Genomic DNA, 142,985 nt, shown 5'->3' with positions numbered 1-142,985 from the left:
ATTTTTCTTTGCTCTTTTCTATATATTTTTTATATTCATAAACAATCTTTTACAGATATTTATAATAGTTATTATATTTCAAACATATTTTCTGCAATATATATGCAAAAGATGTCAATTTAAGATAAAATCATATTTTACCTACCCATTTCATAATTATTATTTTTACATTTTTAATAAATTTTAATTGTAGTAAATACGTATAACATAAGTCACTCCTGGGTGGCTCAGTTGGTTAAGCATTCAACTCTTAATTTTGGCTCAGGTCATGATCTTAGGGTTGTGAGATCTAGCCCCACATTGGGCTCTGCACTGGCCATGGAGCCTGCTTGTGATTCTCTCTCTCCTTCTGCCCCTCACTCTGCACCACTGCTCTCTCTCCCTCTCAAAAAAAAAAAAAAAAAAAAAAATATATATATATATATATATATATATGTGTGTGTGTATGTGTGTGTACACATATATAATTAAAAAAATTACCATTTTGATCATTTTTAAGTGTACTATTCTGTAGTGTTAAGCATGTTCACACTGTTGTGCAATCAAACTCCAGAATTTTTCATTTTGCAAAACTGAAACTCTATACTCATAAAATAACTAACAATCTCCCCTGTCCTCCAGCCACTGGCTAACGTAATTCTACTCTTTGTCACTATCAATGTGACTATTCTAAAGGTCTCATACAAGTGGATCATACACTCTTTGTCTTGTGACTGGCTTATTTCACTTATAATAATGTCCTAAAGATACATCCATGTTGTAGCATATGTCAGAATTTCCCTCCTTTTGAAGGCTCAATAATCTCTTATATGTATATACCACTCATTTAAGCTTTCCCAGACCGAGTTCTAGCATGGGGAAGATCCTCCACACAACACCAAGCAATTCTAGGCCCCCACCAGGGTGTCAAAAAAATCCATTCAATTCTGACACTACATTCCAAATAATAACGTCAGCTTCCACAGAGTAAGTGTTCAGTCCTACAAGACTACAAGACTACAAGACTACTACAAGCCCCGCCCCCATTTCTGAAGCCAGGTGCAAGCCCCAGGCTGTTACCCTGGCTTCTGACTCATACAGCCTCCTCTTTAGGGTCCTTTAATTTGCTAGGGTGGCCCACAAAAGGCAGGGAAACACATGTAACAGCTTAAGGATCAAGTCAACAGCCAGATGGGAAAGATGCAGAGTGAAGTATGGAGAAAGGACAAGGCACAGCCACGCTCTGTGAGCACAGCACTCTGCTTACATTTCCACAGGTTCACCAACCTGGAAGAGCCAAGATCTTAGTCTTAGGGTTTTTACGGAGGCTTCATTCATAGTCAGGATTGACTAAGTCATGGCCATTGCGTGACTTAACCTCCAGCCCTTCTCCCTTCCAGAACCAAAAGTTCCAACCCCTTAATCACAAACTGGTCCTTAGGGGAACCAGCCCTTGCTCCTGGGTGGAGTCCTAATGTCACCTTTATTAACATAACAAAAGATACCTTTGTTGCCCTTATCACAGGAAATTCCAAGGATTAGAAAGAGCTGTGAGGCAGGAACCTCAAATGAAGACCAAATGCAAATGAGGACTGGGTTTTGGGCCTCTGGGTGACCAGATACATGTATTTCTTATAAATTACAATATTGCAACCACATCATGTTTATCCATTCATCCATTGATTACCACTTAGTTTGCTTCCACCTTTTGCCCATTACAAATAATGCTGCTGTGAACACAGGTATACAAATAGATCTTTGAGACCCTGTTTTTAATTCTTTTGGATATATATACCCAGCATGGATTTGATGACTCATATGGTAAATCTATTACTAATTTTTCAAAGAATCACCGTACTGTTTTTTATAACACCTGCACCATTTTACCTTCCTACCAGCAGTGCTCAGGGGTTACATTTCTTCCAACATTTACAATTTCCTATGAGTTACTTTGTTGTTCTTCTGTTTTGTTTTTTTGATGACAGCCATCCTAATAAATACCATCATAAAGGTAGCATAAATAGATTAAGACAAAATATCAGTATTTTCATGTAAATATTAAAACATTATTATCAAAAATGTCAATGTTTAAATGACTTACTTAATACGGTATGTATTTAAGTTCATGTTTTTCCAAATTATGAAGGTATACATTTTTTGTAACTCATGTTCTAAATATTGATTTTTTGTTTTATTTAAATTAACTTAGTTAACATATAAGATATTATTTATTTCAGGGGTAGAATTTAGTGATTCATCATTTGCATGTAACACACAGTGCTCATTACATCAAGTGCACTCCTTAATGCTCATCACTCAATTACCCCATCCCCACTGTATATATGTGAGAAAGAGGTGGGGCTGGGTTGGGAAAGATAGAAAGATGGGCTCCATGATCAAGCTCACAGAAATACCCAAAAATGTGGAGATATAAGGAAACAAGAGATAAGGGAACTCTTCAGACCACCCACCCCAGGTGTCCAAGGAGTAAGTCTTATGATCATCTACTGTGGTCAACAGAAAATAACCAGACCCTGAAAAAGAAGTAAAGATGTTTTATCAGTAGTCTTTAATCAATGGTGCTGCCAGCAGAGAAGCCAAAATGATTTAAGTTCCCTGGTTAACTTTCTATAAAAGACCAACCCTAAAAGCTCTCAGCAGTGACACTGTTGGGACCCTCTGTATCCTTGCTTAATAAAAGGTTGATTTACTCACTCTCCATTGTCCACAAGATTCATTCTTCAACTCTGAGACAAGAAACCTGCTTTCCCCCTTCATTTACACCACATCTTCTTTATTCATTGATCCATTGATGGACATCTAGGCTCTTTCCATATTTTGGCTATTGTGTACATTGCTGCTACAAACACTGGGGTGCAGATGCCCCTTTGAATCACTATTTTTTTTTTTTTTAAGATTTATTTATTTTTGAGAGAGCGAGGGAGAGAAGCTGGGGGAGAGGCAGAGGGAGAGGGAGCAGCAGGTTCCGCGCTGAGCAGGAAGCCCCATGCAGGGCTGGATCCCAGGACCTCAGCATTGCGACCTGAGCCGAAGGCGGCTGCTTAACTGACTGAGCCACCCAGGCGCCCCCTCAAATTGCTATCCTTCATCCATTTTTAATTCATTTTTTGTATGGTATATGAAAGTGGTCCAGTTTCATTCTTCTGCATGTGGCTGTCCCGTTTTCTCAACACCGTTGTTGAAGAGACTTTTTCCATTGGATATTCTTTCCTGCTTTGTCGAAGATTAGTTGCCCACAGAGTTGAGGGTCCATTTCTGGGTTCTCTATTCTGTCCTACTGATCTATGTCTCTGTTTTTGTGCCATAACCATGCTGTCTTGATGATTTGTAATACAACTTGAAGTCAAACTGGGATGCCTCCAGATTTGGCTTTCTTTTTCAATACTATCTTGGCTATTTGGGATTTTTTCTGGTTCCATACAAATTTTAGAATATTTATTAATTCCCTTTCGAGTGGAAATTTGATGCACTAATGCTAACAATTCATTTACTGGAAATAACACATGTGCAACCCTCATTTAGGGATGGTATTGTGGAGGGATGTGCAGGTTTAAAAAGCCATAAATATGTAGCCCTTTATGTGGGTCACAGGGAGAGATATTAAAAAGGTGGTTCTACTTCTGAGTTTCCTGGCAAAATAGCTGCCCCTGAGACCTTCAGGCCATCACATTGTCATCTCTCAGTATTACTTCTCTAAGTTTTTCTCTCGGTATTACTTCTCTAAGTTTTTCTAATGTTGTAGGTTTGTCCTCCTATCAACCATTTTACTGTTATTGGTGAACAGAGGTTCTACCTGTAATATGGAATTATCACATCAATAACTTAAGGGAAGGCAGAGGAAGTTTGACCTCTTATTTTCTTTAGGTAAATATGTCAATAATTTATTGACATTCAACTTCTTCTGATTATTTAACAACTATTTCGTTCCCCTCTAACTTCATTATTCAGTAACTAAATGGACATCTATTTCTTTTTTAAATAAATTATTCTATCCATCCATGTTTGTTCCTGTAGTTCCTTTTGAGTATTTCATCTCTTTGTATATGTCCACAGGCACAACCTCCTCAGCTCAGCTCTCACTAGATCTCACTTCAATCTCTGCAAAATCTTTCCTGAAAGTGACAAGGTAAGAGACAAAACCCATTTGCAATCTGTTTAGGGGTCCATCCAATCAAAGCAGAGCATGCATTCCAAATTTGGTTGTCCTCCAACCTCCTTAAAGTCCTGATACACTCTCCACCAGTTCCATTCCTTTTGTTCTGTCTCCTTTAACTTATTTAATATTTGATCTTAGCTTGGCCTTTAATTTAAAAAGATGGTTGTTACTTGGCCTATGCCCATGTGTATGACAGCAAAACATCTCATTTCTTCCCCTTTCTTTCACAATTTTAGGCTACAGGATGGAGTAAACATAGTTCTAAAAAAAAACGCTAAGGTTCTGGGTCTTCTATGAGAAAGAGGAATACCCTAAAGTTCCAGGTGCTTCTTGTAGCCCATGTAACCGACCACTAGGTCTCCACAAAAATCTGTGCACTCTCCCTTCCTTGAAATTTGATTGTACATAATTGCATATGGCTAGACAGTTCGAACCAGTTTTCCTTGCCAGTAGGTATTGCCCTGTGGCTATTCTCAGCATAGAAAGTAAGCAGAAATTATGAATCCCGTATGTAAGAGAGGAATTTAAGAACCAAACTGCCTCCCCAGGTTTTTTTTACCCCTCTGCAGGCTTGATGCTTAAGACAATACTGTCTTCGGGGATGGCACTCAGATGAAAGTAAGCTTGGTACATAAAACCCACATGGAACAGTGCCACATAGCACTAAATACACTCAGGTTTGATTTTTGTAAGAATTTTTTTTTTTTTTTTGTATTTGATCCATTGTTTTGGGGCTTACTTTTAGTAGCAGGTTAGTCTAATGTCAAGGCCACTATGCCTCTGCCCAGACCCACAGGAGAGTCAGGGCTGCAAATTCATTCCTCCAAATCTCACTGGACCACTTTCCCCAGATCTCACCTACAATCCCAGCAAGTACTTTGTCTTTCCTTACTGTCTAAGGCCATTCACTGAGTACCTCCACTGGCAGAGGACAGTTGGGCTAACTCCTTTTTACCTGGAACTTATTAAATGGGAAATAAGTGGAAGAGAGCAATTACTCAGGCAGATTCTACCATCCCTCATCCTCAGACCCCCATCAGCTCTGTAGGCAACGAGTCGCCTGCTCTATCTCCTTTCATAGATCTAATTGAAATGCATGGTTTGTCTACCCCTCTGATATAAATGTTGGGTATTCATCCTTTCTGATGAAGGCATAATACTCCATTGTATATATGGACCCTATCTTCTTTATCCATTCATCCACTGAAGGGCAAATCAGGATGAAGAGTGCATTTGGCCTCTGGCCTCCCACAAATTTCATCTCCCAAAGGGAATTCTGCCCTAGAGCAAACCAGTATGGGGTTTTTACTGTAACCTGTACTTCATGTCCCCATAGACACCAGAGTTGAGCCCTGAGGATGAACTAGTTACTATTTCCTCAAACCATGAAGAAACATCAAATGTCCAACAGACTGAGGGCTAAAGATAGGGCCTGGACTAGGCAGAATCATTTTCTCTGGCCATGATCCCTTTCTATGATCTTCCACCTCGTAAATTTCTAAACATGTTGAGATCTTCTTTTCTCTGCCATTACCTTCTACAAAAATACCTCAGCAGGGTAAGGGGTCTGTATAGAGATGAACCCATCTGCCCCACACTAGGGCCCTGGTAGGGATAGAGACTACATTACAGAAAGAGCTGTCCAATAGAAAGCCAATATAAGCCACATGTAATTTTAAATTTTCTAGTATCTAAAAAGCAAAATGAAACTGGTGAAGTTAATATGTATTTTTTAATCCAGAATATGCAAAATATTATCATTGCAATCTACAACAGAAAAGCTAAAAGGTATTTTACATTGTTTTTTAAAATTAAATCTTCAAAGTCAGGTGTATATTTTATACGTAAAGCACACTTCGATTCAGACTAGTCACATCTGAAGTACTCAATAGCCACTGGTAGCTCTTGGCTACCATACTGGACAGCAGCTCTAGTCGACTCCTTGATATTTGTTTCCACACTCACATCCACCTCCTAATTTCTTCTAGAGCTGGCTCAAAAGCATACACCACCTCTAGCAAAGTCATAGCAGCTCACCCACAAGCTGTTCACATTTGAGCATAAAGATAGGCCGTGAAGCCCGAAAAACTCGTTCTCTTCCTAAAACCACTTTATATTTTCTTGGTACGTTTCCCTCCCATTCTGGGAGAAAAATCTGTATTGGATTGATCATTTTCTTCTCTCCTTTATCTACTTCAGTGAATTTGGGAGATTTGTTTTAAATTTCAATTACTACCCTTAAATTTTTAAATCCATGAAGGTTGCAGTGAAAACGGAAGTTAAGATTTCTTTCTTTGAATTTAAATCCACCAAAGTTAACTTGTATAATGCTTTTTAGCACTCTATCCTATATATACTTACACAGAAATACAGTAATTTGTTTATTTATTGCATTTTATAAAACCTGAGAACAATGTTACAACGCAGGTCAATTTTTTTCATAAATGGAGATAGAAATAAAACTTAAACAATGTATTAGCAAAACCAAATTCAGTATTGAATATGAAGAACAGTGATTTATTCCAGGGCTTGGTGTTACACTTAAAAATGGAAACAAATCAATGTATTCCAGTTATAGAATAAAAATGACAGAGGATTATCTCAATAATTATATATGCTATCTGCTAAAATTCAATTTTCCATTCAGTACCAAAAAGTATAGCAAATTAATAGAAAAGAATTTGCTGAATTTGCTCCCATGAATCAGCAACAACAACAAAAACTCTGTCAAATATCATGCTTAATGCTAACATGTTAAAAGCGACCCCCCAACCTATCCCAAGATCTGTAATTAATTAGGGATGTTCACTATCACCTCTGGGTATATTTTGGCTCTAAGCAAATGTCTGAAGGGAAGATGTAAGAATATGAGAAAATGGAAGTTCAGAAAGGAGAGACTGAGGTACAGATGAATCTCAGAATGAAGGATCCTGCTCAGATGTGGAGGCAGACAAAGGAACGTTCAAGGGCTTGGCCGACGCAGGGTCATTGGGACTACACAGTTGCAAGGATTAAAATATGGAGAAAGGGTGGTAGGAAAGTAATATTTAGAGAAGGTATAGATGGGAAAGCCATGGTTCGTGACATTATAAAAGGAGACAGTGCCAGCCTCATAGTCTAAGAAAACCCCAACACGGCGAGGGGGCACCATCATGGAGAGGAGCAGGGAAGTGGAAGACTCCTCATAGGCTCTATATTCATGTTTATGATGCAGCCCGATCACCCAGTAGCCACTCTGAGGTTGGTATCTGGAGTAAACATTCTGGTTGTTCGTAAACTGGTTGAAACATGTAGAGTCAACTGAACTACAGCATACCCCTAGGATCCAGTCAGTCTTCTTGGTCACATCTACCTCCCAGTAATGTTTCCCAGAGGAGAAGTGCTGAGAGCCCAGGATACCACAGTCATAATGCTCTTCCAGGTAAGACCCAGCCAGCTTGGCACCCACAAATCTCACCTGTCTTCGGTTTTTAGACATGACAAGATTTAAGTTAGCTGTGTGTGGATTCAGAGTCACGTCCACTGTGGGAAAAGGTACAAAATCAGCAGATGACGATGGGTACAAGGGACTTAAGACACTGAGAAGAGAAAACACAGAAGTGGAGGAATTGGAACTATGTGGGGCGATGGAGAGATGGTATTAACACCTTGTAACAGAGTGTGTGGTATGTCCAGGGGGGAGCATATGAGGAAGGATAAGGACATGTCAGCTCAAAGATGCCATGGTTGCTACTTACCCCAATAGCTCTGGACATCCGTCAGTTCTGTAATGATAAATAGAGTCAATTACATTGTACAGAATGGACACAGGTCAGGTCTGCTTGGTTGAGGGGTGAGGTAGGGAGTTCTATAAGGATGCGAGCTGGCCCTCTTGCTTCCCCCTTAAGTATGAACTGCATCGTCTTCAGCACTGAATGTCCTTCTCTCCCTGTCCTCTCTCTGCACCACTACTCCCAAACACCAACTCTATACTCTATTCTATTTATTGCTTATGTTACAATAATTCCACCTCCAAAAAGCTGTCCCCTGAATCTCCTCACCTCTGAACACCCGCAGCATCCTTTTCAGATCTGGAACTCGAAACATACTCTTCAGCTTAGTAGGGAGAGCTTCTGGCTTCTTTAAGGTCCAAAACTCACTTCTAGAGAGAAGAAACCTTATGAATGTCCTACACTACTTGTGTTGGGTTTCTCCAATATCCATCCCCTCATCGACCAAGCCCCTGGAAGAACTTCAGCATTCTTTCTTGAAGAAAATTAGCATCCTTCTTCAAAGAGCTCTGGCACTGGGACCAGAAGACCTAGACTAGAAAATAGCTTCTCACCATCTGAAAACTTTGATCAGATCTAATCCTGCAAAGGATTGTTTTGTTTTTGTAAAATACCATTTCCCCTTCTCTCTCTCTACATCCTAAGATTATATAAAATTAAACAATTGCTGGGAAATCTTTTGCTAACTCTAAGAAAGATACTGAATACTTACAGTCAGTGCCATCTTAAGGGTCTAGTGTAAGGGGCTGGAGATATGTGTGTTGACAGGGAGAACACCAGGAACCTGCTTGGTGGGGCTCTGAGAGTACTGAGTAAAGGGCTTCCTTCTGAACAGTGAGGTTAGGCCTTAAGATCTGTCAGAGGCCTAGGGACAAAGGCCTCCAAAACAGTGTTTGAGGAGGCAGTCTCTGGGAATATCATGCCAGTTGGAGAAAGGAGACATCTTCACCTCCAAACCATGAGTGAACACTTCAGAAGTGACAACAGGCTCCATATTTCATGTGTCTGTGAGAAGCTTAAAGGTGCCAGGTGTGTGGGGAACCTCAGAGGTCACCTTGATGGATGAGAATCTAGAGTATGGGACAGAGAAGAGAAAATGTTTTGTTCCAGGGCCAAAACCAATCTTCTCAAGACCTCATGTCTATGTTTTTACAGGAACTGAGAAAAATGGGATGTCTGAGGAAAAACAAGTAGCAAGGCAGGACTCTTCTAAAGCCAAGAGAGAAAGGGTAATTGAAAGCAAATCGCCGAGGTGCTGATTCTTGGACCTTGGAAAGACAGATGGGAAAGTTCCCCAATAAAATACTAAAAGCTCCTAAAAAGAGGGCTGGAAACAGGTAGTTTTGTAGCAAAGGGTAGCATCATGGGCTACCACAGGAGTTAGTGATGCTGCAAATTTTATTTTTAAGAACACTACTGTCCCCAATTTGTGACCATCCCCCCCAAATTACCCCAAATTCTCTTACCATAGAAACTAGGTAATTCCCTTTATTTCAGGGAACCCAAAAATTCTCAAGATAAGCAACTCATGACATCACAGCCCTAAACCTTCCCTGCCTTGTGATTTTTCTCCTTTTCTTTTCCACTGACCATAAGATAACTCTATGGGTATAGGAATCTTTTGTCAACCCAAGGGAACCACCCTGTATTCACTCCTAAACATACCTTTTCATGACATCACTCACATCCTAGGAAGGAAAGAGAAATGTTAAGTCAGGGAGTAATAGGTTCATCCATGTTCCTTATCCCAATCCCACCACCCCATGGTATGATGGCAATAAAGACGGACCCAAAATGGAGGCCACAAAGTAGAATACAAACTCAGAGTAGACTGTCCCTGAGACCCCATGTAGAGATGTTGGGAGATGACTGAACTCATTCATTAGTACCTTTATTTTGATGATAGAGTGTGTATATGTGCATCATCTATTAGCACTAGAGAATCCCACATTATTAAGTCATAATTTCTGTCTTTGAGATGCTGCCATTCTCAAAGATGAGATGTTGCTGAGGATTCAAGAGCCTTAAAAGTGGTTATTTCTCAAACTTCACCTCTTCTCACCGTTTATGCTACCCTTGCTGACTTCATCCAGTTTTCTTGATTTCAACACACCCATGTTCATGATTCCCAAACCTGTCCTTCTGCTCAGATCTCTCTCACATATGCTAGCAAATGAGCCACAGGCATCACAAAATCAAGATATTTAAAAAACAACACAACACAAAACAAAACAAAAAACACTTACTTTTCCTGCAACTGTGAGATCTCTTTCCTTTAATCTCCCTCAGTGCTGCCACCATCCATTTAGTGACTAAATTCAGACAAAGCATGAGCCTAAAAACTACCTTCTATTCACCCTGATGTCCCATCTCAAACAAAGCCAGTCCCCATCTTCTAGCCACCTGCGCTTCACTGTCATTACTGCCACAGCCAGCCTCCCTGGAGCAAAACTACCTCATGGCCTCCCCCTTGACTTCTGATCTACATACCACACCGAATGAAGAAAAGGCTTGATCTACGCAACACAGGAATAACTATAGGAATAACTATTTTCTCTGCGTTAGGGCTATTTTCAGTGGCATTTGACAGAAACACAGGTCAAACGGCTTGAATACAGAAAGAAACAAAGGGAGAAGATGTGTCAATTTATACTGAATATCCCGGATGCATCAGCCTTCAGGCATGGTTGTACAGAGGAACTCAAATGGCCAAATCTGGGGCCACTCCTTGGCTCCTTCTCTTGCATTAACTTTATTCTCAAGGGTCACACCGAAACTTGAGAGCTGCAGACTTCCATCGGTTATCAAATCTTAATGAGCAACAAAGTCACACAGATATGGAGAAGAGGAGGAAGATGGTGTGCTGGATGAGCTCTAGAAAACCTGAGTGTGAAACAGCCCTCAAGTTAAAAGACCCATTGGGCAGTCATATGAAGAGGTGTGAGGGTCTCGACAGGGACCTGGGTGAAATCATACAAACTGATGATCTCTGTACTTATGGAGCAAGTTTTTACAGCTTGAAAAATCTGTGGAGGGGCTAGAATGGGGGAGGGAGAAGCGTTAGGGTAACCTAATACCCAAAAGGGCAAGAGGAATAATAAAGATTGGAAACCAGAAGCAACGCGTTAGAAAAGCCCCAATAGGTAGAGTGTAGCTTCTGCATGACCCCAACGCCAAGGCTCAAAAATAAGTCAAGAAGTGATTGTTCTACCAACAAAGGGAGAGCAAGAGGAAAGCAAGAAAGTAAGGAACAGCCTGAAGTTTCCAGCATGTTACAAAGTACATCCTGTCTCCATCATCAGTCACCCCATTCACTCTACGTAGAAAGCACCTGCAAAGATTTCAACTTCTGTTCAAGCTCCTGCATCAAATCTGTCCAAGTTTGACACCTTGCACCCTCCTAGCACACACATGTGCACACATGTGTACACACACACCCCAGAGCCCAGCCTTTTTTGTGCCTTAAAAAGACCTGTTTATACTTCTATTACAACACGTTAAATGTTTCCGCCCAAGAGGAGAGAGTGAAAGCAAAGAAGGAATGATGATGACATACAGAATCTCTAAGTACTTGAGCCTGATGTGTGATGGTCTGTGACTAAGCTGGGGTAAATGTACCTGACAAATCCCAACACAGCCTCAGAGACAACAGGTACCACGTGGCCAGTGAATCCCAACAGCGGGAGAGAGGATTATGTACCTACCCCACAGGGACATCTGACAATATCTGGAAGATTCTGGGTTGTCACAGCTAAGGGGAGATGCTACTGACATCCATCCAGTACGTGGAGGCCAGGGAGGCTTGCCAAACATCCTATAAGGTACCAAACATCCTACAAGGTACCAAACATCCTACAAGGTACCAAACATCCTACAAGGTACCTCATGGCAACAAATTTCCAGCTCAAAGTATCAGTAGTGTTGAGATTCAGAAATGTTGCTCTAGAACATCAGTGGGTATAACAGATCTCCATGGTAACAAATAAACTTTGGGACTACACATTGTATTTAATAAATAAAAATGAGACAGTCCCCAAGCATTTGTACTTGGGGACAAGTACAAATCATCCTATGTTTTACCCATGACTCCATACTGTTTAATAGGCAAGGAGCACACCAGGGCCAAATAAATCTTTTTCTTGCCCCTACCAGGTCACGAATGCTGGTCTCCCTTTGCCATGACTCTCAGCCTGCGGGGGCTCCTCATGAGCCTTACCTGCAGCAGCTCCACTGCTGACCCCTGACACCGAAGCTCCAGATCCGAGATGAGCTCCCTCAGTGACTGGCTCTGCCGGACCAGTTCATTCTCAGCCTCTTCTAAAATACTCAGCCCTTTCCTCTCTTCTTCCTCCAGCTTTTTCAACTGTCGCTGCTCCTCTTTGTCCAGGATGCTTCTCAACTTATTAAACTCTGTCTGGATCCGGTGTCTCTCAGGTTCCATTTGATTCTTTGGGAACATGCAAGAGAAAAAGCCTGCTCATCTGCTGAGCTAGGGTCTCTGCTCTCGAACTGGGCTGGGGGTGGGCAGGGGTGGAGGGTCAGGCTCAGCCCCGCTCTCCTGGCCAGGTCTCACGGGGAAAGGAGGAGCAGAGACGGGAAGGAAGTCCCTCAGAAGCTGTTCTTTCCTTCTACTCTCTCTTCAGCTCTTCCCAAACCATGAGCCCCAGGCTACCTTACCTAGGACTCTAAGACATAGACTGTGGCTCCTGGGGAAGGTCTCGATTTAAAGCTGCCTCCCCAGCCTCCTGGGCCTCTGCATCCATCTCCCCTTCCAATTTTGAGTACTCATGTGGGAATGATAAGCTGGTGTGTGACCTGTCTTTCCAGGAGCTTCCAGAACTTCCAACTGTAGAACAAAGTCTGGAGTCAGGAATTGCCGGCTGCCAATGGCCACAGTTCCCCTCCTATGTAAGTATCTTTAAAAATCTGAATTCCTTTTTGATATGTTCATTCTCTAATTCCCCCTTCTCTATCCTTATGCTATGAATAACACCCTGTTGGGAAGGGCTGCAGTGAAGGATTATGCAAAGAGCACCTCTGCCAGCCAAATTAGGAAGAGATAGGACCCAGACTCCCATGCCCTGCCCCAATTCTTCTCCCAGGACACCTTCAGACCTTCAGGAAGAATCCTTCTTACCTTCCAGGATGTCCTCTTCCTTATGATAACCGCGGCCAGTCTCTCAGCTTCCTGCTGCTCTAGCCTCAGCTTCCTCAGAGACTCCTGGAACTTCTCCTTAAAGAAACATCAGGGCAAGCAGGGTCAAGCACTACCTCATCTCTGCGCTCAGAATGTAGTGAATGGGGGGAGAGTATGCTGACCTCGGAAGCCTGTCCTGCTGGACCAAGAAATAAGAAGGCCTAAGGCTCTCTTATGCACAGGGGGTGTGCATAAAAAGCCAATGGATGCAGGTCGATTCTCTTTTCTCCCAGGGAACCTGTCCATGCAGGACTTTCCGCTTACCACCACCATATCCCCCACACTTAACCACCGAGCCCCCTAGTTACCCTCCCTAGCAACCTGTACTCATGCGGAGCAGGTCTTGAGCAGCAAGGAAGAGATAAAGTCTCTACTCTTGGGCAGGAGGGCATTTTCTAGGTTCATCCTCTAGGCAAATGGGAAAACCAAAGAAATGAGATTACAGCATGGAGAAAAGTTACACTCTCCTGCCAAGGGCCCTGCTCCTCCTTGCCTTCCCTCTGGAATCCTACCTGGACCTCGTGGACAACCTCCTCCATAAGCACCGTGTGGTGACCGCGGTGCTCCTGAGACCGCTCACAAAGCCAGCAAATGAGCTTTCCATCCTCCTTACAGAACAGCTGGAGTTTCTCTCCATGGTGCACACAGAGAATCCCCTCCAGCTGCATCCCGGGGCCCAACACCACCTCTCTGAGCCTGTCCGCTATGTTGGCCAGGTGCCGATTTGGCCGTAGGTCCCCAGGCTGGTAGCTGGTCTGGCACACAGGACAATTGCTTTCCCCATCTTGGCCCATCACCGATTCTGTGCTATTCCCCATGATGCAAGCCTGGCAAAAGCTGTGGCCACAGTCTATGCTCAGGGGTTCTGTCAGGAGCTCCAGGCAGATGGGGCAGGTTACTTCATCTCGTATGTCCACCAGGAGCGCTGAGGTCATTGTAGCTTCTCTCCTGGCTCCTGCCTGCCCAGCCAGAATTTCTAGGGTGTTTCTTGCTTACAGAATCCTGGGTAGGTGAGGGGGGGAAAAAAAAAGGGTTCAGGGTAAGAAACGATTGTCAATAAAAGGTTGCTGAGTATCCTGGACAAACAGGCCAGATACCTGGGGTCACAAGGGCTTCTTATTCAAGCTTCAAACATGTTATTCATCCCCAGCTCATATTAGACATCAATTTGTACCCTCATCAGAACAAGGGTTGATTTTCCTTCACTCTTGGTGGATGGAGGGACCAAGTGAAGCCCGTGAGAGAAGTGGCCTTGAGTGAGCCATCATCTGTTTGATCTTTTCTCATACAACCTTGGTGTTAAAAGCACTGAAACAGTTTGGTGATCATGGACATTGTTGCTATGACCATTGGGGTACATACTGCCCTTCTTTTCACTACGGTTTTTCACTTACTTGTGGAGCATAAGGAATAACATGGAGGATATTAGGAGAAGGAAAGGAAAAGTGAATTCAGGGAAGTCGGACGGGGAGACGAACCATGGAGACTGTGGACTCTGAGAAACAAACTGAGGGTTTTGGAGGGGAGGGAAGTGGGGGTTGGGTGAGCCTGGTGGTGGGTATTAAGGAGGGCACGTACTGCATGGAGCACTGGGTGTGGTGCATAAACAATGAATCTTGGAACACTGAAAAAATAAAATTCAATTAAAAAAAATTTTTTTTAAAAATGGCACCAAAACACAGTGCTGCCTCCAGATATTTATACTTGTTGTTACTTCCTCAAGTAAGACCCTTCACCCGAATCTCCTCCTGACTCAGTAACTTCATTCCACATCTCCTTACCCACACCCTTATTGGCAGAGATGGCTCTGTGTAGCCTAACTAAAGCTTGGCCACACACACAGTCACTCTTCCATATGCTTGATTTTTCTTTTTATCACTACCTAATGTATATCTTTGTTGCTTGAATCCTCCCACTAGAATATAAACTCTAGGAATCAGAGACTGTTCCATTTTTGTTCAGTACTGTATCCTCAGAAATAGCAGTATCTACACACAAGTCCTCAACTTCTTTTTAAATTTTAATTCCAGCAGAGTTAACATATGGTATTACATTAGTTTCAAGTGTGTTAAGGTCCTCAACTTTTGAGGAATGACCATCTAGAACCTTCTTTGTCATGAGCTTTCCCGTGAGAATCCTTTTACTGTGAAGACACTTGCAGCTTCTCAGAGTTCTGCTCCTCACGGGGCCCTCTCATCCATCATGGTCACCTCCCCAGACACACTGAAAAAACAATGACCATAATAACCCTGAGGTAATCTTTGATACCTAGTTGTGATTTAAAACTCCCATTTCCCTGTTTTCCTTATCCCTCACAGAAAAACTCCAAATAAATAAGAGTATTTGTGGCTCTCTAAAAAAACAATAGATATGAATGACATTATAAAATCAAACATCTTGTAAGTCCCAGAGTTAGCAGAACCTAACATGTCCAGTCCTAGCTCAAGGCCCCGTCCTCAACCTCAGAACTTTGACCAGACATTCGGTGGTAACAGTAGTAAAAGTCAAACACAAACCCAGGGCTTTAGGAATGTGGAATGAGAAAGGTTCTGTTTGATGAAATTTCAACACGGCCCGTCATACACTTTGACAGGGACCTGTGTGCTGGGGGAAAAGGGGAGAAGGGAAAGGTGTGGCGGTGAAGGCCACAGGCATTCTAGTGTAGGACCCCAGGAAGATGTGTGCTTGTGGGAAAAGACTAGAGAATCAAGCATGGTTCTGTGGCTCCCCACCATTATCTGTGGTGTGGGGAGATAATGATGTATGAAGGTATTTGTTTTAAGAACAGTAATGGGGGACGCCTGGGTGGCTCAGTTGGTTAAGCAGCTGCCTTCAGCTCAGGTCATGATCCCAGCGTCCTGGGATCAAGTCCCACATCGGGCTCCTTGCTCGGCAGGGAGCCAGCTTCTTTCTCTGCCTCTGCCTGCCATTCTGTCTGCCTGTGCTCACTCTCTCTCCCTTTCTGACAAATAAATAAATAAAATTTAAACAACAACAACAACAACAACAACAAAAGAACAGTAACAGGAAGGTGGAAAATCATCATCAGTACCATTTTCTGATCACTTAAGTGCTAGGCAATAGATGAACTGTAAAAAAAGATATTGCAAAAAAAGCAAATCCCACAATAATTCTATAAGGGAAGTTTAATAATACCTATTTTATGAAGGTGAAAAATGAACTTTTCTTTTTTAAAAAATTTTGTTTATTTATTTGACAGAGAGAGATCACAAGTAGGCAGAGCAGCAGGCAAAGGGAGGCGAAGCAGTTTCCCCGCAGAGAGCCTGATGCGGGGGATTAATCCCAGGACCCTGAAATCATGACCTGAGCCAAAGGCAGAGGCTTAACCCACTCAGCCATCCAGGCGCCCTCCCAAAATGAATTTAAGAAGGTATTTAACTGCCCAAAGTCTCAGAGTAAGTAAGTGACAAAGTAAAGATTACAATCCAGTTTTATTCACCTCCTAGTCTCAGGTTATTTACCAGGGACCCATCTGGTTCTTAAAGGGAATGTTTTCTTCACACTACCCACACCACCTGCAAGGGTGCTCAGGTCGTGATGTCGCTGTGCTGATTCATATGATAGCTCTGTTCTTCTTAGCACTGAAAAGCACCCTACAGTTCTTCCTAAGATATCTGTAGGCTCCCTCCACAGTCCCGCTCTGCTTCCTTCCTGGCAGCACATCGTACAGACCTAAACTGCTTTCTTTTCCCTGGCAGTGTAGGGCAGAAAAGGCACTGGTGCTAGAGCAATGTAGACCCAGGTCTAAATCCTAAATATACTGATCTAGTTTTAGAACACTGGAATGATTCCCCATCTGAGATGCGGCTCCGTCTTTTGTGCATTGCTGAGATCAATTCCTCCCTTAGGAGTATAGTTGTGATAATTATCTAAGCCAATGCAGAGAGTAGTCTCAATAAAGATTAATTATGGTTACCCTTACGCTGGAGCTGCTCTCTGATCCTGCAGTGCTCTTGCCTGTCACCAGGAGGAAAAGGGCCTCTTCGTATTTTTAGCGGGGAAAAAGCAAAATGTGGTGGAGAGATAGCTCTTCATAAATATCTGTTATAAGAATTTATGAATTACTTTCTTACCCCTTTTCATTTCTCCTTACTTCTTTTGGAACTAGGAGAAAAATCCAATATTAAAATTCATAACAAGATTTAACGAGATGGCACTTAAGGACAATGTGAAAGAGCTTGACCTCAGTTGGTTGTCTCCATGTGCCTGAGGAAAGGATCAGTTAAGAAGTGTGGAGATTCCTTAAGGAATTAAAAATAGGGCTACCTTATGACCCTGCAAGTACACTGCTGGGTATTTACCCCAAACATACTGATGTAGTGAAAAGGGCCATCTGTACCCCAATGTCCAAAGCAGCAATGGCCACGATCACCAAACTGTGCAAAGAGCCAAGATGCTCTTCAACAGACGAATGGATAAAGAAGATATGGTCCATATACGCAATGGAATAGTATTCTTCCATCAGAAGGGATGAATACCCAGCTTTTTTATCAACATGGACATGGACGGGATTAGAAGAGATTATGCTGAGTGATGAAACAAGTCAAGCAGAGAGAGTCAGTTATCATGTGGTCACTTACTTGTGGAGCACAAGGAATAACATGGAGGACACTGGGTGAAGGAGAGGGGAAGTGAGTTGGGGGAAATCGGAGGGGGAGACAAACCATGAGAGACTGCGGACTCTGAGAAACAGACTGAGGGTTTTGGAGGGAAGGGAGATGGGGGTTAGGTGAGCCTGGTGGTGGGTATTAAGGAGGGCACGTATTGCATGGAGCACTGGGGTGGGGTGCATAAACAATGAATCTTGGAAGACTGAAAAAATAAAATTAAAAAAAAAAAAAAAAGCTAGAAGCTTCTCTAACTATACAACTTGAGATCCTAGAACTTACTCTAACTTTACTGTTTGTGCTGAATTTAGATGCCCTCATTGAAAAACACTATTTTATTCTCATTATTAGACATTTTCAGTTATGCAATTGTATTACCATTGTCTTAAATCAAAATGAGAATTTTTTAAAGACATTTTTTCTTATGTATGTATCTATGTATGTATAGAGTGAGTGAGTATGTGTTTCTGCATTTAATCACTTTCCTTGGAAGCCATTTGCTCTGCTCACCTAGCTGGACTCTTCTCGGGGACATTAAAGAAGAGCCAACTCACAAATGCACCACCTCACTGAAGGCACACTAGCCCTGGGGTTGTGTCCTTCATGTACAGGACAGGACACAGGGCATTTCTGCCTCATAGATGCAATGCAATAACAGCCCCAAACTGGAAATAATCCATAAAACCATTAACTGGTAAATGAAAAGACTGTGGTATATTCCATACAATGGTATATTACCAAACAATAAAATGGAACTGATACTTACACAAGATAAATCTCAAAAGCATGATACAAAAGGAAAGAGGCTGAATATCAAAAGTTATTGTATGGTTCCATTTATATGAAATCCTAGAAAAAATAAAACTCTGCTATTTGAAAACAGACTAGTGGATGCCAAAGCCCAGGGTTGTGAGAAGTGGATTAACTGCATCAGGACACAAGGAACTTTTGGGGGTGATGGAAATGACCTTTATAAATGGTTGTGTTGGCAGCTGCACAACTATATACGAAACAAAACTCACAGAACTGTGTGCTTTAAAGTTGATTTTTTAAAAAAGATTTTGTTTGTTTATTTGACAGAGAGAGATCACAAATAGGTAGAGAGGCAGGCAGAAAGAGAGAGAAGGAAGCAGGCTCCCTACTAAGCAGACAGCTCCACCTCGGAACTCGATCCCAGGACCCTGAGATCATGACCTGAGCGGAAGGCAGAGGCTTAACTCACTGAACCACCCAGGCGCCCTAAAATTGACTTTATAGATGTAAATTATAGCTCATTAGAGCTTATTACTACAAAAACAGAACAAAGAAACACATTGAGAAAACTTAAAGGCTTGGCTTTCTGATCTTCTCAGCATAAATTAGAACTGAGCTGTCTAATATTGTAGCCACCTGAAATGTGGCAAAAAAAAAAAAAAAGATGTTTTAAGTATAAAATACACACCAGATTTCAAAAGATTTTGTTAGAAAAATAATCTAAAACATATCACTAACACCTTTTATATTAATAACACATCCTAATATTTTATATTATTGATGCACTGAGTTAAGTAAAATATATTCAAATCAATTTCACCTGTTTCTTCTTTCTAATGAGGAAAACTTAAAATGATAAATGTGGTCCCGTTATATTTCTGTATTTCTTTTCCATCTAACGCAGTACTATAGATATTCAGGACAGAGAAAGATTTTTGCTGAAAGAGTTCATGTGTCTTGTCAGAGGGTATAAAGTTGAGGCTGCAGAAAGGAAGAAATTGTAGAGGGACGCATACAGCTAGCATGTCTAGTAGCTGTTGCACACTACCCAAGACACCAGACCGCAGCCCAAAGGAGCCAAGGTGGGTCAATTCAGTCTCCCAGGAAAGCCTGTCTCAAGAGCAGGGTGATCAGAGATGACAACCTGGCTGTGGGAGGAGAGCAGATCCCAGAGGCTGAAATGCCAGAGCCCTGTGGATCAAATCTGCAAATGAAAGAGCCCAAATTCATGTCCTGGTGAACTATTAAATCAGAAGCAGATGCCTGAAAAAGAATGTCTGGTGGTCTGCTGACTATCAGCATTGGCATCCCTGGAGCTCTTTATGCAGAATCTTAGCCTCATCCTGGACAATTCAGTTTCTGCAAGTCAATAAAAATCTCTAGGTGACATCTATGCATAGCAAGGTTTCAGAAGCCCGGTCTTACGTAAAGGCATGTCCTTCCCAGGCAGATGCAATCTGGGGGCAAAACAGCTAGAAGGAGGGGGTGGGGTGGGGAGGAAAAAGGATAAGCTCCTAGTTAGATCAGAAGCATCCACTCCAACAGAAGCTTACAATTCAATATCAAATGGCTTCAGAATAAAAGTCAGTGACAGGGCAAGAAATACTACAAGCTAGCCCAGTATGGGGCCTCAGAATGAGTTAGAACTAAGATGGGCAGTCTACCCACCAGCTGGGAGCTCTACTGAAAATGTGGTAAAAAACCTAAACAGGTAGAAGCTGCATTTACAAGAGAGTTTAGTTTCTTGTAACAGTATTTTTTTTAACCTTTGTGAAGGGTTATAGCCTATTTTAACCTATTATCTGGAATGGTTATCTAACAGGTGACACTTCATAAATATTGGAACTGGAACAAAATCAGTCCCAAATTCTTTTCAAAATTTATTTCAAAAGAGTATCTCTATCCCATCCATTTCAGAAACGTACAATTAAATAACTTTGCAAATTCTTAAAATACTGTTCTGCACAAGTTTTCTTTTCCCTGAATTTTAGACAGTCCACTGAGTATTTTTTTTAAATAGCTAATTCACAAAATTCTTATTTTTCCGCCTGCATTTGTGATATTCCACTTGCAATTCCAAATTTTTAAAACTCTTATTATACTTTCATTTGTTTAGATGTTGGTTATACTCTTCTTTACCATAGTGCATTTTAACACATTTTATTCCCCGCTCTATTTTTGCAAAAAAAAAAAAAAAAATTTTGGCAATTTTTTAAAAGCTCAGCATTGATTTTTTCAAGAATAAAGACTTAATTTACACTTTGTCAGGCAGTCGCCCATGTTAAACCTCTCCCTCACTTAATTTTCACCAAAACTCTAGGGTATAAATATTACTGGGTCCATTTTACAGATGGAAGAAAAAACTGAAGCTCCAAGAGATTAGTGTCAGAAGGATGAAAAGGAAATAAAAATAAAATGATCTATATCATCAGCTCGGAAAGCGAAGGGACCGCATCTTTTACTGCTCTCTCACCTCTGCCAGGAGCGACAGTTAGTGGCCCGTCCCAGAAGGGCGGGCGTCTCCCTGTGACCGGCATACCGACAGAATGAGAAGCCCTAGAGGATCCAGATGAGAGCAGCCCCAGGTGGTCAAGACTCCCAGTAGTTTTGAGTAGACTGTGAGGACCTGGGGCGCGTGGGCCTGCTCCTTTCCCTGAAACGCAGGGCTGGAGGACCCGGCCTTGGAACAGACCCTCAGGTCCGGCGAGGGCGGAAGCCTCACCCTCTTGCTCCCCGGGGAGAGGTCAGGGCCTCCCGGGTGGAGGATAAGCGGTGTCACTTCCTGGGGCAGAGAGGCAGAAATGGGGGAGGGGATGCTGACCTCGGAATCCACGCCAGTCCTATGGTTTGCACGCATTCCCGAACTCAAAAAACTTTCAGGACTGCCTCCCCTACCTCCGGACTGCCTCCTCTACCTCCTGCGGTCCCTTGTCACGACCCTTTGCACAGACCACGCCCGGGTCCCGAGCCAGGAGGAGCCCGGCCTGAGGAGCTCCCAAGCAAAAGTGAGTCAACTCAAAACCGCAGAGGTCTCCCTCACTCCTGTCCACCCGCGAACCCCGCAACCCAGCCTGCAGGGCGGGTCGAACTCCCAGAACCTGCGCGGACAGCGGTGGCCGGCCAGAGAACAGAGTGGCTCACTAACCTGGGCTCTGGGGCCTGGATCGGAGCCGAGGACACACCGCGGCGGCCTCCTCCACCCCAGCGGAGAGACTCCGGGCCCAGAGGCGGGGCGAGGGAGGGCGAGGGCTGCTGATAGGGCCCGCCAGTCCAGCGCCGCACGGGTCCGACACTCCAGGGGTGTGGTCCCGCGGGCCCCACCTGCCGGCGGGGGCGCTGTTCCGCCTACCTGTGCGCCAAACGTCCTGGGGCCCGGGAGAACACCTGAGCGCCGCAGACGGCGCTTGCAAGTGGTCATCCCTTGGGTTTTCCGATTTCGTGTCGGTGTTCAGGAACACTGAAAATACGCCTGATTAAAATGTCCGAATAAAGAATATCCAAACTTAAACGAGTAGGTAAAGATAACCGTTTCGCATCATAATGGTATGTTTTGCAAAAACATCGTTAACTTTAAAAATTATGCCAAGATTTTAACCTATATGACCTATGAACCCTATGAGAGACCGTATATATGGGTTTTTACGTCCTTGTGAATACATGCAAAGCTTATGAAGCCTGAGAGCTGAACTATAATGTTTCAACGGCACAGCGACTTTTGAGAAGAAAAGGAAGGGCAAGCTTTTGACCCAAGGGAACCTAGGAAATGTACCTGACCTAGTCTGGGAAAGTGGGTTGGGGGAGGAGGGCCTGCAGAGAGGCTGACTGGGGGCGGGGGATGTCAGGATAAAAGTCAGGACAGAAGAGTTGGGCAACATGAATTTTTTCACTTAGCATACTATTTTTACAGTTCATTGTTGTTGCATGTGTGTGAGTACTTTATTCCTTTGATGGCTGAATAACATTCCATGGTATGAATTTTCCACATTTTCTTTACCATTTCGTCAGGTTTTAGGTATTTTGGATTGTTTCTGCTTTTTGATTTTTATGAATAATGTGACTATGAATTTTCTTTTACAAGTTTGTTTTTTGTTTTGTTTTGTTTTTAACGTAGGCTTTTTGTTTTTCTTGGGCATATATCTGAGAATAGAATTGCCAGATTATGTATTTACTCTTGAGAATCTTCCAGACTGTTTTCCACAGTGACTGCACCATTTTACATTCTCACCAGCAGTGTAAAGGGTTCTAATGTCTCCACATCCTTGCCAGTATTTGCTATTATGACTTTTATAGTCATCTTGGTAGGTGTGAAGTGGTATCTCATTGATATTTTAATTTGCATTTCCCAAAGGACTAATGGTGTTAAGCATCTTTTCATATACTTTACTGCTATTTGCATATCTTCTTTGGAGAAATGTCTATTTAGCCCCCCCCCCTTTTTTAAACAGGTTATTTGTCATTTTATTATTAAGTAAGAATTTACATATTCAAGATAAAAGTCCTTTGTGAATTCTGATTTCTAAATATTTTCTCCCATGCTGGGGGGTTGTCTCTTCATTTTTTTGACTGGATCCTTTAGAAGAACAAATTTTGAATTTTTCTGAAAGTCATTTTTTGTCACTTAGACTTTTGTTGTCGTATCTTTGAAGGCTTTACATAATCCAAGGTTATCAAGATTTACTCTTATACATTTTTTAAGAAGTTTTATGATTTAGCTCTTATACTTAGGTTTATGATCTAATTTGAGTTCATTTTTATTGTGTGAAATAGAAGTCCAATTTTATTCTTTTGCATATGGATATCCAGTTGTCCCAGGACCATATTCTTGCCCCACTAGGTGATCTTAACATCACTGACAAGCCACTAAAGAGTTTTATTCAGGTGTGTGTGTGTGTGTGTGTGTGTGTGTGTGTGTTGTGAGATGGTAGGAAGCAGGTGAGGAATGACATGTTCTGAATTTGTAAATGACACATAAAAGATCACCTGGCAGCAGTGAGCAGGGTACAGAGGTCTGCAAGTAACAAAATGCCTTGATCCAGGGAGAGTGAATGTCTAGCTATTGCTTTAGTACAGAGGAAAGCATGCTTAACTAGATGCTCTTGAGTTCAGATAAAAGAGAGTGGATCTATGAAATAATTTGTTTTCTATCCATACAAATTGGTGATAATGTGTACATGAGGATTAAGGATATATAACTCTAGATATACATCCAGATTTCTTACTTTCACATCTTAAGAGATGAAGAATACAAGTAAGAAGATATATGAAGTGATATTCAAATGAGTACACCGAAGGCACCTCCTTCCAGGGAAAACACCTTGGAGAAACAGAGCAAAGGGCCAAAGAGAAAGCTCAGGGGAACCCCAATATTTTTTTTTTTTTTTTTTTTTTTTATTTTACCAGTTTATTCTGGAATAGCAGAGGAATTGCAGTTTGGGGACCAGCAAACTATATCAAAACAGGCAAGTCTGCAGAACAGAGGAGAAGGGCTTACTTTTACAAGGTGAAGGGAGGAACCTGGGAGGGACTTTTCTGCTGAGTTCACCTTGTCTACGTTGTTGCTGGGCAAGGAGGAATTCTTCTTTTTTCCTGTTGGGGTATGGAAATAAGTAAGCTTCTTTCTGTTGACGAAAGCTAGGTCTGCTTCTTACCATCAGAGCTAGTGTGTGAGAGCTCTCCCTTCAGGGCTTTCTGACTCCATTTTAAATGAGGTTTCCTTTATTTTCACAGTCAGACTGGGTTGTGGATTCACAGATGTTCATTTTTATAATGCTTTATAATTTACATATATCACATAGTTTCTTTGGTGTTTAACACAATGAAATCACAAAACTGTATGTAATTAACATTTTAAGAGTGATTGAATGGTGCCAAAATGGGGATACCAACTCCTTCCATAAATCTGGCTGTGACTGTGAAGCAGGGAAATAGGGTAGTGGCTAGAGTAGCATGTGAGGTAAAGGGAAGGTTTTGGGGTTTGGTTTTATTTAATATGGGAATGGCTACAGCTTTCTTTATGTGAATGCAGTGGTCCCATAAAAGAATGGGAAGATGCAGGAGAAGAAGAGAAAGGATGGTCCTTGAGTCAGAGAGGGCATGGGATGCAGAGCACAGGTGGAGGTAGCCTTTTGAGAGGAAAAAGAAAACACCTTGAAGCATGAAGAAAGATGGAGAAGATCAAGAATATCGGTGCTGGGACGCCTGGGTGGCTCAGTCGGTTAAGCAGCTGCCTTCGGCTCAGGTCATGATCCCAGCGTTCTGGGATTGAGCCCCACATCGGGCTCCCTGCTCAGCAGGGATCCCGCTTCTCCCTCTACCCCTGCCCGCCGTTCTGTCTGCCTGTGCTCGCTCTCTTCCCTCTCTCTGATAAATAAAATCTTTAAAAAAAAAAAAAAAAAAGAATATCGGTGCTAAAGCAAGTAGGATTAGAAATTTGGTAGTGTTTCCCATTTGATGGAAGCTTCTATTTTCTTTACTTTTTTTTTTTAAGATTTTACTTATTTGACTGAGAGAGAGAGCACAAGCAGGGGGAGCAGCAGGCAGAGGCAGAAGGAGAAGCAGGCTCCCCGCCAAGCAAGGAGCCCAACATGGGGCTGAATCCCAGGACACTGGGATCATAATCCCAGGCAAAGGCAGATGCTTAACCAGCTGAGCCACCCGGGCGCCCATCTATTTTCTCTTCTTGTCTCTTCTTGTCTTCTATTTTTTGTAATGTCTTGGGCCTTGTCAACTGTAAAAGTGAGAGTTAGGGACAGAAGGGCAGCAACCCTGTCCTATACCCTCGTTTGAGAATGTCATCTGTTCTGCCTCCTCCTAATGCTAGCCTTGGCCCTGAAGGTTGAAGGGGAGCATTTTGAGAGGCTGCTGGGCTCTTCTCAACCAGTGTCCTAGGACTGCTGCACTGTAGCTAACCTGCTTCAGGGCCGGCAAGCAACCCGTCCCTGCAGGAGGAGAGACTCTGCAAGCACTGGTTCAACTGTTCTGGCCTCACCAGCTCTAAGGGAAGGCCTGATCCTTCACTTCATGTTGAAATGACGCCCTAGAGCCCAGAAACCTGGCTCTAGGTTTCTGGCTCAGAAACACGTCCAGCTTTTGTGAAGCAGGGTTTTTTCCACCCTTTCCCCAATGGTGTAGTGGATACAGGTCTCTATGTGACATTAGTCAAGTCTGATCTTGCTGAGTCTGTTTCCTCACTTGTCAGATGGGGTTATCGCGTCTCACAGGGAGGTTGTAGAATACCAAGTGCCACAGAGATAGGGAACAGAGGCCGACCCTTAGCTCTGCTTCTCATGATTGCCTCCTTTCCGGCTGTTGCGCTTTCAGAAGGAGAGGAAGAGGTGGGTGGCTGTTGAGCAGGACTGCTGCATGCCAGCCAGTGACAGTGTTGTAGTACTTGTGCATCAGTCAAGTTCTGCTGCCTCTGCTTTCTCTTACCTCCCATGATAAAGGACCTCTTCGCTGGGACGGCTTCCTGGTTTTATTGAAAGTTACGTCTGATTCTGTTTGCTTTGCTGCTTGTGGGTAAATTAGTTTTATCAACTTCCCTAAAGGGGAGGAAAGAGAAGATGAGACAGCAGCATCTCACATGTTGTTTTCCCCCAGGTTTCTGTCCTCTGCTCTTGCAGCTGTTTCTTTGGGGAAATCTCAACCACTTCAAGTATTTTAAGTTATTTACATTTTGACGACCTGTCAAATCCTTATCTTCATCTAGACTTCTCTCCCATGCTGCAGACACACTTGCATCCAGCCGCATCCTAGCCATCTTTTCCCTGTGTCACAAACAGTGCACTATGTCCAAAACTTGAGCTTGGCACCTCCCTTTGCACAGCCCTTCTGCCAGAAGCTCTTTCCCCCCTCTTGCTCCTTTACCCCCCACACCCCAGAGCTCTTCTGTTAGCAGAGTCTGTTAATTCAGCCCACTAAATATCTTCTACGTGTACTCACTTCCCACCATCCTGTTATCTGTCTTCATCATCTCCCTCATGACTTCTTTTTTTTTTTTTTTTTTTTTTTAAATTTTTTATTTTTTATAAACATATATTTTTTATATACATATATTTTTATCCCCAGGTCTGTGAATCACCGGGTTTACACACTTCACAGCACTCACCAAATCACATACCCTCCCCAATGTCCATAATCCCACCCCCTTCTCCCCAACCCCTTCCCCCCGGCAACCCTCAGTTTGTTTTGTGAGATTAAGAGTCACTTATGGTTTGTCTCCCTCCCAATCCCATCTTGTTTCATTTATTCTTCTACCCACTTAAGCCTCCATGTTGCATCACCACTTCCTCATATCAGGGAGATCATATGATAGTTGTCTTTCTCTGCTTGACTTATTTCGCTAAGCATGATACGCTCTAGTTCCATCCACGTTGTTGCAAATGGCAAGATTTCATTTCTTTTGATGGCTGCATAGTATTCCATTGTGTATATATACCATATCTTCTTGATCCATTCATCTGTTGATGGACATCTAGGTTCTTTCCATAGTTTGGCTATTGTGGACATTGCTGCTATAAACATTCGGGTGCATGTGTCCCTTTGGATCACTACATTTGTATCTTTAGGGTAAATACCCAATAGTGCAATTGCTGGGTCATAGGGCAGTTCTATTTTCAACATTTTGAGGAACCTCCATGCTGTTTTCCAGAGTGGCTGCACCAGCTTGCATTCCCACCAACAGTGTAGGAGGGTTAGGGGAACCCCAATATTAAAGAAGGTCTGGGGTGTGTGTTTGGTGCAGAGCAAAATAGGTAAAGGGAATTAACACACTTCCAGATACAAAATAAATGTCACAGAATGAAAAAGTACAGCATAAAGAATAGTCAATAATATATAATAACATCCCTATGGTGGCAGGTGATGACTATACCTATTGTAGTGAACACTGAGTAATCAGTACAATTGTCGTACTATGTTGTATGTCTCAAACTCATCCGACATTGTATGTCAACAACTGTACTTCAATAACAATTTTTTTTAAGGAGAAGTCTGAGATCTATATCTGGAAAAGATACAAAGGAAAGATGGTATCTAGCATAGGGATTAGCTCGAAACTCTTTTTATCAAAATCTTTTTTTTTTTTTTTTTTTTTTTTAAGATTTTAGTTATGTGTTTGAAGGAGAGATGGAGAGAGAGCACAAGTAAGCAGAGTGGCAGGCAGAGGGAGAGGCAGACTCCCCACTGAGATCATGACCTGAGCCCAAGGCAGCCGCTTAACCGATTGAGCCACCCGGAAGCCCCATCATCAAAATCTTTTTTCCACATGAGGATAAATAAATCAGAGCGGATACCTGATTCCATTCGATACAATTTACATTTCTCTTCTGACTTGTATTTCTCTCAAGGGACTAGCTACCCCAAAATTCCACGTCAAATGCCACACTGCTTTGCTCTTTTTAAAAATATTTTTTTATCTTTCAAATCAGTTTGAGTTCTCTTAACAAGTTTTCCTTGAACTCTCTTGTTTCCCCACAGTGTTGAAATCTACTTCATGCAAGCCCAGTCCACCCAACCCTCACCCTTCACAGGCCTTTAACAATTCAGTTTTTTCCCCTGAAAATTCAGCTTATCACAGAAAAGATAGTGAAAGATGGAAATATGCTTTAGAAAGAAACCCTAAGAAACTCAACTTACATTAGTTTGCCTAAAATTAACTGGCATGTCAGGTACTAAATAGGTCTTGTCCTGTAATGTGTCTGCTAGTTTACTTTCCATTCAATAAATACCTTCTATGGGTTGTTTTTCTTTTGTTTTGTCCATGTTTGTGTTTTTTAGATTTTTTTTTTTAATTTGAGAGAGAGAATAAACAAGGGTAAGGGAAGAGGGAAAAGCAGACTCGCCACTGATCAGGGAGCTGGAGGCTAGGGTTCAATCCCAGGACCCTGGGCTCATGATCTGAGCCAAAGGTAGACGCTTAACTGACTGAACCACCCAGGGGTCCCTATGGGGATTGATTTTATTATCCTATAAGCAATGGAAAGTGTATCTCCTTGTATTTTGGGTAGATCTTTAAGGTGTCCGGTGAAGGTGGCACTAGGAGGAAAGAAAGAAACTGGGCTTACCTCCTGGAGAAGGAAGAGGAAGAGAAATGTGGGCTGTGGGCCTCTCAGTCTCTCTCATCTGATGGCCCCATCCCTTTATTCAGGGCTTCAGGGCTGCCTCTCCTCTTCCATTTAGCTTTCTGTATCAGGGTCTGCTGGACAATGGCCTTTCAACAGCTACTTTGGGCCCAAGATCAGCTTTTCTGTGCTCTCTCCCCAAGCTCAGGTCACAAATAAAACTTGCAAAATCCCCTACACTTCTCCACTCAACACCAGCCCACATCTGAAGTCTTCCAGGGGAGGTGAAACTCTCTGGAGGGAGGATGAAGGACACCTGGTTTCATTCACCTATACCTGCATATGCAGATTGGGACAGAGAGCAAGGACAGCTTCTGGGGGTAGGGGAGGGATAAAAGAGGAAAAAATGGGATAGGATTGAAGGAGCCCGAAAGCCTCCTATAGGGAGGCTTTCAAAGTATGTCCAGTTATTTTCAGTGTGGGGTTTTGTCAGGAATGCTGCAACATCTATGGTAAATTTGAAAGAGGAAGAGATGCCTGCCTCACTGTGACAGGATCTTGAAGAACAGCAAATACAAAGGACTTGGGTATTATCAGAGGTTAGGAGGTGGTGATACTGAGGTCTTGGCCTCAGGGATGTTTATTTTTCCTCCATGTTTATTTTTCCTCCAAAACAAAGAAAAAATACCCACATCCCACATGTTCAAAATAATTAACTAGGACAGTCGAATTGAAACCTAACAGCATGGTTAATAGACAGTTAAGTATTGAATAATTTTGTTTTTAAAGCTTACCCCTCCCCTATATTATAGGCAATATTGTTTTTAAGAATAAAATATTTTGTAAGCACCTAAGAGGTCCACGTCTAACATTGTGCATTTAAGGCTGAAGGGAGCCTTGGCGAACTCGACTGCTTTGTGGAAAACAGATGATGTCTATCTTGTCCAAAAGGGACATGGAATGTTGGAGTGATGCCCCAGGAATCAAGACAGTGACCCTCTGCCTCAGAGAAGACCAGCCCTTCCCCAGCCTCCACATCTCCAGAGGCTGGAGCAGACAACGATGAGTTCTCCTGTACTGACCTGTCACACCTCCTTCTTCAGGAAACTCACCACCACTCACTGGTTTGAGACCATTAGGAACAATGTCACTATGCATTTTATCCCTGTTATGTCACATGCAAGAAGCTCATGGTTCAAAGTCATTGCACAGACTCTCATGCCATAAAACCCTGGATATCCCTAGTTTTAATTCCATATTCCACACCTCTCCAACTTTTGAAATTCTGCACTGGACAATCTGAGACTTATAGTCATCTATTTGTAAAACTCCCTGTATTTTCAACTTCTTGGAATATTATCTTTACATTCTTGGTCTTGCTTCTGGCTCTTTGTCTCTCTCTTTATATATATAACTCTCTTATCATGATTTTTAATATTTCTAGTCACAGAGGATCCTTGCTTATATCGACCTTCATTCTGTTCACTATCTTTCCTAAAATAAGCTTGTCTTCCATCCTTTCTCAGTCCTTCTTTCCCATGGTCATGCCGCATACCTATTGTCACGTAATTACAAAACCTCTATATGACCTCGATTTCAATTATTTCACTCTCTGTCTCTAGGTGCCATCACCATAATTTTCTTTAATCCCACTTTAATGAAACTGGCTCCTGCCTCTGTCTACAGTACTCTCTCCCTGTCTACAGTACTCTCTCCATGTCTGTACTACTCTTTCATATTCCCAGTTTAAATTCCACTATTATAATCACTCTTTGACATGTTCAAAGACTTTGCCATTCTCCATCGTCTTTGTGGCTTCTTAACAAAATACGAGTCCTATTTTTACTTGACTCTTTGCTGCTTCTCTCTCCAGTTATCTGACACACATGCACCCCTCACACATGCACCCCTTCACGTGAGTTTTTAACGTCACATAATTTTTTCTCTCCCCCTCATCCTCCTAGGTTCTCATCTCCTTTCTCATTAAAGGATTTAAAACAGAGATAAAATGGGCAACATTTACACAATTATAAATAAACACATGTCAAAGATTTACTTAATTCATTAATTAAGGAAGGAGCCAGCAAGATACTAAAATCAGTTCAAATAAGACACGACTTGTGGAATGAGAATGGAAGCATTCTACATCCTACATAACTTACTCTCTACATTAATAAAAACTTACTATTCCAACATGATTTTGCTATTTTAGGAGGCTCTTGTCCAGGAAGGTAAAATTTTCAAATAAGTTTATTATTCAACCTAGAAATACAATTATATGTGATCAAATTTAATAGACAGCATTTACTCCTCAAGACTTTTCAAGCCTTCTTACCTTAAAATTCTTCTTACCTTACTGTTTCCATCCGTCTTAAACTGTTATCCTCACCCAGTCTTAATTAAGCCCCTGAACTGCAAGACCTATTTTGAATAGAAGTCTAAATTTTCATAAATATCTCAACTTTACCACTCTCCCTTTGAAGACGCTGGTTCCTTTCTTATATTAAGACTAAACTTTGCCTTGTTTTATCAGCAGATTATTTATGGGTTACTCTGAAGAAGCCAGCAGTTGACAAGAAATTTGTATTCTCAGCAGACAAAATTAATTTCATTTGCCATGAACAGAAATCATTTGCAATGCCAGACAGAAAACATTTGCTTTGTTAACATTTTCTATAATTTGCAGGGTTTCAAAATAGCCTAGACCCCAGTCAAAGATAATCACAGTAATATACCCTTATAGAACCAGATAATTCCCAGAGTATGTTAGACAACATCCAAAATTCCATTCCAAGAGCACCAATAGTCTTTTTCTCCCATTTCCAAATCTTTGCCAATGTTTCTTGACAATTCTTGTGAGGTTTTTTTCTAGGACCCAGCTTCAGCACCCAGTAGTTTTCAGCCAGGATGGCCAGCTGGAGAAAGGGTAGAGTGTTCTAGGTTGGAAGATGATCCAATCATGACATACAGTAATATAGGCTTGGCTTTTTCCTTGGCTGACTCTTACTTCTCCCGGATTCTGAGGATGCAGCCAGCCTCTCTGGATGCTGGGGGCATAGTTGGTGCTCAAGGGTATTGTCAGAAGGTCCAGGATGGTGATACAGGTTGTCTCTTTCCTTGTTCTTCATTAGCAACTGTTTCCTAATTCAGATTGGTGAGATTCTGTTTCTGTCAAGGCCTTTAAGGCTCTCAATTTTTTCAAGGTTATTCAGACTGAGGGGTGAAGGACCAAAAAAGAAAAAAAAAAAAAAGAGAGAGAATGCATTACCAAAAGTCACTAAAACAGTTACGAAGACTTTGCTAAAATGGAACAGATACCCTAGGGTTGTTTAATTCAAGTCATAATTGATATGAACAAAAATATGTGAATAAGGCTTTTTAAAAAAGCCTTCTTAGTAATAAAAGTGATGTACTTTATTAGAATTTTAAATGTGCATAATCTATCATCCAACTGTTCCACTTTGAGGTATTAAACCTATAGAAATACAGTTCTCCCAGAGGTGCACACAAATACACCTGAAAGGAGGTGTATTTCCAGCTATTTTATAATAGTGACACCTATTTAAATAAAGATTTACTTGGTTATTTTAGAGAAAGAGGGACACGAGCAGAAGGAGAGGGAGACAAAATCTTAAGCAGACTCCCAGGTGAGTGCAGAGTCTGACACAGAACCCTGAGACCATGACCTGAGCCAAAATCAAGAGTGGGAGGCTTAACTGACTGAGGCTCCAGGCTCCCTAATAGTGACAAACTTGATAGTAACAAAATGTCCATTTAAAAACCATTTATTTTGTTATGTCAGGCTAATCTCCTTAATAATCAAAACAACTCTGAAGTGGGTGTTACTACATTTTAAGAGAAGTTTAAAGAAGTTTAAAGAGGTTCAATATATTGCCTAGTGACGAATGGCTGGTATGTATTGAATATGGTGAATTTCTCTAAGTCAAATCTGTGTGGTTTTAAAGTCTTTGTGGAACTTAAAGAATGTACCACTCCTAGTAAGCACCGGAGCCCAGAATTCAGACTCCATTTAAGTGTCTCAATTACTGTAGTATTATAAAAATTTTGCCATAATTACCAATGTTGTGTATATATTGTTTTGCACCTGTGAAGATATGTCTAAAAGACAATTTCCTGTGTGGTTGCTCGATCGAAGGATAAATGCATGAGAATTTTGTTAAGATATTTCCAAATTCCACAAAAATTTGTCATATTTTATATTCATGAGCAATGAATGAGAGAGCTTGTTTTCTTAAATCTTTGCCAACACAGTGTTAATCCTTTTAATATATGCCAATCTGACAGGTGAGAAATTGTATTTTGGTGTAGCCTTAACATTTTCCTTTGATAATAGTTTAGCATATTCCAATTGACTTTGTCTTCTTTCATTAGATTGTTGATCTTTTTTCCCCTACATTTTATGGACTCTATATATCTTAGGAAAAATTAACCATTCATCTGTAATATAATTTGAAAATATTTCTTCCCAGTTTGATATTGACTTTTGGTTTTGCTTATGGTATTTTATTTTGGGAATTTTGGGGGGGAAAAGCTTTTGTTTTGGTTGTTTTGCCATAAAAAAGGGGAAGTATTTATAATTGGAAGATCATAGGAATATCTCTGTGGAAGAAACATATAAACAGAAAACTGAATGAAAGGAGGGATTGAGTCATGTAAAGATCAAGGAAGAGGGTGTTTTAGGCGTCAGACTGACAGGTAACCGGACCTGAGAAGGAGATGAACTTGGTGTGTCTGCAAAACAGCAATAATGTCTATGTCTTTTGTAGTAGGTATACTTAAAACAGTGTCTACAACAATTTCTAAATATGGTTAATTTTTATATTTAAAAATTATATTTGGTTGAATTCCCTCATTATAAATATTAGATTATTTCTTTTTTAAATCTTGTTTTCTCTTTCCTATTCCTCTATGTAGAGATAAAACTCATGTATGATTCTGCTTGGGTCCCTGGACTAATTTTTTAAAAAATTCAATTAATTAACATATATTGTATTATTAGTTACAGAATTAGAGGTCAGTGATACATTAGTCGCATATAACATCCAGTTCTCATTACACCACATGCCCTCGTTAATGCCTATCACCCAGTTACCTCATTCTTCACCCACTTCCCTCCAGCAACCCTCAGTTTGTTTCCTATGATTAAGAGTTTTTATGGTTTTTCTCAGGACCACTTATTATTAATTATGAGGTAATTAGCTATTAATTGAGTTGGATGAGCTATTACTTAAAACAACAATACAAATAAAGCTATATTTGCAAAGCATTTATTATATACCAAGCACTGTATGTATATAGTATATGATGTATGTTTTTCTAGATTATATGCATTATATAGATAATAGGAATACATATAATACATATTCTTATACATATTCAGGAGAAGATACAAGTGGTTGCTGAGAAAAGTCTTATTTGGATGGTAGATTCAGGTAAGTTATCACATTTCCCCTAATCAGTTTTTCTTAAGACAGTGGGTTATCAAAAGGTATTTGAATAACAGGTAGAAGAAAGTGGCGTGGATATTACTGTAGATTTCTAAAAAAGAAATCGAAGGTGGGTTTGAGTAGAGCGTATATTTAAATAAATTGGGACATAGATGATATTAGCTCTGCAATATCTGGGAGATGTAGAGATAAGGATAGGGTGACTATAGGAACAACCGATAGATACAGAAAGGATTAGGTTGAGGTCAATTTTGAGAACATTTATTTAGATTCCTGGGAAAGATGGGAAAATATCTGTTTAGCCCCTTCCCAAATCTGGTTGGTCCTCACTCCATAAATAATGGGATCGAGCATAGGTGGGATGACCACATAGAGGTTGGCCAGGAGGATGTGTACATAGTGTGGGATGCATCTCCCACCAAACCTGTAGGCAAAGACAGAGAAGAGGGCAGGGATGCAGAAGAGCAGGATGACACAGACATGAGAGCCACAAGTGCTCAGGGCCTTGGACCAGGCATTGCGAGAAGGGAGGCGGAAGACGGCTCGGAGGATATGAATGTAGGAAACAGTGATAAGAATGATGTCCAGGCCTGTGGAAAGTAGAGCAGCTGCCAACCCATACCAGACATTGATGGAGATATCGGAACAGGACAGACGGGCGATGCCCATGTGCTCGCCCAAGTGTGTGCAATGACGTTGATCCGGCAGTAGTACAGGCGCTTGAGAAGAAAGATGGACAGAAATATAATGATGAAGCCGCGGGTCAGGGTGGCAGCCACAATCTTCCCAATGACCAAGCTCGTGAGGACTGTGGTGTATCTCAGCGGGAAGCAGATGGCCACAAATCGGTCGAAGGCCATGGCCAGCAGGACAGCAGAGTCAGCCACAAAGAGAAAGTGGATGAAGAACATCTGGGTGAGACAGCCATCGAAGGAAATGTGGCTATAACCTAGCCAGAAGTTGGCCAGTGCTTTGGGCATTGTGGAAGTGGAGAGCAAGATATCAGCACTGGCCAGCATGGCCAAGAATACGTACATGGGCTCATGCAGACCTGGCTGGGAGAGGATGACACAAATTAAAATGCCGTTGCCTGCCAGGGCAACTTCATAGATGGTGCAGAAGGGGATGGAGAGCCAGATGTGCAGGTGCTCCAGCCCAGGGATGCCAGTGAGGAGGCAGCCTGCCACGCGAGTGTCAGAGTCATTCCCGGCAGCTCTGTTGCTGGCAGATGAAAGGGCCATGATTTTCTTCTCCTATACCAAAGGGGAAACATGTGGCTTCAGACTTCATACACACCAGCAGAATGCATGGAGAGGCTTGCAAACAGCCACAAGGTCTGCACACATTTAGAGGTCCTACAACCACTCTGGGCTCTGCGAAGGCGTATTCTCTCTAGACAATGGCCCACAGGCTCTCTGCACAAAGGGCACGGCTATAGACCCTGCCCACAGAAAGGTCTGTGTTCTTATTCCAAGGCTTTCAGTATCATTCTAGGACTTTCACAGGGCTCAAAAACATTGCCAGACCCAGTACAGTGCCACAGGTTCTGAAAAGAACAGGAACAGCTAGAACACCAAAAACAATCTCGGTAATCGCTATAGGTATGTGAACTGTAATGAGCTCTGCGAAAGTCCCAGGCTCTGTACAGAAGGGCTACAGCCCCACACCAAGGAGCAATTGTCTCTGCTTGGTAGACCATGTGGGAGAATGGGATTGGGGGCAGTGGGCACTGAAGACACTGCATCTCTTTTCCCCCCATCACAGATGCTCTGACAAGTATGGAGGCAGTGAAGTCTGCTGTGGCATTTAGAAAGAGCACTGGACATTATGTGGGGAAAAAAAAGAAAAGACCTGGATCTGCAGGTCCCATAATTACTTTCATGTGTGTGTGTTCTTAAACTATTTTTAAAACTAGCTGTGTAAACACACACGTACACATAGTCCTGTGCATGTGCCTATGGATATATGTACATATGTGTGTAAGTATGTATGCATCTCTGAAAGAATAATTTCCCCATCTATTCTCTGAATCCTCTTTTTTTCCTACCTCCTCTGGGACTTTGTTCCATCAATTATTTCTCTCTTCTATATCTTCAATTTCTCCTAATTTTTCTTGGATCGTCTTTCTTAGATATTTTGCATTTATAAATATTCATGTCTTTAGAACCTTGAAAACAAATGAAAAAAACAACAACAGCTCTCATATAAACATCTTACTCAGGGAGCCTGGGTGGCTCAGTGGGTTAAGCCTCTGCCTTCAGCTCAGGTCATGATCTCAGAGTCCTGGGATCGAGTCCCACATCAGGCTCTCTGCTCGGCAGAGGCTCTCTGCCTGCCTCTCTGCCTACTTGTGATCTCTCTCTGACAAATAAATAAATAAAATCTTTTAAAAAATATCTTATTCTACTACCTGTTCCACTACTTACTATCTTTCTTCTTTCCTTCAAAGTCAGTCCTTCCATATACACCTCTTTAGGTTTTGATTTCTTTATCTTCCACTGGTTCTTCTCTTGTCTCCTGGCCTTGCTTTCCAGTCCTCATCAAGGCTTAGGCTGTCCCAGCAGGACTGTGGGTATTTCCTCTGGGCTGTCTGCAACCTCTCCTTACTCGCCCACTTGCCCTGACTGATCTGGCCCACAGCCTGGGCTTCATTCAGTGTACTTGTGCTAATACCTCCCAAATCTGTATTTGTCATCTACCTGGTTTACCAGGCTTCAGATCCACTTACTTGAACAACTGCCCCCACTCCCACCACCTAGTCTGCACTTCTTCCAGGCTCTACAACAGCCTCCATATGTAAATTATGTTTCCTAAAGATAATTTTGAGCACAGTACTGACTTGATTACAAATCATAATCTCTCTCTGCCTGAAAGATTCACCCAAATATGTTTCCTGCTTCTCCTGCTGAAACTGGATCAGATACTTGTCTCTGAACCTGTTCTTCTTTCTCTGTAGTCTTTCATATATTCTGCTTCTTCTACCTCCGTCCTCACTTTTATTTACCCAGTTTATATTTCTCATTCAGGAAGACTTTCCTCATCCCCTGAGGGGGGGCTGTGCCCCCCCTCAAGGCATCTGCATTCCCTTGCAAGCACCTATCTCCCTCTAGAACTTACCACACTGAAATCTTTTCAGCCCCAATATATTGCAAGCTCCTTAAGGGTCAGGGCTGCTGTCCTATTCACCGGTGTCTCAGACAGAGTTGACATGTGGTGAGCATTAAGAAAGATGAGAGAATAGGTAAGGCTCCACTCACACGGCCACATAAGTTCACACTGTTAGGGGCACACACTCATGTCATAAAAACCATGAGTTTGCACAGACCCTCTGTTCTCACACTCTCTTCTAGTCTACAGCCCATGCCAATTGTTGCCTCTGTTCTCCCTCCAACATCACTCACCATGTGCTCCCACGGACTCCATGCACTCCACTATGAGCTCCCACTTTCCTGGGTCCCATTTGTCTGAGTCAGCATTCTTCTCTGACTTCAGTTCTCCTTCTCCATAATCAGCCTCCAAGGCAGCCTTAGTTTACAGCAGCTCCCTATTGCTAATCCATGGGGCTGTGTTTTCAGTCCAGTTGAGGCAGCCTTGATGTTGCTGCACCCCCAAACTAGGGAGTATCCCTAGGAGCTCCACTCACAATTTTCTCTCTGGAAGCCCCTGTTTTCAGATCTCCCACGCCTTCTATGCCCAATTCTCTTGCCCTCTAGTTCTTGCTTTTCTCAGCTTTGGGGAAATTACCAGAAAAAGTGTTCCTTCTATTTCCAATTCCCACCTGTTTTTGAGTCCTTTACCTGACTGTTCCATCCAGGAACTTTATCATTTATAAATGCCCCCCCCATTGCAGTAAAATAACATTTTCCCCATTTTTTCTCAATGTCAGAGGATCGTGCTTGTGTGCCATTTATGATTCTACTATCTTTCTTACAAGCCAAGAATCAACTGCTGATCAATCCTCACCTGTATTAAAGAGACCCTTTATAAAAAGTGACCCTTCAAACGGCTCTTCCCCCCTGCAGAACAAAATTCCCTCAGGTGACCTAGTCCACTCTTCCCCTTCATCGTTCACATCTCCTTGAATGTTGCTAAGAGCTGTCTACTTATCTTGTATCCATTACCCATTCATTCCCCCATATTAATAACCTCCTCTCCAACTTGAAAATATATGACCCAGACTTACTTCCCTGAGGCCACCTTCTCAGAGTCACAGTTTTTCGATTCAATGTTTCTTACACAGCTCAGCCTTCCTTAATATATAGAATTGAATCTAAGGCCTTGCTTCATATGGTCTTTGTTTCTTCTTTTCCTTTGGGGATATGGATTCTCCTCCCTTTGTATGTCCTTTCCCTGCTTAGTTTCAAATCCCTCCCCTGACACTTGGGCCAATATACTTCTGTTCAACACAGGATCTAAGGCAGACAAGGAGATGCTCTGGCATAGAGCCAGAGAAAAGAAATCAGTTGATAGAGACTCTGAGAACCAAAGGAGTGTGATGCAGTGATGGTCAGCACCAACTCAGAGGCTCTTACTTGGTGTGAGAGTTTCCATTGAACTTGTTTTTGCATCTCCTTCCCAATACTAGCTCTTTTCCATGCCTTCAATCCCACTCTCTCTCCTCTCTTTCTCTCATCCTTTTGTCCTTCCTAGAGCATTTTCCTCTTGGGCTTCTTTCATTCACCATCTGTCTAGTGTCTGTCTTCAAACCTCTGCACCTTTCTTACCTTAATGTTCTCTCTTCATCCCTTCATTGCTAAAATCTGTTGTATTCAAACGTCGTCCTGAAGGAAAGGATATGTAGGGACTATTGTTCCTATCTTGCTCATTTAAAAACTGGAAAAGTCAAGAGGGAACTCTTCTTTAGTAAATATTTAAGGTCTACGGGTAAGGGAAACATGTCCTCTTACAGTGAGCAGCTACGAATAATTAAGACAGTGGGTGTAAAGACCTATGGGAATCCAGAGGCTAGAAGTATAATTCTGCTTGGTAAAGTTAGGGTGGCTTCAGGGAGTGTCCAGTTGCATTTGGGACTGAAAGTATGTGGTGTGCACAGATTTGTGTGTGCATGTGTGTTTATGATTTTATTGTGACAAGTGAGACAATGAATGTGAAAGAACTTTGTAAGTTTCTTGATTTAAGTGCCTATTCTTGCATTAGCATTACACTTTCTTGATCACTGTTTCATTATAAGTTTTAACTCAGGAATTATGAGTCCTCCTATTTCACACTGCTTTTTTTTCAGAATTGATTTGACTATTCTGGATCCCTGAGACTCCATATGGATTTTAGAAACAATTTGTTAATTTCTATGAAGAAGTCAGCTGTGATTCTGATAGAGATTGATTTGAATCTGCAGATCAATTTAGGAAGTATTGCCATCTTCACAATGTTGAGTTTTCCAACCCATGAACATGTGATATTTTCCCCCATTCATTATGCAGAGCACGTCTCTTTTAATTTTTCAACAATATTTTCTATTTTTCAGAGTATACAATTTATACATCTTAAATTTATTTTTTTTTTAAGATTTTATTTTTTTGACAGAGATCACAAGTAGGCAAAGAGGCAGGCAGAGAAGGGTGGGGGAGCAGGCTCCTCACTGAGCAGAAAGCCCGATGCAGGGCTCAATCCCAGGACCCTGGGATCATGACCCCAGCCAAAGGCAGAGGCTTTAACCCACTGAGCCACCCAGGCACCCCTTAAATTTATTCTTAAATATTTTATTCTTTGTGATGTTCTTATGAATTGAATCATTTTACTAATTTGTTACAAGATTGTTCATTACAAATGAAAAGAAATATAAGCAATTTTTGTATATTGACCCTAAATATTGTGTAATTAACTATACATGCTGAACTCATGTATAGTTCTAATAGTTTCTTATTTTTATTTTTAGTGGATTCCTTGGGATTTTTTATATAAAGATCATGTCAACTATAAATTGAGATAGTTTAACTTATTCTCTTCCAATCTAGATGCCTTTTATTCCTTATTCTTACCAATTTCCTTGGCTAGAACCTCCAGTACACTGTTGAATAAAAGTGACAAGAGCAGACATCCTATCTTCTTGATCTTAGGGAGAAATCATCCAGTCATTCACCATCAAGTACGATGTTAGCTGTGAACTTCACACAGATGCAACTTATTGAGTTGAGGGAACTTCTATCCTAGTTTGTTGAGTGACATCTGCATTTCTAAAGAAGAGGTTTTGTCAGATATAGAATTCTTAATTGAGATTTTTTTTTCTTTCAGTCCTTTGAATGTTACTACATTGCTTTGTCACCTCCATGATTTCTGATGACTTATCAGCTGTCAGTTCTATTAACAAGTCCTTGTACATAATGAGTTGCTTCCCTCCATGTTTTTTTTTTTTTTAAGATTTTATTTATTTATTTGATAGAGAGAGATCACAAGTAGACAGAGAGGTAGGCAGAGAGAGAGAGAGAGGGAAGCAGTCTCCCTGCTGAGCAGAGAGCCCGATGAGGGACTTGATCCCAGGACCCTGAGATCATGACCTGAGCTGAAGGTAGTGGCTTAGCCCACTGAGCCACCCAGGTGAACCTTCCCTCCATGTTTTCAATACTCTGTCTTTGGCTTTCAGCAATTTCATTATGAACTATCCCATTGTGGATTTCTTTGTATTTGTCCTACCAAAAAATAATTGAGCTTCTTGAATGCATAGATTCATTTAAAAATTACATTTAGGAAGCTTATTGCTATTTTTCTTTATTATCACCATCACTGTTTATTTATTTATTTACCTATGAGAGAGAGAGAGCACAAGCAGGAGGGAGGAACAGAGGGAGAGGGAGAAACTGATTCCCCACCAAGTGGGACTCAATCCCAGGACCTGAGATCATGACCTAAGCCAAGGGCAGACATTTAGCCAACTGAGCCAGGCAGACACTCCATTATTTCTTTAACTATTCTTTCTGCACTGTTCTCTCTTTCCTTTCTTTCTCAGACTCACATTATGTATCATATGTTGGTACATTTGGTAGTGTCTCATGTCTCTTAGGTTCTATTCATTTTTTATTACTTTTTAAAATTTTAGTCCCTCAGATTATTTGACCTCAATTGACCTGTCTTTTCATTTGGTGAGTCTTTATTTTGCTAGTTCAAATCTGCCTTTGAGCCCCTTTCAGTTTGCTTATTACAATTTTCAACTCCAGTATTTATATTTGTTTTCTTTTTCTTTTCTTTTTTATAATTCTAATCTTATAGACATGGTTGGTTTTAGCCCTTTGAACACATTTAAAATAGATGATATCAAGTCTTTGTATAATAATTCAAACATCTGGGCTTTTCAAGAACAGTTTTTATTGATTATTCTTTTTCTAGTCTGTGAACTATATGAAACATGCAAAGACATTGGGCAGTGGTTAAACTGTGGTAACTCTGGAAATTGGATTTTCCCTTATTCCTAGGGTATGCTTGTGTTGCTAATTGTTCTAGCTGCTATTTCTTTAATCACTTTCTTGAACTAATTCTCTAAAGTTTATATTCTTTGTCTCATGTGATTACTGAAGTCTCTACTCAGTTATCCTAGAGGTCAGCTAATGATTAAACAGAGACTTTTGTAAATACCAAGAACAATAAACCACCCAGTCTTTACTGAGGGGCTTTGTGTGCATTTTAGAGCACATAGTCACTACTCAGCCATGCAGTTTACAACCCTGCCTTAGCCTTCATTTCCAGCTTTTGCAGAGCCTGAGGTTAGCAAGAGGTGAAAACTTAGAGCATTCTTAGGTCTTTCCTGAGCATGGTCACTGCCCTCACATATCTCTGAGCTTCTTGATTTACAAGGATATGTCAGTCTTTTCCAAAGCTTCTACAGATGTCTCATTTCTACAGCTTTAACATTTCAGTTCTTTTGGTTAATTTACTGTCTACTGTAATGGTCTATGTTGCCTCAAGCAGCAACAAAACTAAAACACTTGCCAGCTTTGTTTTCAATAAATGTCTCTTTCTTTGAGAAACCTTTTAATACTGGACAAACTTTGTTCAGCTGTGTAAGTCAGGTCTTCCAAGGAACTACCAGACAAGTCAGATAATGAAAATTCTTTGGGAATGAGGATTGGAATGAGCCCAGTTTCCATTTTGCTTCCTCCAGTGGCTGCCAAACTTCTCTGGGAATGTAAGCTTTTATTTTTAAGGCTCTACATATCTGGAAAGAGGAGAATAATTTTCAAACAACTTAAAACTCCACAAAGCTCTTTGTTCTTTACTCTGTTGAGCCATTTTTCTTGAATAAATGCTCTGCAAGTGGCTTCAAGAATTTGATTAACTCCCAGAATTATGAATAAGTTGATCCTAATTATTTATCTAATTTTTTTCATAACTTTTACAGAGGGCAAACTATTGCAGGTCTTTACTCATCCATTTTTCCATGTCATCTCCTTAATTTGGTTGTCTTAATATTAAAATGAGATTGAAATTTCAGGACATATTGATAAGCCCTGGTCATAGGTCTTAACAGATTTTCTCATTATTAAAATAATGGTAAATGGTGTTCAAATAGCACTAACCCAGTATTCAGCTCTCTGTTTTAAGGTGGGATTCTTCAATTCTCCATGAACATCTAAGCCCCAAGCAGGTGTTCTTTCAGTGACGAAGAAAAGATAAAATAAAAACAGAAACAAATAGAAGCAAATAACAATCAAATAAACAGATGTAGTCTTAAATTTATGACAACTGGATAAGAACTTATTTCTTATTAGAACTCAAAAAGTACAAATAATAAAATTAATGCTTAACCAACTGATTATACCTACATAGAAAATGTCTGTATAGACAGATATAAAATAAGTAAAATGATAAGTATCAGCCTGCAAGCAGTTTTTTAGTAATAGGAAAATAACTATGAGGCAATCCTATAAATAAATAAGAAAAAAGGACAAAAATTGCAATAGAAAATGGGTCAAATAAAATAAGTAGGCAAAGAAAAGACAAAGACAACTGTATGTTTAATATATGTATTTGAGAATATATTTGCCCTGAATTCTGTCAGTTGGCTTTTTAAACTTCCATTTAACATTCCTTCTTTTTGTTTCTTTTTAAAGATTTTATTTATTTATTGGACAGACAGAGATCACAAGTAGGCAGAGAGGCAGGCAGAGAGAGATGAGGAAGCAGGCTCCCTGCTGAGCAGAGAGCCGGATGGATGTGGGGCTCAATCCCAGGACCCTGATATCATGACCTGAGTCGAAGGCAGAGGCTTTAACTCACTGAGCCGCCCAGGTGCCCCAACATTCCTTCTTTTTGAAAAAATTTGGAACACTATAACTACATCTGAATGTAATTTAACTTTCTTCAGTTGGATGTATTCTTAAAGATCTATCAGGAAAGAGTAAGTCAGAAATCATGATTTCCTTCTTTTTTTTTTCCCCAAAAAAGTTCAAAGCGAAGGTTTTTTAATCTGTTTTTTTAAATTTTTATTTTTATTTTTTTACATTTCTTTTCATTGTTCCAGAGTTCATCGTTTATGCACCACACCCAGTGCTCCATGCAGTACGTGCCCTCCATAGTCCACAGTCTCTCATGGTTTGTCTCCTCCTCCAATTTCCCCCAAATCCCTTCTCCTCTCCATCCCCCCATGTCCTCTATGTTATTTCGTATGCTCCACAAATAAGCAAAATCATAGGATAATTGACTCTCTCTGCTTGACTTATTTCACTCGCATTCTTCCAGTATGACTAATATGTTGATGTGATAGCCATTGATGGTGGTGTCTTTGGTGACTCCTTGACTCTAACTTGTGACCCCTAGATTGTAGGATATAGAGGTTTATTCTGCAGCCTTCTGTTTCTCTGCCAACTAACAGTCATATGATTTTATATGTACACTGTATGAGAGCCCTCTTTCCTCTAGAGTCAAACACTATTTAGTCAATAATATTTGTTATTGAGTACTTACTGGTGATAACCAACAGATAAAGTCATTGCTCTCATGGAAATTATATTCCAGTGGAAACATGTAGATAATAATAAGTGAATAAATAAGTGAATCCATAATTATGGCAGGTTGAGATAAGAGAAATGAAGAAAAATAAAGTAAGGTAGGATCAATCAGGAGTGATGTCATATCAGATACTTGGATTAGACGATGAAAGCAAACATTCAGAGTTTTGGTTAAAGCTAATCCCTAGAAGAGGTATAATTAAGAGCAAGAACCTAGAGACATGAGCTTAATTGGTGTGTCTGAAGAATAGGTAGTGGTATATTATAACTGGAGGATTGGTGGGGATAAGTGATTGGTTGGGGAAGAGGCCGCATCATTCAGGGGCTTCAGTAAGTCATGCAATACAGATTTTATATTTTATTCTTAGTGAGCTAGAAAAACACAGCAAGGGTCTTTAAAAACTATTTAAATTTTGACATAATTATAAATTCATAGACGTTCACAAAGAAGCATACTAGGAAATCTCATGCAACTTTATTCCAGCCTCTCAATGTTGATGTCTTAAGTATCTATCACAAAATATCAAACCCAAGAAATTGACAAGGACCCATAGAGCTCATTCCAATTCCACCATTTATACATGCACTCATTTGTGTCTGTATGTATATTTCTATGCAATTTTATTACATGTATTGCCTTGCTAAACTACCAACAAAATCATGATATTCAAATGGAACATTGCCACAGGATTCCCACATTTTACTTCTGTATAGCCATGACTATCCCTTCCCTCTTTCTAACCCTTGACAGCCACTATTCTAGTCTCTATATCTATCATTATATTTTACCAATGCTTCATGAATGGAATTATGCAGTATGCACTCTTTTGAGAATGGCTTTTCACTCTGCACGGTTTCTTTGCGGTTCATGCAAGTTGTTGAGTGTGCCAACAGTTCGTTACTGTTTATTGCTAGGTAGTATTTCATGATACTACAGTTTGTATAACCATTCATTTTTGAAGGATATTTGTGTAGTTTTCAGTTTGAGACTACTATGAATAAAGCTTTATGAACATCCAACTATAAGTTCATGCACGAAAACAAAATCTCTGTTTCTCTGAGATAAATGCCCAAAATCTACTGCAAAATGTGCAATAGCTGGGTTTTATGGAAAGTCTATTTTTAGTTTTGAAAAGAACTGTTAAATGATTTTCCATAGTGGTTGTCAAAAAGATTTTGAAGTGAGAAACTACATGTTATGGCTTACATGTTTAGAAATATTATTGGCTTTTCTATGGTAAGTAAACTGAAGATAGACCATGTAAGAAGCTATTTTGATTTTCCAGATGAGAAATTATAGCCACATAGACTAGGGATGGAGAATTAGAGGTTTTGAAAATAAATTTTGAATACACTTTGATAGTAGAGCTAATAGGATTTAATGATGATCACACAAGTGATATAAGAGAAAGAATCAAGAATGATTCAAAGGTTATTGGTCTCAGCAACTGGAATGATGGAGTTGCTATTTACAGTGATAAAGATGGCTTAAGGAGGAGGAAGAGTCTGATTTTGGACATGTTTTGCTTGAAATGCCTATACAGCATTAGGTAGATGTGCTGAGAAAGCAGTTGAATCTAGGAATCTGGAATATAAATTTAGGAGTCATGAGTGAATAAATGGTGCTTAAAATACACATACACACACACACACACACACACACACACTTTGTGGAGTAAAACTAGAGCAAGGAGAGCTGAAGAAGGAGCACTGGAGTAATAAAAGATTCAGAAAAAGGAAAGACAGAGGACATAGGGAGAAAAAAAGAATCAGCTAATGAGGTAGAAGAAGGGACAGGAGAAAATATAAAAATCAAGATATGAAAGAAAAAATTGGAGTATGTGGAAGTGTTCATAGTTTTCAAATGCTGCTTATGTGTTGAGTAGATAGACAGCTGAGAATTACTCATAAAACTGGACGTTATAGAGGTCCCTGGGTACCAGAGAGAGGGCAGTTTTAGTGGGTGGTAGAGACTGGAGAGTGTTCATGAAGGAGTGGGAGGAAAGAAATGGAAACTATAACGAGGGGAGCATTTTTTCTGTCTTAGGACTATGTAAGAGAAGAGAAATGCTTGTGATTCTTTAAAAAAACATTATCTTGTATCCCTTTACTGTAATAAGCTCCTATATTAGCAGTTTCTGGTACAGAAAACTTACAAAGACTGTACAGAGATTTCCTATAATTAATAATAAGATATCACTAATATCTTATCTAGAATGGTACATTTTATAACCAATATACCAATATTGACACATTATTATTAATGAAGGTAAAGTGATATCAACAAAGGTTCATTTCAGATATAATTTATATCAGAAAGACTTACTTCTGTTTACAGTATATTTGCAGTAGAAATACCAGTATATAACTAAGATTATTTGTACAGAAAAAATGATGATATAATTATAGGTCATACATACATAAATGTATATTCTTTTTTTAAATTTTATTTTATGTCTCTTCAGTGTTCCAAAACTCATTGTTTATACACCACACTCAGTGCTCCATGCAATATGTGCCCTCCCTAATACCACTACCAGGTTCACCCAATATATTCTCTCTTATATACAAGAATCAATTATAATAGTTAAACATCTTTTGAACATTTACTGTATGTTTTGTAGGTTCAGGAAACAACCTTGTTAGAAAGAGCTATAACTCAACACTACTTCTTTTGATATAGCATCCTAGAATGGTATATATCTGTTTCATTTTCAACAAATCATTTTATAATTACATTTATTTGTTCTAAAGAATCTATCTTGATGTCTTTATAAAGAGGACAGCTGATAGTAAAGATAGTTTCATTTCTGTGAGTCATTGTTCCTTAGGGTTTTGTTTACTTGGTTTTATGATGTATTTATTCTATATTCTCAAATTGTCTATGTTAAGAACTGTGAGGAGTCTGAAATTTTCCTCTCCTTGCAACCTAATCAAGTTATCTTGCCACAGTTTCATGGTGGCTGGTAGAAGACACAAATTCTTCTGTCAGAGACAAAGGACAATCTAGTACAAGCAGCCATAACAGTTTTCTCTAGTTTTAACTGATGTACTTTTTCTGTCCCAGAGTCCTATCCTGGAAATTTCATTATATTTAGTTTCATATCTCCTTAGGCTCTTCTTAGATGGAACAGTTTAATTTTAGAATATTTCAGTGTGTTACTATTTTACTTTGATTTTTTTTGAAATGGAGTTTTTGTGTATACTATGTGTTTTTATTTTGGAATGTTTGACTTACTTTTTTATATTGTTGAAATGGATGGTGTTAGTGTTACCCTGTGCTCAGTTTGATTTTTTCCTCTGGAATTTTCACTTTCACCTGCTGAGATGAAGGAAAGTCAATTTCATGTAAGTTGCTCAAAGATAAGCAAGAACTCAGGGGCACAGCAGAGTCAAAATACGTTTTTAGGGGTTATTTTACCCATTTAAAACAATTTTTAAAAAGATTTTATTTATTTTATTTGACAGATAGTACAAGTAGGCAGAGCAGCAGGCAGAGTTGGAAGGAGAAGCAGACTCCCCTGCTGAGCAGGAAGACCAATGCAGGGCTCCATCCCAGGACACTGGGACCATGACCAGAGCCAAAGGCAGCCGCTTAACCGACTGAGTCACCCAGGCGCCCCTATTTTACCCATTTTTATGCACCACAGTTGATATACCAAGCTGGCCAGCATACAACTTTTAATACTCTGGCCTGTTTTCCCTTGAGATATTCAAAAATAATTTTAAAACTTGATACTTTTATCTGATTTGTAAAATGGAAACCTTAGTACCACAAAATTATGATGTATCTTCAGCTCCTTCCTTAGTAAGCAGATCTGTTACACTGCCAAGACAATTCAAGTGTGAAATGTCCCTGTAAGACACTAAGACCTGTGGTAGGTTGTTGTTTTTTGTTTTGTTTTGTTTTGTTTTTGGCAATACATTAACAGAATCAATAAAATGAAAATAAGAGAAGTGAGAGAATAAGTGGTTTCAAGAATAGCTTCAAAGTTTCTGCCATAAGCATCTGGTTGTTAATGATAATCACGAGCAGTAGGTTAAACATTCGATAATATGCAAAGACCTAAAGGAATTTTTAGGTGAAAGATTAACTCATCTTGCTCAGGAGTCTAGAGTTTCTTCAAAGTACCTCAAAGCAGTTACAAGGAGAGACCTGAAAGCCCCATTTGGTGAAACCAGTGATACTCGTATCTGTCCTACAACCATATCTGGAACTCGCCCACATCCCTAATCAATTGATTGTTTTTCTCCAAACACAAAAACATCTGGGATCTGAGTTTAAAGGGTTATTATCACACCATTCTTCAGAGTCAGAACCTGGAGCCTAGCTAATTCAAATTGGTTTTTTCTTTCAAAAAAATTATTTCTTGAATTTTCTGTAAATGACTACTTTGTGCAGGCTGAAGTATTCCAGCACTTCCTGGTTCCTCCTCTCTGTCCCAAATGCTGAATCATACTATGTTTCTAGACCAGGAAAACATTAATGCAAACATTTATATACTAATATTAATAGTATTGACTGGTGACTAGACTCCCTGGAGTCCCTCTAGAATTTAGACACCTCACTTCTCAGTCTTCCCATCCCCTGAGAAAAGCAGTGAGAAATAAAAGGTTATGCTGTCCAGGTGTGTCTGTCTTTCTTGGCTGGAATTAAATTTCTTTGTTCCTATGCTTCACTTCTTGTCTGGGTACCTTTCTCTTTATATGTTCTCCCCACCTGTGTTGTGTTACCTCCTGTATCTCTCTGTTCTTATCTTGGAATTATCCTCTTCGAGTCCTTTATTGGTTTCCTAACATCAGAATAAGGTGCCTGTGAGTATAATCTGAGCATGGTAATGTTGGTAGTTGTTTTGGGGAGGCAGACTGGAGAAGATCCTGGGAAAAATCCAGGGAAAGATTATAATAGCTAAAATAATGAATGACCCCTCAAAGATATGCATATCCTAACTCCTGGAACCTGCACATAAGTTATTTATATGTCAAAATATATTTATGACTGCTAATCACTTGACTATAAAATACTACATTGGGTTATCTGGGTGAGTCTGATATAATTGCAGTAGTCTTTAAAAGCAGAAGAGGCAGATAGAAAAGTTCAGAGTCAGAGAGAGATATGTGATTGTAGAGGTTAGAATAAGGAGACTTAAGAAAGACTCAACCCCCTTTTATTGTCTTTGAGGATGGAGGATGAGACAATAAGCCAAGAAAATGTGTGTGTGGTGTATGTGTTTATGTGTATTCAAGCTATATATTCAATATTTTCTGGCCCAAACAGGACACAATGAAAAAATAAGTAAAGAATGACAAGCTTGAAATATCAGTCTTACTCCTGAGATTGAACAGTTATTCTATGTGAAATCGTGCCTTCTTTTATTCTAGAAGAGATCCATGAGGACAGAAAATTTGTCCTCAAGAGGAGTTCCCAATCATTAACAGAGGATGCTCATATATCTATAAAAGAGAATCCAAGAGAACAGGCATGAAAATAATGTAAAAATGCAGTCACCTGGTAGTTTGGTAAAATTATTAAAGTGGTTTTACAAGCAAGGGAATGGACTGCTTGGTTCAGAAGGTGTGCTGGAGACATCAGTGTTGGTAAGGATCAAGAGCAATGAATAGAATTTACACATGTTGAAAGAAAACAAGATTACACTGATGGAAAAGGCATCAATCTAAGCAATGAGTTGTAGGAATGAGGAGAAATCTATGGAGGTCTACATAGACATCCATTATGGGGGAAATGTGAGACACATTCACATAGGTAGAACTAAAATATATAAGAAAACTACTGACTTGCCAAGCAGAAGATAAAATATATTCTGTAGGCATAATGGGGGCAATGACAAGCTTTTATTTTTTAAAAAAAATATTTTAAAGATTTTATTTATTTATTTGTCAGAGAGAGAGAGAGAGAGAGAGAGAGAGAGAGAGAGAGGAGTGCACACGCGTGTGTGAGCAAGTGAGCACCAGCAGGGGGGGCTGCAGGCATAGGGAGAAGCAGGGTCCTTGCCCAGCAAGGAGGCCCAGGTGCGACTCAATCCCAGACCTGGGACCATGACCCGAGCAAAAGGCAGATGCTTAACTGACTAAACCATCCAGGCATCCCAATGATAAGCTTATTTTTTTTTTTTAAGATTTTATTTATTTATTTGAAACAGAGAGAGAGAGATCACAAGTAGGCAGAGAGGCAGGCAGAGAGAGGGAGAAGCAGACTTTCCAATGAACAGAGAGCCCGATGTGGGCCTTGATCCCAGGACCCTGAGATCATGACCTGAGCCAAAGGCAGAGGCTTAACCCACTGAGCCACCCAGGCACCCCCAATGACAAGCTTTTAAGCAAGTTTGTGAATGTTCTAATAATTTCATATTTTTAAGAGAGCAATCTGGCAGCATGAAATAAAGAAAAAAACTCCCAAGATATTGGAAGAACTGGGATTCTTATTGTATGGCTCCAGTTAATGACTAATGACTTGAAAAGGTAAGGAAATAGAAAAACACAGTAGGCAGATCAGACAGGCTTTCAAAGAGGATCAGAAGAGCTGGCAGATGAGATATAGGGACTAAAGGAGGAGGAGCCTCTGTCAACGCTCTGAACACCATGCTCCAGTGGTGGGAGAAAGATGTGATGACAAAGTGAGGGTAGCTCGTCAGGAAACTGGCCGGTGGAAGAAATAATAGGTTTTGGAGAATTGTCGATGAGTTGACAGAAGAAGAATATTTAGAAGGAGATTTTCTTCCAGATATTAAAGAAGTGGAACAAATAGGCAATAGTAGATTGGCTTGCCAGAGTTCTAATGATTTATTGGCAATGAAGAATGCAGATTTACTAATTCGCATCTGGTCCCTTTTATTTCTTCGAATGGATACCTCAGTGAAGATATTATTGAGACTCGTGCCTGGTAGGATATTCGGTACTTCCATCTTTGGGAAATTCAGACTGAATTACTTGGTGAGGACAAGATAATCTTGGAACTTCAGCTGACAACACTGGCCCATTAATAATCCCAGGTCATAGATCTGGTGGGACATGGTCCCAGTATAGTAACAATACTGTGTTATTGTAATGTCTATAGACAGGGAATTATTGGTTTAAATAATGTCTCTTGGCAGCCTGTGGTAAGTGCTATAAAAATTGTGACAAAAGGTAGGTTGTGTTTGCCACAGTGTTTGTCATGCAAAGAGAATGAAGGGATCTTAGCTCTGGAAAAGTCTTACAGGGAATTCATGGCCAATCAGTTCCAGAAATAAAATACAATATATTTTTTTTAAAGATTTTATTTATTAATTTGACAGAGAGAAATTACAAGTAGATGGAGAGGCAGACAGAGAGAGAGAGATAGGGAAGCAGGCTCCCCACTGAGCAGAGAGCCCAACGCAGGACTCGATCCCAGGACCCTGAGATCATGACCTGAGCTGAAGGCAGCAGCTTAACCCACTGAGCCACCCAGGCGCCCCTAAAATACAATATTTTTGTCCTCAAGGAATTACAATTACCATGATGGCTACACTGAATTTAACAAGTTTCAGTCCAGGCTCCTTCGTGCTCATGGGGATCCCAGGGCTGGAGCCATTCCACATCTGGATTGGGATTCCTTTCTTCGTTATCTATCTGGTGGCCCTTGCAGGCAACGGTATCCTTCTTTACCTCATCACGATGGACCACAGCCTCCATGAGCCCATGTTCTTCTTTCTCTCCATGTTGGCTTCTGCAGACCTCATATTATGTACCACTTCTGTGCCCAAAACCCTCGGCATATTCTGGTTGAAAGCTCAGAAAATTACTTTTCCTGGCTGCCTTACCCAAATGTTCTTTCTTCACTTCAGTTTTTTTCTGGACTCAGCCATTTTGTTGGGTATGGCATTTGATCGTTACATGGCCATTTGTTCTCCTTTGAGATACACAAGTGTTTTGACACCTAGGACAATTGTCAAAATCATGGTGGGCATTGTTGTTCGGAGCTTCAGTGTCGTTCTGCCTGTTGTTTTCCTGGTGAAGCGTTTGCCCTTCTGCAAGTCATGTATCATCCCTCACACATACTGTGAACATATAGGGGTGGCCCGGCTGGCCTGTGCTGACATCTCCATCAACATTTGGTATGGTTTTGCTGTGCCTGTAATGACTGTTATCTCAGACCTGATCCTCATTGTTATTTCCTACTCTCTCATCCTTCATGCTGTTTTCCACCTTCCATCCAGAGATGCCCGAGAGAAAGCCCTCAGCACCTGTGGTTCCCATGTCAGTGTCATTCTCATATTCTACACACCAGCCATATTCTCTGCCCTCACTCATCGCTTCGGTCACAATATCTCTCTCACCTTTCATATCATGTTTGCCAACCTCTATGTGGCCATCCCTCCTGCACTCAATCCCATCATTTATGGTGTAAAAACCAAGCAGATCAGGGACAAGGTCACTTTTCTTTTCTTTTCTAAAGGGATGCAGTGACCCTTGGCTGAGAATATGGAAAGAAAAATTGTGGGAAATTAAGTAATCATATTGTTTAATAGCATTTGTTATGTAAATCAGTGGCAGGAAGTCCTCCAATAATGGACTCAATTCCTATGAACCTCAAGACTATAATTCTGTTGGAGAAAATCAATGGTAGGATTACAGGAAGAGAGGTAAGAATTTTTCCAATCCCTAAAAAATGACAGACATCAGAGGGAAGAATCTTAATTTTCTACAATCAAAAACTTAAATGCAAAAATATTTACTCTTCCTTTGGTCTTTTTATCCTGTTTCAATGTCCTCCTTAAATAAATTTTAAAAAGAAAGAAAAGAAAAAATAGTACTTTATTCATAGGCTTGTTTAGCACCCATTAAACTCACAAAATGAATAACCATCTTCATGCTGAAAATTTCACATCTAAAGCTCTACTCCCAATTCTTTCTCTGTCCCACATAGCCAGCTCTGTATTTGGCAATGCCTCCTGGTTATCCCACTGAAACTCCACAATTGACATAAACTAAAATTCATTTATTCAATTACGTCCTCTGAATGTCCTTTAAACTCATCCATGTGCCATATTAAAATATGATCACCTCTCTCTGTCTCTTTCTGTGTCCTTGGTCTGTTCAGCAGCCTCATTTGGAATTTTCTCACTCCAAGTTTTTCTCTCTTGCATCATTTTTTTTTTTCTTACTCAGAAACCAGGGTGGTCTTACTACATCCCAATTAATGAGGTCAATCCTTTACTTAAAAATCCTTCAAGTTACCCATTTTGCTTGGAAGAAAACTCAAGTGCCCCAACATATCTTCAATGCCTTTTACAGCGTGGTTGGTGCTAACCAGTTGTTGCTTGGTGTCCACTGACCCACCTCTCACCCTTGCTCTCACTTTGGCTCACATGCCCTTTATGCTACAATCACCTTGTATGTCTTATGCTTTTTCAAACTACATTCCCTTTCCTTCTGGACTTTCACACATGCCATTTCCTCTGGAATTTGAAGCTTAGCTTGCACTTGGGTAGGAAAAGGAGTGAAAGGAAATATTTTTTCAATCCCCTTTTATTGTTCTAGTTCACACCCACCAGGATTAATGTAATTAAAAAAAAAAAAAAACAAGGGGGAAATAATAAGTGTTGGTGGAGATATAAAGATATTGAACCCTGATGCTTTGCTGATAGGACTGTAAAATGTTGCAGCCTCTGTAGAATACAGATTGGCAGTTCCTCAAAAGGTTAACTATAGCAGCATTGTCAAATGACCCAGTCCTCCTCCTAGGTATATACCAAAAAGAACTGAAAACATGTTTGCACCGAAACTTGTAAATAAATGTTATAATGGCATTATTTATAATAAACCTCAATTAGAAACCACTCATATCAAATGCATATCAACTGATAAATGGATAAAACAAACATGTTCAATCTAAACAATGGAATCTTTTTCAGCAAGAAGGTATGAAGTTCTCATACATAATATCACATGGATGAAGCTTGAAAACACTATGCTAAGTCAAAGAAGCCAAACACAGAAGGCTGATATATCATAGGATTCCATTTATGTCAAAAGTCCAGAATAGTCAAATCCATAGACAGAAAGTCAATTAGTAGTGGCTAGACAACTGGGGAAAGGGAAGTTACAAGTGACTGCTTGGGGAGGATGTGGTTTCCATGTGGGATAATGAAAATGTTCTGGAATTAGATAATGGGGGTGATTGTACAACATTGTAAATATACTAAAAGCTATTGACTTGACCACTGTAAAATGGTTAATTAAGATGGTGAATTTTTATGTTATGTGAATCCTACCTTAATTAAAAAATTAAATAGTATGTTTGGTATCATATAAATAATATATGTTGAGCGTAAAGCTAATGAGTCTGTATGATTTCAAAGTATTTGCTCCTACTCATTAACTGTCCTAGCTCCCACAAAGGCAGGATTTCTCCAGCACAGAGACCTCACTCTTTTGAATCTCTTCTGAACTAAACCAAAGCTGCAATTTTCAAGTTCATTCTAAGCCCAGTGTATCAGGCCTAAGAAGGACTGCAATTAGTGGGGTGCCGAATGAAGAAAGACTCTTCACACCAAAAGCCAAGTATTAAATTTTCAGGAATTTTGCAAGAAGTTCAACATCATATCAGCAACTTGAAATCAGTTATCGTGGGAGTATCTACACCTCAGGAATCAGCAAATGTACAAACCAAACCCCCAAAAGACAGTTGCTGAGCATTCAGTAGCATATCACTGACTACAGTCCCGTTGAGACTTAGCTCAGAGGCCTGAATGTGGCTGGGCCATGACTTCAGTCTTTTAGGACTGCATTTGAACTTCACCCATGGTTGGGCTTTTGTCTTCTGAACTCTGATGTTTATGCCCATTTGGCCATTTTTTTTGGCCCAAGACCCGTCATCTTCCTAAGCTTGGTAGTATTGTTGAGAGGGTGGTTAGCACATTATTTTATTGTGATTGAGATAGGCTCTTTTAGGTACTTGGATTTATGCGGCAATAAGCAAGAAAGTGGGAAGGAGAGACCAGGATAGGCACAGGGACGGCAGCCATCTGAGACTTACAGGGTTGAGTGTTATGGAAGTAGAAGACCATTTATATTGGAATGTTGTGTTAAGCATGTGTGGCCTTGTAAATACTCATGTCATCAGTTTTGTCCTAAATGCACACACAAACTGTTCTAGATCAGGAATAGATTATCACTATTCCCTTAAAAAGCTAGTGAAAACCGTGTGGTTGCCCATACTTGATTCTTACCTCTAGGCCTGTACAATCGAGGCGAGGTCAAAACCAAACACTGAAGATAAATGTATTTTCTCTGCTTGTAGAAGCCAGAGAGACTATTTTTGCTCCATCTGACTCCCACTTCTTTCGGGGAAAGTTTCTTTGGAGTCTGATAAGAAATAAATCTCTCCAGGGAAAAGATGAGACACTTGTCTTCAGCTCTAAACCCAGCCATGTGTTTGTCCTGGAATTAGGTAAATCTGGAGATTTCTCGCTATCCTTAGTTATTTCACTATTATTGTAAATTAACTTCCCAAGGCTTGCTCTTAGTCCAGGATGCCAAGATTTTGGTAAAAGTTATTCAGAAAACCCAACTTAGGGAAAACACAAATATATTTTCTGTATACCCTAAACATGCCAGGAGTCAGAGTACACAGCTGAAAAGAAAGTTCTATGGTTATGGAGCAACGTAGAATTTCCTTGAAAATTCCTGTAGGTGCTTGTGAAGGAAGTGCAGACCCAGCCCACACTGCCTAGAACAAGGGCCGTGCAGACTGAGCACCCAGAAGTGTGCCTGATCATCCCACATTGCAAGAGGGCTGGGCACGCCTGATAAGAAAAAGCTGTGACAGGACACCTCCCTGGGGCTGGATTAATCTTGATGGAAAAGAAAGGAAAAGATAAGACTGTGCTGTAGACAAAGGACAGGTTTTTGCTTTGTTTTCTGGCTATAAGGAGTGTGAAAGCTCATGCTGGGGAAGATAATAACCTTAATTACAGTGACACATTTGTGTAGCATTTTATAATTTCTTAAGTGCTCTTGCACCCAACTTCTCTTTGGATCCTCGTACCACAAGCCTGTGAAATAGATGTTAAGGAGTCTGAAAAGAGGGTTGCTCAAGCACAGATTAGGAGGGTAGCACAGGACACATAGCATCCAAGCAGTTTGTGTTTGCAAATATCTAATGGTCTTTTTTTTTCTCCCAAATTATATACTTACAGCAGTAAATCTCATTTCATTTGTGCAGATCAGGCTATCTACTATCATCAAATATTACCATTTGTGTTACAAGATTGTGAAGGTGGTATTCTGTAAATAAAGGTAGAAGGGAGAACCTCCACATTTCCCTTATTTATATACAATTTTGGGGTGAACTCTAATTTGTATTCAATATAGCTGTTGGGGAGGACACATAGATATCTAAAAGTCTGAATAGTAGATGGAGACGTGTTCTATAAATCTTATTTTTGTTTGGTAGAAATGGAAATGTCTTATTAAATACCGAAGAACCCTGTAGACATTTAAAATAGTAGCTTTATGCCTAGGGGTTTTCAAGAACATATTTACCTTTGAAATAAGGGACACAAACAATTTGGGTCATCTCTAGCGAATAAAAAAACACTAATTTCCTAACAAGTAGAGTCTATCCAAAATGACAACTTATCTGTCCTTTTTTTAAATAGGACTCTTCCTACTTACCTCTAAAAAAACACAAGAGTCATTTATCCTTGGCTACATTTCCTTTTCAAAGAAAACACAAGGGCCACTAGGTCACAAATCTGTTTGATCTTTACCCCATAGATAACTGGGTTCAACATGAGGGGAACAAGAACATAGAGATTGGCTAACAGAATGTGGACTTGCTTGGGGATTTTTTGGCTGAAGCACTGAGCAATGACAGTGAAAATCCCTGGAAGATAGAACATGAGGATGATACAGACATGCGAACCCCATGTGCTGAGGGCTTTCCTTCATGTATCATGGAATGGCAGCCAGAGGACTGCCTGGTGAATGAGCCCATAGGCGATGTCTATTGTCACCACATCTAGCATAACACTGAGTGATGGTACAGAGATTCCATACCAAATGTTGATGGTATATCAGCACAAGCCAGGTTTGCCAGCCCCATGTGTTCACAGAATGTATGGGCAATGATGTTTGTCTGGCAAAAGGGCAGATGGTTCACTAGAAAGATAATGGGAAAACAGTTGCAAAATTCCTGAGTACTACAACACCCCCTATCTTGCCAATGACACCATGGCAAAGAATGGGGGTATATCTCAATGGGTAACAGATGGCCACATTAACGATCATAAGCCATGGCCAAGAGAATGCCTAACTCCCCTATGAAGGCATAAAGCATAAAGAAGAGCTGGGTTATACAACCCATGAAAAGAGATGTCCACGTCATCAAACCAGAAGATGCTCATCCACATACTGTGGATGTGGATAACATTAGATCCCAAAAAACCAACAGGGAGAAGAAGAGACAAAGTTTGAGAGCTAGCCTGTCACAAACAACTAGCAAGATCAAAGGGCTCAGACATCTGCTATGTAAAATCTCAGGAAGTTCCCTTCTACTCAGAAGTGGTAAGAATGGACCTAAAGGTTTGTAATATTTTATAGTGAGGAGAAAGATTCCAAACATTCAAAGCAAGATCAAAGAATTTCAGGGGTGCTGGGTGGTTCAATCAGTTAAGAGTCTGCCGTTGGCTCCGGTCATAATCCCAGGGTCCTGGGGTCCAGACCCACATCTGGCTCTTTGCAGAACAAGGAGCCTGTTTCTCCCTCTTCCTCTGCCCCTTCCCCTACTCGTGCTCCCTCTCTCACTTACTGTCTCTCAGATAGATAAAATCTTAAAAAAAAAAAAAAAAAAAAGGATTATACAAAGATGGTCCTGAGGAAAATCCCGAAGCTGGTACTGTTTTCTCACAGAATGGTCATAATTTTAAAATGATAGTCATACAAAATTTTAAAACCTGTAATAATAAATTGTATTCTCTGACTAAATACTTTAAGATGGGGAAGAAAGTTATAAATTTTTGTAAAGTATATAAAAACCAAAAAACTTTGTAAAAATTTTATTTATTTAAATATTTTATTTATTTATTTGACGTACCGAGATCACAAGTAGGCAGAGAGGCAGGCAGAGAGAGAGGAAGGGAAGCAGGCTTCCTGCTGAGCAGGGAGCCCAATGCAGGACTCGATCCCAGGACCCTGGGATCATGACCTCAGCCGAAGGCAGAGGCTTTAACCCACCTAGCCACCCAGGTGCCCCAAAACATTTTTTTAAAATTGTTAAACAAGAATCCTGTTATCTGGTACATATATTTACCTAATCAACTATTGATCTTTTTATCAACTAAACACCTATTAATCACCTACAGTGAATATAGAAATACCAACATGAAAAGGATTTCAAGACCTATAAAATAGAAATCCCACATATCAAGGTCTAAGTTAGAGAACCGTCGAGCCAATATGGTATTTTCTGTTTAATTACTTATTATCCACTGATGATAGATACCTTTGTTTTGAAGTTTTGATAGTGAAAGATTTTAGTAAATTATGGACAGCCATCATCAGAGGTAGGGATAGTGCTACTTGAGATTGGGTGGAGGTGGTTATAGCACTCCTCACTCAGGATGAGACTCTGTATGAAATTTACCTAGATTATTCAAAAACAATGTTTCTCTGTATCAGAGTTTTCTTTATTTATACATCCCAGCTTCATTACTTTTTTCCACTAACTTCTTTACTTTAAAGAAGCATAATCAGAAATAAGTAACTTGAGGAAGTTGAAAATGTAAATCATAGATATAATTGGATTCTGCTACCAATCACTTATTGAAATTCCTTTAAAAATGAATTTCATAATTTCTTTCTTTGTTGGTTTTTTAATTCTTTCAAGTTTTATCTTATGTGTGTGCAAGCAATGAATAAAATTAGTAAACAATAAAATTCTATCCTTTGGGAAACATAATACTGTTGACTTTTCTCAAATCTTACCTCAGACAATTTTGTGAAACCCTCTACCTTGTGTTAAATGAGTTTCATCACTGAAAAGGTAACATATAATGACTACTATTCTCTTGAAAGAAAATAAAAATAAAATTTCCAACCCTGCCATCATTGAAGATTTCATTATTATTTTGAGACAGGGAAGGGGTAGGGGCAGAGGCAGAGGGAGAAGGAGAATCTCAAGCACACTCTATGCCCAGTGTCTGTTGTTCTTTAACCTTTTCTCAACCCGGAGACTCCTAGTATGTTACTTTGTTGCTCAAGATCTTTTCTGGTCCCTAGGCTGTGATACCCTTGGGTTTCCTGTGACTCTCATTCTGTATTGAAATTTCATTTTATAAGCCTGTTGACCTTAGCAAGTTATGTCCTCTAGTGGAATACTGATATTTATTTCTGAATATCCAGGGTCTAGCATAAAGTCTAGTTTCTGGGCCTGACATATTATTCTTATCTTAATAAATGTTTGTTGTGTGAAAAAAGTGATCTTGAAATCCTTTGACAAATATCATGCCTGCTGCTACTGTATTTCACATGTGCGGGTGTCTCTGTTGAGATTAGTTTCAAAGGGGGTGATTTAAGTAGAATTATAGTGGATTATCTTTAAGTGGCCCAACTGGCTAAGAACTGCAGTTACCCTACCCTACCCTTCAGTTCCTTATCCATATGTAGGACTACATAGGATAATCTGTGTTCCTTTTCCTATCAGCTCTCTACACTGTGTAACAAGTTACCTCCAGAGTTAACTTAACAGTAAACATTGATTATCAGAGTCTCTGAGTGTCAAGACTTCAGGACTGGCCTACATAGAAGGTTCTGCTTTGGGTCTCTTACTGGTTGTAGTCCACAAGTTATTGGGGTTGCAGACATCTGAAACCTTGGGTGGAGCTGGAGGAGCTAGTTCCAAGATGATCACTATAGGTAGTGCTATTCATTATCAAAGAGGTTTCAGTTCCTGCCCACACAGGCTGTTTGAGTTTCCTCGTGGCATCAAGGCTGGCTTTGCCCAGAGTGGGCGATTCAGGAGAGACAGCAAAGAGGAATCCTCAATCAGGAAGCATGCATCCAACTATATGCTGTTTTTTTAGAGATGAATCACTGAGCCCAACCCAGACTCAGTTGGAGGGGAATTACACACTATCCCCTGAAGATAGGAGTATCATAAAACTTGTGAACATATTTTGAAACCACAATACTTGTTTATATTTTTAATCACCAGAATTCTTTATCTTTGTGATGTTTCCTCATCTCACTTGAGGGCCCCTATATTCACCTGGCTATCCGTGTTAAAATGCCCTAGGCTCTGCATACAAATCAAAATCTGCACCATTGATGCTACTCAGGATAGCAACTATTTCCCAAAACATAGTACATGAATAAATGAAACATTTCTATAAAACAAGGCAGACACTTCCTCAAAGACAAAAGTAAATCAAGAGCAGCAATTAGATGCCACAGTTCTTTATTTTCCTCCCTACTAATCATGCTTGTCACAGGACATACATTTTCCAGAAAAAGGAAATTGGATGGGGTAGAAATGTTACAATAAAAAAAGAGGTTTGGGGTGCCAAGTCAGTTGAGGGTCTAGCTCTTGATTTCGGCTCAGGTCATGATCTCAGGGTCCTGGGATCAAGCCTTGCATCAGGGTCCGGGCTCGGTGGGAAATATGCTTGAGAATTCTCTCCCTCTCCCTTTGCTCCTCCCCTGCTCATGCTTTCTCTCTTTTGATCCCTCTTAAATAAATACATAGATCTTTTTTAAAAAGAAAGGTTTTCATGGAATGTACACTTCTGTAAAAATATTCTGCTTTAATCTGAGTTTGTGATATCACTATAAACTAATAAATTGTTCCTTAAGATTCAGCAATGAGAACTATTTCTTTTCTTTTCTATATTATGCTGTAACTTCAGGAAGACAATGACCATAAACAATGTGTGAAGAGGTGGGTAATTAGATTTGTAAACATACAGGTATACATTTCAGACTTTTTCCAAATACAACGTAAAATTATTTTCTGATTGGTATTATACTAGTAATCTTATAAAATGCTATATAATAAATATCATACAAATAGATGCTAATAATATTGATTTTTCTACTGGTAATTGAGAACACAATTCTGAATGCCTACTTTGTGAGCAACTATAGAAATCTAATGCCTAACATTAGGAATAAGGTCCTTGGGGCACCTGGGTGGCTCATGGGTTAAGTTGCTGCCTTTGGCTCAGGTCATGATCTCGGGGTTCTGGGATCGAGCTCCACATTGATCTCTCTGCTCAGTGGGGAGCCTGCTTCTCTCTCTCTCTGCCTGCCTTTCTGCCTACCTGTGATCTTTCTCTGTCAAATAAATAAATAAATAAATAATCTTAAAAAAAAAAAAAAAGAAAGAAGGTCCTTGTCATTGAGAAACTTGCCTTCTTAAAGCAGAAACAGAGAGCTAGACAGATAATTGCAATACAATGTGATTAAGGCTAAGGCAGGGGTAAACTCAAGGAAGAATAAGGGGTCACTTTCCAAATAAGTGATGCTAGGTTTTAAGCTGAGTCAGATAGAAAAGGATAGGAAAGATATTCTAGAAAGAGGGACTGCAATATGCCTAAGGATGATGCTTGGAAGATTATAATGTGTGTTTGGAACTCCAAACAGATTAGTCTGGAATTTAGGGTGTTTGGAGGAAAATAGGCATGAGGTGACCCTGCAGAGGAAGTCAAGGGCTTGAAATTGCTCGATATTGTATGTGTATATTTATTTATACAAAAGGCTTTTTCAGGGGCGCCTAGACGGTTCAGTGGGTTAAGCCTCTGCCTTCGGCTCAGGTCATGATCTCAGGGTCCTGGGATCAAGCCCCCGCATCAGGCTCTCTGCTCAGCAGGGAGCCTGCTTCCTCCTCTCTCTCTGTCTGCCTCTCTGCCTACTTGTGATCTCTCTCTCTGTCAAATAAATTAATGAAATCTTTTTTAAAAAAGGCTTTATAAACTCTGCAGAAATGATGATCCAATCTTTATTTTAGGAAGATGAGTATGGCTTGGTGGGAAAGAACTGAGATCTTCAGATCAATGAGGGTCCAATAGCAGAAATAACAAGGGACTGAAGTGTTGTGACAAAAAAGGAATGTGTTCTAAACATATCTTAAAGTCTGTGTTGCTGGGGCTGGCAGGCATGTGTGTAAGGAGATTTACATGACGGTTCAAGTATTTGATCAATAGGACTGATTCACGATAGCAAAGGCATTCACTTTTAGACTTGAATCAGAAGAAGATGTACTCTCTTTCATAGGTCTATTTGCGTTTTCATGCTAAAATCACTATTACATAAAGTTATACAAATGATTGAATATTTATGACATAAATGCAGTTACATACAAAGACATGCAATTCCTCTCTCTCTCTCTCTCTCTCTCTCACACACACACACACACACACACACATTTCTCTGCTGATGGCTTCAGCAGTGGTGGAGAGGGCATCTGCCATTTCGTAAGCCCCAGGGGACTCTGCCTGCCCAGGATACTGCCTGTTCTAGAAGACAAGAGTCCTCAGGGACTCAGTCTACCTCAGCCTTGGGACCTCAGAGCCTCAGGAGCTAGACCCCTGGGAAGTGTTTCCTGTGCAGGCCACAGCCACTGATTGGGTTTGTGGCTATGGTCTCTGAGGGGCCCACATGTTTTGAGTGTCCTGTCTGAAGCCCAGGAAGAGAAATAAGAGGACAGGTTGCTTGACGGTGCCATTTTTGTGTATCTTTGGTCCTCACCAAGGACCTAGGTTTGGTGAGTGTTGGGGAATCCAAAGGAAGAGCTCAGGATCCTGGGGTACCTAACAGAAGGACATACAGAGGACCCAGAAGGATAGCAAGGAGATGCTAAGAAAAGACAGGGGTGGGCTCAATCCAGTTTTTCTTTACGAAAGAGGGTCTGCAGGCCTGGGGGTCAGATTTTAAACAGTCTCAGGGGTTGGTAGGAGGAGGGACAAATGGGGAAAATGAAAAGAAATAACATTACTGGAACTTCTCTTCAGGACACGACTCAGCAGTCTGAGAGTTTGGATCTGGAAGAGCAGACCCAAACTCTGTTTTCGTGTGATTTGAAATTTCCCGTTACCGTGTGGGTTTTTGGCATCCGTGTGTATTTACAAGGGTTTGTAATAATAATGACATCACATAACAGTCAGCATCTATTGAGAGCTTAACCCTGAGCAGAGGACTTTCCTTATGTAATGCCCACAAAAATTCTACGAGGAAAGGCATTTTGGACAGATCACATAGCTTGTTTGGTATAATGAAAAAACAGGCACTGATCGAATGCAAATCTGAATCTCGACTCTAAAGTGCAGATTCTTAAGAAGTAGCAATAATGTGACTTTGTGTACACTTTGCCTAAGATTTCCCTGTGTGTGGGTGTGTGTGTGTGTTATTTCACTCACTCATTAATTACTTTAGCCACTTATTAATTAAGCTGTACTTTAAGGGAATGTAGAGTAAATAGAAGGGGAAATAGAGGTGGCGTAGGGGGAGATGTGACAGAAGAAGGACTAAGGTCTCATATCCCACAGGAACTTAGGTGCAATGATTTAAACATTATTTTTCTATTCAACAATCCTTAAGTGTTTATAGAAATTAAACTAGGATAAAACAGGAAACTCTGACTATGAAAATTTCTTTATACTCAAGACAGGTGAAAGATAGGCAAACATAGACAATAAATTATATGTGTTTCCATAGGACACAAGTACACTGTTCTGTGGGTGTGACTAAGAGAACCCAGTCTCGGAATTAAGAAAAAGTTTTTTGGAAGAATTTTCACCTCAACAGAGACAAAGGGGGTGGGCAAAAGTAAACAGCCTTATTTCTCTGGGTAAAACCTCTTGAGCAATGTTAATACAGATGTTTTAAAAGCCATGGGGCGCCTGGGTGGCTCAGTGGGTTAAAACCTCTGCCTTCGGCTCCGGTCGTGATCCCAGGGTCCTGGGATCGAGCCCCACATCATGCTCTCTGCTCAGCCGGGACCCTGCTTCCTCCTCTATCTCTCTGCCTGCCTCTCTGCCTACTTGTGGTCTCTCAAATAAATGGATAGGATCTTTAAAAAAAAAAAAAAAAGTTTTAAAAGCCATGATCTTTTTATGTTAAGTAGAAATGCCTTTAGCCCTTTTCTGGTTTAGCATATTATTGGCTCCCAGTTTGCATGGGTTTATTTTCCTTTGTTTAACAGAGTAACAGAGACCTCATGATTTTAAATGTATTTTAGAGAAAAGGTGTATATTCTTGTCTGGACTCAGCAACAACATTCAGTTCCAGATATAGTCACAGAGCACTTTTTCACTGCCACTGTTGGGCAGCTATTGAAAGCATTACTGAAACAACAACAGCAGCAAGAACAAAAGCAGGAAAAACAAAACTGACACTCTCTTTGCCTCTGTAAAGCCTGCGGTCTAGCCGAGAAAATAAGCAGTAAATGGGGGTGGCAAGTATGGTGAATTTCAGAAAAGAGGAAATACGATTGGGAAATGGAATTTTCTAACATAGATCAGGAAACCTGTTTGAGGGGAGGTGATATTTCAATTGAATGAAAGGGGGCTTTGTTGAGTCCTGATGGATAAGTGGAACCTAGCACGGCTTGGAGACAGGAAGAGGGACAGGGATGCTTGTTCTAAAGTCAAGGAGAAAATAGGTGTAGGGTCTCAGAGTCAGGAGACCTTCACACTAGGGAGTGTGAGCTAGCTTACCTGTATTTAGAATGGCACACATGATCTGTTTAGACTTTTATTTATCTGCAATGGCCATTGTTCAGAGAAGTACAGCATCAAGGTGTGGCCACTGACGGCCTCTTGTACCTCTTTGAATACCTTACAGTGTGATAGTTCACCTGTAAGGAGTCGCGGTGGTCTCATTTCTCTTCATCACATGGCTTTCCAGTATCTCTGACCTCATTTCTGTTCATCTGCGGAGAAGAAGAGTGAGTCTCAGCAGATGTTTCAGTCAAAACTTGAGGAAATAACTAAAGATTATAGTTGGAACCCTGGAAATAAAGTGGTAGAGGAATTTACTATATGTCTTCTATGGAAATTATGTTTAACATACAGATTTTTAGAAAAAGCAGGACTTGGTTTTCTGGCAAACATTCCTGGAATGTAACAAGAAGACTGAAGAGGTAACAAGACCAGATTGTGGACACTTTGTTAGCTATGTTGAAGATTTTAAATTTTTATTCCAAAAGGATTAGATCAGTGTAATCAATTGCACATGGGGATTTAAAGAGAGAAAAGTATAAATGCAACTCAGGTTTTTGTTTTGGCTTATTTTGTGGATGATATTCCACTGGGAAATAGTCTGTGAAATACTAGACAAAAGAGGGAACATTGGGTTTCTGAATAAATATGATGGGTCTTAATTTTAATTTTTGAAAATTAAACTTGAGTGCTGTGAGATATCCATAAAAGGATATCCAGAATGGAGTTGACTGTATGTGTCTTGTGACATATAATAACTATAAATGATGTTGCTGGACTGTAACATTTTCCAATTGTACCTCACTTTCTTAGTTTCTTTCTTTCTCTGCATGTGGTTAGACTGTTTTTCTCTATACTCAGGTCTATGTAGAAAATAGTTACTTTGACCCAGAGAACACTCAGTCATTACATGGAAATAAAATAGTATGCAAGTTGAAGATTCCAGAGTGATGAGTACCAGGAGTGTCATGTCTGGGGAGCCTGCCTGCCTGCCTTTCCCTCTTTCTCTCTTTTTTCCTTCCTTCCTCCCTCCCCCCTTACCTCCCTCCCTCCCTCCGTCTCTCTCTCTCTCTTTTTCTTTTTTCTTTCTCTCTCTCTCTCTTTCTTTCTATCCTCTTTTTAAATGGGAGATCACTTTTCAAGACATGAATATTGCCCTTACTAGTACTGGGAGGTTTTTCTTGGCAATTTATTCAGGTTCATTACAGAAAAAAATATATTTTTCAGATACAGAAGCTATTCTTCAGACCACACTGGCCATGTACAACCTGAGTAGCTACCACACAGAAGACTTCACCCTTTTGGGCATCCCTGGCCTTGAGCAGTACCATGCCTGGATCAGCATCCCCTTCTCTTTTATCTATCTCGTGGCCATTGTGGGCAACAGTATCCTTCTCTACCTCATTTCTGTGGAGCGGAGTCTTCATGCACCCATGTTCTTTTTCCTTTCCATGCTGGCTATGACAGATGTAATATTGTCTACCACATGTGTCCCCAAAACTCTTACCATCTTCTGGTTTGGTCCCCAGAAAATAAGTTTTCCTGGTTGCCTCACCCAATTATTCTTTCTGCACTGCAGCTTTGTCTTGGACTCAGCTATACTCCTGGCCATGGCATTTGATCGCTACGTGGCCATCTGCTCCCCTCTGAGATACAACACTGTTCTGACCCCCAAGACCATCATCAAGATTGCAGTGGGCATCTCTTTTCGAAGTTTCAGCATTATCTTGCCAGTTGTATTCCTACTCATACGCCTGCCTTTCTGCAGGACACACATCATCCCACACACATACTGTGAGCACATAGGTGTTGCCCGGCTCGCCTGTGCGGACATCTCCATCAACATCTGGTATGGCTTTTGTGTTCCCATCATGACGGTCATCTCAGATGTGGTTCTCATTGCTGTCTCCTACACCCTCATCCTCTGTGCGGTCTTCCGTCTTCCCTCCCGGGATGCCCGCCAGAAGGCCCTTGGCACCTGTGGTTCCCATGTCTGTGTCATCCTCATGTTTTATACACCTGCCTTTTTCTCCATCCTTGCCCATCGCTTTGGACACAATGTCTCCCGCACCTTCCACATCATGTTTGCCAACCTCTACATTGTTATCCCACCTGCACTCAACCCCATTGTCTATGGAGTGAAGACTAAGCAGATCAAAGATAGGTTCATACTTTTGTTTTCTACCAAGTGTACAGAATAATGTTCCAATGTGCTGTGGGAAAGCTAACATCACTTTATAGGGGATATTAAGGTAGCAAGACAGAGAGAAAGGCTCTTTCTATTTATTTACTTACTTGCTTGTTTTTAGAGAGAGAGACAGAGAGTGCAAGCGTGGGGGTGTGGAGCAGGAGGGAGAGAGAGAGAATCTTAAGTAGGCTCCATGCTTAGTGTAGAGCCAGAGCAAGAGCTCAATTTCATGAATATGAAATCAAGGCATTAGCCAAAATCAAGAAACAGGCACTTAACCAACTGAGCTACCCAGATGTTCCTAAAAAAAAAAAAGCTAATCCTATTTAAAATGAGAAACTTTACAGGTCCTTTTGCATACCAGGAAAATGGCATGATCTATATGAGAAAATGGTTCTATGTATAAAAAATTCCTGAAGACCTGGTTATGTGTAGAATGTGAAGTTGTATAAGACATAATGAGGAAGAAGATGTAAAAACAGAAAGCTGACATACTTTTTTTTTTTAAGCTTTATTTACTTATTTGACAGGCAGAGATCACAAGTAGGCAGAGAGGCAGACAGAGAGAAAGAGGGAAGCAGGCTCCCTGCTGAGCAGAGAGCCCAATGCAGGGCTCGATCCCAGGACCCCAGGATCATGACCTGAGCCAAAGGCAGAGGCTTTAACCCACTGAGCCACTGAGGCGTCCCAAGCTGACATACTTTAAATGGACAAAACAATGCAAATTTGCAAACTGACATTTGCAGCCAATGAGAGGAAAAATGTGTTAAAGCAGAAATACAGAAGAAGAGAGACAAAAAGTGAAAATATCAATGAATAATTCATTATTAAGGGGATGTATAGATGGATTGAGGAAATTTATGGTACTATTCAATACTTATTACTATTCCTGGTGTGTGTCTAAAGTTTCCATTCAATGCCCCAACACATGAAATCCTTCAGTTAAGTTCTATGAGCAGTGAGGTCTGCCAGCAGTGCCACACTGAGGAGGAGCATAGCTTAGAATTCTCAATGCCAGCATTGTTAGCCCTGGTGCTTGTGGAGGAGGTAGCTTCTAGCCTCCAAAACACACTGAGGAAGGGAGCTGCAGAGATAGTGTCAGGAGATGTCGAGCCAGTTCACTGGGACAGTAAAGTAGACATTTAACTCCACTGGATGGAGGCTGTGGGGCCCTTAGCTATGGGTGTGTTTCCTGAGCTGGAGAAAGAATTGATTACCAGACATATCAGTGCAGCACAGGGGGGATTAGCAGAGGAACTCTATAGGAAAGTAATGCATGGATGATAAGATACATCCAATTGCACAAAGATTTCACTGGAGACAACACTATATATCATATTTGAAGAAAGATCTAGAGTTTATACAAGAAATCTTTCATTTATTGACAATTATCTATGGATTTGGAATTGTTTGTTGAGTATGCACTGTACTGCAATAAGGTTCAAAGTATTTGGAATATTAAGGTTAATGCAAAAAACTGTCACACTTCTATGGAGCTCATATTCTGAGGAGAGAGATTCACAAGAAACAAGAAAACAAATTCTTTACTTTCAAAGGGTAATGTAACTGATAGAAAAATGAAGTGAATACAGTGATGCAACACAAGTGGGCAACAAAGACTGTAGCAGAGAGTGGATAGCATAGGCAAAGGCCCTGGGGCTGGAAACACTGTGACATGACTGTGGACAGAACAAAGATCAGTGTGTCTGGAGCACAGCGAGGTGGGGATAGCAGAAGAAGGAGGTGGATCATGGCCAGGTCTTGTGGGACTGGAATCAAGCAAACTTCATTTTAAGAGGAGGAAACTGAAGCCTGCAGAGTGATTTTTCCAAGGAACACCACAAGGCAGTCATAAATGCAGAGCTAGAACAAAATCTGCAAACCCTCAGTTCAGAGATTTTCCCACTCAACAGAACTTCACTCTTGTGAAAACAACTTCAGAGGGAAGAAAAAATATGTAAGAATATCAGAGCCTCTTTTTTGTTTTGTTTTCTGTTAGTGTAGTCCATTTGTCTTAAATTAACCCTCATTCTACTAAATGAGGATTCTGCTCTATGAACCAGCTTGCTAAATGTGCTGACAAGTATCAGAGGAGATGACCCCTTATTCTCTTCTGATTATTTCCCTCCTGCTGAGAACATGGAACAACCAAGGGCCAATATTTTTAAAAGTTTATCGAAGGAACCTAAGTAAATATATTCTGAGGTAATTGATAGGTATTTCCTCATTTCATTGTGGTAGTAAGTCAAACCCATGTTCACCAACATGCAGGAATGACTCCTAGAACAAGTAACACAAGCAGCAATTGTCTTCTGCACAGTGTTCACTTTCTCCTACCCTTTTTCTTTGGCCCATTTATTTGTTCTATTTCTGCCATTCCTCTCCAAGGGGGGGTTCATTTATTTCTGTGACTTATGGCCTCTTTGCTTATAACTCTATATCCTCATGTTCCTATATGATCTTTCTGATAAATCCTAGTGTCTGCATTCCTAACTACTAGGGCCAGTATTAGGATTAAACAAATAATGTAGATCCTGTGCTTAGCATATTGTAAAATACTAATCTAATGTTAGTTGTTAGGTTAATATTCTACTACTTATCACTGCCATTCTCATCTGGGAAGAGAATCTCATCAGCATGTTTAACTCTGAGCTCATCATTGTCATATAAAATCCCTCTTCCACTGGAGGGTGTTATGCTAAGTGAAATAAGTCCATAAGAGAAATATAAATATCATATGATTTCACTCATTTGTGGAATTTAATAAACGAGAGAGATGGACATAAAGTAAAGGAAAGAAAAATAAAAGAAGATGAAAATAGAGAGGGAGGCAAACCATAACAGAGAAGGGACTATAGGAAACAGACTGAAGGTTGGTGGAGGATGGTTTGGGTTAAGCGATGGACATTAAGGAAGGCACTTGATGTAATGAGCACTGGGTGTTATATGCAAATGATGAATCACTAAATTCTAACCCTAAACTAATAATACAGTATATGTTAAACATTGATTTTAAATAAATACGTAAATAGGAAAATAAAATAAAAATCCCCCTCCACCTCAGTGTTTATAGAAGTTGAAAACAGATTAAGCCTGGTGTTTCTCTTCTCTCAAGGTCAAATCTAGTGCCCCCAGCTGCCATGGCTCTTTTTGATGAGACTGGCTGCAAAAGTTCTGTACTCGTTAGACCATGGTGACATTCCATGTTGTAGTTGGATTTAAAAGAAAATAGTTACACAAATATCAGCATTAACTTTATCACATATAAGTAAGACAACATATAAGTTGTCTGTATATTTTTCTTTTGCAAATTTCTCTCCTTTATATTAACTATGAGATATTAAAACCATTCCATTAGAGAAATTAAAGGGTCTTACCTTTTCATCCTCATAATTTAGAGCTGTATCCTGCAAATAGGGATCCATTAATGTGTCTCTAAACCCTCTGAACCCTCTCTTCTATATGTCACCATTATTTAAATGTGTGTGATTTCATTTGGTGTCTCTTAGATTTTAGTGCTACTCACTCCATCATCCCATATTAGCCAGACGTTTGCATTGTATACCTAGACTTGATTGTACACGTGTTTTATTTTATAAGCCAATGATAACTAGATCTATTTATTGTGTTCAGGAGAATAATGTAGGTTTTATAAAAAATAAGGAACGGAATGGGTTTACAATGTTTCTCTTGGAAGAAAGAAGAAAGTTGGAGATTTTATGCCTTGCACCTGTCATTTTGAACTTGTTTTAAAATATACGTGCATTTTTTAATGTGATTATCTGTTTTTTGTGTGTTGAGTTTGAGTTTGCGAAGACATGAACAGATACTTCTCCAAAGAAAACATGCAAATGGCTAATAGACACATGAAAAAATGTTCATCATCACTAGACATCAGGGAGACTCAAATCAAAACCACATTGAGATACCACCTTATACCACTTAGAATGGCTAAAAACAAACAAACAAACAAAAACAAGACAGTAAACAACAAGTGTTGGAGAGGATGTGGAGAAAGGGAACCGTCTTACACGGTTGGTGGGAATGCAAGTTGGTGCAGCCACTTAGGAAAACAGTGTGGAGATTCCTTAAGAAATTAACAATAGAGCTACCCTCTGACCCTGTAATTGCACTACTGGGTATTTAACCCAAACATGGAGATATAGTGAAAAGAAGGGCTATATGCACCCCAATGTTCATAGCAGCAATGGCCACGGTTGCCAAACTGTGGAAAGAACCAACATGCCCTTTAACAGATGAATGGATAGAGAAGATATGGTCCATATACACAAAGGAATATTCCGCTTCCATCAGAAAGGATGAATACCCAACTTTTGTATCAACATGGACAGGACTGAAGGAGATGATGCTGAGTGAAGTAAGCCAAGCAGAGAGAGTCAATTATCATATGGTTTCACTTATTTGTGGAGCACAAGGAATAACAAGTGGGACATTGGGAGATGGAGAGGAGAAGTGAGTTGGGGGAAATCGGAGAGGGAGACAAACCATGATAGACTGTGGACTCTGAAAAACAAACTTGAGGGTTTTGGAGGAGAGGGTGGTGGGGGGTGGGGGGTGGGTATTAAGGAGGGCACGTATTGCATTGAGCCCTGGGTGTGGTGCATAAACAATGAATCTTGGAACACTGAAAACAATAAAATTAAATTAAAAAATTAAAGTAAATGTTCAGTGATTTATAGGTCATAATTTCAGTTCAGTAACATTCACGAAGTAGAGGTTATAGGGGAAAAATGCATAGAAATTGACAGTACTGATATGTAGCAAACACTACCCATGCTGCTTATAATCAAAAAGCTTATAGGTTGGCAAAAGAACATATTACCTACATAGATACTTTGCTCGCTAATCTTATGCATTGCATTGAGTAGAATAGGATGTTAAGGAAGCACAAAAGAAGCACACCCAACAATTCCCCAGATGCAAGGAAAGTTTCTGGCAAAGTTAATTTCTGTGATGATGTAGAAGAACACAAGGTTGTTGAGCCTTAAGAATAAAGGAACAGGTTATCCCAAGTCCCAGGATTGAGTTCCGCATCAGGTTCCCAATTCCATGGGGAGTCTGCTTCTCCTTCTGACTTTCTCCCCTCTCATGCTCTCTCATTCACTCATTCTCTCTCAAATAAATAAATAAAATCTTAAAAAAAAAAAAAAAGAATAAGGAACAGGACCTGTCAGCCAGAGGGGATTGCCTGAGCCTAAGCAAGAAAACATGTGTTTAAAAAATCTGTTAAGTCTGATCTGTAGGTTGATGGAAGAATCATCCATAGTGATGATGGCATTTCCCAGGGGAGTTGTAGGGGTTGGACAGTGACAAATAGGAGGACTCATAAACTGTCTTTGGTGGATTTAAGAAGCTGGTTAGAATATCAGTAGACAAGGCTTGTAAACTATTTCATAGCATGATGCTATTGTTGTCAAATGAAAGTTAGTAATTTATCACACATTCTTTACTTCCTCTTGGAAAGTAACTAAGGATAGGCATGAGTCAGACAAATTAATATACAAATGTAAGCATTATTTCCAGTAGTGCCAAATTCAAGAATGTGATATGAATGTGTATTCATGTTGCGCTCTTACTATTTCCAAGTGTAAACCTGGGATGCCACATCCAAGAATAAGTCAAGATCCATCAAACCATCACTCTAATTTCTTCTTCTGAAGAAGACCACTGAATCACGAAGGTAGGTATACTTGTATAGGGACCTATATAGAGAGAGGCCTCTAGAAAACTATCAAAGGGCAAGGGCAAGGTTTTTTTTTTTCCTCCAAAATTATATATTAAGGCTTTTGTAGAATAAAATAAATTCCTAAAAAAATAAAATTTTAAATAACCACAAAACTCACAATCTCATATCTATGATTGTATTCAAAGACATAAAATACATTATAATAAGTATTATGGGATTAAGCAGAGGAAGCAAATGAAAGACTTGCAGAAATATACATACTGTTTCTTAAAAGTGTACATTATTGGCATTTACTATAAACAATTATATTACATAGAGAAATAAAAATACTTGCCAGCTTTATTTGTTCTGGGAGTTGGCTTATGTATGGCTTGTGTATGTGATATGGTCTTTGTAAAATGGGCAGCCTGCCTAGTCAAGAACTCCCACAAACAGCAGTGCAGGATGGATTCCTCACTTAGAACTCGTAGGAGTAAATGGTCATGTTTGCAGAGCGGTCTTGTTGTTTGTGTCTCTGGGCCGTATCTCAGCAACTGCTCTCACACCCTCCAGTTCCAGTGCATCCACACACACTCCACGAGGGAAAGGCTGGACAGGAAAAGAGGTTATTGGACTATTATAGAATATTAAAACGAAGGATAACAATATTATAAGGATTTTGTTGTTTTTTGTAAACTGTAAGTTTATTCTGTGACAGTGTAAACACAAAACAGCTCTTTCAAACGAGGTCTAAAAACAAATACAAAACATGGAGGACATATTTTGAAATATCTGGTGTTACCACATCCTCTTATGCCCTCTACATGGAAAGGAAAGCATTTTCGAGAAAGGGGAGAGTTGTGAAACTAAATGTCCACTACGAGGGTTCATCTGCTGCACCTTTGTGGGCCAGCAGGCATCTCAGAAAGCCAGAGTTTGTCCTCAAGCTGACTCTGCAAGCAACAAAACCTTGAGTAATGTTGTGTTACTCTCCCAAGCTCAGGCACCGTGCTGGTGCTCCATGTCTTCATGGAGCATGCTGCTCTAGTCTTCCCACCACCTCTCTGTCCACAAATCGTCATTGTAGAAAGGGGGGGGGGACGAAACTGGGTCAGAAGAATAAGACACTTGCTCTAGTGTGTGTAGTCGTGGAACCTATTCAACCCCATGTCTGCCCAATTCAACAGCCCAGGCTTTTCCCACCATGCTGCTTTGCCTGCTTATCAGCCTAAGGGGCAGAAATAATGCTAAGCAGTGAGACTGTCCATGTCTAGGGGGCAACTGGGTTTGTTCTTTGTGGAGCATGAAGCAAGTCTCTATCTGCGAGTGTTGTGCCCCTCCCAGGGGTTCTGCTGAGACCTTCCTGCTGTGTGTCTTCCTTTCCCGGAATCTGAGTATCTGAGTGCATCAGGCATGGAAACCTGAGGGGACCAGGAGAGTCAGTGGAAATGACTACAGACCTCTGCTAATCTCTCATTAATGTGCACAGCTGTGACTCGCAGGTTCTTGATCCAACCAGGGACACAGGGTCCATGCCCTGATGGCCAGAGAAGAGACACATAAATCCTTCCCACCCACACCTGCTCTCCCCAGGCCTGCCCCGGAAGCACCTTTGGAATCCCCAGGTGCTACTGAATGGACAAGCTGGAGCAGCAGGGACTGGAGCAGCCCTGCGTAGATGGAGGCTGAACGCCCCTTCTTCATCTTTAATCCCACCTCCCCAGCACAAGGTGAGATCTCCTGGCCCACTGGCAACAGGAATTCCTCAGCCAAGATCAGTCACATCTTAGACAGGGTCTTGGGCTCCTGAAGAGCTCTCCCCCCCTATGTCCTACCTAGATTTATCTCATAGTGATCCCAGCATTGAAGGTCCTGCTAGTAGTGCCAATCCCCAAGGGCATGCTTCAGAATGCCTTTTTGTCATGCTAGAAAGAGTTAGCTCCCTCTCTTTTATAGAGAACAATTTTGGGGTGCCAAGGAGAGCCTGTGTTGGAAGGCCAGTACAACTGCTTGGTTTGAGAACTGGGTCTGATATGTCTACTCCCTTATCACTGTTTCTGGGTCAGAAAAACATGGAAGGTACAGATTGAGGACTAGGAACAGAGATTAAAGGACACCACCAACACGTTCTCGGTTTTATTTGGACCAGTCTTGTATTCAACCTGCTTTTCTTGGCTCCATTGGCAAAGAAAGTTCCTAGTTCGATCTAATCGGATCTAATTTAAATCTTTCAGTCTTACTTTTAGCCATTTGGTTTTCCCAAACTCAAGACCATTCTGCTTTCAAACATCATTTGTTTAAGTCTCTATCTCTTCTGTTTTTTTTTTTTTTTTAAAGATATATTTCAGGATGATTGATCACATTATGAAATGAGAACTAAGGATGAAATCAAAAAGGTCTCAATAGGACTAATTTCAGGAATACTACAAACGTTAAAATTATAGTAACAAGAACAATTCTATTTAATATGCTTTGGATTTTGGCCGTGTTTTAGGCAGAATTGATTTATTCGTTATTCATTATTCATTTTTCATCGTTTTTTTATGAAAAAATCATTTCATATTTCAAGTCATATACTTTAGTCCAAAAAATGCCTTTGAAGTGGTCTCCTCTTAACAATTATTGTGGAGAGCCTGTTCCACATGACTTTGGATCATTTTCTGGGTTGGTTAAACTGATATGGGTGTATCTGGGGCTATGGCTCTACGAGGTGGACTCAGAATCTTCCTACTCTACCATCTTGTCCTGAAGTTCCAGAATTACTTTACATATGTTATTTTATTTAACCTTACAAAATTTTTTTCATTCATTTATCCTCACAATATTCCTTTTCCCCAATTTAGGAAATAAAGGCATAGAGGAGCTGAGACTCCTCTGCAAAGTCCCACAGCTTGTATGTGGCAGAATGAGCGTCTGAACCTAGTTAATGTGGCCTCGGAGCCCGCTCTAGAGCCTAACCATTATGCTGAGGGGTAGTACAAGGAAACAAGGAAAACTAGAACATTGTTCCTGGCTTCCCTCTCACTCCCACCTCCTCTACAGGGAGGGGGATCATGAATTCTGACTAAACCAAGGGCCAAAGGGCTCATTCGATTCCCTCCAAATCATATTGCAGAGCTGGGACTGAACACTTGCTGCCAGAGTTCAGTTCTTGACTCCCCCTCTCTGCCTTCCTTCTGTGTCACTGCTTCCAGCTGCATTTAATGTTCCTTGTTCTGCTCTTCTTGGAGGAAATACTTGTCCCTCAAGCCCCTTAGGCAGGACACAGTCTGTGAGCCACTCTGAGGAGAACGAAGCACTGTGAGAAGGATCAAGAGGGCAGGGAGAGGGAGGAATGGGCTCTGGCTTGGAACCTGTGGAGGAGGTGGCAGATGGAGGGAGGTGAGTCTCAGTCTGTGGCTGGATCATGCAGGTCTGTGTGCCCTCACGGGCCCCCTGTGACTCATGCCTGGAAGAAGATGTGCATGTGTGAATGGAGTCAGAAGGAGGACCCCCTCAGAGTGGGAGTGGAAACCCACGTCAGATGAGCTGTGTGCGTGGCAGAGTAGCTTTTCCTGCCCAGAAGAAAGTTGTTATTGAGTGAGAAACAAGGCAGGACTTCCAGGAGAGGAAACAGTCCTGGACTGGGAAGATGAGAGGCTTTAGCTGTGTACCTCTATTGAGTCCATGATACTTATATTCCCTGAATTATTGGATGCAGTATGGGTCAAAAGTTTAGTGATGATATGTGAGGGAGTTTGATTTTATTGTTGATTTGATTTTTTTTTATTTTGTTGATTTGATTTTATTTGATTTTATTGTTGAAAAATTACATTTGAGATCCATAAGAGGATATCCAGAAAGGAGTTGAAAATATGTGTCTTGTAATTTGTAAGGAAGACGTAAAACACTGGGAGATGTCACATATAGCTATTAATTGGGATCTTAGGGGTTGATGATCTAAATTAAAAAAAAAAAAAAGTGTGAAGAGAAGAATAGGGAGCTTCAAGCATAGCTTTGAGGAACCCTGGGCCGTAAGATACATAGAATAGGAAGGACAGGTGAAAGATGATATGAGATGTTAGTTAGGGTGAAGAAAAACCCAAAGTGTTGTGGTAAGACCTTGACAGGATGTTTCAAGATGGGTGGAGGGTAGTGAATAATGTCAGATGCTGGTTAAAAGTTCAGCAAGGACTTAGATGGGACATGGACTTGATTAGTAGTGTTAGCAAAAACTGCTTTGGTGGAAAGGTGAGGATAGAAATGAGATTAGCATGGGTTAAAGTGTAAGTAGCACATGAGAAGCATGTATGTGGTGTAGAGAACTATGTATCTAGCTATGATGAGAGAATATAATTGTTTCTGTGTAATTCCTACTAGAAAATACTCGAGCCATTCTAATTGTTTAAATGTTGAAAGAGTACAAAATGTAAAAGCATAGATTGAAGACAAAGACAAGAATGTGAATAAATGGTAATGAATATTGGGAAGATTTGAGAGAGAATGGGTTGCTTTTGGGGCCAGGATACAAAAGGGATATTTTTCCCAATTATAACAAGAAGAAAAAAGCAGAGTACATATATATGTGTGTGTGTGTCTATGTGTATATACATATACATGTAGATGTGATGACTGTGTTACATGATTTCATATACAATGTCTTCAAATTTTTGTGTTAAGTAAAATGAAATTATCTGTTGAGAAAAAGGGAGTTGGGATTGGTGGATATGCTTGGAGAAAAGCAAGAAAAAAGTTATCCAGGGACACTGAGCTGAAAAGATCATGTTGTTAAGTCATTGGGCAGTATTGTGGTTAAGCTTAAAATTAATGATCATGAAATTATGGAGACACAAATATACCTAGTTAAGTGCCTTCCATCTTGATCTGAAGGACTTATTAGGTTGGTGAATCTAGGAGTTGAGTTTTGCAAACATACATTATGGGAGGTCAGTGGAGCAAGGACAAGCAAAATATGCATAAGAGAGTGGTTAACATGATCAATCAGAATTTAACCTAGAAAAGAGGAATGCAATGACACCAGGATAGTGAATGAAAAGTAGTGAAAAAGTCAATACTCTGGAGAGCTCAAGGTTGCTGAGGAACAAATTAGTAATCACTGAACCCTGAACAGATACACAGTTAGCATGTGTAAATGTGTGATTAATGAGGCCAGAGAATTCTAAGTTACAGTTCTTCAAGACAGAGTCCTAGAATTGGGTACCTGACCTTTCAGGAACAAAATAAATATATTCAAGATGATGTTATCAAGGGCATCTGGGTGGCTCAGTGGATTCAGCCTCTGCCTTTGGCTCAGGTCATGATCTCAGGGTCCTGGGATTGAGCCCTGCATTGGGCTCTCTGCTCAGCAGGGAGCCTGCTTCCCCCTTTCTCTTTGTCTGCCTCTCTGCCTACTTGTGATCTCTCTCTCTCTCTCTCTCTCTTTCTCTCTGTCAAATAAATAAATAAATAATCTTTTTTTAAAGAGATGATGTTATTATACTTCGAGGGAAAAGTTTGGGGTAGGCGTCTGACAAGGATGTTAAACCTGTTGTGAAACGATTACCATGGTATGTCTAGTTATATGTATCACTATGCATAGTTGCAATTTTTTTGTGTGTTGAGAATTTTGAAGATCTATTCTTTTAGCAAGTTTCAAAAACAGAATATATTATTATTAACCTGAGTCACCATGCTGTAATTCTATTCCCAGGACTCATTTATTTATTTTATAACTGGAATTTTGTGCATTTGACCAACTTTACCCATTACACTAACCCCCTCCTCCACCTCTGTCGATCACCAACTTGTTCTCTGCATCTGCATCCTATGTGTTTGTGTTGTCATTGCGTTTGTGGTTGTAGATTGCACACACAGCCTTTGTCTGTAGGTTCATAAGGGATTTGTCTATGTTTTCTTTTTTTTTTTTTTGTCTATGTTTTCTTCATGTGACTTAATTTTATATCTTCTGCTCTACAGATATCATGTATCTTCCATTTGCCATACACTCTATAGAGAATTTCCTTTAACACACGAGAGTCCATGAACATAGTCCTCAGGCTTTATTCCCAGCTCTAACATTTGCTTGTCATGTGGCCTTCGGCAGGTCACGTAACTTCTCTGAGCCTCCGTCCGTTTCTGTATCTTCGAAATGTAAACGACGTTATTACCTGTCTTGTAGGGTTTTTAAGAGGATTATAGAAGTGATTTCATTTAAAGAGTTTTAGACTTGTATAGTGTACTGAAGGTTTCCAAAAATATTAGTTTTGTTTTAGGGGTTTGCTTTTTTCCTTTTGACTTGGCCTGGGATTTAGAATGCATCAATTCTATATTTCTTCCACTAGGGGTCCCCCTGTAATAGTCAAGGGTGCACTTTCATATTCCTCATTCAGTGCTAAGAGGGGGCTGTAGGCTGAGTGCCACATCCATTTTCCATATTATTCTCCATGGTGAGGCACCAAACATCAATCTCAAAGAACATTCTGGTCTGCAAATCCCACATATGTTAGTGTGCTGGACACACTGCTGTTCGAGAGTTAGGTTTTCCATACTGACTCCCCTATATCCCAGGCCTCTTCTCAGTGCTTGGCATCTAACAGTGTGTCGTCTCCCGAGAAATCACCTGGTAGGGCACGACAGCTTAAAGGAGGATTAGCTGTGGACTGGAATGATCTTGGCTGTGTCTGTTATGCAAGATGAGATCTCGGGTAAGGTTATGTCACAGTGTTAGAGTCTATAGCAAAACAATAAGAAATAAATGAGGAGGATGAAAATACTTACCTAAGTTATTCTAAGTGAGATGATACTGTGTAAAGCCTAGCCTCCAGTAGGAGTCTGTCATGGTTAATTATCTCCTTATTTTCCCATCGTACCCCACTTTTCTTAGTTTCTTTCTCTGTATATGGTTAGATTGTGGTTTTCTCTACTCACATCGGTATAGCAAGGAATTACATTGATCCAAGGGACATTTATCTCTAAAATGGAAATAACATTTTGAACAGTATGAAGAAAATTCCAGAAACACCAAGTGACTACTACCAGAATATTGTGTCTAAGGAATCTTTCTTGAAGAAATGAGCATAGCTTTTACTAACACTAGGAGGTTCACTCTTAGCAGACAGGAAGGAGGAGACCTGGCCCAAAGGAGAAGGTGGAGGAAGAATTACAATACAATTTACTCAGGTTCATTATACACAATTTGTTTTTCAGATATAGAAGCTATTCTTCAGACCACACTGGCCATGTACAACCTGAGTAGCTACCACACAGAAGACTTCACCCTTTTGGGCATCCCTGGCCTTGAGCAGTACCATGCCTGGATCAGCATCCCCTTCTGTTTTATCTATCTCGTGGCCATTGTGGGCAACAGTATCCTTCTCTACCTCATTGCTGTGGAGCGGAGTCTTCATGCACCCATGTTCTTTTTCCTTTCCATGCTGGCCATGACAGACCTGATATTGTCTACCACATGTGTCCCCAAAACTCTTACCATCTTCTGGCTTGGTCCCCAGAAAATAAGTTTTCCTGGTTGCCTCACGCAATTATTCTTTCTGCACTACAGCTTTGTCTTGGACTCAGCTATACTCCTGGCCATGGCATTTGATCGCTATGTGGCCATCTGCTTCCCCCTGAGATACAACACTATTCTGACCCCCAAGTTGATTATCAAAATTGTTGTGGGAATTTCCTTCAGAAGTTTCTGTGTTTTTGTTCCATGTGTTTTCCTTGTAAATCGTTTACCGTTCTGCAGGACACACATCATCCCACACACATACTGTGAGCACATAGGTGTTGCCCGGCTTGCCTGTGCGGACATCTCCATCAACATCTGGTATGGCTTTTGTGTTCCCATCATGACGGTCATCTCAGATGTGGTTCTCATTGCTGTCTCCTACATCCTCATCCTCTGTGCGGTCTTCCGTCTCCCCTCCCGGGATGCCCGCCAGAAGGCCCTTGGCACCTGTGGTTCCCATGTCTGTGTCATCCTCATGTTCTATATACCAGCATTCTTCTCCATCCTTGCCCATCGCTTTGGGCATAATGTCCCTCATACTTTTCACATCCTCTTTGCCAACCTCTATATAGTCATCCCACCTGCACTCAATCCTATTGTCTACGGAGTAAAGACCAAGCAAATCCGGGACAAAGTCATTCTTTTGCTCTTTCCCCAGGGTTGCTAGTGTTAAAGTTCTAAAGTTTGAGTGGGTAGGGGAAAGTTCTTAGTGTATATTAGGTTAGAGAATGAATCCGTGGCCAAGGGTCCAGAGAAGGGACAGATGAAAAAGTTCCTTATTAATCAGAGCTATGGTTCTCCTTCTTTGTTATTTCAGGCAGATAATCTAATCAGGTATTTCCATTGCAAAATAAATAAATAAATAAATGTGAGCATAGAAAATAGTATATATGAGTATATTTTGTTACTCCAATTCATTTCTAGACAACATTGAACAAGGGTCATGGCATGTCATAGATGCATAAGGAATGTTTATCATATAAATGAATGGAAAATAATCATGAAATGTAAGACATCAGGCATTTACTTTGGACAAAGGATGAAGACAATCAGGAACCTAATGTTCATTTTTCACTCAATCTTGAAAAAGCCAAATGAGATGTGAGTGGCCAGAGTCTCCTAAGAATCAAACATAAAGATAATCCTAACTTCCTGTGGTCAATAAGAAGGAGAAATAGGTACAGACTAAGATGTGGGATTGAAACCTGGGCATTTGGAAGAACTGGGGGTGCAAGTCTCTTCATATCTTCAAAGAGATGTCAGCTACTGCTAACCATGTATCTTTGTTTGTATGATTCATTCTTTCTTCAAACTTAGCATGGTTATAATTGGGTCAGAGGGAGTCACTCAGTCAGTGAATTCGTCAAAGTTTAACTATTTTTGGTGTTTGTCAAGTGTCGATAATAGTTGCTGTCTGGTTTTCTCGCAGCTCTAAGATGCCCTCAAATCCTATTGCTTCTTTCTATACAACCTCTTGGAGTTCCCACTGAGTGTGAGCATCTCCTCTCTCCCCACATTCATCTCAACATTCCTCATTTTCCGCTGAACGGAAACACCAGAGTTGTACATGATCTCTCTACTTCTACTGTTTTTCCACCCCATTCGGATTAGATCCACCATTCTACAGTAACTCTCAACATAGAATTATAATAAGAAAGATTGTTTTTGTGGATCCAGAGACTACGGTTTGACTGTATGTTCTTTTTCTGTGTGACAACAATCATAGATATTTTTCTCCAAAATTATCTGATGTATTTTAAACACCATAAAAAAATATCATGAAGCATAAATAGAATACACAGTGGAGGCAGGAAAAAAACACTGATTCTTTTTTTTTAAATAAGAAAAGGATTAACATACTTTCCCCTCTATCATGAATTCTGTATTCTTATTGCACAAGGGTGAAGACTTAAGCTGTAGTCTGTGTGAGAGATAAGAATGATTTGGTTTCATATTTCATAGTGTATATAAATTAGATGACAATGAGATGTTTAGAGAAGTACAACCACTCCTGCCATGAAGAACAGAAGGGGCTATCATCAGATAACTCATAGAGAGAAGGTACCAGTAGTTAATCATATTCTTACAGGATGTAGTTTTACGGGACTCTTATGTCCCTCTTCCCAGTATAGAGCAGTAAAACATCCTAAATTTCCTTTCAATAATGGCCAAAAATGATATTTGCTCCAACAACTGGGAATCATGGGAAGAAGCCAATCAAGTGGAGGTGGGAAGGAAGGTGAACTGAAGTGAGAAACAAAGGTAGAAGGAAATGTAGATTCAGTTATAACCTGCCGGCATCCCTTTGACAAATACTTGAGGCAAGCAGAGTGTACTGATCCCCCAGGAGGTTCCCAACTGTCTTGGTGTTAATGCCTTGTTAGAGGGAAAAACAAACAACCTTAGTTTGGCAATAGCAAGGCATCTGGTATCCTGTGGGTCTTTTTCAGCATATGAAAATCCTTTTGGAACTTCCCTTATCCTTACATCCCCCTACTTCGAGGTATATAATCAGCTGCTCCTCACAGTCCTGGGCCATCAGAAGCTTTTTCTGCCCACAAGTCCTTTCCCTATGCTTTAATAAAACCACTTTTTTGCATAAAAAACATCTCAAGAATTCCTTCTTGACCATCAGCTCCAGAAGCCAACACCACTCCAAACCACATCAGTCTGGGAGCTGACATGGGAGATAAGAGCCTCTCAGGTACACACTGAGACCTGGGCCTCCAAGGTCCTAATAGTGTCAGTGGCACATCTAAGGGACTTCCCACAGGAAGGTACTTTATTATTCATATTGGTTTTATCAATGAAAGTGGTATTAGTTTTCATTTGGTCTGTGTCCATTAAGGAAAACATGACAAAGCTGGAGATGAAGATCAAAAAACTAAAGAAAGAAGCGGGTGTCTGGATTCAGAGTGAGAAGAAAATGGGATTTAAGAAAGGTCAGACATGATCAGACTCACAGGGTAAGAGGAGCAATGTGCAGACAGGAAATTGCAGGAGGGAGACACAAGGGAAATAAACTGATCATTTAGGAAGTCATAGAGTGATGTAGGTAAGAAGTGAAAGTAGCTAGACAATGAGACAGAGAAGGATCTCACTTGAGGAGATGTTGGGAAGGAACACAAAGAAAGACCCTCTAATCCTCCTGAGTAGTGAGGTGACACTTGCTGAGCCTAGGAGCACCGAGTGCAGGTCCAGAGGTGGGTGGTAGATGCAGTTTGGGACCTGATGGATTTCAAGAAAAAATGGATGTTTAGCCAAGATTGCAAAGCAGCAGCCACTGGATCACCAAGAGGAACATACTGACTTAGGCCATCAAAGGAAAGAGCCTCCAGGATCTGTTCCATTCCTGTCCCAGTAGAGACACCAACAACCAACGTTCCTGTTTTCTAGTGTTCATGCTCACAGCTATATATGTATATACTAGTCTCCCAGGGTAAGAAAAGATCGACTGTAGAGCCCATGAAAGCCGATGCCAGGGCCCCACTTTAAAAAGCAGTAGAACACCTGGCAGGGGCCATGTGATCCTCCTAAGAAATGTGTGATGAGTCTCCACTGTGTTAGACATTTTCTCAAGTACTGGTCTACCTAGTTTGTTAACCCTTCTCTAATCTCAAGAGGTTGGTACTATATTATCACCTCCTAACAGATAGTACGTGCTTTGTCCAAGCCTTTTTGTCAGAGGAGTGAGGGCATGAGCTGGAACCCTCGGTGTGACAGGTGGGCAAGTGCACAGCCCTATTCCCACAGGCATACCAGCTCATGAGCAATGCAAAATAAAAACAAACACCCAGAGGCAGTATCAACTCCCAGGCTTGGGCACACTTAACATAACATCTTGATGCTCTTCCCTTGAGAGTAAGAGGATGCCAGGGTCCCTCAGGTCCTCTCTACTTACCTTTTCTCCACATTGAATATTTGCCAGAAATAATAAAGGAGCAGGGAATTGATCTATCCACAATCTCTTGCTTTCTCCTCTACATATTTCTTTGTTTGGTGTGTCATCCCTTTCTGCAGACTTTCTGGCTGTCTGTCAGCACAACTGTTCTTCTTTCTGTGGCCCAATTCCATGATAAGGTGAGTGATGGCTGTTTGAGGAGTGTGGCCTGACCCAGAATTTGGATGGAAGGTGTGGGGGGGTGATGAACACTCAGGGCTCTGTCTACAGGAGCCATGCACTGAGACTGTTACTTATTTTCTGGAACGATTCCCCTGTAGAAGCTCAGGTCAGAGTCACCAGACTTGCACAGATGCTCCATCAAATGAATGGCAAAATATTTGAAGAGATATGCAATTATACACCTGGGTTAAGCATGGTCAAAGTAACTGTTGTCTGCAAAGGTCTGGGTCACACATGTGAGAAGGACCCACTGTCCTGACCTAAAGAATGGGACCAAGTGTGCTGGTGTGTGGGTGTGTGCCCGGGCTACTCCCGTTAGCTTGGATGCCTCTTTCTGTTCTCTTCTTCACTGTGTGTTCTGACTGCAAAGGCTGATACAGATGATATCAAATGTGATCTCTAGAGAGAAGTATGATAGCCCATGCTTACTTTGGGCCAGACACTGCTGCTTTGCAATCTTGGCTAAACATCCCATATTTTTTTCTTGAAAAAGGCGGCCACCTTCTGAACTCTGGATGTGTTCCCGGAGCCCAGAATCTAAATAATGGAGACACTGTACAGGAGGCTTTCTGTGGCTTCAGAAAGTGTTTTTACATATAGATAAGGGAAGGTCAGAAAGAAAAGAAGAGAACATTAGGCTTCTGTTTTACCAAAAGCAGCAGAGTGGAGAGTGTTAAGTATTAGTCTGGCAGATGCGGGTCTGGTGAACTGGGTATAAGAATGAGTGAAAACTTGGGGGTCTGCAGGAGGCTGAGGGTGAGCTTTGTCTGGACTCAGAGGTGCAGGAACATGAGCATCACAAGCTTCTTGTCAGTGCTGCTCCAAGGAGAGCTGAGCCTTGCTGTGTGGTTGGTGAAGTGTAACTTATGAACAACTTTTTATGCAAAGACATTGCTGGAGAAGGAAGAGGGCATGGGAACTTGGTCTTTAAAAGAGCAACACTCCAAGTAAAAATTCTGGGAATTTACACAAGAAATGACAGTACCAAAATCCAATCATGAAATATGTTGTTTCTATTTTTCTTAGTATGCATGCTTGTGTTTGTATGATGTGTATATGCATGTGTGGTGTGTGCATGTGTGGTGTGTGTGTGTGTGTGGTGCACACATGTATGTGAGGTGTATGTGTGACGCAGGTTGCTAGGGGAGTGTGTTTTGTAGGAGTATGGGCTGGTGATTCTATTATGGTAAAATGTATGAGAGAATGTAAGTACAGATCAAAAAGTTTGAGATTGTAAATAAGAAAGTGCCTGCATATCTGAGAGAATAAAGGGTCTATCCAATAGAATATGGGTTTGGGAGGAAACAGTCCTTTTGGACTCTTGACTAGGAGTGTTATTAAATCAAAATATTAGGATGGTATACAGTTGTATAGTGTATAGGGTACTAGAAAATTATTTTTGGGGGGTGTGTGAGAGGAGGAGGGACTCATAAGCCTCATATATATGGAACTTTTCTAATTTTTATTGAAGTTCCACATATTATCAAGCATAAAGTAGGAACTCAGCCTGTACTGTTGAATTGACCAAATTTTTGGATGTTTATCTCATCCAAAAGTGTGTTTACCTCACAGATGTAAGAGTTGTAGTCGTCTGGGAGCCTTGAAAGAGCCAATGTGTATCCTGGAGCAAATTTTAATATCCCACACAACAGAACAAGCAGATCCTATCAAGATCTTGTCAAGACTAAGCAGCCAATAATGTCTATAAAGTCGCAGAATTTTTAGCACCATGAAAAGTATACACTGCTTTCTGCCAGAGGTATACTATATCATGAGAGGAGTGAAGGTAGCCAGTCAGGAAGGCTTTCTGGAAAAGTTGTGTAAATCAACAGAGGTGGCCAGAGGATGGAACAAATTCTCTTGGTGCAGAATGAGTCTGCGTTTCAGTGTATCTGAGACAATCCTGGTTTATGCAAGTTACCTGCAACTGTGTTGATACCAGCCTGTATTTATTCCAGAGGGGTTCTATTGTAGATAAATTATATGGTCTCCTTATGTTTAGGAGTTGATAATGATGAGTAGTTGGAGGGGAGAGTGACTCAAGTGATCCTAACTCTATTTTCTACTACCCTCCATCCTCAGGCCCTGGGACTTGTGCCATCGTGTTTGACCATGATCATTTTCAACCTGAGCAATTATAACCCAGGCCCCTTCATTCTGGTGGGGATCCCAGGCCTGGAGCAATGCCATGTGTGGATTGGGATTCCTTTCTGTATGATCTATATTGTGGCCCTTGTGGGAAACTGCACCCTTCTCTACCTCATCGTGGTGGAGCGAAGCCTTCATGAACCCATGTTCTTCTTTCTCTCCATGCTGGCCATGACTGACCTTTTCCTGTCCACAGCTGGTGTTCCCAAAACACTCAGTATCTTTTGGCTTGGGGCTCAAGAAATCACATTTCCGGGGTGTCTTACACAAATGTTCTTCCTCCACTATAGCTTTGTCCTAGATTCAGCCATCTTGATGGCCATGGCATTTGATCGTTATGTGGCTATCTGCTCCCCCCTGAGATACACCACTATTCTGACCCCCAAAACCATCATCAAGATTGCAGTGGGCATCTCCTTTCGAAGCTTCTGCATCATCCTGCCAGATGTATTCTTGCTCACACGCCTGCCTTTCTGCAGGACACACATCATCCCACACACATACTGTGAGCACATAGGTGTTGCCCGGCTCGCCTGTGCGGACATCTCCATCAACATCTGGTATGGCTTTTGTGTTCCCATCATGACGGTCATCTCAGATGTGGTTCTCATTGCTGTCTCCTACACCCTCATCCTCTGTGCGGTCTTCCGTCTTCCCTCCCGGGATGCCCGCCAGAAGGCCCTTGGCACCTGTGGTTCCCATGTCTGTGTCATCCTCATGTTTTATACACCTGCCTTTTTCTCCATCCTTGCCCATCGCTTTGGACACAATGTCTCCCGCACCTTCCACATCATGTTTGCCAACCTCTACATTGTTATCCCACCTGCACTCAACCCCATTGTCTATGGAGTGAAGACTAAGCAGATCAGAGATAGGTTCATACTTTTGTTTTCTACCAAAGGTTCAGAATGATGTTCCAAAGTACTGTGGGAAAGCTAACAACATTTTTTAGAGTATATTAATATAGCAGGAATGAGAAAAAAAACTAATTCTATGTAAGGTGAGACTGCCTACAGGTGCTTTTGTGTACCAGGAAAATGGTATGAGCTATGTGAGGGAGATGTTCTATGTATAAAAAATTCCTTGATGACCTGTTTGTGGAATATGCAGGAGCACAGGTTATGGCCAGGAAAAAGAGGCAGAAACATAGAGTTGACTTACTTTAAAAGGACAAAGCAATACAAATTTAGAAATTAAGACATGGAACTATGGAGAGAAAAATATGGTAAGGCAGAAACCCTGAAGAAGAGAGAGTAAAATGAAAATATTAATGAATAGTGCATTATTAAGGGGATGTGTAGAAGGAATGAGGAAATTTACAATAATATTCAATATTTATTCATGGTGTATATTTGCAGCTTCCATTCAATGTTCCCAACACATGAAGTCCTTCAAGTAAGTGCTATGAGCAGTGAGATCTACCAGCAGTGCTGCATTGAGGAGGAGAGAAATTTAGATTTCTCAGTGTCAGCATTGATAGCAATGGTGCTGGTGGAGGAGCATAGCTTCTTGACTCCAAGACACACTGAGGAAGGGAGCTGCAGAGATAGTGTCAGGAGATGTCGAGCCAGTTCACTGGGACAGTAAAGTAGACATTTAACTCCACTGGATGGAGGCTGTGGGGCTCTTAGCTATGGGTGTGTTTCCTGAGCTGGAGAGAGAATCAATTATCAGACACATCTGTGCAGCACAGAGGGTATCAACAGAGGAACTCTAGAGGAAAGTAACACATGCGTGGTAAGATAGATCTAATTGCACAAAGATTTCACTGGAGACAACAGTGTATATCATATTCCAAGAAAGATCTAGAGTTCTTACAATAATCCTTTTTTTTTTCATTATTCATTGATTTGGAATTTCCTGTTGAGTATCCACTGTATTGTTACAAGGTTCTAAGCATTCAGGCTATGACAGTTAATAATGGAGACTCTGTCCCGCATTTAGGGAGCTTATAATCTCTGGAGAGTGACACACAAGGCAGAAGAGAGCAAACTCTTTGCTTTCAAAGAGAATGTAACTGATAGAAAAATGAAGTGAATACAGTGATGCACCATGCACGGGCGATGAGGACAGTGGCAGAGACAACAGCACAGGCAAAGGACCTGGGGCTGGGAACAGCACAACATGACTGTGAACAGAAGGGAGACCAGACCAGTGTTTCTAGAGCACTGTGAGGTGGCAATAGTAGAGAAGGGAGTAGGAGGAGCATAGCCAGGTCCCATGGGACTGGAATTATTCAAACTTCATTCTAGGAGGAAGAAACTGACCCTGAAGAATAAACATGAATTTTCCAAAGCACACAGAAAGGCAGTTAAATAAATGCAGAGCTAGAATAGAAACATACAACCCACATCATGTCTATTATTGTATGCAAAGGCAGAAAATATAAGTATTACTAGAATAAACACAGGAAACAAATGAAAGACTTACAGAAATGTGCATACTGTTTCTTGAAAGTGTGAGTAGTGACGTTTACTGAGCATTTATATTATATAGTGAAAGTTTGTTATTCTGCAATTATAATTAAATAAAAAGCTATGAGTGGAATAGTGAAAGCCTCATAGTAAAAGCCTATATATACTTCTGAAGTAATGCCTTTCCATGCATATCATATTTAAAATTTTAATGTATCAAATGAGCTTGCATGTTTTTTGTTATTTTATCTAACGTAGTTTGGCTTGTTGTGAAGGTACTTGCAGGCAATTATCATGATTAAGCTTTTTTTTGGTTATTCTTTGCCTGGGTTTTGCATTTCTACTGTTAGTAGTAGGGGAATGTCTCCAAAATGTCTATTTTTTTTTAAGATTTTATTTATTTATTTTTTTGACAGAGATCACAAGTAGGCAGAGAGGCAGGCAGGGGAAGGGGGGTGGAGAAGCAGGTTCCCGGCTGAGCAGCAAGCCCGATGCAGGACTCGATCCCAGGACGCCAGGATCATGATCCAAGCTGAAGGCAGAGGCTCAACCAACTGAGCCACCCAGGTGCCCCTCCAAAAGGTCTATTAATAATGATCGAAGACATGAATTTAAAGGCCATCATTTAAGTACATCATTTCATCATTTTAAGGACATTTATTTGTATCTTTTATTTAAAATTAGGCAATGGGGTCAGCAGGGTGGCTCAGTTGGTTAAGTGTCTGACTCTTGGTTTCCCCTGAGGTCATGATCTCTTGGCTGTGGGATTGAGACCCGTGTCAGGCTCTGTGGTCAGTGCAGCGTTTGCTTCAGATTCTTTCTCCCTCTCTTGTTCCCTCTCACTCACTCTTCCTCAAGTAAATAAATAGAATAAAAAAAAAATAAAATTTTAATTTAATAAAATTAAACAAGCAATGCTCTCTGTTCATTATTTACCTTCCATACATTGGTAGTCTCTTCCAACAGTTTATCCTATACATTTACATTAAATTCAAATGATTTTTCAATAAAAAAAATGGACCTAGAATCCTTTAATTTCCTCCATGTGGATTTTGTTGAATGGAAAAGAATATCTTATACATTCTATTAAATTTGTCTGTGGTTCAGTGATGAATTTTTGCAGATGCCCAACATACAACTGTTCATTTTACTGATGACATTTTTATTTTATGGCTGACATCATAACGTTTTATATAAACTCTGAAATTTTATAGAAATTTCCAAATTTCTAATTTATTTATTTACCTCTAAAATTCATCCACTAGCGAAAAATATGTGGCATATATATGGCATGAGATTATTAAGCATACCAAAGATAGTTGAATAAGAAAATCTGACTGCCCCATCATTTCATTAAGAGGTGAGACCATGGAGCACTGGGTGTGGTGCAAAAACAATGAATACTGTTATGCTAAAAAAAATTAATTAATTAAAAAAAAAAGAATATAACAAATAAAAAAAAAAAAAGAGGTGAGACCATGGTGTGCCTGGGTGGCTCAGTCAATCAAGGGTCTGCCTTCAGCTGAGTCCTGGAATTGAGTCCCCCCATCGGGGCCCTGTTCAGCAGGGAGTCTGCTTCCCCCTCTGCGCCTCCAGCTGCTTGTGTTCTCTCTCTCAATAAAATAAATAAAATTTTAAAATTTAAAGAGTTTAAAGAGAAAAAAAGGGGGCGGAGACCAAAATAGTTTTTAATTTTTCACAAACACTAAAATTTCAGTCCATGGTTCACACATCTCAGTAGAATTTTCCCAACAACAACAATTAATCTTCATTAGGCAGTCCTTTTTATTTTTGATCAGTTTCTGTCCTATCACACAACAAAGAGAGTCATCTTAAATGTAATACATTAACTTTAATGCAATTCCAAATTCTTACTTATGCATTCACCACGTTATTCACTTAGTCCAATGTGAGCTCCATAATATTATCAGCTCCTACAGTGTTTATCAGTTCCTATCACTGCTCCCTCAGAACATACTTCTACACCAAATTTAGAACTTAGACTACATGTGTTGATATTGTAACCACCACAGTTTTATAACAGTTCAGAGATGGTTGGGTTTGTCAGCAACTTCTTCATATCACTGCCATATTGATATCACACATACATAATAATTTTCATGCTAGCAATATCTGTACATTCATCAAGTGGAAATGAAGTAGACTTTACCTGCTTTAATTTATTTGTTTTATTTGTTCTGGGAGTTGGCTTCTGTATCCCTAACTACTCCCTTTTACATTGATGTGATGTGGTCCTTGTAAAACGGGCAGCCTGCCTAGTCAAGAACTCCCACAAACAGCAGTGCAGGATGGATTCCTCACTTAGAACTCGTAGGAGTAAATGGCTATGTTTGCAGAGCGGACTTGTTGTTTCTGTCTCTGGGCCGTATCTCAGCAACTGCTCTCACACCCTCCAGTTCCAGTGCATCCACACACACTCCACGAGGGAAAGGCCGGATATGAGAAGAGGTTATTGGACATTTGTAGAATATTAAAACAAGTGATTACAACAGTATAAGAATTTTTTTTTGTTGTTTCTTAGGAACATGTTAAGTTTGCTCTGTGACACTATAAATACCACAGAATTCATTCAAAGTAGATCTAAAAACAAATACAAACCATGGAGGACATATTTTGAAGTATCTGGTGTTACCACATCCTCTTATATCCCAATAAGTGGGATCCAGGGCATTTTCGAGAAAGGGGAGAGTTGTGAAACTAAATGTCCACTATGACAGTCTCCACCTGGTACTGCATGTGGGCCAACAGGCATCTCAGAGAGCCAGAGTTTGTCCTCAAGATGACTCTGCAAGTGACACAACCTTGAGTAATGTTCTGTTACTCTCCCAAGCTCAGGCACCGCGCTGGTGCTCCATGTCTTCATGGAGCATGTTGCTCTAGTCTTCCCACCACCTCTCTGGGAATGTCCACAAATCGTCATTGTAGAAAGGGAGAAAATAACAAAACAAAATGAAACTGGGTCAGAAGAATAAGACACTTTCTCCAGTGTATGTAGTGGTGGAACCTATTCAATCCCATGTCTGCCCAATTCAACAGCCCAGGCTCTTCCCACCATGCTGCTTTGCCTGCATATCAACCTAAAGGGCAGAAATTTTGCTAAGCAGTGAGACTGTCCATATCTAGGGGGCAATTAGGTCTGTTCTTTGTGGAGCATGAAACAAGTCTCCACCTGCGTGTGCCGTGCACCTCCCAGGGGTTCTGCTGAGACCTCCCTGCTCTGTCTTCTTTTCCTGGGATCTGAGTGTCTGAGTGCATCAGGCATGGAAACCAGGGTGGATCTGGAGAGTCAGCAGAGATGACTACAGACCTCTGCTAATCCCTCATTAATGTGCACAGCTGTGACTCGCAGGTTCTTGATCCAACCAGGGACACAGGGTCCATAACCCCTGATGGCCAGAGAAGAGACATATAAATCCTTCCCACCCACACCTGCTCCCCCCAGGCCTGCCCTAGAAGCACTTTTGGAGTCCCCAGGTCACCGGTGCACTGACTGCTGAATGGACAAGCCGGAGCAGCAGGGACTGGAGCAGCCCTGGGTAGAGGGAGGCTGGATGCCCCTTCTTCATCTTTAATCCCACCTCCTCAGCACAAGGTGAGAGCTCCTGGCCCACTGTCAGCAGGAATTCTTCAGCCAAGATCAGTCACACCCTAGACAGGGTCTGGGGGTTCCTGAAGAGCTCTCCCCCCTATGCCCTACCTGGATTTATCCCATAGTGATCCCAGCATTGAAGGTCCTGCTAGCAGTGCCATTCCGCATTGGGCAGTCTACAAAACCTCTTTGTCCTGATGGAAATGTGTTGTTCACATCTTTTTTCAGAGAACAACTTTGGGATGCCAAGGAGAGCATAGGTGGAGGTCAGCGTGGCTGGTAAGTTTGAGAAGTGGGGTGAGATGTCACTACTCATTTGACACTGTTCCTGGGTCAGAAAAATGTGGAAGCTGAAGGTTGGGGACAAGGAGCAGGGATTAAAAGTCAACACCCTCACATTCTCCATTTTACTAGGAAGCAATCTTGTTTTCAACCCCCTTTTCCTGGCTCCATTGTCAAGGGAAGCTCTTTCACTTGTCTGATCAGTTCTAATCTGATATACTTTCAGTCTGACTTTTAGCCATTGGTTTTTTTCCAAGTTCAGGACCACCATGCTTTCAATATTCTTTAGTTCATCTCCCATGTTATCTTTTTTGTTTATTCTTTGTTTCAAGCAAATTTTCTTTATCCATTTTTTATTGTTTTTTCTTGATTGAAAAAAGCAGTGCAAAATTCAATTCATATACTTTAGCCAAAAACTATTTTTGATGTGGCCTCATCTCTGTGGAGAGTCCATTCTATGGGTCTTTGGGTGATTCTCTGGGTTGATTCCGCTGATGTGATTGTTATCCAGGCATCTCCATGGCAGGAGATGAGCTCAGGATCCTTTTACTCTACCATCTTCTCCAAAGTCCCAGAGTTATTTATGTATGTTATTTTACTTATTCTTACAATATTCCTGTAAAGTAGGTGCATTTATTCTTATCCCCAATTAAGGTAAAGCAAGTAAAGGTATAGAGGAGCTGAGTCTCTAGTGCAAAGTCCCACAGCTGGTATGTGGCAGAACGAGGGTCTGAACTTAGATAATGTGGCCTCGGAGCCTGCTTTAGATCCTAATCATTGTGCTGAGGGGGTAGTACATAGGAACAAGGAAAACTAGAACATTGTTCCTGGCTTCCCTCTCACTCCCACCTCCTCTACAGGGAGGGGGATCATGAATTCTGACTAAACCAAGGGCCAAAGGGCTCATTCGATTCCCTCCAAATCATATTACAGAGCTGGGACTGAACACTTGCTGCCGGAGTTCAGTTATTGACTCCCCCTCTCTGCCTTCTTTCTGTGTCACTGCTTCCACCTGCATTTAATGTTCCTTGTTCTGCTCTTCTTGGAGGAAATACTTGTCCCTCAAGCCCCTTAGGCAGGACACAGTCTGTGAGCCACTCTGAGGAGAACGAAGCACTGTGAGAAGGATCCAGAAGGCAGGGAGAGGGAGGAATGGGCTCTCTGGCTTGGAACCTGTGGAGGAGGCTGCAGATGGAGGGAGGTGAATCTCAGTCTGTGGCTAGATCATGCAGGTCTGTGCGCCCTCACGGCCCCCTGTGACTCATGCCTGGAAGAAGATGTGCATGTGTGAATGGAGTCAGAAGGAGGACCCCCTCAGAGTGGGAGTGGAAACCCACGTCAGATGAGCTGTGTGCGTGGCAGAGTAGCTTTTCCTGCCCAGAAGAAAATTGCTGTTGAGTGAGAAACAAGGCAGGGTTTCCAGGAGAGGAAATAGTCTTGGACTGAGATCCAGGAGATGTTGTTCTTTGTCCCAGCTGTGTGTGTGCCTTTCTGCAGATGGGTTTCCTGATCACAGAAAGGGGTACACACCGTGGGATGGCTTTGCATGCATGGCAGATAGGAGCAGCTGCAGGCTCCAGACAGTGGCTCTGAAAAAGTGTCCTGCTTGGGAGCTCTCAGGGAGCAGAGCCCCTAACACTTCCTTCAGCATGTCCCTTGTGAACTCCTGACTCTGAAAGGGCGCTAAGTTGTGTGAGGCCTGGACATAAAGCAAGGCACTGGGTGGAGAGCAGAGTGGGCAGTGGGAGATGAGCAGCAGCCCCTTGTCTATAGCCAGATACACAACAGAGACCAAGGTGAAGGTTGGGAGGAGGGTTCTTAGCTGCCTCCTCTTCCCCCTCACTTAGCCTATAAGAGGAAATAGAAGGAGCAGAGCTGTGGACTGTAGACACAAACCATGTGGGGCAGTTTCCCCTGGAATTTTGCCATAAGGAAGTATGCTGGGAGGGTCTCCACCCTGAGTTCAGGACTTTCTTATGGGCCCCCTGCCTGGTACAGGTTATGTTTGGCCTGTGGTTTTGGGAGAGACGTTCCCAGGCCTAGGGTAGTTGACATGTTTCTCTCCTCAGAAAGGCTGGGAGTGTCTTGTTAATCCTGAAAGGATGTTCTCAGAGTCCAGGGGAGCCCAAGGGCCCCCACAGTGAGAGAGGCAAGACCATACCCCATGACTTGGCAAAGCCTCCCTTCTTTAGAAGGAAGTTCTAATTTCTAAACCAATAAGACTTTAATTTGGGAAATTCTATCCTGGTTTATTACCTGATTCTTCTCTGCAGGAGTCAAAATGTGGGAGTGTGAGACAAGGCCCAGGAGACAGTGCTGTGGAGAAGCCTGGAGCAGGCACAGAGCATGGGATGCTTGATAGCCCCCTACTCACAACCCCTCTGACACTCTGGGCCACCCTATTCTCTGTTCACCTACCCCTAGGTTCTTCATTCCCTGAAATAGCTTAAAATACCAAATGCAATACCTCATGAAGTTCATGGACATAACTGTGGTCTTCAGGCAGAGCATGGAAAGCACATTCTGGCTTATATCCTTTTTGTAGGCTGTTCCTTATCCACCTAAACCCAGATGAGCAAAGTCTGTCCTCCTCCACCATTTTCACCTACACTGCCACAGTAGCACCCGGTCCCAGTCCCTTCCCTGGCAGCCCCATCTTGACGGTCTGCTGTGTTCTTTGGGTGATCAGAACTTTTCCAGACTGATTTCTCCAGAATCTGATGGGTCTGTCCATGGACAAAGAACAGAATAAAAAAGAGCCTGAAAGCTGAGTCATGGGATGAATGTCTACACTGGTCAAAGAAGGAATTAGTTTTCATGATCCAGGTACCTTGAAGTATGAATAGAGCTGGAGGGAGGGATGTCAAAGCCATGGGTCGCGGGGACAAAATATCAGACAAATTGGAAGGAATAGGCTGTTTGGGACAGTAGGGGAGCTAGTAAAGTGGCTTCTGGAAAAGGACTTTGGAAGAGGAGTTTTGTCTGAGCATTAGTCAGTGAGTGGAAGGAAAAAGAGTCATTCCATCTCTCCAAGCTTTGATTTCCAGAGGGAGGGAACACAGAGAATGTTGGTAGGATTAGGTTTGGATGACAGAGACAACTTCCTCTGGGACAAGCCATCAGGAAATGCATATTCTGATGCTGCCATGTGGCTGGGCTGAAGAGGAGACACTCCACCTGGGAAAGACTGTCAGAAGAGTGTGATCTTTAGTTAGGTGAGTTTTGGTTTTTTGTTCTTCCTTTTTAAGGATTTTATATGATCGCCAGAAAGAGAGAGAGATAGAGAGAGAGAGAAAACAGGAGTAGGGGGAGGGGCAGAAAGAGAAGCCTACTCCCCTCTGAGCTGGAAGTCCCCATTCTGACACGAGGCTGGATCCTGGGACTCTGGGATCATGACCTAAACCCAAGGCAGACACTTAACTAACTGAGCCACCCAGGTGTCCCAGTTTAGTCAGGTGAGCTTTGAGAGAAATGCTAGTTTTATTTACCAGTTGTGGGTCCTGGAGTAAGTCTGTTGACATGTCAGCAACCAAATTCCTTCATTCACCACATGGGAACATGAGCAAATCCATGGATGCTAGGGAACCCATACATAGGTCAGCACAGGGCTCTCGGCAAATGCTGTAGCACCCACAGCCCCGACCTCATACCCACTCATGTAAAATCCCTGGAGAGCAGGTGCTGGCTTCTCACAGGCCTCCCTCACACCCTGCAGGGACAGACCCCGGCGGAACATGGAGATGGGAACGGATCCTGTACTGCCCACTCTCAACCAGACTGTGCTCCTCCCTGGACCTGGGCCTTTCGTCCTTCTGGGGGTGCCGGGCCTGGAGGCCTTGCATGCTTGGCTTTCAGTGCCTGTGTGCCTGCTGTACATGGCTGCTGTGGCAGGGAATGGCCTTCTCCTGGGGCTGGTGGCAGCTGACAGGACACTGCGGGCACCCATGTACCAGCTGCTGGGGCTTCTGGCTGCTGCTGACCTGGTTCTGGCCACGTCCACAGTACCCAAGGCTCTGGCTGTGCTCTGGGGCCTGTCGGGTGAGATCTCCTTTGCTGCCTGCCTAACCCAGCTCTTTGTGACCCATGTGACCTTCATTGCCGAGTCTTCAGTGCTCCTGGCCATGGCTGTGGACCGATATGTGGCCATTTGTCAGCCTCTGCGCTACGGGGCACTGCTGACCCAGCGTGTGGTGGGCATAGTGGCTGCAGCTGCGGTGACCCGTGGTACCTGTGTCATGGTCCCCTCTGTGGCCCTGCTCCAAAGACTGCCTTACTGTGGACAGCGGGAGCTCCCCCACACCTACTGTGAACACATGGGTGTGGCTCGGCTGGCATGTGGCGACACGCGCCCCAACATTTGGTATGGCTTGGCCACCACACTGCTCTCCCCAGCCCTAGACGTAGGGCTCATCGCTGCTTCCTATGCACTCATTCTGCGTGCCGTGTGTCGCCTGCCATCCCATGGGGCCCGCTGCAAAGCTTTAGGGACCTGTGGAGCACATGCCAGCGTCATCACTCTCTTCTACACGCCCGCCCTCTTCTCTTTCCTGGCTCACCGTTTCGGCCGCCACACGGTGCCCCGCCATATCCACATCCTCCTGGCTAACCTCTATGTGGTGGTGCCCCCAGCCCTTAACCCTGTGGTCTATGGAGTACGGACCCAGCAGATTGCTCAGAGGCTCAGGCATTTGCTTCGGCTCTGCTGGGCAAGGGCAGTAAGGGATGTGGGCCCTGAGATGGCCTCCCATGGCAGGGACTGAGCACCTGTTTGCTGAGGCATGTGCTCTCCCATGGCCAAAGGGTGCCAGCTGCCTCAGAGCAGAGCTCTAACCAAGGTATTGTTATCATCTGCCAATATGTGGCACTCTGGTCCTCTAGCACTGTTGCCTGCTCAGGAACAGAATGCACACTAAACTCCCCTCTGCTTGCCTGGGACCAGCGTGGCTAGACTTTTCCTTCCTTTTCTAATTGTGCATTGATCTCTACAGTTGCATCTCACACAAACAGAACATGTCAGGTCTGGACGTTGGCAAACAAGGAGGTCCAGGTCCTGGCATGGAGATCAACATCTCATCTTTCTCCATCACTCTGCCCAGCCAGCACCAGATTAGTGAAAGTGGCTCTGCGTGGGGTCTTTTGTCCAGTGTGTGACATTGAGCAGGAACTCCATGTTTGTTGAATGTGTGAAGACGGGAGGGGCTGAGGAAATGGCACAACATGAACCAAAGAGAACAGAGCTCTGGAAACTGACACAGCCTCTGACCTGGCTGATTCATACTATCAACCTTGGAAGAGCTGCCGGCTCTGGACTGCCCCATGCTGCCCACCTGAGCTATTTCCCCTCTCTGCTCTGGTGCCGAGCTTTCCCATGCTTTCCCAACTGGTCCCGCTTGCTAGGTTTCCTTGGCAAAACATAGGCAGAGGACCCAGCTCCAGCTGTCACGCTTCATGCTCTGTGTTCTTGCACACTTCCTCCTCTCCGAGAGGTCTCCCACTCCATGTAGCTTAATTCCCAACTCACTCCTCTCATACCTCCCTAATCTCTGTGGCTCACCTGGATCCATGGCTATAGCAAGGCCAGGCCAGAGGAGTTGATGGAGAATGGATTCAGGTGTGGAGCAGGAAGTCAGAGGGTGAAAACTCTGAAGCAAGATGTGGGCAGAATCTCTCATCACAGATTGCCCAACAGAGCCCAGCACATGTCTTCCTGGGGTCATACATTCACTTCAGCTCTCCAGCCCTCTCCCTAGAATGAGAAGTACACACTTCATATGCCTCTCTCTACTGGGTATTATGTGTTGTGCAACAGGCTTTAAAGGAGGGGATTCATTAGCAAATCCTTTATGTGAAAAACCTATGATATCTGAATTGGAGGAGCAATGGCAAGTAGGGATATAATAAAGGATACACATTTCTGAATGGAAAATGTGGTCTTCATAGGAAATCTGATGTCCCCTTAGGTCTTGGGGGTGTTGAGACTCATCACTGCCTGGGAAGTACTCAAGAGAGACACAGTGGAAGAGGAAAGTAGAATTTTGGGTGGCCGGCACTAGGAACAATGAGCTATGACTCAGGAACCAACTCTTCCTTTTCCTTAGGGCACATCAGGGGAGATCCCAAAGGACTAGAGGCATGACAAGAAGCTATTCGGAGGGGGCTTTCTTGAAGGACAGGCAGTGGAGGCTCGTGGAATCAAGAGGTCTAATTAGCAGATCCATTTGAATAGTGAGGTGGGAAAGAAATGTTTAGAGTGCTTAGAACAGTGAAGGGGACAGAATTCTAAGTGTGCAGAGGGCACACTGCAGAGCAGGCCAGCACAAGGCTACTGAAGCAGTCCCCCCAGGTATACAGTTTGGCCCTCATCCAGGGGCCCTCGGTTAAGTAAATGGTTTCTGTCCTGGAGATGGACAGCTACATATTCCTCTGGAGTATTTCTCATTTAAAGTTGAGAAAAAGACCATAAACCCTTCTGAAAGGGACCCATCCCAAGGCCCCCACAGCTTGTCTCAGGTTTGCCTTATTCTGTTTAGACAGGAAGGCCCAGCAGGACAAGGACAGAGGAGAGAAACCCTGTTTATGTAAAAAAAAAAAAAAAAAAAAAGCAATTTCTAACCCATCTATGGAAGCACAAGCGTGTCACAGTCCTCTTTTTCCCATGCCCCACCCTGTCCTTCCCAACCCTTCTCAGGTGACTAGTCCTTTCAGATGTTGAAATCTATATCTCTCCTGCTGAGACCATTCACTCAGACCAGAGATAAAAGCCTTGGGGAACTCAAAGGTGTTGCTCCCCTCCCACAGCAGAAGCAAGATGAAGCCCACGCTGGCCCTCCAGATACCCTTACTGCTGCTGCTCCTGGTGCTCCCAGGACAGCCTCAGGTACAGCTCTGGCTTTTGGGGAGGAGGATGAGACACCAAGTCTGTTCTGATTGTTGCTGGGCTTGGGTAGGCTTAGGGTGAGAGAGGAAAAACAAGTATGAAGATGAGAAAGGAGGATTTCTGCTCTGTCCACCCTGCTCTTCTATGGGCCTCACTTCTGCAAAAACCTGCCACCCTTTTCCTGTCTGAAGGATGCTGGACCTGAAGGAGGCCAGCCTGGGCTATTTTAGGCATGTGTCCTTTGTTCCATCATCCCCAAAAGCTAAACCACTGGGCTGGAGTTGCAGACTGAGGACATAGCTAAATTAACTCCCAGGGCCAGAGTAGGCTATATGAGGGACTATTCAGAGAAGGACAGGGGCCACACATCTTGATTCTTGAAGAATCTGTAAGGAAACCCCAGTTGAGTTTTTTTTTTTTTTTTTTTTGTTTTTTGGGTTTTTTGTATTTGTTTTTGTTTTTATTTTGTTTTGCTGCTTGTTTTTAATTCTCAGAACCTCTAGTTTTCATCTAAAAAAAAAAAAGAAAAAATTCTAGTTCTTGTGAGCGCTAAATATCAGTCTGGACTCTGATGCCTCATGTACTGTGAACATTTATCTCCCTTCTTTGACAACTTGGAACTCTGTTCCTGCCGTTCACAAGTTCACAAAATGAACTTGTGGGGATCTACTGAGTCTCCAGAGCAGAGGTACTGGAGCCCCTAAACCGGTCCCTTAAGACTTGGACTTGTTTTCAAATCAGCTTCCTTCTTTCCCACAGAGCCTCAAGGAAGAGTCTGCTCCCTGTTCTGTGAACTGTGACAAGAACCAGCCAGAGCATGAGGTAGGGTGAGGACGGCCCACCTTGAGGAACTGGAAGGGTGATGGGTGAAGTTCTGGGAAGTCAAGGGAAGGGTCACTGCAACTCATGGCATAAGGAGACTCAAACAGTCATGAACAACCTCCTGTACAAAGAGATCTCTTCTTAGATACCCCACAGTAGAGACAACCCTTCTGGTTCATGTTCCTAAACAGCACATTGTGCCCCATGTTTCATTACACTTAATGTGCCCATGGACTTGCTTTTGCAGCTGGTGAAAATTGTGCCAGGTTCTGTGGATGAGGATGGCCTGTGCCATTGTGTAGTTCATCTGCCCAACAACCTCATTCCCCTGAATCAGCTGGAGCAGCTGCAGAGTATAACGCAGGAGCTCATGGACAAGTATGATAAGGAGTTATCCAGGGTAAGAGCTGGAGCTGTGGGCAGGGGCTGGCAGTTACATGAACACATTCTCTCCTGGATCCAGCAGGAGGAGGAGCAGGACTGGTAGAGAAATGGCTAAAGGAAGCATAGCCCTCATCTTTGAAATGAATCCTGAGTATGAAGGAAAAATTAGGTATCGTTCTTAGGATTCTCAGTGGCAGTCATAGTACAGAGAGGCTCGTGTAGGATGTGCTTCCTCCAATAAGAGGCCAATTCATGGATACAGGTGCAGTAGGAGATGAGAAGAGGGTATAGCAAAAGAAGACAAAAGTGGGATGGCCAGTGCAGGAGACAGAAAAGAGTTGGAGCTGATATCTAGATAGACTTTTGGGCCAGGTTGGTGAGCTTGGAGTCAATGCTTTAAGTAGGTTGAGTGAATGGAAATGTGGCATCCTCCATGTGGTGTGGGCAGCTGCTTTTTGGAATGGGCACTCATTGTGTCCTGGGGAAGGCTGATGGGAGAGGACTTGGAAGCTAGGAATCTGTCCATTCATTCACTTACTAAGACACTCCTGAGAGTGTGGCTGTAATCAGGAAAGAAGAAAGAGAAGCTGGGCATATGGGGGAAATAGTGACTTTTCCTGAGGTGAAAAGAGGGACACCATGTCCTCAGCTGTGAGATGGAGATACTAATCCTCACCTCAAGGGCTATTAAGGGAACAAATGAAAGTGATGGATATGAGAGTATTTTGTTGGCTGTGTGGCACTGGGGGGCATGTGAATGGAAGAAAGAGACACAGGTATGGGGGTTTGGGGGTCCTGCCTGTCCATTCCCCTGCACCCAGGTCAGTGAGTACTCTCACACCATTGAAGGTCAGGATAACCAGGTTCTGGAAATGAACCATGCCCTGAAGCCTGTGAATCCCATTGCCCTTGCTTCCTCCTAGGAGGCCCCAACCTATAGCCTACTGCACCTGGAACTTGAGGGAGCACGGGAGTTGGTGACCCAGCTTATGGCCAAGGATGGAGGTAATGAGGCTGAGGACCTCCTCTCTCAACTCCAGAGCCAGGTATGTGCATAGATTAGAGAATACCTCTCCCCTCCATAGTCCCCTGCCTTATTTAATCTTATAAATTTGATGAAAATCACTTATTTCTGGGGAAAAAAGACATGGAGTTGAGCAATATGGGAGCCTCACTTCGGTCCTTAGGAACAGTCCATGACCCATATCCTTGGCATCTCATTTCCATAGGTGGCTAATGCCAGCCTCACACTCAAGCTGCTGGCTGACTCTGACCAGCGCAGCCTCCGTGCTTACCGCCAAGAGCTGGATATCCTCGAGGGTCGGCTCAGTGATTGTGAGAGGGAGAAGTGTCAAGAGGCCTCTGATCCACCTGTGCCCCCTGGTGAGGTCTCAGCCTGAATTTCTTAAGATCTCATCTCCCCAAAGACAGGGTTTGAGAATGGAGGGTTGGCTATGGGGTACTGAGGGTTGAGCAGCAAAGGTCTTTTGTTTCCTTGCATGGTGCATCACTAAGGGATGCAGACTGAGATAGGTACACTCTCACATATAGACATAGTAGTATACACAGATATATATATATATATATATATATATATATATATATATATACACACCTATAATCACACGTGAGCATTATCCTCTATTTGTGCAAGGTCAGACCTTCTTACATACCTGTGCATGCCCTCTGGCAGAAGGATACACACTGAAATGCACACTGGCTTTTACACTTTCATTTTCCTCTCCCTGTGGGTTGTGTGCTGCACTCCTAGTTTGTACTTTGCCTGCTCTCTTTTCCAGGTTCTTGTGCCCACGCAGGCCTCCAGAAAGTTAGCAGACCTCTTGTGGTACAAGTCAATTGGAGAGGCTTCTCCCACAAGGCAGGTGTTTGGGGTCGAGATGCAGCACCCAATCTAGACTCTTCCCTCTACTGGGTGGCTCCTCTGGGTTCAGAGGACAGGTGAGTTAAGGATGGTTTCTCTTTTGCAACCAGGTTCATTCCAAATGTTCCCTATCCTACCGTGACAGGTTTCTTTGTGGCCCCAGCAGAGCTTCCTCTATCCATTTTAGGTATGCCCCTGGACAAATTTAGCCGAGGCCTGACAAGTCACCTCCTAGAGCTCCTGTCAGGATTAAGGATGACTCAGATGGCCCTGAGCTCCTTCATAAATCTATGTGTCTGAAATTTTTAGTCTGATTGTAATCCAGACTGGTTCTACATATTGCATGATTTCATATAAAGAGCAAACTCTTCTCCACCTGGCCCTCAGAATCCTAGCTGCTTCTTAGAAGAAGTTTAAAGGATGAACTTGAACCTACTTATGACATGGACTCAAAGCTGAGTTTGAATCTCAGTACCTAAGCTAAGTGAGCTTGTAAAATGCTTTAATGTCTCAGATCCATTCTAGCCCTTTGGAAAGTGAGGATAGTTAAATTATGATATTATCATGTGAGAATCCATAGAAAAATGTGAACAGCATAGTCTGTGCTCATACATGTTCTCTTAGATGACAGGAATCCATGATGTGGTTGTTAGGTGTGACAAGATGTGATCAGGAAGAAGCCTAACTGAATCCATGAGATGATGATGAATGAGCCCTTCAATAACCTGGCAGCCTGGCTAGGCAGCTAGGTACAATATACAAACAGGGTATTTAAAGTCAGTCCATACAGGAGTATGAGAAAGATACAACTGAGTAGGAGATTATGGTAGGATAGGATGAACATGGCTTGAACCTGTCACTTCAAAGAGCCTCAGTGGAAGCTCACCTTGGATTACTGTTACTGATAACATTGTTTCCAATTCCTATAGGTGCTTCGTACAAGGTAAAGGCATTAACATGACTTTGCATTTTAAATCATCTCAGAATCTCTTTGGGTAAGGCAGAATTTATTGCCCAAAGTCAAGCAAAGACAACACTCAGAATTCAGGGATAATTTAAAGAACTTTCCAAAGTGACCTTATGAACATAGGTCTCCCAAATCCAGTTCCAGAACTATGTCCTGCTCCAGGGCACTGGTGTCTCAGGGCAGATGGAAGGCAGTGGAGTCGAGCTACAAAAGAGTCTCCATTAAGAAGAAAATAATAATAGCTATCCCTTGATAATTGCTTACGTTGAGATAAATATTCTACTAATTGGTTTATTAGCATTATTTAGGTCAATCCCAATATCAATGAAATAGATTATTTTGTTATTATTTTTACGGATTTTAGTTATGGGCTGAGTGACTTTGAGCAAATTACTTAGTCTTTCTCAGGCCCAGTGTCCTAGTCCATGGGAATACAACTGAAGTTCTGGTGCTTTCTCTATAATTAAATGAGATAATGCAGTCACAGTGTCCATGAGGCATCGCTGAGTTTGAGGTCAATGTTATTTCTGTTACTCATTTTTTTTTAACAGTTGTTTTTGGTCCCAGTATATTGTAAGAAAAAGAAGAGAGATTACAAATCAGTTCTGTTTGATTCCAAAACTTCCACTATTAATTAGAACACTATCCTGATCATTTTTATTAGCACTGTGAACCCTGATGATTCTGGTGTGGGGTTTGGCCTAGGTACTTTGACTACTACCGGCTGTACAAGTCCTATGATGACCTGGTACTGATGAAGGACTTTGTGGAGAGGAAAATGGGCTATGGTGATGGCAGTGGTAATACTGTGTATGAGAACTTCATGTACTTCAACTACTATGGCACACGTGACATTGCCAAGGTGAATCTCTCCTCCAACACTCTGGTGCTGCAACGCACATTGCCCAGTGCCACCTACAACAACCGCTTCTCCTATGCTGGTGTGCCCTGGAAAGACATAGATTTTGCTGGTGATGAGAAGGGGCTGTGGGTACTCTATGCCACTGAGGAGAGCAAGGGAAACCTGGTTGTGAGTCGTCTCAATACCAGCACCTTAGAAGTGGAGAAAACCTGGCGCACCAGCCAGTACAAGCCAGCCATGTCAGGAGCCTTCATGGCCTGTGGAGTGCTTTATGCCTTACGCCCACTGAGTACCCGCCAAGAGGAGATCTTCTATGCTTTCGATACCACCACGGGGCGGGAACGCCATCTCAGCATCGTGTTGGATAAGATGCTGGAAACACTTCATGGCATCAATTACTCCCCCTTGGATCACAAGCTCTATGTCTATAATGATGGCTACCTGATCAACTATGACCTCAGCTTCCTGACCCTGAAGCACAAGCAATCAAAACGACCAGCTTGAAAGCTCTCTTGGCTTCTTCCTGATCACATCCTGTCACACCCAAGAAAACATCCAGGCACTGAGACCCCTGGGGAAGAATACTGGGAGAATCATGTCATCCTCATATCTAGATGAATCCCACCCCCCCCCCCCAAAATGGCCATCACTCTTACTGAATGAGAAAAGTTGATTATATCTTTATCATTGATAATCTTTATAATTGATAATTCTGTAAAACTGATAACTCAGTCTTCATATTAAAGTTCTTTTCAGTAATGGCCTAGATAGATTTGATTGGGAAACAAATGCTAACAGTAACACTAACAAACACCTCTTTTCTAGAATCCTAGAATTGTAGAAGCTTCACTCTAATTTTTAAATCTATTCTGTGTTTTGAAAACTGGGAATCCAGCTCTGACAGTTATAAAATTCCAAGAACTAGGCTTAGTTAGTAAATCTTAGGTTGAGAGCCTCTGATCCCAGTGCAGAGACCCAGGGCAACTGACATTAGAATGGGATATAGAAGTCCCTTTTCTTATCCTTAGCCTCCTGCAGGGTACCTGGGATGAAGAGAGGCAGGGTCTTGGTGTGAAAATCAATGTTTCCCTGTTCTTAATCAATCTCACTTTGAGTGCATTTGAGAGAAGTACTTAGGCCTGAGTCTCATTCTAAGAGGTAAGCAGCTAATGGCTAAACATGAGGAAGGTCTGATATGGACTGAGCTGGTGGTCTAGACATTCTCAGTAGAGAATCTTTCAGTGTGACACACAAAGTCCCCTGGCCAACTGTCTGTAATAGCTTCGTTCATCTTCAACACACAGAGAACACAGAGGCCCAGACACTTCACTTCTATTACTTATAGATCCCCCACCATGCAACTGCCTTCCATGGAGTTGGATTCCAGACCCCAAAGTCTTCACAGTCGCCCAGAGGATACCAGAATACTTCCTGCACAATGTCTCATGCTTATACTTCCCCGTATACATACATTCACAAATATGCATCCAATCAGACTTATGGGTTGTTCCTTATATGTAGAATATTTCCATCTACATAGACATAAATACACATTTTAACATATTCACTAAGGGCATATTCATCTGCTGCCCAAATATAGACCAAGCACTATCCTCCAAACCTGCATGGAACTGAGAATCTGTTTTAGTTGCCTAAACCTGTCCTGGTAGGAATTTTACCATCAATCACCTCCACTATCATCTCTTGATTTACAGACATCTCTCCCCCTAATTCTATGACACAAAGGTGGGCCCTGAAGATTGGGCTAAGACACTGAGTCAAATCTTTCTAAAAGTTCTACTAAAATGACATGTAGCAAGACCAAGTGACAGGTGAATAAAAAATATTTTGCGAGGAAGGATTCACTCACCTTCAATTTGCCATGCCCCTCAGGGAGCCTCCCAAGCTAGCCTTGCTCCTGCTTTTAGGATAGTGGAAAGCTTTCTCTACATGAGAGCACACTCAATGAAATCCAGTATCGCTAAACCTAGAGCCACAGAAAACCATGATCTCCTCTTCCACTTGTGAACTTTGTCCTTGCTCTCCTTTCCTTTGTAAGGCCTCCATTTTTTGAGTTCTCTAACAAAAGTAATAAGATCCTTTTTATAGGAGAGATTCCATTTTTACTGGTATGCAGTTTTATCTGTGGCTTCGACAAACACAGCTTTCAATAATAAGCCTGCCATCCCAACGGGGACCCACACATAGCACCACAGACAAGCCACACATCTCACATAAAAAAAATCTGGCCTTTATTCAGCCTTGTTCTGAATATGGTAAATATAATGAGTGACTGACCAAATTAAATCAAACTTGTGAGCTTGGAATAAATGACATTTAGTCATGATAGATTATTTGATAATAGAAAAAATATATGTATTTGGTCTAATTAAGTATATGTGTATTAGTATATCTCATTTCAATAAACATTTTATACCTACAAAAAAAAATCTGGCCTTTTTTTTTTTTAAGATTTTTAAAATTTTTAAAATTTATCAGATACAGAGAGAGGGAGAGCAGAAGCCAATGGAGCAGCAGGCAGAGGGAGAGGGAGAAGGAGACTCGCCGCTGAACAGGGGTTCAATCCCAGGACTCTGGGATCATGACCTGAGCAAAAGGCAGAAGTTGAACCCACTGATCCACTCAGGTGCAACCCCCCATCCTTATTTATTTATTTATTAATAGTTCCATCCTGTGAACTTTGTGGTCCATCTCTGGAGAATGAGCTCGTTTTACTTTATTATGGAGATGTGGTGACCCACCCCCACACATGCACTCACACAAATATGTCTCCCTTCCCCAGCTGGTGCTGGCAGACTGTGAGACTAGAGTTGACATCACAATATCCCTTTTTTGAAGAGGTTATGGTGTTGGTGGGTGGGGCAGAAGGGAGGGGCAGCCCTGGGTGGAGTCATCTTTACTAAGCCCACCTAGTACCAACTATGAGTCAGTAGCCACGGACAGGCCTCAGCTAGGCCACATCTGGAGAGCTGGGGTGGGGGGTATAACATCGCAAAATACCTGGGCCCAGCCTGGTCACTCTTCCCTCTTTGGGCAACAAGGAAACTAGCCTTTGGGCTAAGAACACGACACCTGAGACAAAGGCCAGCAGAAACATTCGTTTCCCCTCACCCCTTCTGGCCCGGCTTCATCCTGCTCACCACTGGCCCTCCCACTGAGGTCATGCCGCATGTCATCCCACGAACACCCAGGATGGCCCAGAGTGGGCATCCTTCAGGTTTGTCTGCAGACAAGAACATCTCTTCAAGTGTCATCCGAGTGATAGTGAAGACAGCAGGCAAGCAGGAAGACTTTATGATAGCAGATGATACCTCAGTGAGGCAATTCAAGGAGAAGCTATCTGCTCACTTCAAGTGCCAGGTGGACCAACTTGTGCTGGTCTTCATGGGCCGCCTTCTTAAGGACCACGATACACTGAGCCAGAGGGGCATCCTAGATGGCCACACCATTCACTTGGTCATAAAGTCCAAATGCAGCTCCAGATCCCTAGCCCATTCCTCCCAGAACCTGCGGACCAAAGAGCCCAGCCACCAGGATAGAAACACCGAAGGAAACAGCAACGGGGTATACCAACCTGCCAGTGTGAGTCACACCACAGTGGAATCATCCCTCCTTGTGGAACCTGATGCACCCAAAGTGCAGAGCCAGGACCTAGAAATAGGTAGTCCAGAGTACATAGCCCAGATGCTACAGAATCCTAGTGTCCAGCAGCTTCTGTCTAACACAGACTTCATGAGGCAGTTCATCTCAGAACACCCAGACATGCAACAACTGATGCAGCAGAATCCAGAAGTCTCCCACATCCTTGACAATTCTGAGATCTTATGGCAGACTCTGGAACTGGCCAGAAACCTTGCCGTGATTCAAGAGATAATGCAGATCCAGCAACCTGAACAGAATCCTGAGTATCCACTGAATCCACAGTCACACTCGGGCTTAGAGACAAGGCCAGGTGGGGACAATGCCCTGGGTCAGACTTATGTGGATTGCAATGACCAAATGCTCAACAGCTCACAAGATCCTTTTGGGGACAATCCCTTCAGAGCTCTCCTGGGAGGACAAGTTTTGGAACAAGTTCAATCCTCACCTCCATCTCCAGCACCACCGCAGGAACGGCGGGACCAGGTCCCACAGCTCCCTACAACCCGAGTCATCTACACTAGTTCTTGTGGTTTATCTTCCATCACCTCAGCCAATGGTAGCCCTAACAGGGTGAACCATACTCCCAGTGCCTACGCCACAACTATCTCCAGCAAGGGCCAGAGTCCTAACTGTCCCATTCAGCAGCCGGCTGGGATACCAGCCTTACCTAGCATAGAGCTCACCCAGCAGCCTCAGGCAGAAGATAAAGATGCCACCATCCCTCTAAATAGCTCTGACCGGAAATTAGAGGATTATCTCCAGCCTTCAGATGAGCAGACCAGCTCCCAGATCACAGGAAGCATGATGCAGTTGCTTTTAAACAACCCGTACTTGGCAGCCCAGATGATGCTGTTCATAAGTATGCCCCAGCTGAATGAACAGTGTAGGCAGAAGCTGCCCATATTCCAGCAGCAGACACAGCTTTCTGACATGATTACAGCCCTAGCCAACCCCAAAGCATCACAAGCAATATTGCAAATTGAGCAGGGTCTGCAGCTCTTGGCCACAGAGGCTCCTGTTCTTCTATCCTGGGTTGCACCCTACCTATGGGGCCTGGGTTGGCTTCCTGCACCAAGCTGCAGCTACCCTGACACAGTGCCCTGGGCCTGGGATGTGCCAGATATTGCTGAACCCAAAGATCCTGAATGCTGCCATAAATCTGGAACAGTTCTGCAGAGGCTACAGTCCTTAGCTGGAGACCCTTCCCACCTTCCACAAGCCCCTGAGATTCGTTTCAGTCAGCAGATGGAATCTCTAAAGGCCATGGGATTTGGAAACCCCCATGCCAATCTTCAGGCACTTATTGCTACTGAGGGGGACACCAGTGCTGCTATTCGCAAACTCAAGAGAGCCCAAGGATTCTAACCACCATGCCTCCGCATTTGCTAGTTACTTGCCTGCTGACCCAGTTGACCACATCATCTGCCTCTTCTACCCCTTCTGATGCTTCCATCCAGCAGAAGTCCTGAAAGAGAAGAAACCAAACAAAGCTTTCTCCACTGAATAACATACCATTGGCCATGGGTAGAAGATCTGTCAATAAAATGGCTACTCCCACATGCCCTCATCTGAGGTTTGGCTTTGTTTCTTTTACAAAAAAAGGGAACTGTGTGTGATATCCCTGTCTCACCTTTAATAAATACATGAGCATAGACACACATCACATGCATATATTATTCTAGAGATAGAGAATCATAGTTGCATACATGGAACCACAAACCATGCTCACATACCCAAGGACATGCATATGCTGTGCACACATACACAAGGTCACATAGCCAAAAAGTCACAGATACAGCCACATACATTCAACACACTGCACACATGGCCATAGGCATGCACAGCATACCTAACAACATGTATATAGACCCATGTGTAGGGGAAGAAAGTCATAACATACTCATACAAAAGGGAAATTTACTATAGATACATATGTAGTCACAAAGACTTCCTCAACTGCCCAAGTCCAAATTACTCAAGTTTGGAACTGGAAGAAGAATGGCCTGGTGGGCCAGAATAGGAAAAGTCCACCTTTCAGCCAGGTCTAGCTAAGTATTTGTACTCTTTAGGAATCTCTTACTAACTGCCATTGTCATAGTTGTAGGACTTTGCTGGACTGTTACTATTCTCTCTTTAGTACAGAGAGATATAGTTGCCTATCCTGCATATCCTGCATATTCCCGTCACCAAAACTCGGGCATCTGGGGGCATGGCCACTTCCAAGAATACACGTCCTTCAGTGTATCTAATGTCTGTAGCTTGTGTTCTATGTAGTCAGCCAGGACTCCATCCCTTCCTCTTCCTGCCTCCTCAAGAGCAGCCCAGCCAATAGGTATGTAAACAATCACAGAAGTCAAATATTATTTTAGGTGTTGATGAAATAGTAGTGACCAAATAAAGTCAAATAAGACAAATAATTTCATAAATCAAATATTGTTTTAGGCATTGAAGAAATAACAGTGACCAAATAAAGTTCCTTTATTTAAGAGTTTACTTTTGTGGGGAGAAGATTGTTTCCTACTTAACCTATGCATAAGGGCTATGAGGAAAAATGAAGCAGGATAAGTTCTTCTACATACAGGGTAATCCAGGACGGCTTCTCCAGAAAGGCAATAATTGATCAGAAACCAGAAGAAATTGGGAGAACTGAACACGCACTCCCTTGGGAGAAGTATGTTCCAGGCAAAGAAGGCTACCTAGGAGCAAAAGTGTGAGGTGGGAATATTCTTGATGTGTTTGAAGAATAACAAGGAGATATTGTAGCTGGAGTCAAGTGAACTGAACAATGGGAGGAAAAAGAGGACATCAGAAAGAATTTGGTGGGTCTGGTGAGGACTCTGGAGTTTACTATGAATGCAGTGGAAAATCCCTGAGGGATTTCGAGCAAATAATGCAGGTGTTTCAGTGTGTGGGTCTGGTTGCCAAGTGGGGAAAGACTGTGCTAGAGGTAGAGCTGTGAGCGGGCACACTAATGTGAGGTAGCTCTTGCAGTGGAGCGGGTGGGAGATGGTGGTATCTGGAGCAGTGGAGGTGGTGATGCAGGTTCAGATCTGGTCTGCAAAGGGTACCCAAAGAAATCCCATGTGCTTCTCACACACTACCTTCTTCCAGCCCTGATGCTGCCATCAGAAAGACTGAAGGGAAGTCCACAAAACTCCAATTGCTCCTGCAGATCTACTGCCAGACTCCCCCTCCCTCCTCAAACTAGTAGAAAGGTCTTAAGAACAAATTATAGCAAAATGGATTTTCTACCTTCCCATTAAGATGCCGCTATCCAATCAATTCATCTTTTCAAAAAATATTTTATTTATTTATTTATTTATTTACAGAGCTCAAGCAGGAGGAGGGCAGATGGAGAGGGAAAGAGAGAATCCCAAGCAGACTCCCTACTGAGCGTGGAATCAAATTGCTGCTCCACTCAGGGCTCAAAGTGGGGCTTGATTCCAGGACCCTGAGGTCATGACCTGAGTGAAAACCAAGGGTCAGATATTTAACTGACTGAACCACCCATGTACCCCTTATCCAATCAATTAATATAGTTAATCTTTGTACCCTGCTTGCATCAGGTTACCTGAAAAGCCCAAGCTCTATTGTGTCAACTTTCTAATTCTTATCCCAATATGCTCTGAAAATCCCTCATGTGACCCAATTTTCTACTGGTCATCAATTCACTGAACTTTTCCACCTACCATTTAGAACGCATAATTTGCAACAGCAAAACCCTACTTTATCTATAACATTTCCTCTATATGATCCCCACCTTTTGCCATAACTGAAATCTGGCTGTCCACTGAGCCTGCACACTCTGTGCTCCATCTTGTTATGAATAAATTGTCTGTGGACCAATATCAAGCTCTCCACTTGGGCACTGATCCCAATCTCTCCAATTCACCTACTCAATAGATTAGTCTTACAATTATTTTCTCTCCCTTCTGCATCTTTTATCCTTCCTCATCGTATTTTTCCCATCAGAATAAAAGCGTGATGTAAATAGTCTCAGCTTAAGAAAAAACAAAACGAAAGCATCTCTATCTTTTTCTCTATTTCCACACAGCCACCATAACCTTTCTCTTAGGTACAATACTCTGATTGAATCCACTTCATTTCCAACCCACTTGCTTTTCAACCCACTCCAGCCAGATTTCTGGCCCCTTCTCTCTTCCACGCCTGGGCTCATCATGGTCCCCATTCTCTTGTCCAGCCCAGTGGTTGGTTCTCAGCCTTTATCTTCCTGACCTACCAGCATCATCCAACACCATCAGTTAATCTCTCCTTTCTGAAACTATTCATTTGCTTTGTTCTCCCCCTCACTACTTTTTTTGGCTTAATGTTTTATTTCTCCTCCATTCCCTTTGTGGAACACATCTAATAGTCCAGATTTGTAAATATGTAGAGCCCATGCCTTAGTCTTTATATACCTTTATCCTGTTACTATACCCATTAATCTTATGATTCTAAATACTCTGTCAATGCTGATGAGTTGCAGACTCACAATAGTGAACTCCCTCCCTTCATGTCCATTTGGGTATAAGATAAATATCTCAAATGTATGTAACTCTGAACTCTGGGTTTTCTGTTTAAAACTTTATTCCCCGGGACACCTGGGTGGCTCAGTTGGTTGAGTGTCTGCTTTTGGCTCAGGTCATGATCTCAGGTTTCTGGGATCGAGTCCCACATCAGGCCCCTGGGGAGTCTCCTTCTCCTGCCTCCCTCTCTCTCTCTCATGAATAAATAAATAAAATCTTAAAAACACACACACACGGACACGCACACACACACACAACTTTATCCCTTTTTTTTTTTTTTTTTTTAATCTCAGTAAGTAGCCAATCTATTCTTTGAGTTCTTCTGGGGAACAACAATAATAGTTTTAAAAAGTAAACTAAAAACTGTGTGTCATTTTTGGTCCATCTGTCATACTCTCGATCTTGCCCATCAAAAAGTCAATATGCTGAAGATACATAAAAAATTCATGGTTAATGTTGAATCAGAGAGAAGATAGAAACATAGAATGCCAGGAAGAAGAACAATTCAGGGTATAGCTGAATTTGGGTCTTCACAGGGACATGCCGGCTAAGCCTTTCCTAATTGCACAATCCAAGGCTGAGTCTCTACACAGCCCACACAGGTGTGAGGAAGTAGGCCTCTTGGCCTGTGATGGAAGGGTCAGCCTAGGTCCCTCACTGTGAAGAAGGCATCAAGATAAAGGAAATAGAAGAGGTAAAGTGAGGGGTGGCAGAGTTCCTAGGGATACAGAGCACCTTGGAGAGGTCTCAAGAATCCATTGTGTAAGGCTGTGATGTCAGTGCTGAGGTCACAGAGTTGACCTGATGGTGTTCCGGCCCAGAAGGCTTCAGGGGTGGCTGTTAGCAAGATGAGGGCGGTTTGGAGCCCTGTATAAGAGGAAGGACGGGGTCACAGCTGACTGGTATGTATGCCCCAACCCAAACCCTTCTTCCCACCTTTGCCCTTCACTCACCAACCATAGACCTCTTTCTCGGGTCATCCAGTCTCCCTCTCCCGACCTGACACCTCTCAGACCCATAAATCTCCACAAGCATCCCATCCCGAGACCCTTATTGCCCCTTCCATGCAGACTCCCTGTGCCCCTGCCCTGAGACCCCAGGCCCTCTTCCCACACTCCTACTTTGGCCACTGCCCCAAAGGATGATCTTGGTACCCCATCCCCATCCCCCAGCTGTGTCCCCACAGACCTGGGCCTCCTGCTGCCCACCATGGCCAAAAGTGGAGAGGCCCTGCCACAGGGCAGCCCAGCACCGATCCAGGATCCCCACCTCATCAAGGTGACAGTGAAGACGCCCAAGGACAAGGAGGATTTCTCAGTTACAGACACTTGCACCATCCAGCAGCTGAAGGAAGAGATATCCCAGCGCTTTAAGGCCCACCCTGATCAGCTGGTCCTAATCTTCGCTGGCAAAATCCTCAAGGACCCCGACTCATTGGCACAGTGTGGAGTTCGAGATGGCCTCACCGTTCACCTGGTCATCAAGATGCAACGCCGCACCATGGGCACCGAGTGTCCAGCGGCTTCAGTCCCTGCGCCAGCCCCCAGCCCTGGCTCATTCCCTCAGCCAAGCTCCATTTACCCAGCAGATGGGCCACCCACCTTTAGTTTAAGTCTTCTCACAGGCCTCAGTGGACTAGGCCTGACCTCGGGTAGTTTCTCTGACCAGCCCAGCTCACTGATGTGGCAGCACGTCTCTGTACCTGAGTTTGTGGCTCAGATCATTGATGACCCTTTCATCCAGGGTCTGTTATCCAACACAGGCTTGATGCGCCAGCTGGTTCTTGACAACCCCCATATGCAGCAGCTGATGCAGCACAACCCCGAGATCGGGCATATTCTCAACAACCCTGAAATCATGCGCCAGACGCTGGAGTTCCTACGCAACCCAGCCATGATGCAAGAGATGATGCGCAGCCAGGACCGGGCGCTCAGTAACCTGGAGAGCATCCCTGGGGGCTACAATGTGCTTCGTACCATGTACACAGATATTATGGACCCAATGCTTAACGCAGTGCAGGAGCAGTTCGGTGGCAATCCCTTTGCTACCACCACTACTGCTAATGCCACCAGCAGCAGCAGCCAACCTTCGAGGACAGAGAATCGTGACCCTCTCCCCAACCCCTGGGCTTCCACGTATGGAGGCTCGGGTGGCCGGCGAGGCAGGCATCCTGGGGACCAGGATGGATCCGAAACTAGAAATAGGGTTCCCAACATTCTGGGTAATATAGGGCTCTATGACTATCTTCAGCAATTACATGAGACCCCCCAGTCCCTGGGAACCTATCTGCAAGGGACTGCATCCACCCTCAATCCAAACCAAGAACCACCACAACCAGGAAATCGAATCCCCCCAACTTCGTCTTCCTCCCAGGAATGTGAGTCAGGCCAGCCTCTCCCCAAAGAGTCAGTAGCCATCAAGGGAAAGTCCTCTTGCCCATCCTTCCTGAGATATCCCCCAGAGAGGAGTGCTGGACAAGATGGAGGCCAAGGCGGTGCAGGGAACGGCTCCACTGGTCATACCACTAACATGCCTGACCTTATTTTAGGGCTAGGGCATTCGGCCAACAGGTTGCCATTTGTTCCTCCACCACCTTCCCCCATGGCAGCTTCCCCTGGGATGCCTGAGCATGCCTGGCTCCCCCCACCACCTTATCCAAGATCTCTGAGGCCTCCCAGCATGAGCCAGGTCTCACAGTTGCAGGATGAGATGCGCCGGCAGCTGCCACTGCTCCTGCACCTTCAGGCAGCCTTGACAAACCCTCGCGCCATGCAAGCCCTGCTCCAGATTGAGCAGGGTCTGCAGATCCTGGCTACTGAAGCACCTCGCCTCCTGCTCTGGTTCATGCCTTGCCTGGCAGGCCTGGGAAGTATGGCAGGCAGTACAGAGTCTAGAGAGGGCACCCTTATGCAGGAGGATCCCTCTCAAGCCCCAGCTTCCGAGGTTCCCCCAGCACAGGTCTCTGCAGAGCTGGGCCTCCATTCCATCCCTCTCCTCCAGATGTTGCAAGCTCTAGCTAGTGCCAATCCCCAGCAGCTGCAGCCCGAGACTCACTTCCGGGTGCAGCTAGAACAACTGCGGGCAATGGGCTTTCTGAATCCCGAAGCCAATCTCCAGGCCCTCATAGCCACTGGGGGTGATGTGGATGCTGCTGTGGAGAAGCTGAGGCAGGCATAGGAGCCCTTGTTGTTAAAACCATATCTTTTCCTCTGTGCTCTTTCCCCGTATCCCACTACCCTAACTCCCCCGTTCTTGAATGCAGCTGCACACTATGAACCAAATCCACTATGATGCCCTTTACTGCGGAATCAATGTTGTTCCAGAGTCAATGAGGAAGAATGAGAGCCAGAAACAGGGTGGGGGTGCTGTGAGTGAACCAACCACCCCTGCCACTGTACCATCTTGGGACCCCAGTCTGAGCTCTGCTTATGCCTATCTTGAGATGCAATTACATCCAATCTCCAGTGTGTGCTGCAGCCTGAGTCCCAATTCTTTGTGGGCTGGGGGGAGGGGAGGGGACAGTATGGGAGAAAGACAGTAATGAGAGCTGGGTCTGCATGGGTGGGAGGGAAAGCTCAAAGGTTTGAGATTCAAAGATTCATGGAGAACAAAGGAGGGTGAGCTGAGACCCGCAGGTCCCCTTGTGTCCTTCCTGAGGTCCCCCAGATCTTGTATCCTGTAGGAGCTCCCACCCTGTACTCTGTTCTTGGAACTTGCCCTGCAAAGTAAGCATGGTTGGTTCTTTCTATCACCCCTGAAGACTATCCCACAGGTGCCTCTCACTTTTTGGATTGGAGGTTGATTCATGAGTAGATAGGGAGCCTCAAGAATTCAGGCTGAGTTCTAAGATACCCTAATCTCACCAAGGTTACAAAATTACTGTCCCTGATGGACACAATTTGTCCTGGATGTCATCTTTCTTGCAGCTGCCAGCTCAGAAACAGAGTACTCACCCGGTGCTCAGCACTGTGCTTGCAGTTAGAGAGGCAATGTGACACAGAGACATGATCCTCCTTCAGGAGGTGATGGTCTGGGGGCACAGAGCCTTCAAATCGTATGTGAAGACTCCTTATTATACAGAAAACAAGCCGTGAAAGGTGCTGCAAAGAGCGGGAGCTGGGGAGAAACACAGGGGCCCGATCTTGTCTGGGGAGACAGGGAAGGCTTCCTGAGTCCGCGCTCCAAGCCGAAATCTTAAAATTGGTAAGAACGAAGTGGCCAGACATGTGATAGGAGAAGGGAGAGAGCATCCTAGGAGAAGAGGTAGGAGGAGCAAAAGTGCTGAGGCAAGCTGTGTTCAACACCTGGGAGGTGCTCTCGGCCTCTCAGACTAAAGTCTTGTTTGCACTCAGGGGTGCTTCCTATGATCCGAGTACTTCCAGGGTAAAAGTGATACAATTCATGAATCAAGTGAGCAAACCAGGCCTCACCCACAGGAATAAATATTCCGGAGAAAATGCACAAGAAAACAGGGCATATTTGTACTTAAATACACCCTGACATGACCCAGCTCTGTATATGCGTTCAAGCCTCCATACAGAACATGGTCTGCTAAAGGCTGATCTCAGAATAGAGATATAAACACAAACATTAACCTCCTATTGCTGTCCAGGGAAGAAAATGGGCTTTGAGGGAGGGGACTGCTGTGGTAAAAGTGGTCATGGTGTGTGCTTAAACATGAGACTCAGGGCTGGGGGTTCTTTTAGGAACTTGGAGAGATACTGTCTCCACCCAGGACCCAGGACACTTGCACCAACCTGTCTTACCTGTCAGCGGTCCGCATGCATCAAAGATGAAATGAGCTTTGGGGGCAACATTTTCCCACTGCTTTGGGTCTTAATCTCTAGGTAAAGCAGGATGCTTCGAGCTCGCCTTTACCACCTCTTCCCTCTCTCACCTCAGTGAGGGGAGCTGTTCAGATCAAAGAACTGCTGTTTATGGCAGTGCTACTAGGGAAGGCAGGGGCAAATCTTGCCTCTTTGTTTCCTGGAACCAGTAAGGCAGCTGCTATGGGACTGCCTCTGACTGGGGAAGGTGTACCATGCAATTTCTAATTTTGGTCTTCCAAAGGCCAGGTAGGTCTGAGAAAAAGCCTCAGGGAAAGATTGCTTTCATTCACCTTTCCTCTGGGCCAAAGAATATATGAGGGCTCGTTTGAAGTAAATCCCAGGAAAGGCATCAGTTGGGAATCTGGGTCTAAGCAGGTGGGAATCCTGACTAGGGAGGAGAGGGTTCACTGAATGTTTTCAGGCCATATATCAGGAGAGCCATGGACAGTGGACTGGGTGTTTGGAATCTTCACTCTAGCGTCATCAGAGACTGAACTCAGCCGCATCTCTGGCTCCATGGTGGTGTCCAGGAGAAGAAGGTTTTCAGGATGGGGAAGGTCACCTAGGTCGGCCTAGGGCTCCACCTAATGTAGGGCTTGGCCCATGGGAAGCACTCAGTAAAGACTGAATGAATGAATGGTGAATTATGAGTGAGGAGATGAGCAACCAAAAGAGAAAGTGGTTACGGAGACGAAACAGATGTGAACTGGTACAGTGTAGACCAGGACGGGGATTAGGTTTGGGGAAATGGGGACTGCTGGAGTTTGGGGAAGAAGGTTGATGTGACCAAAACAGCTGGCTTCTCCAGATGTCCCATTTGCTCCCTGCTGTGACGCTCACCTCTGCCAGGAGATCAAAATCCAGGACCTCCGCCTGGGGAGGACCCACAACGGACATTGTGTACGTGCAGAAGAGAAGCAGGATCAGTTGGGGTGATACTGGGTCTAGTGCCTGGCTCCCCACCAAAAAATATGTACCCTTTCTTCAGACCAAGGGATGTGCTAGAAAGGAAAAAAAAAGAGAGAAGAGGGAGGAGGAGAGGGAGAGGAAAGAGGAGAAGCATTGCTGTCTGTAGTGCTATATCACATAGCCAGCCAGGCAGGAGGACAAGAAGTTAAGACCAAGGCGTTATTCAAACAACAGGAAGTGAGTTTATACACCTGTTTTTTTTTTTTTCCAAGTTATGAAAGAATCTTTTGCAACTCATTAGTTTAACCAATATTTCCTGAATACTTCCTACATGCCAGAAACTATGCTTGGTGCTAGGAATTCAATGGTCAGCAAGATATGGTTCTTGCCCTAAGTTGTTTATAGTAACAGTGGAGATAAGGGACTTCCAACAAACAAATGAGATAGAAGTAACAGAAATCTTGCCATTTGCGACAACATGGATGGAACTAGAGCGTATCATGCTTAGCGAAATAAGTCAAGCAGAGAAAGACAACTATCATATGATCTCCCTGATATGAGGAAGTGGTGATGCAACATGGGGGCTTAAGTGGGTAGGAGAAGAATAGATGAAACAAGATGGGATTGGGAGGGAGACAAACCATAAGTGACTCTTAATATCACAAAACAAACTGAGGGTTGCTGGGGGGAGGGGATTTGGGAGAAGGGGGTGGGATTATGGACATTGGGGAGGGTGTGTGCTTTGGTGAGTGCTGTGAGGCATGTAAACCTGGTGATTCACAGACCTGTACCCCTGGGGACTAAAAATATATGTTTATAAAAATAAAAAATTTATAAAAAAAAAAAAGGAAGTAACAGCTAACAGAGCACTCACTGAGAACAAGGCACTATTCAATAAACTTTGCGCCTATTAACATTTAATTCTTACAACAACCCTATAAAGTATTATAGAGGTAGTATTAATCAGTTTTACAGATAGGTAAAGGAAGGCATAGGAATGTTATGTGTCTAACCCAAGGTTGCACAGCTAGGACGTGGAGTTGGAGCTGGGATTTGAACCCATGTTCTAAAGGCCACACTCTTAATCTCCATTCCATTGCAAAATAAATTTTGAATTACAATAAATTTCATAGATTCTGGATACTAGTCCTTTATAAAAATATGTTTATAAAAAAATAAAAATAATTAAGTACAATAAATTTCATGTGGGAAATAAACCAGGTAATTTTATAATGTACTTAGAGGGAAGAGGAATATTTATTTCGAAGAGTGGCCAGACGGTGCCTGGGTGGCTCAGTGGGTTAAGCCTCTGCCCTCGGCTCAGGTCATGATGTCAGGGTCCTGGGATCGAGTCCCGCATCAAGCTCTCTGCTCAGCAGGGAGCCTGCTTCCTCCTCTCTCTCTCTCTGCCTGCCTCTCTGCCTACTTGTGATCTTTCTCTGTCAGATAAAAAAATAAAATCTTAAAAAAAAAAAAAAAAAGAGTGATCAGAGTGTATCTCTCTGGAGGGATTGTTTCTGCAAAGACTTGAAGAGTAAGAGGAAGCCAGACATTCAAAGACCTAGGGGAAGAATGTTCCAGGCAGAGGGAAAGTGTAAAGGAGTTCCCTGAGTTAGGTTAGAGTTCAACACATTTGAAGAAAAAGGAAAGAAGGCCAGTGTGTCCAGATTAGTGAGAATGATGGGGAGAGAATTCTTCCAAGTGAGGTGGGAGAGAGCAGACAGAATGCTGTAGGACTCTGTTGCCTTGTACCAAAGGTGGAGTGTGGATTTTTTTCTCCTCTCTGTGGAGCATGAATGAGAAGCTGGTAGGGGTGGAAAGCAAGTCAAGACAGAAGATCCTAGGGGCACCTGGGTGGTTCAGTCGTTAAGCGTCTGCCATCAGCTCAGGTCATGATCCTGGGGTTTTGGGATCGAGTCCCTCATCAGGCTCCCTGCTCAGCGGGAAGCCTGCTTCTCCCTTTTCCAAACCCCCATCCTCCCTTGTATTTTGTCTCTTGCTGTCTCTCTTTCTGCTGTATCAGATAAATAGATAAAATCTTTAAAAAACAAAACAAAAGACATAAGATCCTGCCATCATCCAAGTAGGGGATGGTGTTGCCCTTAGACTGGTGCTGTCCACAAGGGCATATGGCAAGAAGTGGACAACTGAATTTTTGGAGATAGCACTGACACACCCTTGTGATAAGATCAGATGTACAAGGTTAATGAAAGGGAGGAATTAGGGACTCACTTACTTATCCAGCTAACATTAATTGAACACTCTCTCTCTGGCAGGTTCTGTCCTGGGTGCTAGAGATAAGAGGTGTTCTAGATCACAGCCCTGCCTTGTGAAACCAAAAGAGAGGAGGCAGATACACTACATAATGGAATTTCAAGAAAAGAGAAGATTAAGAAACAGAGTAAGGAGACAGAGATTGACAGGTGGACCCTTCTGGGATTGTAATCACCAAGCACATCACTCCAGAGAGCCTTTAAGCAGACTGATGAATAAAGGGAGTGAGCAAGTGAAAGTCAGGACTTCAAGTTCCCAGACAAATGGGATGTCAGTTAAAAAGCAGACAGGAGGGGGTACCTGGGTGGCTCAGTGGGTTAAAGCTCTGCCTTCAGCTCAGGTCATGATCTCAGAGTCCTGGGATGGAGCCCCACATCAGGGGCTATGTCAGTGGGGAGCCTGCTTCCCCCTCTCCCTCTCTGCCTACTTGTGATCTCTCTCTCTTTGTCAAATAAATAAATAAAATCTTATTAAAAAACCCCGAAAAACTGACAGGAGCAGGGTGTGTTCCAGAATACAGGAATGATGCTGTGCCCAGAGCAGGATGTTTCAGAGATGGGTCAGGGGCCAAATTTTCAGAGCATTCTAGACTTGGTAAGGCATTTAGATGAATCCAAGTATCACAGGAAAACCTTTTGTGGTTTTGTGTAAAGAGATGAGGTTAATTGATCTGTATTTACTACTATGGGAAGTAGTGACTTTAATGGACCAAGAAAGGAAGTAGGGAATCCAGCTAGGAGGCTATTTAAAACATCAAGGTGGGGTACCTGTGTGGCTTAGTCGGTAAAGCAGCTGACTCTTGACCTCAGCTCATGTCTTGATATCAGGGTTGTGAGTTCAAGCCACACATTTGGCTCTACACCCAGTGTGGAGCTTTAAAAAAGAAAGAGAGAGAGAAAAAAAAAAAAAAAAAAAAACGAAAAAGAAAAAAGAAAAAAAGAGTGGAGGTGATCAGAGTCAGATCACATTTTGAAGAAAGAACCCTGAATAATTACTGATAAATTAATTGTGTGAAAAGAAAGAACTCAGGGGTGATTCCTGTGTTTCTGGCCTGAACAACTAAATGAACGATGGTCTGAGAAGGGAGAAGGGGCTGGGAGGAGCGGTCAGTGGAGCTTCTCATCTGACATGAGCTGTCTTGCTTGTAAAATTAGCCGAGATAGAGAATTCAATGGGACAAACAGGTTTGTGGAGAGAGAGACAGGAGTTCATTCACTGTCTTATGTGATTCCATTCATTAGGACAACCAAGGATTGTCATATATGCTTGCTCCATGTTCACCTATTGCTGGATATTTATTTAGGGGAGCGAAACACCACAAACTGCCAGGGCAATAAATTAGAGTCTGTGTCTTTAATTCAAATTCCCTTTCTCTCTCCTTAACTCCCTCCTTCCCACCTTCTCTTTCCTCTTTCCTGTATATTTTTTATTTAGTGTTTGCTAGCAATGGGGTTACAAAAGCAAATAAGATAAGGTCCCTGTTCTCGTGGAGCTTATATTCTAGTAAAGGGACACAGAAACATAAACGAACAGTAAAGAAGAAATAATGACATAATGGTAAGTTCTATGCAGATAACTAAAATAGACTGATAAGATACGAAATGGTTGGGAAGGGCTTTGTGAAGAGATGATTTGAAAGGTAAGAAGGATGAGCCTTGTAAAGATTAGGTGGACAAGCATTAAAGCCTTAGGGAACAGCAATTACAATGACTTTAAGGATGGGAAGGCACTTGGCCTGTTTCAGAGATAAAAGGGAAGCCAGTGTATTTATAAAAGGGAGGCCAGTGTGGCCAAGTTTTGTAGAAAAGGAGAAAATCATCATCAGGAAGTCCAGGAGATGAGCAGGAATCCAACTAGGGGAGGCTTTGTAGCTAGACAAGGAGTTTGGATTTTATTGCAGAAGTAACATGGAGGTAGTCTTTGTTACTCCCATCAGAGGGTCTTTTTGGTTTAATTAAATAAATGAGATTATCACAAACCATACTTGGCTCAAACCTACTCAGTGTATTTAGGAGGGAAAGCACAGCTCACTAACAGAATCAGGCATTTTTCTCTCTCTCTTTTTAAATACTTTATTTATTTGACAGACAGAGATCACAAGTAAGCAGAGAGGCAGGCAGAGAGAGAGAGTGGTGGGGAAGCAGGCTCCCTGCTGAGCAGAGAGCCCGATGCGGGGCTCAATCCCAGGACCCCGAGATCATGACCTGAGCTGAAGGCAGAGGCTTAACCCACTGAGCTTCTCAGGCACCCCATCAGGCATTTCTCTTTTAATAACAATCCCTATAGCACTTCCTGTTCAGTTAACCTGGCCACCAGGAGCGATCTTTTCCCAGGTGACAGTTCTGATTAAAAAAAAAAAAAAAAAAAAAAAATTAAACTCTCACTAGATCTTTCGGAAGGAAAGTGCTGACAAGAAACACTGTAACTGCATATTATACTGAGCTTTTCCGGGAGCCTAGGTGGCTCAGTCAGTTAAGTGTCTGTCTTTGGCTCAGGTCCCGGGATCTCAGGGTCCTGGAGTTGAGCCCTATGTCAGGCGCCCTGCTCAGTGGGGAGTCTGCTTCTCCTCTCCCTCTCCCTCTGCTACTCCCCCTGCTTGTGCTCTCTCTGTCAAAGAAATCTTTAAAAAATGCTGAGCTTTTCATGTAGTTTGATGTCTAATAAAACTAATCTCGGAATGAGAAAACGTTAGTCAATCTCTGAAAAATATGGAGATATAATATGTTTCCTGGAAATTTGATCTTACTACCATAAACTTTAAATCAGGTGCATAAAGTCAGCGTTTAATCTAGTTGGAGTCCTGGGTCTAACAGAAGATACCACACTTTCTCCCAGTCTGCTTGGAATTGTCTCCAGCATCTGCAGCTGAACATGTTTCCGGACATTTGGTCAAAACTGACAGGCAACATCTGCTCTCCGTGTCTCTCAGTCTAGCTACGGACCTGACCACAGGATGTGCGGAGGATTGGCAGTGGCTGTACTGTTGAAATCATACTCAATATTTGACAGATGTCTGCTCTGTGTCAAATACTTTGGATAGAACTTTATATGCATTATCTCCTTCAATCTTCAAACAAATCTGTGAAGAACGATCATTTTATAGATGATGAGATCCTGGCTTAAAAGGAGTAAATGACTAGTTGAATGTTATTAAGTGGTAGAAGTGGGATTTAAACCAGGGCTATATTCTTCTAGGGAGTCTACATTCCCCCCTTTTTTTGTCCTAACTGATAAGTTTTCAATTGATTGAATAAATTGCCAGTTGATTGTTTTATTTTATTTTCCAATTATAAAAGGAATTTAGGTATAATCTAAAACATTCCAGTGATGTTGGCTTCTCAGGAAGGACGAAGGAGATTTTTGTTTTGAAGAACTCAGTGGGCAGCATGTGCAGGGCTCCCTCCCTGAGACACAGGGTATAAATGGACTGGCAAGGGCTGTCAGCGGGTGCTTGGGAAAGAGACATTCCAGGTCCTGACAATAGAGCCTGAAAGAGAGGAGTGAAGGAATGCTTCACCTCACAGGCTATGCAGGAGACACCACCACCACCACCACCACCGTGGAAACATGAGATATGAGAAAGCGATTCTGGATAACTCTCCCCCAGAATGTTCTTCAACTCCTGTTATATATTAATTTATTAACTAATGAAGAGCCAGGAACATTAGTTTGAAAATCCAGTTCTGCTGGGTGAAACTGAGAAAATTCCCCAAAGGAATTGGTTTTGCTAATAATACTCGTGTGGTAGAAGTTGTTCTGAGATCTGGGCATTCAGGGAAAGGCCTACTAGACTGCTTGCTGCCAGCCAGCCACAAGGCTCACTCCATGAAGTTTCCTCAGACTGAGAAGGTCTTTAGGACTCAGGAATTACAACTTATCAGAGTCTTGATATCAGTTGGGTACAGGAGACACTGATTCAGACTGGTCCAGGTTTAAGAACATCTATCAATATCTTGTAGTAAAGGGCTCTAGAGGCTTGTGTTTCCCACATCCAGCACGACCTTCTGAAGGTGTTATTGTAGACAGTCAAGTGCTAATTTTATAGTTCTTGGAAATTCCAGAACCAGAAAAAGTGTCAAGGATATAATGGCAAATGCCTGGCAGCCTGATGTATCCATTTTCATGTAAAAAAAATACAGTTGGTGCAGATTTGACAGACTTTATCTGGAGTCCCACCTGCCTGGAGGCCAAAACAGTGCCGTAGAAAATCATCATTTTTCTGCTTTTGCAGCTGAAATATGTCAGCTTCCAAGCGACATTTTCCTCTTTAAATAGATCTTAAATCTAACCACTGTTAAGTCATAAAGACCTAGAGTAAAATTATTACTTTCTTATAACTTTTTTTGCCTTAGCTCTAATCCCAGAGACTTGAGATCATAGTTTCTGTATTTGAGAACAACTTAGTCCAGAATTTCTTTGGGAACACGATGCTGTTTTCCTTAGAACTGTGTGGATGAGTTACTCAGCCTGGTGGGTCTTGGAGACACAAGCTGCTCTCAAGCTCCCGCTGAAGCTGAATGGACTAACTGTACACATCTTCATTCTATTCATATGGAAACAAGGGAACTTGTGGACTTGACTGGGCCATGGTCAGTATATACAGCCCATTCAGCGCAAGGCAGATGACTAGAACCAGCACTTCCTGAGCCAATTCTCAGACCCGTACTTTCCTACTTGACTATACTCATTTACCAATCTCAGGTGGTATGATTTTCAACAGTGAAATAGGCTGGTGAGCAGCAGGTTTCTAGACATAAATATTTAATTTTTCTTTATTGCTCTTTAAGTCAAATTGTGAAGAGAGTCAACCTCCAGAAGGTAGGAGAGACCTCTGCCCTTCCCCCATGCGGGTCTACTTCTTAACTGTGACATCATCACTGATGTCATATCCCTTAAGTCTGGACCTGGAGAAGGACAGCCAACACCTCTATGGGAGCCAGGTGACCTCGAGGCTACGTTAAGAAGCAGTGTCTGGAGGTCGTGGGTGAGTGGACCTTCCTCAACACCTACTGGTCCCTGCACAAAGGTGTGCTTACTCCTGCACCTGGGCTTCGACAGGTCCTCAAGTGGTCCTGCAGTCCTGCATTCCTCTTTTGAAGAAATATGGCTCAGGCTAGGGAAGAAGCAGGGGACAGCCGGCTGGTATCTGGTAGGGAGCTGTCATCACACATCATCAGAGTGTCTGTCAAGACCCCACAGGACTGCCAGGAATTTATGTTGGCAGAAAATAGCAGTGTCCACCACTTTAAGAAACAGATCTCCAAACGCCTTCACTGTGACACCGACCGATTGGTACTCATCTTCACTGGAAAGATCCTCCGGGATCAAGACATTCTGAGCCAGCGTGGCATCCTGGATGGCACTACAGTCCACTTGGTGGTGAGGACCCGTCTGAAAGGAACTCTGCCTGGTCCCGGAACTGTGTCAGGCCCTGCTGGCCACTGCATGCATCGTTCTGAACCATCTACCTCGGAGAGTGCTGGGATGCTGGCCAGGCTGGGCCGGCTGGCCCGTAGCTCTCCTGAGCTGGCCGACTTTCTTGGCCAGCTGGCTCAACTCCTGATGGCCGCACCTGAGTCGGTGGTGCAGTTCTTGGAAAGCCCTGTGGTTCAAGGCCTGGCAAATGAGAAACCAGCCAATACTAGCCATACTCCCAAATCCTCAAGGCTAGCACAGAAACCTGAACCAGCTCTTAAGGCTCTGGAAACCTTGCAGAACCCGTCCCGGCAGCAGGAACTCCTGCAGGAAGATAAGCGGGGGCTAGAGGCACTGAAGGTAGTGCCGGGAGGTGACAATGCCATGCGTCCAGTCTGTTCTGATATCCAGCAGCTCATGCTTTTCACTCTGGCCCCACTGGTTACCTCCAAAGGCCACAGCGCAGGTTCAGAGCTTTGCAAAGAGGTGGCCAGTGCTCACATCGATACTGACTCTACTGCCACCATCCCCACAGCCTTGGCCCCAGCAAGGCCATTGGCGCAGAAGGTCAGGGTAGGAGATGTTTCCCAGGCCAGGTGCGTGGCCTCAGATCAGGCCAGTTCAGGATGTGGGACTGGTGTGCCAGATGTCAACTCAAGTCAGGATCTTCTCTCCCAGGAGATCCAGCAGCCTGTAGGGACAGCCCCTCTCACCAGTCAGCTGAGACCCTCGCCCTCTGCCTTGCGTAGAGCCTTGCATGACCTGCAGCAAAATCCAGCTCTGCTACACCAGTTGGCAACTGGAAGCCCCCTGCGACATCATATGCCACTACTTCCCATCCTGACCAACCCACGTGCACTGCAGGCATTGATCCAGATAGAAAAGGGCCTGCAGACACTGTCCAAGGAGGTTCCTGGGCTGGAACCTTGCTTATGGGGCCCAGGTAGGTCACATGGGACTAGAGAACCCCCTGAAACCAGGGGTGGAGGGCAGAGTCAGAGAGTAGATTCTGTGCAGCCCACCTTGGCCATTCTTCAGCTTCTCCATGCATTGTCCAATGCCTGCTCCCAGGCCACACAAGCCTCATCATCCTCATCCCTCCTCATTGAAGGCTGCTACCAGCAAGAACTGGAGCATCTGAAGGCCATGGGTTTTGCTAATTGTGATGCCAATCTACAGGCCCTTATGGCCACAGGAGGAGACATTCATGCTGCCATTGAGAGGCTGCTGGGTGAACCAGAGGCCCAGGTCCCTCCAGTGGATGCCCACAGTGGAGAAGGAGGAAAAGGAAGGGGAACTGGAGGGGAGGGGAAGTAACATATTTTGAATTCCTCTTACTCAGATCATGTGCACACTTGAACAGCCCCCTCCCTCACTGCCCAAGCCTGTTCTACATTAAAAAAAATTGCTTGGATCTCATGTGTGATGTCAGTTTGGGGGTAGGTGGGTGAAGAGAATGCTGTTTGGGAAAGAGATTGATCATGCCATAGGGTCTTGGGTCTGGGCTGCACATATTCTCATACTCCTAATCTCAGAGTGTTTTCCAAATTTAAATGTGAGGTGGCGGGTGCCTGGGTGGCTCAGTGGGTTAAGCCGCTGCCTTCGGCTCAGGTCATGATCTCAGGGTCCTGGGATCGAGTCCCGCATTGGGCTCTCTGCTCAGCAGGGAGCCTGCTTCCCTGTCTCTCTCTCTGTCTACTTGTGATCTCTCTCTGTCAAATAAATAAATAAAATCTAAAAAATAAATAAATAAAAAAATAAATGTGAGGTGGCAACGTCCTGAGTGTTTTCAGCAATCTCACTCTTTACCAACATTATCATCATCACAAGCCACCTCTGGTCCAACTCCAGAGGAACTATGAAGGAATCCTGGATTTTGTTCCCCCAGGAAGCCACTCTCTCTTTCACCAAGTATCTTCATCTTCAGACCGAGTCTCTCCTTATTATAGAAAGCCTGGCCAAACCCCGTCTCAGCTCGGACTCTTTCACTCTTAACTACATGTGTCAGGATCCATGCTTTGTGAGGTGAACCCCCACCAATTCTGAAGCCCCATCCTCTCCTCCTGGACAGGCTTCTTCCTTTCACACTGTAAAATCCTTGACTCTGCTGCCCTCTCAGCCACCGAACTTCTCTCTCCTTTCATCCCTGAATTTCTCGAAAGTGACCCCATCTCCCCATCCTCTGTAGTCAGACACCCCCAGGATGGTGTAGAAGCTTTCTCAAAACTTTCTCATTCCCCATCTTCCCTTTTTTTTTTTTCAGTTTTGTACAGAATCTGATATGCTGACCCGTATTTCCTTAAGCTGCTTTATTTAATCTATTTTTTTTATCCATTTTTTTGTTTTATTTTTAAGAGTGGTGCTTCCTGAGTATGTTACACTGATTCTTTCTCTATTAATCTTTAAGGGAGTTTGACCATGTCTTTGGCTGTGACTCTTAATGTCTGTGTTCGTGGTTCCTCAATCTCTGAGTCTATTTGGACTTTCCAAGGCCTACCAGCCTTCTCTTGGGTGCCACAGAGGAACCTCTGCTCAGCATGGCCAGATGTAGTTCAACATCTTTCCCCAGGCCCCATTCCAACTCTACATTCTGGGGTCCCTGTGTCTTGGTGAAAGTCCCCAAATTTTCCCAATCCACCCAGTCTTTTCTGTAGACTCTGATCAGTCATTGAGGTAATTCACAGTACAGGCACACGAAGTGTGCCCCAGAGGACCAAGGGCCATATGAAACTGTAGCAGGATACCACCTGATGAAAGAGAGGTGGGAAGCATATTGGAGACATTACTTTGGGGATACCAGAGACTGTAGATTCAGAGCCAGCTTTAGGAGCCTAGGCTGAAAAACAACTGAATCTCATGCTTCCTGGGGGCTTGGAAAGATGGACATCTCTGAGCTACACACTGTGACTTGTAACACTGCATGAGCCTAGAGACCTGAAGATTGTGGCAGTCAGGGACCATGCATAAAATATCTTTGGGACTGCATGGCCCCTCAATGATCCTGATACACAGTTTAACTTTCACTTTCCTGTGGAACTAGGATCTTGGTCTGAATTTCTGAGATTAGTGTTGTACACTAATTCTTCCCAGGGAAGAGAAGGAGTCTGGGGGTGAAGTGGGTGTAATGGGAAGGGCAGTCTCCTGGGCTTCTAGGAGCATGTTTTCTCCTTTATCATGCGGGCTCCTGTAGCCAGACACCTGAGTGAGATGGGAGATCTTGGCAATAAGCTTAATAGTCTTCCTAGGGACTGGATCCTGCTACCTGAAGTCGTTTAGAAGGCCTACTGGCTTCTACATATCACCCTTCCCTTCTAGGAACTATTGCATTTTAGCTTCAGGATGATAAAAAAGCCTAAACCAGAGCTTTAGGGAGTGGAGCTTGCTGTCAGGGCTGCAGAATCCTCCATCTGTCTGTTATCTAATGGTATGTGAAACTTGGAGTTTGGTCAATAAACCATGGGGAAGAAGGCCCTATGCTGTATCCACAGGGAATCAGTCCAGAGTATAGGTCACATCTAGAACCCTGTGCTATGGTGTCGGCCTCTGTGGGATCCTGCACCCCTCCTCTTCTAGTCTTTGCATTATCCATTTGACCTTTCTCCTTTGACCCCCTTTGAGGCCACAGACATTGCTAGAAGAGGAGGATAGCCCAAGAGTTATGATGAATGGTTGATGAATTTGTGGGTGAGATGAGGGAGCACTAGGCTGCAAGCTATGGGACTTGTGGCCTAATACCAGACACATCTTTTGCCTACTCATGCACCTGAATTTCCTTACCAGTCCATCAAGTCCCTTATGGCTGTGTGGTCCTGGAAATCTAGTCCACAGGTAGGATTTTAAATATTACTATGGGAGTCCAGAGTCCTGAATCCTGGCTCTGCCTTTGATACTAACTTCCTGGGTTCCTGACCACCACTTTCTTCTAAGGAAAATGTGAGTTTCATGGCAGATAATTAGTGTGAATGGTGACAATTTGCCTTTGAGGGGGGACCTTTTGATCAAATGAAGCCAGCATCTTAAGGGGAGCAGGCACAAGACCCACAAAGAAGCATTTCAAGGGCAGAACAGCCGTGCCCTTGCCCATCTCCACCTTCAGTTTCTTTTTATATATTTTTTCTCTGTTCCTGAAATCATTACACTGCTGGGTCTCTTTACCATTTACTACCTCAAGAGACAAAGAATCTTTGGGGCGCCTGGGTGGCTCAGTGGGTTAAGCCCCTGCCTTTGGCTCGGGTCATGATCCCAGGGTCCTGGGATCAAGCCCCGCATCGGGCTCTTTGCTCAGCAGGGAGCCTGTTTCCTTCTCTCTCTCTCTCTCTGCCTGCCTCTCTGCCTGCTTGTGATCTTTCTCTGTCAAATAAATAAATAAAATCTTAAAAAAAAAAAAAAGAGAAACAAAGAATCTTCACTTTTGTTGCTCTGTGTTCGTGCAGGTTGGTGTCCTCACACATACTGCATTCTGGATAATGCCTGAGTTATGGTCCATATATCTATATGGTTATATATAACCTTAGGAATAGTAGCCTCTCTGAGTCACAGACTCTTAACTTAAATTGCAGGTGATAATCACATTTTGAATTATTGGGAGCAGTAATTGGGGACTTACTTGGGTATTTTAGAACTGAGGTAACTAGGCAAAGGAGGGCTATCAAAAAAGCAGTTTGGATTTTGACCAAGTCTCTATGATTCCTGAATGAGGGATAACTTTATGGCTATAAGGAAAGGGACTTCCAAATGGAAGACCAGAGGAGGGATGGGAGAAATACAGTTTTAATGATCACTATTCATATCCTAAGAGCTATCTAATAATTTAGAGATGTTGTTTTATAACATAGTTATTGTAATAACCCTGTAAAATAATGTAACGAAAAATAGTCCTAAATAACGTATGAGTTGGCTAATAATTTCCAAGTTTATATATGATTCTCTTATTTATTGGTATTTTACATGTATCCACTATCTTGAGTTTCCTACATTTGTTAACTTACTTAATCTTAGAAATAGCATTAAGAGTTATATATTTAAAAAAAATGAGTCAGATATTAACATCGTCCTTTTGATAGTTGGTTAATCTGAGACACAGAAAGATTGAGCAACATGTTCAAGGCTACAAAACTAGTAAGCAGAGGAACAAGGACTCAAACCCAGGTACTCTAACTTCAGACTTTGTGTTCTTCATGGCTACCCAAAGCATTGGAAATCAGATGAAATTTACCTCAAATGTTCATTTAAAAAAAAATTCTCATAGAAGAATATTCCAGTATGAAGCCCAGACTCAATTAAGAACAGGAATTGACTTGATCTTTTTATTAAGTCACAGAAACATTTGCAGCAAAAGAGAAAAATGTTAGGCACATTCTACACTGGCATATCATAGTTGCTGAGTTTTCTCCAAGGTGCGATTATTCCTAATTGTAAAATATTCCCAAGAGTAAAAATACTATCATCTTTCTGAGCTCTTCAGAGTTATACTGGGAGCCTCAGGATTATGGTATGTTCAATATGATTTTTGAAACCTTCAATTCATCTAACTTTCTCTTTTTTTCCAGTGCTTCATCTCCTGTAAGACATTTCTGGTATATCAGAGATCTCCATCCATGTAAATGCACCTAGACAAGTACCATAACCACTTATTTTCCTTATCTCCAAACTGCTCAAATATCACGTTAAAATTTTCCCCAGGTGAAGCAGTCTCAGAAGGCGACTCCGAATCTCGTTGGTCTTAGCTCCATAGATGATTGGATTGAGCACAGGAGGCACCAGAACATAGAGGTTTGCCAGAAAGATGTGCACATTCTTGGGGACTCGGTGCTGCCCAAAGCGGTGGGTGAGGAAGGAGAAGAAGGCAGGAATGTAGAAGACCAGGATGACTCCGAGGTGGGAACCGCAGGTACTCAGAGCCTTGTGCCTGGCATCTTGAGATGGCAGGCGGAAGACAGCATGGAGGATAAAGCCATAGGAAATGGCAATGAGGATGGAATCCAGACCCATGGCCAGCAGAGCCACAGTCAGCCCATAGACAATATTGACAGTGATGTTGGCACAGGCCAGGCGAGCAATGCCCATGTGCTCACAGTATGTGTGTGCCATGACATGGTGACCACAGTAAGGCAGTCGCCTCAGCAAGAAGATGAATGGGGAGACGATGGCCACACTACGGACAAGTCCAGCAAAGCCAATTTTGCCTATTACGGTATGGTTGAGAATGGTTGTATATCTCAGTGGGTTGCAGATAGCCACATAGCGATCAAAGGCCATGGCAAGAAGAACTGAGGACTCCAGAGCATAGATAGAATGGACACAAAACATCTGTGCCAGGCATCCACCAAAGGAAATCTCACCAGCATGGAGCCACAAAATGGCCAGCATTTTGGGCACAGTGGTAGAGCTGAGAGCCAGGTCAGTGAGTGAGAGAAGACACAGGAAGAGGTACATGGGTGCATGAAGAGCACTGTCCGTCACAATGACCAGGATGAGAGCAGCATTCCCAGCCAGAGCTACCAGATACATGGCACAGAAGGGAATGGCAATCCAGACATGGGCCCACTCCAGCCCTGGGATCCCTGTCAGGAACAGAGTGGCTGGGACACCATCATCACTGAGGTTGGAAGCTGCCATTCTGCATGGAAATAAAGGGCTCGATACAAAGGGTCATGGTATGACTGCCCTGCCACATGAGAGTTTTGGTTCATTCTTTGCATAAAATGACCCCTCTGTGAAACAATACTTTTTCGGCTGAGAAAAATATTCATCATTAACTTGTACAAGAACCTTAAAGATTCTGTCACATATGGTCTCCTTTTTTTCCCCCCATTTTGCTAATTCCTGTGCTTTTCAATCATGTTTTGAGTTCTGTCTTCTAAGCACAAACTAACTGCTAAAGCATCTTTCCAATCAGGTCCTTTATGACCCACCTCCTAAACATCTTGCCATCATTTATTAACCTTTAGTCAACTCATAAGGACCAATGTTCCTTGCCTCTTTCATTCATGCCTTTTTGCCAGGCCTAGAGAGTCTTCAGGCTTTATTTTATCCTTCTCTGTTTTCTAAGCTTCGATGCAAGTTTTCTGCCTCCCAGAAGTCATCCCTTTCTTCTGATCCCTAATGTATTTTTTTTTCATTCTTCTATTACTATAAAATCCAGTTGGCTGAGATTATGCCCTTAGAAATTATAACCTCCACACTGACCATGCTTGTGTCAGGACCTAGACATTTTGATCAATGTTCACTCAAGACTCAATGTTCACTAAAGCCAATGTAACATAACATTGACTTTTACACTCTGTGATATAATAATACAATCACTCTATTTTCTCTTTTTCTAATATATCTTCATAAACATACACTACACAACAACATTTTGTATCTCACCTGGAATGCCTAGAAAGAAGTTAGGTCACCTGAATGTGCTCACATATTGCATGATTCAGTATCTACAGTGATTTGAGTAATCAGAAGAATGAAATGGACCAGACATTCTAGTTGGGAAACAGCTGTTCGTACTGTGGCAAAGGCAGCTAGAGGTCCTGCATGCCCAGCAGTGTGATGGCTGAATACTCAGGCTTGATGAGCATACTAAGGGCTGATAGAGGGAGATCAAGGCAGAAAATTATTGTCCTTGGGACACAGTGAAGATATTCTGGGAAGGGAATCTGGTTTTGTTGTGGAAGGCTAGCTACTATTCAAAAACATTCCCCTTTAGTAAGTACACAGTCTACTTAAAAGAAACCTGTGTGGGGGACGCCTGGGTGGCTCAGTGGTTTAAGCCTCTGCCTTCGACTCAGGTCATGATCTCAGGGTCTTGGGATCGAGCCCCACATCAGGCGCTCTGCTCAGTGGGGAGCCTGCTTCCCCCTCTCTCTCTGCCTTCCTTCTGCCTACTTGTGAGCTCTCTCTGTCTATCAAATAAATAAATAAACAAACAAATAAATATAAAAAAAGAGAAAGAAACCTGCGTGGGATTCTAAGAAACTTGAATTTTAGTCCTGATACTCTAACAAAATTGATCTGTGATTAAGAATAAATCTACTTCTTTGGCCTGTCTTAAGTTGGAAAAATCAAGGACTCTATAGTCATTCTCTCTTTCCCATCCGTTCCTTATGTGGCATTGGAATAATCCCACAACCTCTTTGGAACTTCTTTTTTCCAACTCTAAATTTGAAATGACATCATATGGGTATATTACTTTCATAAAGTTTATAGTTGACCAAAAAGTGGTCTATGTATGAGTTAAAAATTTCGACACCCGAAACCATTGCCCCCTTTTTTTGGCAAGCTCTTTATCTACTAACACCCTTCTGGAGAAAATAGTGTCATAGTCCTTTGCACCCTTAATCGAAGGGAGACAATATCCAGAGAAGTAAACTGATGTCATCCAGATCACAAAGCATGTTCACTGCAGAGGGTCCTGAAATTAGGGGTCCTGATTCTAGTTTCAAGTTTCACCTGACCCAGATGTCCATGACTATGACCAATATCTGAATTCCCCTCTCTCAAAGAAGGCATTTGTCAAATATCAATTCATAAGGCTGCAAACACTTTCCTAATTATCTGAATTCCAAATGTAAAGAGAATTAGGGAGGCCCTCGTATTTGTATAGAGACTTTCACTGATGAAGGTCTTGGGCTTGGACTTGACACATGCTTTGACTGCAGTGGGGAGAGAGGCTTGGATGGTGGTGGGCAGAGAGCTGGAATCGCTACTGTCTTCCCTTCCCTATTCTTTCCAGCCCATTCTTAGCCCATTAAGGAACGTTCCAAGTGGAATTATAAGGTACTAGTACTCTGTGACCATCTGGGATGTGAAGGACAGAAAGCCTATGGTTAGAGCAGAGCTAGAATTTTTTTTTTTTTCCCTAGGAAATAATGGGATATGGATACTGAGGGAGTGCCACTCTGGTCCATATTGGGAGCATCCTCTGGAAACGGTCTCAGGTCTGGCCTTTGAGGTCCCCATCTCTGACCTAGACCCCCAAAATTTAACCCTGTGTTCTGTCATAGAACACAGTTGTTGGGCAACCAGATTTGAAGAACATACCTGTATGGAAGACACGCACTTGCAGGTGGAGCCCACTGAAGTTGGAGCTCTGTGAGAGGGTGTACTGAGTGTGGGGCTGTGTGTGGGCAGAGGGTGCCCGAGTGACAGCTTGTGCAGGAGGTGGGTATCTGAATGCACAGAGTTAGTTAAGGAGGTGAAAGTTGTGTTTCAGTGCAGGATCAGGTGGGTGTGGTAGGAGGGAACAGAAGGGTCTGAATGTGTAATCTGGGTTGAAACGTCTGATCTTTGTTTGCTCTCTGTTTTCAGGGCTCAGTGATTGTCTTCAGCTCAGCTCTGTGTCCCAGCCTTTGCTGGTGAATGGGCTTCATAAGCAAGCTTATTTATTGCCTCTGTCTGTGATGCTCAGGAGTGTAAACCAAATTGGCCTCCTCCAGGGATTTGGTCTGTGATGCACATTTTTTTTAATTTTTCATTTTTTATAAACATGTATTTTTATCCCCAGGGGTACAGGTCTGTGAATCGCCAGGTTTACACACTTCACAGCACTTGCCAAAGCACATACACTCCCCAATGTCCATAACCCCACCCCCCTTCTCCCAACCCCCCTCCCCTGAGCAACCCTCAGTTTGTTTTGTGAGATTAAGAGTCACTTATGGTTTGTCTCCTTCCCAATTCCATCTTGTTTCATTTATTCTTCTCGTACACACAATGGAATACTATGCAGCCATCAAAAGAAATGAAATCTTGCCATTTGCGACAACATGGATGGAACTAGAGTATATCATGCTTAGCGAAATAAGTCAAGCGGAGAAAGACAACTATCATATGATCTCCCTGATATGAGGAAGTGGTGATGTGATGCACATTTTGAGAGAAAGAATGAAAAGGAGCATTGATAACATGAGGAATATTTTGGGAAATCTTCCTCGATGACTTTTCTAAGAAAGAGGAAATGATGGGCACCTTGCAAGTGCCTTGATCCATTGCCTTGAAGCTGGACCTGGTAAGAAATGACATCTGTACTCTAGGTGGATCCCCTCAGATGCCTGAATTTCAGCCATCCATGAGGTCCCTGAGCCAGGGACTCCCTCTGTCAAAGCACCTCCCAGGTTTAACTGATCTTTTTTCCATGACTTCAGAGTACTTTTCTCTCTTCCCTTTGAACATACTTTTCCTCCCTCAAATTAATTCCATCTAGTGGTCTTCAAAAACTTTATCTGGCTCTTTCCTAAAACAATTTTTAAAACACTGTATTCCCCTTCCATAATTTTAAGTTGATTCTAACAATTGTCATTAAAAGTTTACAGAGTAGAAAATGATGTAATTTACAGAACATTGTGAATATTGGCATTTAAAAATAAAACCTCTATATAACAATTTAACTTATCCTTTGTTAGCTGTACGTACTAGAATTTCTAAGTCATCACTACCCATTTAAAAATGTATGAACATGCTTTTATTAACTGTCAGAAATTTGAAATTATTGCTTTGTCTCTTTGAAGTTGGACCATCTTCTCACATGTATATATATTTTTTTAAATATTTCATTATGATAACTCTTATGTACTAGTAATACTATCGGAATTATTTATGTTTCCTATAACAATAGGCTCTAAATGTTAAAATGTTTAATTATAAAAACTATTATAATCATGCATTAATGAAAGTAATATGAAAATCTTTAAATTTTATAAATCATAAACATAGGCTTAATTAGTTTTGGAAATATTATTCCTTAATGAGATTGATGGAGATTATATTTTCTTCCAAACTATCTCATGTATTCACAAGTCAATATTGGTTCAATGAAGTATGGTTAATACTTAATTTTTCTTAATTTTATCTTTATAAAAGTAACCGCTGAGAACCCTTGTTTCTGTATGTACATTAGCTGGGGTAGATGGAGTTTTGTTTCTGTACTGTGGCAATCACGGCATGATTGAGAGTAACTGCTGTAACCACCAATGGTCCTAGGAGAGGAGGATCTGGCAAAGGAGAGTGCCATTATAGCTGGGACTCAGACCTCTGAGGAGGGATTCCAGCCAGTTGTTGCTGGTCTATCTGAAGGACATAAAAGGTTAGCTAGAAGTAAGGGGCAATTTTATTTTATTTTTTAAAGGTTTTATTTATTTGACAGAGAGAGATCACAAGTAGGCAGAGAGGCAGGTGGAGAGAGAGGGGGAAGCAGGCTTCCCGCTGAGCAGAGAGCCCAATGTGGGGCTGGATTCCAGGACCCTGAGATCATGACCTGAGCCTAAGGCGAGGCCTTAACCCACTGAGCCTACCATTTCTGATAGAATCCACTGCTATTGCCAATGAAAATAACAAATGCTTGGGTGACACCAGCAGGACAGAATATGCATAAGATAAACAAATCCCTTGTCCCTGTCCCAGCCCTCTAATTAACCTCTACTGCCCTCTACTGGCAAAGCCTAACAGCCAGCCAGCAGGTAGAGGACAAAGGTGGTACCATCCCAGGCATCCACACGCTGACCTCAGAAGGGTTTGAAGCTGAGAGGCAATAGCTTAGCAATTAACACAGTATCCTATAGTTCACATGTCTGCATGCATGTGATATAACCTGTTTGATATTTGATGATTCAGGAAATGTAAATCATATATAAAAATCAGATATAATTTCATTTTGTTGTAACTTACTGTAATTTTTAAATTATTATTAAATGTAAGACAAATGTTACATCACTAAGGAAACAGAATATTTCACGAGATTAAATAATTTTAGGATTGAATGTAACTCAAAAATATTTTACATAATTTGATGAAAATATATTTTAATTGAATAATGCTTGGATTTCTAACACACATCTCTAAAACCAAACACATATATACACATGACATATTTTTTTTTCATCTGTGAAGGTCACCTAGTGAATTTTGAAAAATACAGTAGTCCATTAAATGTGTCAGTTATATTTATTCTTCTCCTACCCACTTAAGCCCTCATGTTGCATCACCACTTCCTCATATCAGGGTGATCATGTGATAGTTGTCTTTCTCTGCTTGACTTATTTCGCTAAGCATGATACGCTCTAGTTCCATCCATGTTGTCGCAAATGGCAAGATTTCATTTCTTGGGAGGGAGACAAACCATAAGTGACTCTTAATATCACAAAACAAACTGAGGGTTGCTGGGGGGAGGGGGTTTGGGAGAAGAGGGTGGGATTATGGACATTGGGGAGGGTGTGTGCTTTGGTGAGTGCTGTGAAGTGTGTAAACCTGGTGATTCACAGACCTGTACCCCTGGGGATAAAAATATATGTTTATAAAAAATAAAAAAATTATAAAAAATGTGTCAGTTATATTAAGGATTACTATATGTAAGAATCACATATTTGGGGTTCTTTTCTTTCTAGTTAACAACATAAGCTAATGATAGATATTTAATTACAATTGCAAAAATTCCTCAAAGTTGAGCATATGAAAAAAAGCAATATTTCCTGCTTGAATCTTTCTCTAATTTTCTTTCATGTAACTCCCCATTAAGAAATTTGACTTCTTTAACTTAAGATTGGGGATGAAAGAGACAAAACCACTCCCACTATCCTGCTTATGTTTTCAATAATTTATTTATATTCAGAACATACAAACACTGTCAAAATACTCAACTCTAAAGCCATGCATTGCTCTTAAAAGAAATATGTATAAGCAGTGAAAGCAAGCCTTAGGCAAGTATATGGTGATTTAATGGCTCATGGAAGAGAGTTTCTCTACATCCAATGGAAAAAGGACAGTCTCTTCAACAAATGGTGTTGGGAAATTTGGATAGCCACATGTAGAAGAATTAAATTGGACCATTTCCTTACACCACACACAAAAATAGACTCCAAATGGATGAAGGACCTTGATGTGAGAAAGGAATCCATCAAAATCATTGAGGAGAACAGAGGCAGCATCCTCTTTGACCTCAGGTCAACAACTTCTTCCTAGGAACACCACCAAAGGCAAGGAAAGCAAGGGCAAAAATGAACTATTGGGACTTCATCAAGATCAGAAGCTTTTGCACAGCAAAGGAAACAGTCAACAAAACCAAAAGAACAGCTGACAGAATGGGAGAAGATATTTGCAAATGACATATCAGATAAAGGGCTAGTATCCAAATTCTATAAAGAACTTATCAAACTCAACACCCAAAGAACAAATAATCCAATCAAGAAATGGGCAGAGGACACGAACCGACATTTCTGCAAAGAAGACATCCAGATGGCCAACAGACACATGAAAAACTGTTCCACATTACTTGGCATCAGGGAAATACAAATCAAAACCACAATGAGATACCACCTCACACCAGTCAGAATGGTTAAAATTAACAAGTCAGGAAATGACAGATGCTGGTGAGGATACAGAGAAAGGAGAACCCTCCTACACTGTTGGTGGGAATGCAAGTTGGTGCAACCACTCTGCAAAACATCATGGAAGTTCCTCAAAAAGTTGAAAATAGAGCTACCCTATGAACCAGCAATCACACTATTGGATATTTACCCCAAAGATACAAATGTAGTGATCAGAAGGGACACGTGCACCCGAATGTTTATAGGAGCAATGTCCACTATAGCCAAACTATGGAAAGAACCTAGATGACCATCAACAGATGACTGGATAAAGAAGATGTGGTATATATATATACAATGGAATACTATGCAGCCATCAAATGAAATGAAATCTTTCCATTTGCAACAATGTGGATGGAACTAGAGGGTATTATGCTGAATGAAGTAAGTCAATCAGAGAAAGACAATTATCATATGATCTCCCTGATATGAAGAATTTGAGAGGCAAAGTGGGGGAGGGTTGGGGGAGTAGGGAAGGAAAAAATGAAACAAGATGGGATTGGGAGGGAGACAAACCATAAGAGACTCAATCTCACAAAACAAACTGAGGGTTGTTGGGGGGAAAGGGTTAGGGAGCGGGTCGTTGGGTTATGGACATTGGGGAAGGTATGTGCTATGGTGAGTGCTGTGAAGTGTGTGAACCTGGCAATTCACAGACCTGTACCCCTGGGGCTAATAATATATTATATGTTAATAAAAAATAAATTAATGAAGGGACTTTCTCTACCCAGATGTCTATTTATGGACAAATGGATAAAGAAGACATTTGCAATGATGTGGATAGAACTAGAGGGTATTATATTAAGCAAAATAAATCAATTAGAGAAACAAAAATACCATATGATTTCACTTATATGTGGACTTGAAGAAACAAAACAGGTGAAAATAGGGGAGGGGAAGGAAAAATAAGATGAAAACAGAGAGGGAGGCAAACTATAAGGGATTCAACTGAAGGAAACAGACCGAGGGTTGCTGAAGGGGAACTGGGCGGAGGGATGAAGTAACTGAAGTAACTGAGTGATGAAGTAACTGGTGTCCTGGTCTTGTATGCAACTGATGAATCACTGAATTCTACCTCTTAAACTAATAATACACTATATGTTTATTAAATTGAGTTTAAATAAAAAATAATTAAAAAATACTTGCTCTAAATCAGGATTTGAAATTGTCCCTTGTTTGCTGCCTAGAAGAGAGAGTAGACTGAGTATTCCAGCCAAAAATCAATGGCTGAAGACCACTCTTGCAAGTTATCTGTATTTGTTCTCATCCTTAGATTTTTTTTGTGTAAACATTATTTTTTCCTATGGGTAATTGTCAAAAACAATTACAGGCAATCAATTAACTTTGTAGCTGCCTATGATAGCCGATAACAGTTGGGAAAAAATAAGAGACTAGCCAAAAAGTTAAAGAGGAAAATATTATATTTGTAGGAGCTTTGAGTGTTTTTGACACATGTCAAAACATAGAAAGCCATGAGCATGTCCAGGTCTCTGCACAGCCTGAGGGCTGTAGATATACCAGAAAAGATCTGAGGAAGCCCAAACATCCCTGTCTCAACTCTGAAGCTCTGCATGAGAAGGAAAAGGAAGGCTAACATAGAGTCCCACACTGAATGGCTGAGTGTTGAAGTTTTGCTCCAGCCTGCATATAGTATTCTGAGTAAAGACAAAGACTTACTGTTTCCAGGTATGTAAGGAAATCTCTTTCCAGTTATTAACTGGCCACTGAGCTAGCTCAGCAGAGACTTCAGTGGCTACACATAAAAAAAAAATTGATGTTACAGCAATAATTTGGCAAATCACTAAGCAAATAGCAGCAGCAGTAACAACAACAAAAACAAATTCTGGGGAAAGACAATGTGATTCTCCAAGTTGCCACATTATGTTATTTAAAATGTTGAGTTTTCAGGGTTGCCTGGGTGGCTAAGTTGGTTAAGCATCTCTTTTGCTCAGGTCATGATCCCAGCAAGATGGAGCCCGACATTGGGCTCCCTGCGCAGCTGGGAGCCTGCTTCTCCCTTTGTCCCTCTCTTTCTGCCCCTCTCCCCACTCTTGGGTGCATTCTGTCTCTTTATCAAATAAATAAATAAAACCTTTAAAAATAAATAAATAAATAAATAAACTAAAATTTTCAGTTTTCAACAGGTTATGGGACATCAAAAGAAATGAAAATTAAGGCCCAAGCACAGGAAAACAAAAAATAAATCAAGTGGAACTGTAGGAAACCAAAACATTGGACTTACTAAACCATGACTTTAAATGAGTTATTTCAAATATGCCAAAGAACTAAGGGAAATTGTGATAGTGATAATATTAGTAAAGAGATAAAAATTATTTTAAAAAATCATAAATTCTGGAGTTAAAAAGAACAATAATTGAAACAAAAAATGTACTCTAAGGTTTCGAGAGTACATTTGGCCATACAGAAGAAAGAAAAAGCAAACATGAAAATTGGTCTATGAAGATTATTCAGTCTGAGTAACTGAAAGAAAAAGGAATTAAGTAAAATGAGCAGAACCTTGGAGACCTGTGACACATCATCAGGAATGCCAATATGTATTTATGAAAGTCTAAGAAGGAACAGAGAGGGAGAGAGAAAGAAGGAAGGAATATTTGAAGAATTAACATTCAGAACTCTCTGAATTTAGGGGCACCTGGGTGATGCAGTTGGTTAAGCACTGGACTCTTGCTTTTGGCTCAGGTCATGATCCTGGGGTCATGAGATCAAGCCCCACATCAGGCTCTGCACTCAGTGTGGAGTCTGCCTCAGAGTCTCTCTCCCTCTGTCCCTCCTGCTCATGCTCTCTCTCTAAAAGAAGTAAATTAATCTTCTAAAAAAAACTATTTGAATTTTGATGAAAAATATTAATTTACAGAAGCTCAACAATTTTCAAGTATGATAAACTTAAAAGTACACTGAGTAACCAAAGTCAAAAAGCAACTATGTAGAAAAGCACTGGGACTCTGAACAGGCTTCTGTATATCCTTAATAAGGGATAAATTTGTGGCTAAAAGAAAATGAACCTCGCAATAAGAGGAGTGGATGGTAATGGAAGAAAATATGGTTTTACTGAGTGCTAATAATATGCCAAGCAATGCCTAAATTTATGCAACAGTTATATAATACAGTAACAAAAATTATGTGAGAGTAGAAAACACAAAATATTCTTAGATGAGTTAAAAACCAAAAATAATAATGTTTTGAGAGGTTATTTATTAAGCATTTATTTATCTTACATTTATTTTATTTTTTATTTACATTTATTTATTAAGCATTTTATGCTTCACTCTTCTAAAATTTCTACACATTCAATAATTTATTTTATCCCTACTACCCCCCCCCCAGAGTTAGATATTATTATTCTCATTATAAAGTTGACAAAAATAGGCATAGAAAGATTTAGCAATATGTTCAAAGCACAAAACTAGAGAGTGGAGGATCCAGTGTTCAACCCAGGCACTCTGATTATTCCACTTGTGTCTTGTGCTCTTGATCTCTGCACAAAGCTTTGGAGTTTATTTAAATGCACTCTGAATGTTCTCTTTTTTTGTTTGCTTTTATTTTATTTCCCAGTAGAGTATTTCCAACATGAGAT

The 142,985-nt window shown here is 42.1% G+C and overlaps 12 protein-coding genes across 18 annotated transcripts; 9 read left to right on the top strand and 3 right to left on the bottom strand.

Annotated features, from left to right (window-relative positions):
• Nucleotides 1–5,869: 5,869 nt before the first annotated feature.
• Nucleotides 5,870–21,787, bottom strand: TRIM6 (tripartite motif containing 6). Of its 7 annotated transcripts, none has more exons than XM_059134426.1 (9): nt 21,650–21,741; nt 15,176–15,346; nt 13,636–14,125; nt 13,064–13,159; nt 12,143–12,373; nt 9,592–9,614; nt 8,197–8,297; nt 7,894–7,920; nt 5,870–7,678 (listed from the first exon to the last, which is right to left on the bottom strand). In XM_059134426.1, the coding sequence occupies exons 3-9, from the start codon at nt 14,056–14,058 to the stop codon at nt 7,119–7,121; spliced, it is 1,461 nt and encodes a 486-aa protein (XP_058990409.1). In that variant the 5' UTR covers nt 14,059–14,125; nt 15,176–15,346; nt 21,650–21,741; the 3' UTR covers nt 5,870–7,118. The 7 variants fall into 7 exon arrangements, with proteins under 7 accessions (XP_058990409.1, XP_058990420.1, XP_058990398.1 ...); XM_059134437.1 differs by having other exon boundaries at nt 15,230–15,346; XM_059134415.1 differs by lacking the exon at nt 15,176–15,346 and having other exon boundaries at nt 21,650–21,787.
• A 12,507-nt stretch (nt 21,788–34,294) lies between these two features.
• On the bottom strand, nt 34,295–37,878 carry LOC131836548 (olfactory receptor 52B6). Its single transcript, XM_059182105.1, is given in 3 exon segments — nt 34,295–34,710; nt 34,713–35,286; nt 37,831–37,878. Coding segments are annotated over 3 exon segments (1,038 nt in total).
• Nucleotides 37,879–51,489: 13,611 nt separating this feature from the next.
• On the top strand, nt 51,490–52,440 carry LOC131821475 (olfactory receptor 52H1-like). The gene has a single exon (XM_059157610.1). It carries the CDS (start codon nt 51,490–51,492, stop codon nt 52,438–52,440), a length of 951 nt encoding a protein of 316 aa, XP_059013593.1.
• A 13,510-nt stretch (nt 52,441–65,950) lies between these two features.
• On the top strand, nt 65,951–66,892 carry LOC131821467 (olfactory receptor 52H1-like). The gene has a single exon (XM_059157602.1). It carries the CDS (start codon nt 65,951–65,953, stop codon nt 66,890–66,892), a length of 942 nt encoding a protein of 313 aa, XP_059013585.1.
• A 12,890-nt stretch (nt 66,893–79,782) lies between these two features.
• Nucleotides 79,783–80,721, top strand: LOC131836490 (olfactory receptor 52H1-like). Its single transcript, XM_059181991.1, has one exon. It carries the CDS (start codon nt 79,783–79,785, stop codon nt 80,719–80,721), a length of 939 nt encoding a protein of 312 aa, XP_059037974.1.
• A 5,556-nt stretch (nt 80,722–86,277) lies between these two features.
• On the top strand, nt 86,278–87,237 carry LOC131821461 (olfactory receptor 52H1). Its single transcript, XM_059157591.1, has one exon. It carries the CDS (start codon nt 86,290–86,292, stop codon nt 87,235–87,237), a length of 948 nt encoding a protein of 315 aa, XP_059013574.1. The 5' UTR covers nt 86,278–86,289.
• A 9,113-nt stretch (nt 87,238–96,350) lies between these two features.
• On the top strand, nt 96,351–97,391 carry LOC131836433 (olfactory receptor 52D1-like). The gene has a single exon (XM_059181878.1). The coding sequence runs from the start codon at nt 96,366–96,368 to the stop codon at nt 97,389–97,391; it is 1,026 nt and encodes a 341-aa protein (XP_059037861.1). The 5' UTR covers nt 96,351–96,365.
• A 1,958-nt stretch (nt 97,392–99,349) lies between these two features.
• LOC131808399 (olfactomedin-4-like) lies at nt 99,350–105,184 on the top strand. Its single transcript, XM_059134362.1, has 7 exons — nt 99,350–99,508; nt 100,268–100,330; nt 100,578–100,730; nt 101,638–101,760; nt 101,944–102,097; nt 102,514–102,673; nt 104,269–105,184. Exons 1-7 carry the CDS (start codon nt 99,440–99,442, stop codon nt 104,927–104,929), a joined length of 1,383 nt encoding a protein of 460 aa, XP_058990345.1. The 5' UTR covers nt 99,350–99,439; the 3' UTR covers nt 104,930–105,184.
• A 1,729-nt stretch (nt 105,185–106,913) lies between these two features.
• UBQLNL (ubiquilin like) lies at nt 106,914–109,647 on the top strand. Its single transcript, XM_059134358.1, has one exon. The coding sequence runs from the start codon at nt 107,609–107,611 to the stop codon at nt 109,451–109,453; it is 1,845 nt and encodes a 614-aa protein (XP_058990341.1). The 5' UTR covers nt 106,914–107,608; the 3' UTR covers nt 109,454–109,647.
• Nucleotides 109,648–112,894: 3,247 nt separating this feature from the next.
• LOC131808378 (ubiquilin-3-like) lies at nt 112,895–116,090 on the top strand. Its single transcript, XM_059134356.1, has 2 exons — nt 112,895–113,516; nt 113,787–116,090. The coding sequence occupies exon 2, from the start codon at nt 113,824–113,826 to the stop codon at nt 115,789–115,791; it is 1,968 nt and encodes a 655-aa protein (XP_058990339.1). The 5' UTR covers nt 112,895–113,516; nt 113,787–113,823; the 3' UTR covers nt 115,792–116,090.
• A 9,440-nt stretch (nt 116,091–125,530) lies between these two features.
• LOC131821458 (ubiquilin-3-like) lies at nt 125,531–127,449 on the top strand. Its single transcript, XM_059157577.1, has one exon. It carries the CDS (start codon nt 125,730–125,732, stop codon nt 127,356–127,358), a length of 1,629 nt encoding a protein of 542 aa, XP_059013560.1. The 5' UTR covers nt 125,531–125,729; the 3' UTR covers nt 127,359–127,449.
• A 4,253-nt stretch (nt 127,450–131,702) lies between these two features.
• Nucleotides 131,703–132,659, bottom strand: LOC131836385 (olfactory receptor 52D1). Its single transcript, XM_059181757.1, has one exon. The coding sequence runs from the start codon at nt 132,657–132,659 to the stop codon at nt 131,703–131,705; it is 957 nt and encodes a 318-aa protein (XP_059037740.1).
• Between the last annotated feature and the right edge of the window lie 10,326 nt (nt 132,660–142,985).

The sequence above is a fragment of the Mustela lutreola genome, chromosome 1 (genome assembly GCF_030435805.1).
Source record: "Mustela lutreola isolate mMusLut2 chromosome 1, mMusLut2.pri, whole genome shotgun sequence".
NCBI classification, from domain to species: domain Eukaryota; kingdom Metazoa; phylum Chordata; class Mammalia; order Carnivora; family Mustelidae; genus Mustela; species Mustela lutreola.
Note: the sequence above shows the minus strand (reverse complement) of the source record. Positions and strands in the feature narration are given on the sequence as shown.

Coding starts and splice junctions, on each gene's coding strand:
- UBQLNL (XM_059134358.1), top strand. CDS start 107,609: ATGCCGCATGTCATCCCACGAACACCCAGGATGGCCCAGAGTGGGCAT.
- LOC131821475 (XM_059157610.1), top strand. CDS start 51,490: ATGATGGCTACACTGAATTTAACAAGTTTCAGTCCAGGCTCCTTCGTG.
- LOC131808378 (XM_059134356.1), top strand. CDS start 113,824: ATGGCCAAAAGTGGAGAGGCCCTGCCACAGGGCAGCCCAGCACCGATC.
- LOC131836433 (XM_059181878.1), top strand. CDS start 96,366: ATGGAGATGGGAACGGATCCTGTACTGCCCACTCTCAACCAGACTGTG.
- LOC131821461 (XM_059157591.1), top strand. CDS start 86,290: ATGATCATTTTCAACCTGAGCAATTATAACCCAGGCCCCTTCATTCTG.
- LOC131836385 (XM_059181757.1), bottom strand. CDS start 132,659: ATGGCAGCTTCCAACCTCAGTGATGATGGTGTCCCAGCCACTCTGTTC.
- LOC131821467 (XM_059157602.1), top strand. CDS start 65,951: ATGTACAACCTGAGTAGCTACCACACAGAAGACTTCACCCTTTTGGGC.
- LOC131808399 (XM_059134362.1), top strand. CDS start 99,440: ATGAAGCCCACGCTGGCCCTCCAGATACCCTTACTGCTGCTGCTCCTG. Junction 101,761..101,943: donor TCTCTCAACTCCAGAGCCAG/GTATGTGCATAG, acceptor TCATTTCCATAG/GTGGCTAATGCCAGCCTCAC. Junction 102,674..104,268: donor CCTCTGGGTTCAGAGGACAG/GTGAGTTAAGGA, acceptor GGTTTGGCCTAG/GTACTTTGACTACTACCGGC.
- TRIM6 (XM_059134415.1), bottom strand. CDS start 14,058: ATGACCTCAGCGCTCCTGGTGGACATACGAGATGAAGTAACCTGCCCC. Junction 7,921..8,196: donor GATGCTGCGGGTGTTCAGAG/GTGAGGAGATTC, acceptor TTATCATTACAG/AACTGACGGATGTCCAGAGC. Junction 7,679..7,893: donor GGATGTCCAGAGCTATTGGG/GTAAGTAGCAAC, acceptor CTTTTCCCACAG/TGGACGTGACTCTGAATCCA.
- LOC131821458 (XM_059157577.1), top strand. CDS start 125,730: ATGGCTCAGGCTAGGGAAGAAGCAGGGGACAGCCGGCTGGTATCTGGT.
- LOC131836490 (XM_059181991.1), top strand. CDS start 79,783: ATGTACAACCTGAGTAGCTACCACACAGAAGACTTCACCCTTTTGGGC.